At 44.2% G+C, this 119,824-nt stretch overlaps 2 protein-coding genes across 7 annotated transcripts; one reads left to right on the forward strand and one right to left on the reverse strand.

Moving 5' to 3' along the window:
- The first annotated feature begins 37,475 nt into the window (after positions 1-37,475).
- LOC115147094 (protein SET-like) lies at positions 37,476-42,235 on the forward strand. The gene is made up of 8 exons (XM_029689089.2): positions 37,476-37,703; positions 38,636-38,693; positions 38,788-38,930; positions 39,123-39,226; positions 39,316-39,429; positions 39,573-39,743; positions 40,052-40,177; positions 40,339-42,235. Exons 1-8 carry the CDS (start codon positions 37,634-37,636, stop codon positions 40,357-40,359), a joined length of 807 nt encoding a protein of 268 aa, XP_029544949.1. The 5' UTR covers positions 37,476-37,633; the 3' UTR covers positions 40,360-42,235.
- A 13,259-nt stretch (positions 42,236-55,494) lies between these two features.
- LOC115147095 (spectrin alpha chain, non-erythrocytic 1-like) lies at positions 55,495-118,689 on the reverse strand. 6 transcript variants are annotated; one of them, XM_065004614.1, is made up of 49 exons: positions 118,588-118,689; positions 92,731-92,970; positions 92,277-92,402; positions 91,518-91,658; positions 91,008-91,288; positions 90,564-90,863; positions 89,490-89,625; positions 89,255-89,356; positions 88,997-89,134; positions 88,765-88,875; positions 88,309-88,386; positions 87,997-88,152; positions 87,518-87,722; positions 86,026-86,207; positions 84,663-85,029; positions 78,346-78,656; positions 77,934-78,068; positions 77,514-77,662; positions 77,016-77,072; positions 76,616-76,814; positions 73,228-73,332; positions 73,004-73,036; positions 72,866-72,901; positions 72,100-72,147; positions 71,097-71,188; positions 70,617-70,761; positions 69,790-70,071; positions 69,428-69,625; positions 68,619-68,869; positions 68,213-68,375; positions 67,427-67,441; positions 64,063-64,194; positions 63,667-63,804; positions 63,112-63,216; positions 62,517-62,725; positions 62,133-62,375; positions 61,676-61,907; positions 61,330-61,489; positions 61,099-61,175; positions 60,755-60,964; positions 60,363-60,659; positions 60,032-60,144; positions 59,326-59,343; positions 57,221-57,275; positions 56,932-57,128; positions 56,737-56,790; positions 56,402-56,548; positions 56,048-56,195; positions 55,495-55,842 (listed from the first exon to the last, which is right to left on the reverse strand). In XM_065004614.1, the coding sequence occupies exons 2-49, from the start codon at positions 92,965-92,967 to the stop codon at positions 55,717-55,719; spliced, it is 7,440 nt and encodes a 2,479-aa protein (XP_064860686.1). In that variant the 5' UTR covers positions 92,968-92,970; positions 118,588-118,689; the 3' UTR covers positions 55,495-55,716. The 6 variants fall into 6 exon arrangements, with proteins under 6 accessions (XP_064860686.1, XP_064860682.1, XP_064860684.1 ...); XM_065004610.1 differs by lacking the exon at positions 118,588-118,689 and adding an exon at positions 109,090-109,300; XM_065004612.1 differs by lacking the exons at positions 72,100-72,147; positions 118,588-118,689 and adding an exon at positions 109,090-109,300.
- Positions 118,690-119,824: the final 1,135 nt, after the last annotated feature.

Below are 119,824 nucleotides of genomic sequence, written 5' to 3' on the forward strand. Positions count from 1 at the left end.
TAAAGCCAAGACACTCTATTTAGTATGATGTCAGGTTCCGTATGGTATGTATTCATTTGAGACCACCATTTGTATAATATGTTACGAATTTGCAAAATGTACAATATGTTACAAATTCCAATTTGTTTTTGCTAACGTTAGCTAGGTGGCTAAATTTAGCTGCTGACTAACATTAGCTAGGCTAGGAGTTAGGGTTAAAGTTAAGGTTAGGGGAAGGGTTAGCTAAAAGGGTTAAAGTTAGGTTTAGGGTTAGCTAACATGCTAAGTAGTTGCAAAGTAGCTAAAAAGTAGTAAGTAGTTGCAAAGTTGCTAATTAGCTAAGTTGTTTGTGAGGAGATTCGAACATGCAACCTTTGGGCTGCTAGATGTTTGCATTATACACCTACCCATCCACCCCGAAAAAACCATCATCCTTTTGATTTTGCCTTAAGTAACCTTCTGTCTTAAGTAATCATAACAAACGTAACATATCATACTCATTTGATTGTCCCAGATTTACATTTACTATGTTATGTTTAGTCTGAGACCAGGCTGTAGAGTTTGATAAGTTGGAGACATGTTATTAATAACAAGTTTATTACCCTTGATTTATAGATTACTTTGATGGAGATTTGTTTTTGTAACTCAAGATGTTTACTTGCAAAGATACTTTTTCCAGTTTTTAGGTTAGCCTATTAAATGTCCAATGCAGCCATTTTTATCTCATTATTAAATAATTTCTGTGTAACAATGAAGTACAGTACCTTACTGTGAGTGATAACAGTTCAAATGGTCAAAAATTAACAAAATTGCTTTTAGCAAAGCCAATTTCTCAAGCAAGAACTTTGCTAGGGCTGTCTGAGAGTGGTCTGAGTCGGGAGGGGGGAACTGAAAACTCGTTGTTATTGGTAGAGAGGTATGGGACCCTCTTTCTTATTGGTCTATGAACATCACCAAGCAGGCTAAAACTCCATCCCTCCAAAACAGGCAGAAATTTCAGGCAGTCTTTTCAAACAGCTCTTATACTAAAAGGGCAATTTTATCATTATTCCACCCTCATAGTGTGGAAATACATACTGAACAAAATATAAACGTAATATGTAAAGTGTTGGTCCCATGTTTCATGAACTGAAATAAGAGATTGCAGAAATGTTTCATATGCACAAAAAGCTTATTTCTGTTAGTGAGCATTTCTCCTTTGCCAAGATAATCCATCCACCTGATAGGTTTGGCATATCAAGAAGCTGGTTAAACAGCATGAACATTATAGAGGTGCACCTTGTGCTGGGGATAATAAAATGCCACTCTAAAATGAGAAGTTCTGTCATGCATCACAATGCCACAAATGTCTCATGTTTTGAGTGAGCGTGCAATAGGCATGCTGACTGCCGGAATGTCTACCAGAGCTGTTGCCAGAGAATTTACTGTTCCTTTCTTTACCATAAGCAGCCTCCAACTTGTTTTAGAGAATTTGGCAGTTCATCCTACCGGCCTTACAACCGCAGATCACGTGTAACCACACCAGCCCATGACTACCACATCCAGCGTCTTCACCTGCGGGATCGTCTTAGACCAGCCACCCGAACAGCTGATGAAGCTATGGGACAGTTGTGGGACGATATAGACAACAACCAAAAACCAAAGAATTTCTGCACAAACTGTCAGAAACCGTCTCAGGGAAGCTCATCTGCTCGTCATCCTCACCAGGTTCTTGACCTGACTGCAGTTCGGCGTCTTCAGTAGGCAAAGGCTCATCTTCGATGGCCACTGGCACACTGGAGATGTGGGCTCTTCATGTATGAATCCCGGTTTCAACTGTACCGGTGTGAGAGAAAAGTGACGTATTTACCTGCTTTGTTTAATATTATTAGTGAACAATTATATGCTTACCAATAGTAAGACATTTCTACTCTACCAATAATGTGCTTCTGAGAAAGGATGGTTCCTCTCTTCCACGTTCAGTTCCCGCAGCTGGTCTAGGCGTGTTGTCAAGCACATAGGATAAAGAAAAACTTGACAAACAGAATAGACCTGTATTGTTTCCAATCTTGTGTTGCCCAATAGCCTGCTGGAATAGGCTACAGAGAATGGGGTTGTAATTTCAATCACTGAATCAAATATGAATCATATGGATATGAACTGCTTGTCAACAACAGCCAGTGTTTGTTTTATTACCTGTAGCCTAATCTGACGGACTGTTACCTAAATCTAATGCATTCTAATAATAGCTGATTGGCAATTGCGATAGAGCTGTGACCATGATCACAATTGATAACTTTCAATTTAATTAACTAAACATGGACATTAATAAATGCATAATAAAACAAGGCTACAACAACATTAAATTGAAGTTATAAGCAGAAAGTGAATTTCCAACAGAGGTTGGTAATAAAATATAGAATAACACCAATATCTAACCGTAATAAAGAGAGAATTATCATGTTTGTTTATTTTTATTTTTTTAAACCTTACAAAGTGACAGTGGCAAAGACATTGATAGAGATGGTTGATGTGAACTTTTGAGTGTTGACAGTATGTATATGAATGGTATTATGTTATTAGTGGTTTTAGGATAGCACTCTAATAATGACATGTTTTAGTAAATTGAAGAAGCTGAGGTTTCCATACAAGGATAAATGATGAATAGAGGGGTTGAGCCTTGAGACTGACAAAATGGGTAAGCCGCAAGTGAAAGTGAGTAGTGCTCACTGAACTCAAACAGACTGTAAGGGTCAAAATAGGACATTTGAAGCAGAAGTATGAATTGTTGAGTGGAGATGTTTTTTTTTACAATTTCCAATTATTATTACTACATTTTATAGTTTGGGTAACACCACTGAATTTAAGCAAGAAGGTAATGTCATTTAAAACAATCTACAAGGGACAGTGTTTAAAATTAAGGTAGATCCATATAAACGTTTTAGTACCGATATTAAGCTGATAAACCAGCAAAAGAAAATTGAAGGTTCTAACAGATTTGTTAAACAACAGGTTTTATTTTTTGACTACATTAATGCAACAGGTAAGAATCAGATTGGTATGGTTACCGGAAAGGGATTCTGGGATTTGTTTTTAAAGGTGTTTATTTCACTTAATGGGACACTGCATTATCTGATGTGTCTTAAGTAGGATTTTTTCTTCCAGGACTGATGGAAGTCTATTAGTTGTTAAGGGAGCTCCCAAATTAAGTAAGGCCTGGCTATTTTTGTTTGTTTTTACCCTACGTTTTTAATATTTGTTAGTGCTGTTAACACTGTGTTTGTCACGTTCTGACCATAGTTCGTGTGTGTTTTCCTTGTTTTAGTGTTGGTCAGGACGTGAGCTGGGTGGGCATTCTATGTTGTGTGTCTGGTTTGTCTATTTCTATGTTTGGCCTGATATGGTTCTCAATCAGAGGCAGGTGTTAGTCATTGTCTCTGATTGGGAACCATATTTAGGTAGCCTGTTTTGTGTTGGGTTTTGTGGGTGATTGTTCCTGTCTCTGTGTTTGCACCAGATAGGACTGTTTAGGTTTTCACTTTTCTTGTTTTGTTTAGTCTGTTCATGTATAGTCGTCTTTATTAAAAACATGAATAACCACCACGCTGCATTTTGGTCCGCCTCTCTTTCACCAGAAGAAAACCCTTAGTGCTCAATATATTGTATTTCATTTGGTTTAGTGGGTTTTTCACAGGTTAGAAAGGATACACCTTAAAGGGCACACAAATTGAATTTTCTGAAGTTCTTATTTTATGAGTGGACCATGACAAGGACCAAGAGGGTGCGCTACCCCTGAATGAGGGACAACTGTCGCTAGTCAATTTGACTATTCCTTGAATTACCTTATGGGAAACAATTAAGTTAAGATGGAGTTATCAAGGGTTCAAATTTGATTTGTTATTTTGATTTAACAGGCAGTGTTGATGTTTGTTATTTTTGGTCGCATGAATCACAATGTGTGTCCACCTGTCCTCTGAGGCCTTTTGGTAAATATGCAAATCGATTTTCTTAACATTCCTGACTGTAAAAGGAAAAAAGATGTTGGTAATGTTTGACAGTACTACGTTTTACCCATCTCGAGTGAAATATAGAAGTGTGTCAAATGATATATGCAGAAGTGTATGGCTGGTTGTTTTGTTTGTTGTTTTTCTGTTTTGCTTCAATAACAAATCTCACCAGATTGGGTCTGCTGAATGGTTGAAATTTCTTCCTAAGGATTAGTGGTCTAAACTCCCTGGTCCTGTAACTCTGCAGTGAGATCGACAAGATGATAGGGGAATAAAAGCCAATTTTGTAATGTAGTGGAGGAAGAAGTCAGATGCAGGAAACAGAGTTCAGAGTAGCGCTATACTTTATTCACCACACAGGTGAAAACGACGCCACTCAAACAAATGCGAATAACTCACGTACACGAACAACCGTGACTTACAGGCGTGTACACGAGTACACATAAAACAATCCCGCACACCCAGCAGGCTGGCCGGCTGGATAATAAAGCCCAATAGCCGGATGTTTTTGGAACTACTGACCATAACGAGCCAATGTATACTGAGATTTTTTTTAATATAAATATGAACTTTATCGAACAAAACATACATGTATTGTGTAACATGAAGTCCTATGAGTGTCATCTGATGAAGATCAAAGGTTCGTGATTAATTCTCTCTCTATTTCTGATTTTTGTGACTCCTCTCTTTGGCTGGAAAATGGCTGTTTTTCTGTGACTTGGCGGTGACCTAACATAATTGTTTGTGGTGCTTTCGCCGTAAAGCCTATTTGAAATCGGACACTGTGGTGGGATTAACAAGAAGTGTATCTTTAAAATGGTGTGAAGTTCGTGTATGTTTGAGAAATTTTAATTATGGGATTTCTGTTTTGAATTTGGCGCCCTGCACTTTCACTGGCTGTTGTCTTATCAATCCCGTTAGCGGGATCTCAGCCCAAAGAAGATAACTTCTTAGGGCTAGGCTCCTTTTAACTCAATTTCCACCTGACTGACATTCCCAAAGTAAACTGCCTGTTGCTCATGCCCTGAAGCCAGGATATGCATATAATTGGTACCATTGGAGAAAAAAAACACTTTGAAGTTTGTAGAAATGTTAACTTGTTATGGCTGCAATCCCGCTAACGGGATCGATATGGCAACTACCAGTGAAAATAGAGGGCGCCAAATTCAAACCACAGAAATCTCATAATTACAATTCCTAAAACATACATGTGTTTTATATCATTTTAAAATTAATATTGTTGTTAATCCCACCAAAGTGTCCGATTTCAAATATGCTTTTCAGCAAAAGCACTACAAACGATTATGTTAGGTCTCCACCAAACCACAATAAGCGCAGCCATTTTCCAGCGAAATATAGCATTCACAAAAAGCAGAAATAGAGATAAAATTAATCACTAACCTTGAATTATCTTCATCAGATGACACTCATATGACTTCATGTTACACAATACATGCATGTTTTGTTTGATAGAGTTCATATTTATATAAAAAAATCTGAGTTTACATTGGCCTATTAGATTCACTAGTTCCAAAAACATCAAGTGATTTTGCATAGCCAGTGAAGTGAAAACTCAGCCATATCTCGCTGTAATTTCAATGAGAGCTTGGTTGAAAATCTGCCACCCCCAGAAGAAATACAAACAGGAAGTGGAAGTTCTCAGGTTTTTGCCTGCAATATGAGTTCTGTTATACTCGCAGACATAATTCAAACAGTTTTAGAAACTTCAGAGTGTTTTCTATCCAATACTAATAATAATATGCATATATTAGCAACTGAGACTGAGGAGCTGGCCATTTACAATGGGCACCTTTTTATCCAAGCTACTCAATACTGCCCCTGCAGCCATAAAAAGTGAATAATGTAGGAGACTATAACACAATAGATATGGTAGGAGAAAATCAAAAGAAAAACCAACCAGAATTTTGTTTTTGAGACTGTGCTCTTACAATGGAAGGTATAGGGGCATTCGATATTCTAGCTCCCAGGATGCAATTCCTGTTGCTTCCACAGGGTGTCAGCAGTCTATGTTCAAGGTTTCAGGCTTGTAACTTCCAAAACAAATAATAAATAGGAGTTTTAGTACAGGGACACAGTCTTGGAAATTCGTGTTTGGGCGTGTGATGAAGACAAGCACCTGCTAAAATTGGTTTCCTACTGAACATATGTCTTTCCGTAAGAAATATTATAGTTTGACTACATTTTAGGCTATCTGAGGAATATATGGAAATGTATTTTGACTTGTTGAAACAAAGTTCAGCGGTAGATTTTTGGATTCTTTCTCTGCATGTTGAACGAGTGGATTACTCAAATCGATGGCGCAAACAAAATTGACTTTTTGGGATATAAAGAACGATTTTATCTAACAAAACTACACTACATGTTTTAGCTGGGATCCTTTGGATGACAAATCAGAGGAAGATTTTCAAAAAGTAAGTGAATATTTAATCGCTATTTGTGAATTTATGAAACTTGTGATGTGGGGCGCCGTCCTTTCGACACTACATGCTTTCGCTGTAATGGCAACTGTAAATCGGACAGTGCAGTTAGATTAACAAGAATGTAAGCTTTCAACTGATATAAGACACTTGTATGGACCTAAATGTTTAAAATCCATAATTTCTATGATTATTTATTTGAATTGCGCGCCCTCCAGTTTCACCGTAAGTTGTCCCGCTAGCGGGACAGTACCCGCAAGACACCAGTCTCAACGTCAACAGTGAAGAAGCGACACCGGGATGCTGGCCTTCTAGGCAGAGTTCCTCTGTCCAGTGTCTGTGTTCTTTTGCCCATCTTAATCTTTAATTTTTTTTGGCCAGTCTGAAATATGGCTTTTTCTTTGCAACTCTGCCTAAAAGGCCAGAATCCCAGAGTCGCTTCTTCACTGTGACGTTGAGACTGTTGTTTTGCGGGTACTATTTAATGAAGCTGCCAGTTATGGTGGTCTTTCCTTTATTTGATCAGTTACCTGGAGGTTTCTCACTTAATGGTGGCACAAATGTTGATATGGGGGAGGGGAGGTATATGCAAATTAAATACTGTAGTTTGTATTATAGTTTAAAAAAGTGTTGTGTTTTTGCGGACATTACTGTAGTATTTACTTCAGTGTTTTTTTGACAATTATAAGGTAGTATTTACTCTGGTATTCTACATTAAACTGCAAAATTATATAGTAAGTACTACACATGATCGAAGGATACTACAGTGTGTAGTATAGTATTCTACATTATTCAAAATGTTACTATAGAATTCTATTGTAAGTACTGTAGTATTCTATAGTAAACTGTAGTATTTTTTCATGTGGGGGAATGCAGTACAGCACACCATAAACATCACATTCATTATGGGTTTCTATAAACAAGACAAGTTCTCCAGTACTTTTGTATACTTTTTAGTCAGTAGTTCTGAAAGTAGAAACATATTTAGTAGTCGCCAAAGTTGGGGAACATGTCAGGCCATATTAAAGTTGTGCAGTTGAGGTATTCTTGCCACCACCTACTGATTGTTGACTCGACTGCATCTGCATGATGATGATATTCCATTCAATTAAGGTTTTACAGAACTCACAGATTTGTTTAATTGTTTAGTTAATTAGTTGTCTATATAAAAATAAATTATAATTAATTAACAACTGATGGGAGTTATTATGTAACAGAAGAACTTTGAAACGTAATCTTCATTCTAATCATAGTTCGATCAATTGCTGAGGGTTGACTTAATTTCTGATGGAATTTCAGCGCCATCAAGTGTCCAAAGGCAATACATCAGCAAGTGACCGATAGATATTGGTTAGAAGATTGTCATATTGTTCTACAATTTGTCTGTTGAAATGTTACATGTAGAAAGACACTTTTGTTTGTTACGGCATAAAATGTTGACGATTAGCAGTCCAACAGATATTTGGCGACACTGGAACGTCACTGAAAGATTGTCATGCTTGGCTAATAAAGATTGTCATGCTTGGCTAATAAAGATTGTCATTCTTGGCTAATAAAGATTGTTATTCTTGGCTAATAAAGATTGTCATGCTTGCCATCGTATTAGCCAGAGAACTGTCTAGTAGAACATTTTCATAATCTGTTTTCTCTAAAACTGTTGTCAGAGTTTTAGAATGAACAAACTACATATTTTGTTTGTTATGTGATAAAAAAAACGTACTGTACTTCAGTAAATAGGTAATCGCCTCTGTTTTTTTTAACCCGTAGATATTGTTATAATTTTTGTCACTCATATCGTATGACACACATTAGACATTGCAATGTATAGAATTGCAAGAAAACGTACTTTAAAACTACATTTTCTTTTGCACCCCATGACAAAATGTGTAGAATTGTATAGAATTGCAAGAAAACATGCTTCAAAACTACAACATTTTCTTTTGCACCCCATGACAAAACGTGTAGAATTGCAGGAAATAAGCTTTAAAACTACATTTTCTTTTGCACCCCATGACAAAACGTGTAGAATTGCAGGAAATAAGCTTTAAACCATGTGACGTCGCAGTTTGATATATCACAGTTTGATTTCTTGATACCTTTTCTTAAAATGGAACTAGACCTAGAAAGCCCAAACTCCTCCCTTCAGCTAAGTGAGGTCACGCAAGCGACCCATTCACTCACTAAGAAGTGTCACATTATACTCCTTGATGTCAGACATTGACTACACGACGACTGAGGCAATTGAATCTGTCGCTGACAGTATTACAACAGCTAGAAAGAGTTTTGGATGAAGCAAACTATTAAAGGATTGTCTGGGATATCTCAAAAGTGGCAACAAGATTAGTTCTGGTATTTCTACAATTATGGTTGATGAATTTGATTACTTAGTATTATATCATATGAGCCTGCCATTGAGGTTTTGGAAGCAGAACATCATGTGACCTAGCCATAGCAATGGAATGCCCTAGATGCAGTAAACAAGGAACATAAAAGATAGCTTGTCGATACTGTTCTATGAAATCTCTGCAGAACTAATTCAAAAGGTGCATTATGCAGAAATGTATTGATAATTTCAATTTGCCTTGAATTTCCATGAAAGTATACAGCATGGTACTTGGAATGGCCAAACCAGACATTCGTCAGAAAACAAGCGACATTAAATGCAACTTTGAAATATTCTATCAGGTAATTGCACTCCTTTATGTGTGATGCCAGGATATCAACCTCTCCCTCAACGTGATCAAGACAAAGGAGATGATTGTGGACTACAGAAAAAGGAGGGCTGGGAACACCCCCATTCTCATCAACGGGGCTGTATTGGAGCAGGTTGAGAGCTTCAAGTTCCTTGGTGTCCACATCACCAACAAACTATCATGGTTCAAACACAACAAGACAGTCGAAGAGGACACGACAACGCCTATTACCCCTCGGGAGACTGAACAGATTTGGCATGGGTCCTCAGATCCTCAAAAATGTCTACAGCTGCACCATCAAGAGCATCCTGACTGGTTGCATCACCACCTGGTATGGCAACTGCTCGGCCTCCGTGACACAAGGCACAACAGAAGGTAGTGTGTACGACCCAGTACATTACTGGGGCCAAGCTTCCGGCCATCCAGGACCTCTATACCAGGCGGTGTCAGAGGAAGGCCCAAAAAGGACTCCAGCCACCCTAGTCATAGACTGTTCTCTCTGCTACCGCACGGCAAGCGGTACCGGAGCACCAAGTCTAGGTCCAAAAGATTTCTAAACAGCTTCTAACCCCATAAGACTCCTGAACAGTTAATGAAATGGCTACCTGGACTATTTGCATTGTCCCCACCCCCATTTTTATGCTGCTGCTACTCTCCGTTTATTAGCCATGCATAGTCACTTTACTTCTACCTAGATGTACATATTACCTCAATTACCTCAACTAACTGGTGCCCTAGCACATTGACTCTGTACCGGTACCCCCTGTATATAGCCTCGCTATTGTTATTTTACTGCTGCTCTTTAATTATTTGTTATTTTTATCTCTAACTTGTTTTAGGTATTTTCGTAAAACTGCATTGTTGGTGTATCCCTCTCTGGTGCTATGTTTGGACGTTAGCCAACAGCCAGTGAAATTGCAGGGCACCAATCGCAAAACAGAAATCTCATGATTAAAATTCTATTATACACCATTTTAAAGGTACACTTCTCGTTAATCCAGCCACAGTCGGATTTCAAAAAGGCTTTACGGAGAAAGCGGACCTTGCGATTATGTTAGGTCAGCGCCTAGTCACAGAAAAACATACAGCCATTTTCCAAAGAAGGAAAGGTGTCACAATACTCAGAAATAACGTTATAAATATTCATTTACCTTTGATGATCTTCATCGGAATGCACTCCCAGGAATCCCAGTTCCACAATAAATGTTTGTTTTGTTCGATAAAGTCCATCATTTATGTCCAAATACCTCCTTTTTGTTCACGCGTTTAGCCCAGTAATCCAAATGCACAATGCGCGAGCAATTAGTTCAGACGAAAAGTCCAAAAAGTTCTATTACAGTTTGTAGAAACATGTCAAACAATGTATAGAATCAATCTTTAGGATGTTTTAATCAGAAATCTTCAATAATGTTTCAACCGGACAATTCCTTTGTCTTTAGAAATGAAAAGGAATGCAGCTCGCTCTCACAGCCGCCCGCCTGACTTAGCTCATGGTATTCTGACAGACCTCTTAGTCAAACAGCTCTTATTTGCTCCCCCTTCACAGTCGAAGCCTGAAACAAGGTTCTAAAGACTGTTGACATCTAGTGGAAGCCTTGTGAAGTGCAATATGACCCCATAGACACTGTATATTGGATAGGCAAAGACTTGAAAACCAACAAACCTCAGATTTCCCACTTCCTGGTTGGATTTTTTTCTCAGGTTTTTGCCTGCCATATCAGTTTTGTTATACTCACAGACATCATTCAAACATTTTTGTTTTCTATCCAAATCTACTAATTATATGCATATTCTAGCTTTTGGGCCTTAGCAGGCAGATTACTCTGGGCACCTTATTCATCCAAGCTACACAATACGGCCCCCAGTCCAAGAGAAGGGTTTTAAATAAGCATTCACTGTAAGGTTGTATTGTATTCGGCGCATGTGGCAAATACAATTTGATTTGATTTCATATCTAGGAAAACCAACTTTCCGAAGACTGGTCCTAAAATAGTGTATAAGCAATCATACAAGAGGTATTGCAATGATTCCGATGTTGAAGATGTGTGTAATGAGGAACATTCTGACGCTGAAAACATTTATGAAATTGCTACTTCCGGTTACTGACAGGCATGTACCCATAAAGAAACTGACTGTTAAGACTGCTATCCCCATGGATAGAAGATTAATTGAAAAACTGTATGGCTGAGAAGGACGATGTTAAGGGAATGGCAAACAAGTCTGGTAACACAGCAGATTGGCAAACATACAGTAAATTGAGAAATCCCGTAACTAAACTAAACAAAAAGGAGAATAAACTTTTTTTTACATATCTTTCCGATTTGGTCATACCTACACGTACGCTACGGTCACAAGACGCAGGCCTCCTTACTGTCCCTAAAATGTCTAAGCAAACAGCTGGAGGCAGGGCTTTCTCCTATAGAGCACAATTTTTATGGAATGGTCTGCCTACCCATGTGAGAGACGCAGACTCGGTCTCAACCAAGTCTTTATTGAAGACTCATCTCTTCAGTAGGTTCTATGATTGAGTGTAGTCTGGCCCAGGAGTGTGAAGGTGAACAGAAAGGCACTGGAGCAACGAACCACCCTTGTTGTCTCTGCCTGGACGGTTCTCCTCTCTCCACTGGGATTCTCTGCCTCTAACCCTATTACAGGGGCTGAGTCACTGGCTTACTGGTGCTCTTCCATGCTGTCCCTAGGAGGGGTGCGACACTTGAGTGGGTTGAGTCACTGATGTGATCTTCCTGTCCGGGTTGGTGCCTCCCCTTGGGTTGTGCCGTGGCGGAGATCTTTGTGGGCTATACTCTGCCTCTGGTAAGTTGGTGGTTGAAGATACCCTTCTAGTGGTGTGGGGGCTGTGCTTTGGCAAAGTGGGTGGGGTTATATCCTGCCAGTTTGGCCCTGTCCGGGGGTATCGTCGGACAGGGCCACAGTGTCTCCCGACCCCTCCTGTCTCAGCCTCCAGCATTTATGCTGCAGTAGTTTATGTGTTGGGGGGCTAGGGTCAGTCTGTTATATCTGGGGTATTTCTCCTGTCTTATCTGGTGTCCTGTGTGAATTTAAGTATGCTCCCTCTAATTCTCTCTCTTTCTCTCTTTCTTTCCTCCTTCTCTCTTCTTTCTTTCTCTCCCTCGGAGAACCTGAGCCCTAGGACCATGCCTCAGGACTACCTGGCCTGATGACTCCTTGCTGTCCCCAGTCCACCTGGCCGTGCTGTTGCTTCAGTTTCAACTGTTCTGCCTGCGTCTATGGATCCCTGACCTGTTCACCGGACGTGCTACCTGTCCCAGACCTGCTGTTTTCAACTCTCTAGAGACAACAGGAGCGGTAGAGATACTCTGAATGATCGGCTATGAAAAGCCAACTGACGTTTACTCCTGAGGCGATGACCTGTTGTATCCTCGACAACCACTGTGATTATTATTAGTTGCTGACCCTGCTGGCCCTACTGGTCATCTATGAACATTTGAACATCTTGGCCATGTTCTGTTATAATCTCCACCCAGCATAGCCAGAAGAGGATTGGCACCCCTCATAGCCTGGTTCCTCTCTAGGTTTCTTCCTAGGTTCTAGCCTTTCTAGGGAGTTTTTCCTAGCCACTGTGCTTCTACACCTGCATTGCTTGCTGTTTGTTGTTTTAGACTGGGTTTCTGTATAGCACTTTTTGACTTTAGCTGATGTAAGAAGGGCTTTATAAATAAATTTGATTGAGAGTCACGTGATTTACATAAAATATGAGCAGTCCCTGCTCACTTATTGACGTATGCCTAGTTAGTGCGGTCAGATAACGTCCGCCAACTCCAAGTCGATTGGACGAATGCCAGGCAGGTAGCTAGCTAGCTACCTTTGTAGCCAGATTCGTTATTAAGTTATTCTTAAGTTGTGTAGTCAATAGCTGCAATAATGAGTGAAGGGAAGGATACAAAAAAACTGAAAACTTATCATTTCCACAAGAAATGTGTTACGGTTTTCTTCCGTCGAAGGAGAGTCGGACCAAAATGCAGCGTGGTATTTTTGATACATGTTTAATGAAGATGAAAAACAAACAATACAAAAACAACAAACGGAACGTGAAAACCTATACAGCCTATCTGGTGACTACAAACACAGAGACAGGAACAATCACCCACGAAATACTCAAAGAATATGGCTGCCTAAATATGGTTCCCAATCAGAGACAACGAGAATCACCTGCCTCTGATTGAGAACCGCCTCAGGCAACCATAGACTCTGCTAGAACACCCCACTAAGCCACAATCCCAAAACCTACGGAAAAAAAACATACATAAACACAACCACCAAAAACCCATGTCACGCCCTGGCCTGACCAAATAAATGAAGACAAACATAATATATTCCTGCCAGGGCGTGACAGAACCCCCCCCCCTAAGGTGCGGACTCCCGGACGCACATCAAAACAATAGGGAGGGTCCGGTTGGGCGTCTGTCCATGGTGGCGGCTCCGGCGCGGGACGTGGACCCCACTCTATCAATGTCTTAGTCCCTCCTCCTCGCGTCCTAGGATAGTCCACCCTCACCGCCGACCATGGCCTAGTAGTCCTCACCCAGAACCCCACTGGACTGAGGGGCAGCTCGGGACTGAGGGGCAGCTCGGGACTGAGGGGCAGCTCGGGACTGAGGCAGCTCAGCACTGAGGGGAAGCTCAGCACTGAGGGGAACCCCATACATAAACACAACCACCAAAAACCCATGTCACGCCCTGGCCTGACCAAATAAATGAAGACAAACATAATATATTCCTACCAGGGCGTGACGAAATGGGAGGAGGATTATTTTTTTGTGTCAAACTCAAAATGTGTGTGCCTCATCTGCCACAATAGCATCGCTATTCCAAAGTAACATAGAACAACATTTTAAAACCAAACACAAAACCCAGGAAAGAGATTTTCCAGCAAAGACTGAATTACAAAGAAGAAATGTACAATAATTTTAAAAAATCTACTGGCATCTTATTGTGTGAGTAACATTCTCGCGAAGCATAAAAGTTGTTCAAAGATGGGGAGATGATCAAGGAAGCATTTATTGAGGCTGAACACTAGCTGTTTAAGAATAAGACCGAAATTATGGCTGCCATCAATGACAGTCAGTTGTCCAGAAATACGGTGGGAAGATGATGTGAGGGAATAGTGGAAAACCTCGAGGATCAACTGAAGGAGGATATTGACAACTGCTAGTGTTATTCCCTCCAGTTTGACGAGTCCACAGATATGGTAGATGAGGCACAGTTATGCATTTTCATCAGAATGGTATTTGACAACATGAGGACAATGGAGGAACTACTCGCCATTTTGCCACTGAAAGGACATACAAGGGACAAAGATCTTTTTCAAGCTTTTATGGAGTTTGCTAAAAAATTCCAATTATCCTTTTGTAAGTTTGTCTCCGTTACTACCGATGGAGCACCTGCTATGGTAGGCCGCATTAGTGGGTTCGTTGCATTGTGCAAACAAGATGATTCTTTCCCAGACTTTCTTAGTCATCACTGCGTAACTTATCAGCAAGCTTTGTGCAGGAAGATGTTAAACAGAAAAGGGGTGATGGATGTTGAGATGAAGATTGTGTGATCTATTCGAGTAAGAAGCCTACAGTGGAGGCTATTTCGTGCTCACTTAGAAGAGACTGAAGCGGAGCACACAGACCTGCTGCTCCACACGGTATGCGGTGGCTGAGCCGAGGTACATTTTTAGGGAGATTCAGTGAGACATTGCCTGAAATCAACAGGCTGGCAAATGAAAAAGTAGATCTCATGTCAAAGAAGGTTTGGCACACCTCCTTTATTGGTTCAAACAGCGGACCAACAATCAGCCTGTTATTGGTGCTTAGTAAACTTTTGGAAAAATAGTGTTAGAACCAAATACAATGTTATTTTACAGAAAACAAATCAACAACAGACTTTCAGCATGCTTATAAGGAAGGGCACTCAACATGCTCGGCACTGACACAAATGACTGACGATTGACTGATGATTCGACTCCTCTGACTTCAAAAAACTACAGACCGGTAAAACTACCCTGAGCACGCTGTCTCTGACCAACTTTCTCGCTATCACTCTCAGAACAACAGGTCAGGCTTCAAGACATGTCACTCAACTCGTCTCTGTGTCACGGAGGCTCTCCGCACTGCCAAAGCTAAATCTCATCCTGCTAGATCTATCTGCTGCCTTCGACACTGTGAACCATCAGAGATCCGCCCCACTACCCTCTCAGGTTTGGGAGTCTCAGGCTGTGCACACTCTTGGTATTGCATCCTACCTGGCAGGCCATTACTACCGGGTGACGTGGAGAGGATCTGTGTCTGCACCACGTACTCTCACAACTTATGTCCCCCAGGGCTTGGTTCTAAGCACTCTCCTCTTATCTCTATACACCAAGTGACTTGGCTCCGTCATATTCTCACATGGTCTCTCCTATGATTGCTATGCAGATGACACTCAACTACTTTTCTCCTTCCCTGTTCTGGCACGCAGGTGGCAACTCATATCTCTGCGTCCCTGGCAGATATCTCAGCTTGGATGTAGGCTCACCACCTCAAGTTCAACCTCGACAAGAAGGAGCTATGTTTCCTCCCAGGGAAGACCTGCCCGCTCCCAGACCTCTCCATCACGGTTGACAACGCCACGGTGTGCCCCTACCAGAGTGCAAAGAACCTTGGAGTGACCCTATAAAACGTTCTCTGCGAACATCAAAGCAGTGACTCACTCCTACAAGTTCATTCTCATACATCAGTAGAGTACGACCCTACCTCACAAAGGAAACGACGTAGGTCCTAATCCAGGCACTTGTTATCTCCCTTCTGGACTACTACAGCTCACTGTTGGCTGGGCTCCCAGCTTGTGCCATCAAACCCCTGTAATTTATCCAGAACGCTGCAGCTTGCCTGGTGTTCAACCTTCACAAGTTCGTCCATGTCACCACGCTGCTCCGCACACTCCACTGGCTTCTTGTCGAAGCTCGCACCCACTACAAGACCATGGTACTCGCTTACGGAGCAGCAAGAGGAACTGCCCCTCCCTACCTTCAGACTATACTCAAACCCTACTTCCCAACCAGAGCACTCTGTTCTGCCACCTCTGGTCTCTTGGCCCTTCCACCCCTACTGGAAAATAGTTCCAAAATATAACTTTTTGGTAAAAACTCATCTTGTCGTGTTTGGAGGACTTAGAATGCTTAGTTGCATCCAAAGAACACCATACCTACTGTGAAGCATGGGGGGGAAACATCATGCTTTGGGGCTGTTTTTCTACAAAGGGACAAGGACGACTGAAAGAATGAAAGGAAAGAATGAATGGGGCCATGTATCGTGAGATTTTGAGTGAAAACCTCCTTCCATCAGCAAGGGCATTGAAGATGAAACGTGGCTTGGTCTTTCAGCATGACAATGATCCCAAACACACCTCCCGGGCAACGAAAGAGTGGCTTCGTAAGAAGCATTTTAAGGTCCTGGAGTGGCCTAGCCAGTCTCCAGATCTCAACCCCATAGAAAATATTTGGAGGGAGTTGAAAGTCCGTGTTGCCTAGCAACAGCCCCAAAACATCACTGCTCTAGAGGATATCTGCATGGAGGAATGGGCCAAAATACCAGCAACAGTGTGTGAAAACCTTGTGAAGACTTACAGAAAACGTTTGACCTCTGTCATTGCCAACTTTTGTTATTGACCAAATACTTATTTTCCACCATAATTTGCAAATTAATTAATTAAAAATCCTACAATGTGATTTTCTGGATTTTTTTCTTCTCATTTTGTCTGTCCTAGTTGAAGTGTACCTATGATGAAAATTACAGGCCTCTCTCATCTTTTTAAGTGGGAGAACTTGCACAATTGGTGGCTGACTAAATACTTTTTTGCCCCACTGTATATTAAGATGAATGCACTAACTGTCAGTCGCTCTGGATAAGAGCGTCTGCTAAATGACTAAAATGTCAATAGATTAATAAGAAGATTGTGGGAGCAGTTTTGTTAGACTTTAATACAGCCTTTGATATCATTGATCATAACATATTGCTGAAAAAACGTAGGTTTTAAGGATTATCTTCCTCTGTTTTATCATGGATTGGCAGTTACCAAAGTTACCAAAGTCAAAGGAGAGATTGACTGCTTCACTATTTGTATTTGTGCGAGGTGTTGAAGGTACCAAACTGACACTCATCGGTATCACACAGTCCCCAGGGTGTGACTAGGGTGGGCATTCTAGTTTCTTTATTTCTATGTTTTGGCCGGGTATGGTTATCAATCAGGGACAGCAGAAAGCACTGAGTTAGGCTGAAACACATTATGAGTTTAATACAACCTAGCTTATGAAAGAAAGTTTACAACGTAGGTGCACAGGCCGAGAGAAATTTGAGTAATCATGGTGACAGACACGGCCTACATCGTTGTCACCATGTCAATGTCATAGTCAACATACTACTACAACTAACGCATTAGTAAACCCGCTACAATCATGCAGTACAGTGTACAGTTTACAGCAAGCAGTTTAGCAGTTACACCGGCGGGCACCAGTGGCAATAAATTAATAAAACCAAAAGCTTACCTTGACTAAGAAGAGTTCCCGTGTTGGATAGCCATAGCCAGCTATAGCTAACATAGAATCCCTCTCTGTTGAGCCGGGTATTTGAGTAGGCTAAACTACCTGTCTGCATTCGCTAGCTAAGAATGTGAAAATGAAAAAAATACAACTAAATATAAATCAAATTAAAGCTCTCGCTTGCTTCTCCTTCATTTCTTAAGAAATGTATTTGTTCAAAACTGTTCAACTATTTTCTTTATCTCTTTGAGTTAGCTATTCTTTGAGTCAGCTACTCAGCTACTACCTTTTACTGCAGTGCTAGCTAGCTGTAGCTTATGCTTTCAGTACAAGATTCATTCTCTGATACTTTGATTGGGTGGACAACATGTCAGTTCATGCTGCAAGAGCTCTGATAAGTTTGAGGACATCCTCCGGAAGTTGTCATAATTAATGTGTAAGTCTATGGAAGGGGGTGAGAACCGCGAGCCTCCTACATTTTGTATTGAAGTCAAGGTACCCAGAGGAGGACGGAAACTAGCTGTCCTCCAGCTAAACCATGGTGCTACCTTACAAAGTGCTGTTGAGGATACTGTAGATCTTCATTGCAAAACACACCCATTGTCATCACTTTACGTGAATTGATATCTCAGAATTTTTAAATTTGAATACAAAATCATTGGTTTAGCTTCTATCTATTCTGTGGCTGCATGAAATAGCAAACATAACGTGAATTCAGTGAAGACATCACCTCATCTTTGTGGCTCCCTGATGAAGCGGTAACATCCATGACTGTAGTTAGGCCACAGATAGACAATGAATTCATTAATGGGTTAGTTATAAAAAATCTTGAGCAAGTGTTTGGCTCCTTCTCGACGCTGTGTGCACACATATACACGCTGAAATCTGCGCCCATTGTGACAAGAGTATGTCCCTTGCCACTAGCCTAGCCGAGCAAGGAGTTTTTGTATGGAGGTCAATGAAAGAGTGTCGAATTGTATCAACAAAAAATTGGATGGCTTATCTGCTATGTGAGGTTTATTTGGTCGAATAGAAGTTTCGTAATGCTTAATTAAGTTGTTAGGAGTGCACTAATATAAGTAGGACGTGACACCCTGGCAACTTTGAGAAAAAATTGTTTATATCGGGGCCGCCTCAAGATGGCTATGCATATTCATGGCATGAGGCTAGTAGCATAGCATCTCTCTCCGTTGAATACAGGCGGTTGACGTCAACAACCCGAATATTCAAAAAAGGATAATGAGATGTATCCACCAATCCAAAGAAAGGACAGGCGGGAGCTAGACAGCCCGCCGTGCCGCTTTGTGGACAACATGTCCCATTGTTAGGGCGTAGAGACATGCATCCTGTCAGTATATACATCATATTTGGCCAAGAGGATAATAGGAATTTGCTAAGTGGGAACCTGAGGTGGGAACTGTACCAACAAATCACAGCTTGTGAGATATTAACGTCATGGCAGCAACGTTACTGTCCTGACAGAAACATCAAGACTTCCGGTTTAAAGATTTTACCATCAAAATAAAAGTCTGTGGTAAAACACCATGTGTATGATACGAAATCAATCATTTTTTCAGCTTTGTCCATAATGCATAATGTTAAAATAATGTTACAAAAAATCTAAACCAAAGACAATTACTACTTTATATAAGATAAATAATATTATAAGGTGGATTGATTGATAAATGGTTGAATGTAAAGAACATAATACTCTACAGACCCTATTGAAGTAGCACTAGTGTCTACAGTGCATTCGGAAAGTACTCAGAACCCTTCACTTTTTCCATATTTTGTTAGGGTACAGCCTTATTCTAAAATTGATTAAATCGTTTTGTTTTCACACAATACCTCATAATGACAAAGCAGAAACAGGTTTTTAGAAATCGTTGCTAATTTATAGTAAAAAAATAACACTAATATCACATTTACATAACTATTCAGCCCCTTTAATCAGTATTTCTTGAAGCACCTTTGGTAGCGATTACAGCCTTGGGTATTCTTGGGTGTGATGCCACAAGCTTGGCACACCTGTATTTGGGGAGTTTCTCCCATTATTCTCTGAAGATCCTCTCAAGCTCTGAAGGTTTGGATGGGGAGCATCGCTGCACAGCTATTTTCAGGTCTCTCCAGAGATGTTCGATCGTGTTCTGTCTGCAGCATTGTCTGCAGCATTGAAGGTCCCCAAGAACACAGTGGCCTCCATCATTCTTAAGTGGAAGAAGTTTGGAACCACCAAGACTCTTTCCAAAGCTGGTCACCCGGCCAAACTATGCAAATGGGGGAGAAGGGCCTTGGTCAGGGAGGTGACCAGCAACCTGATGGTCACTCTGACAGAGCTCCAGAGTTCCTCTGTGGAGATGGGAGAACCTTCCAAAAGTACAACCATTTCTGCAGCACTCTACCAATCAGGCCATTATGGTAGAGTGGCCAGATGGAAGCCACTCCTCAGTAAAAGGCACATGACAGCATGCTTGGAGTTTGCCAAAAGGCACCTAAAGGACTCTCAGACCATGAGAAACAAGATTATTTGGTCTGATTAAAACAAGATTGAACTCTTTGGCCTGAATGCCAAGCGTTACTCGAGGAAAACTGGCACCATCCCTACGGTGAAGCATGGTGGTGACAGTATCATGCTGTGGGGATGTTTTTTCAGCGGCATGGACTGGGAGACAGGATCGAGGTAGTGTTATAGTGTTATACCCAAGAAGACTCCAGGCTGTAATCGCTGCCAAAGGTGCTTCAACAAAGTACTGAGCAAAGGGTCTAAATAGTTATGTAAATGTGATATTTGCATTTTTTTATTTTAGTAAATTAAACGTATAAAAACCTGTTTTTGCTTCGTCGTTATGTGTGTAGATTAGTGGGGGGAAATGATTTAATCCACTTAAGAATAAGGCTGTAACGTAACAAAATGTGGAAAAATTGAAAGGTTCTGAATACTTTCCGAATGCGCTGTATCTCAACATGACTTTGTCAGATAAAGACCCTGCTTCAAAACTCAAAAGGACAGACAGTGTCTGCTCAGTTTTACCACGCTCGCCACCGGGTCTGTGTATCACCAAACAGTGGGAGTCTTAGGGAATCTTCCATTTCATTTGCGTCACCTCAACGCCACCCCATTAATCACTCCTTTCGAAGGCACCCTTCTCCGTAGAGCAAAGCATATCACAGGACTTGTCGTGACGAGCAACCCCCTCCCTCTAGGCAGAAGTAACACAGAAAATCTTCACAAGTCCACTTGAAGCTACCTTCACCTATTTAACAGTACCCGCATTTTTTTTGTTTTAACATTATTTAACTAGGCAAGTCAGTTAAAAACACATTTTTATTTACAATGTCAACCTAGGAACAGTGGGTTAAATTACGAGCCTGATAACAAACTTGTATGCCATCTGTAAATACGAATACAATTGTTAAATTACGAGCCTAGTCGGTTTAGCCACAGATTAGCCATGATTGGCTGAGACATGCCGAGAGATGAGTTTGGATTGGTGCCATATCGCATGCTTCTGTCTATTTGAGCTCAGTATGTGCAGGTAATGTGTAGGTAATCCTGTCTAACGCAGCTTTAAAAAAAATGTATTGCGTAGTAAAACTGCAGAAGTGCTGCTCTCCACTTTCTGGAGGACTGAGTTTTGAAATCAGTAGAATTCGAGTGATAGCTAAGGAGATGGGAAAAAAACCTGTCTCCAGATTAAGTCTTCAAACTAAGGGCAACCATGGCATCCATGACAGGAGACGGATCCATCTATGATGTATACGGGTAAGATAGTCTAGCTAGCTATATTTTAAGATATTATGCGTTTCTAATTTTGAGTGTACTGTTAGCTAGCTAACGTTAACTGGCTGGCTCGCTAGCTAACGTTACTTATATGATCTTATTATTCGTATCTCAGAGCCATATGCTTGGCTAGTTATAGCCTAATGTTAGCTAGCTAACATTGAATTTGGTTGGTTAGCTACCTGCAGATTTATGCAGGGTAGTAACGTCATGAGTTGGGATTATGGTTCATTATTTAGCTAGCTACATGTCACTATGCAAGTAATCATTTCGGGTGAGTTTGTCAATTAAGTCTGGCCATCTACTCCGATTTCAGAGCGCACTCGACTGAGTGTGCCAGAGCACAGAATAACTAATGAATTTACGGACGCTCAACAAACATTGAATATGGCCGGTGTCAGTAAACGTCAGCAAAAAGTGTAAATAAATTGTTGCCAGCAGCACAGTTAGTAACCAACGCTCTGGATAACATGTCAAACCAGCTCTGCTAGGGCGAGTAGAGTGGTTAGAGTTTGGATCGGGGCTAAAGCTTAAGAGGGTGTGAACGATGATGAATGGGTGTAGACAAAGAAGAGCTCTCCAGTAGGTACCAAAACATTCAAAGGCCATTTTCTCAAAAGTGAGGTTACAAGTTGATCAACTTTCAAAGCAGAATTACTTCCCCATTGTTCCTCAAATGCAGTGTATGATATACTACATTGTAGCTCTGAGTCTCTGCTTTTATCCAATGTAAAAAACACAATTTCAAATGTTGCTACATAAGACTGAATCAAGGCGGTCGGTCGGTCACATATGCAATTTAGCAGACACCTTTATCCAAACCGACTTAGTCATGCATGCGTACATTTTACATTTGGGTGGTCCGGGAATCAAACTCACTACCCTTGCGTTACAAGTAGAGGTCGACTGATTAATCAGAATGGCCGATTAATTAGGTTTTCATAACAATCGGAAATCTGTATTTTTTGGCGCCGATTGGCCGATTTTTTTATACCTTTGTTTAACTAGGCAAGTCAGTTAAGAACACATTCTTATTATCAATGACGGCCTAGGAACGGTGGGTTAACTGCCTTGTTCAGGGGCAGAACGACAGATTTTCACCTTGTCAGCTCGGGGGATCCAATCTTGCAACCTTACAGTTAACTAGTCCAACACAATAAAGTTCTGCCTCTCTCTTGTTGCACTCCACAAGGAGTACAGTAAGCCAAGGTAAATTGCTAACTAGCATTAAACTTATCTTACAAAAAACAATCAATCATAATCACTAGTTAACTACACATGGTTGCTGATATTACTAGATATTATCTAGCGTGTCTTGCGTTGCATATAATCTGCCGGAGCATACAAGCATACAAGTATCTAAGTATCTGACTGAGTGGTGGTAGGCAGAAGCAAGTGCGTAAACATTCATTCAAACTGCACTTTCGGGCATTTTGCCAGCGCTCTTCGTTGTGTGTCAAGCATTGAGCTGTTTATGACTTCAAGCCTATCAACTCCCGAGATGAGGCTGGTGTAACCGAAGTGAAATGGCTAGCTAGTTAGCGTGCGCTAATAGTGTTTCAAACATCACTCGCTCTGAGCCTTCTAGTAGTTGTTCCCCTTGCTCTGCATGGGTAACGGCTGCTTCGATGGTGGCTGTTGTCATTGTGTTTCTGGTTCGAGCCCAGGGAGGAGCGAGGAGAGGGACGGAAGCTATACTGTTACACTGACAATACTAAAGTGCCTATAAGAACATCCAATAGTCAAAGGTTAATGAAATACAAATGGTATAGAGGGAAATAGTCTTATAATTCCTATAATAACTACAACCTAAAACTTCTTACCTGGGAATATTGAAGACTCATGTTAAAAGGAACCACCAGCTTTCATATGTTCTCATGTTCTGAGCAAGGAACTGAAACGTTAGCTTTCTTACATAGCACATATTGCACTTTTACTTTCTTCTCCAACACTTTGTTTTTGCATTATTTAAATCAAATTGAACATGTTTCATTATTTACTTGAGGCTAAATTGATTTTATTATATTAAGTAAAAATAAGTGTTCATTCAGTATTGTTGTAATTGTCATTATTACGAATACATTTTAAAAATTTGTCCGATTAATCTGTATCGGCTTTTTTGGTCCTCCAATAATCAGTATCGGTGTTGAAAAATCATAATCGGTCGACCTCTAGTTACAAGCATCATGCTCTACTAACTGAGCTACAAAGGCCAGTCTATGTGTATTCAGTGTATTCAGTGTTTAGCTGTGTTTATGTTTATGATGTAATTTCAAACCAAACGTAACAGAAAACTAGGAGGCACAACTTCAATTTAGTTTGGTGTTTCTTTGCCTTTGAAGCATCTTTTGATTGACACGATGAACCCTGTGCCCTCAGGGTCGTTTGGTCTCTTCCTTGTGTTTTGACTGCCTCGGCTCTTCCATTACAGTTAACTGCCTTGTTCAGGGGCAGAACGACAGATTTTTACCTTGTCAGCTCAGGGATTCTATCTAGCAACATTTCAGTTACTTGCCCAATGCTCTAACCACTAGGATACCTGTCAGCCAAAAGGCAGGGATACAATTTCTCCAAAAATGTCACTCCCACTGGTCCAGAATCCTCCTTTGCATGACCAGGTAATTCGTCATCACTCTCGTCGGGTTCAATTTCTTAGCCATCAGAGACAGCAGAGTACAGTTTATACTTGGTGCCGTTTTTCCTCAGCACACATATTTCCTCTGCACTCGGCTCTTCTTCTTCCACGCTGTCCATAACCACGTCTATCAGCTCTTGCCCTGCATTCTTCCGCTATATCGGTTGCAGAACACGCACTGATGGCCTTTCTCCAATACCCAACTTCTGTTCCTTAGCCCAATTTACTCGTCTGGCTATCTCCTGCCTCTACATGCTTGTAAAAAGTGGGATACTCTTTATCTGAGATCAGTGTCCTCATCTTGATATATCAAAGTTTGCTGACGTTTTTTGAAGAAACCCGCCATCTGAGATTTCTAAACTTCCACTCTGGCCAGGTGTTAAGGGAATTTTGATCAATAATGACTAAATATGTATACATTTCAATCAGGACTGACTAATCAGAATACTATTATGTTACTGTATATATACTAATCAGAATACTATTATGTTACTGTATATGTACTAATCAGAATACTATTATGTTACTGTATATGTATGAATTTTCTTTCTTAATCCTAGTACTGAATAGAATGTGTGTAAATATAATCAAGAATTAGAACAATGACTGTCTGTTCCTTGGTAGAAATGAATGAACTATATCTTCAGACTGGCTAGAATGCTTATCGACACAAGAAGACCTTGGCTCAGGCATAAATTATATTAAATTGGTAGGGAGACGATGTGGGAAGGCTTGAGATATAGCCTTTGTACCAGGGTGGGAGAAGAGACGGGTTGGTACTGGAACTAATGACGTCATTTTCAGTTTATAACCTGTGGTAACCTGTATCGTGTTCAGTACTCTCGTGAATAAAAGCCGCTATTTGACTTTAAGACTGGGCTCTGTCCATTTTTATAAAATAAGGGTCATACAAATCCTTATGAATTGACAGAGTGTTTAATTTTAATTGGGTGTTAAAACATAGAGGAATTAAATTCCTGTAACACAATCTCACACAAGTTGAATTACAGCAGTGCAGACACCAAGTTGGACACCCAGCAACAAAGTAATGTAGTGACCCGCACAGACAGCTGTGTGTTATGTGTTAGGCTATTCGTTGGTTGTGTTGTACTTACCAGTACCCAGTGTTCGCGGCGTCCGACATGCCAATCAACCTGCTATCTGCCAATCACGGGAATGCCTGGAATGTTCTGATGCCGGGCATCCTGGTGGTTGGCGGAGTGGCGTGGAGGGGGGATGGGCAGGGGGATGGAGCATTGGAAGTTAAGACCAGGTTTAGCCATTGTTCTTTCTCTTACATCTGGGTTTCACAAGGTTGGTTCACAAGGTTGGTTTGTAGGGTATCTTTCATTTATTTGGCGTGGGCTACGGCCAAACAGTAGCCTGTGTAAAGTTGGGTTAATAAACCGTCAATTCATAAGCTCAATCCTCTGTCTGGACAATTGTTCCTATATGATCTAGTCAGGTCATTACATTGGTGTCAGAAATATAAATGTTGATAAAAGTTAGCCAGCTAGCTAGCTAACTTCTGTGGCTAGCTACCGTAGGTCAGAACGGGGATTGAAAATGCTTCGAGAGGAATCCAAAAGTGAAGGTAGAGGTAGGGGATGATTATGGCAAAGGAGGTGCGTGTGCATGGACGTTGGAGGATCTGGCTGAGGAGATCGCCAGGGCGTCGGAGCCCAGAGGTCGCTTGAGGGAGGACATTAGAGTGATGGCAGCTGAAGCAGGCATGAGTGCTTCTTCGACTGTGCTTCACGCGGATTCTGGTGGGCGGACCGAAGGGGTGACGTCGACACGGCGGGACGGGGAATCTGGGGCTCAGGATGTAAACAAACATGGCGGCGCCCAGTTCCCGGCTGCGTATTCCGGTGAGGCGGATTGGGAAGCTTTTCATGCTCAGATTGAACTGTTAGCTCATTTTAGGGGGTGGTCGGATGAAGAAAGGGCACTGCAGTTGGCTGTATGCCTCACGGATGATGCTCTGGCCTGTTTGATATTGATTATCCCCGAGGACAGACATGATTATGGTGCTTTAGTGGGAGCGCTGAGGAGGACGCTATGGACAGTGTGTACAGCCCGGGCTGCTGCACTCCGAACTGAGTTATAGACGCAGGCAGCCTCGAGAGCCTCTACGGGTGCTAGCTAATGACATTGAGAGCCTCTCTCGGCGGGTATATGCTCACAGGCCCCCCTCCGTGCAGAGCGAGCTAGCACGGGACCAGTTCATACAGGCTCTCTCTCCTACGGAGCTGCGCATACAGACCCAGCTGGCTCATCCTGAGTCATTGCAGGTAGCCTTGGAGATGGCTTTCGAGAGGGAGCTGGTGTGGGCTGGGGCTTCAGCTGGGGCTTTGGTGGGGGTGAAGGGAGACAGACCCTCTATGCGGGCTGGGGGGCAGAGCAGCCCAGAGCCGGAAAAGCCTGCATGGGTGGATGAAATGACAGAACTCATTCGTGCTGTGTCGCTTCAGGCGACACGAAACACACGCCCTGGTTCCAGGGTCTGCTGGGGTTGTGGCCAGCCAGGCCATCTGCGTCGGGATTGCCCCATGTCCCTAAGAGCTCAGGGAAACGGCTCAGGGTCCTCATAGACCGGGTAGTGCGGACCCCTGGCTTTCTTTCCCAACCACCATCATCTTCAGGAGGAGCCCACCGGCACAGACGGGGAAGCAAGGCTCCACTTCCCCCACAGGCTGATGGAGCCTGTTGTTGTGGTGGGCCGGACCTGTGTTGGGGACTCTTGTCATCTCCCTGTCACTGTGGAGGGGGTTCCCTGGTGGACACTGGGTCCACAGTAACTCTGGTGAGGCCGGATATTGTGCCAGGTTGGACTGGCGTGCCAGGTGAGCTGGCACCCATGAAAGGGAAGGGAATAAGGGCTCTGACAGTAGGGGGCAGGTCTATGCGTCATCCTGTGTGGGTGGCGGCTGTGCAGGACCCTTGTATCCTGGGGTAGGACTTTCTTTTTTTCTTTTTAACATTTTTTAAATGTTACCCCTTTTTCTCCCCAATTTCGTGGTATCCAATTGTTTTAGTAGCTACTATCTTGTCTCATCACTACAACTCCCGTACGGGCTCGGGAGAGACGAAGGTTGAAAGTCATGCGTCCTCCGATACACAACCCAACCAAGCCGCACCTCTTCTTAACACAGCGCGCATCCAACCCGGAAGCCAGCCGCACCAATGTGTTGGAGGAAACACTGTGCACCTGGCAACCTTGGTTGGTGCGCACTGCGCCCGGCCCGCCACAGGAGTCGCTGGTGCGCGATGAGGCTTGGATATCCCTACCGGCCAACCCCTGCCTAACCCGGACTACGCTAGGCCAATTGTGCGTCGCCCCACGGACTTCCCAGTAGCGGTCGGTTACAAAAGAGCCTGGGCGCGAACCCAGAGTCTCTGGTGCACAGCTGGCGCTGCAGTACAGCGCCCTTAACCACTGCGCCACCCGGGAGGCCCCGGGGTTGGACTTTCTTAGGAGCACAGGCTGCCAGTTAGACCTAAATGGGGGCACACTGAGCTTCCAGGGAGGGCCGGCAGTCACCATGGCCCCCCCTAATGTCACATTCACTCAACCCAACAAACCCTTCACTCCAACAGTTAAAGCAGCAGAGACTCATGGCTGCCCCCCCTCCCCCACGTCTGTCTGTGCCTTTTCCCCAGCCCCTCTGTCACCTAGGGCTGTGTGTTACATTCCCCCAGCTACCTCCACGACACAGCCCTCTGTGAGCCCGGACCGCAACCCCCAACCCAGCTACCCCAGATGGGAGAGGACAGGACACTGTCTGCGGTGAGGGAGATATGGGGGTGGAACTGTGTTGGTCTTGACCCCGAGCAGCAGGAACGGTTGTGGCAGTTGCTGTTTGAATTCAGAGGAAGAGGTGGGTCAGACTCATCTGGTGCAGCATGAGATCGACACAGGTGATGCTCGACCCATCAAGATGCGCCCCCGCCGTATCCCACTGGCATGCCAGGAGGCGGCAGACAAGGCTGTGTTGGAGATGCAGAGTTCATTGAGCCCTCAGACAGTCCCTGGGCGGCGCCAGTCGTCATGGTTCCGAAGAAGGGGGCAAGCTGAGGTTCTGTGTGCACTACAGGTGGCTGAATAAGGTAACCAGGAAGGACTCATACCCCATACTACGTATCGATGAGTCGCTGGACCTGGTTAGGGGGTCCTCCTGGTTCTCCTCACTAGACCTCCGCAGTGGCTACTGGCAGGTTCCCCTCTCCCCAGAGGCCAGAGCCAAAACTGCGTTCTCCACTAACAGAGGACACTGGCAGTTCAAGGTCCTGTGCTTCGGCCTGTGCAACACTACAGCTACTTTTGAGCGTTTGATGGACAGGGTGCTGGATGGCATCCCCCGACAGCAGTGTCTGGTATACCTCGATGACATCCTGGCCCATGGCAGTGTCGTGACGTTGTATTAGTTAATGTGACGACTGTTGTTCATCGAATTATTAAACGTTTCTAATTGCGTGATTAACTGAATCAAGCAATTATTAACTCATTAACCTGGGGCACCATGGGAAAACTAGTTTTTATTGAGTTTCTATTTCCCAAATTGACTCAAATAATATCAGAATACCGATTTTACAACAGCCGCTAATTAACCAGTTACCTCTACAATCTCGTTCTGAACGTTGTATAGTCTGTGAATCTGCACGGACCCAGGTCTCACCAATGAGTTCGTACCACACCAATCTTAGTTGAATATTTGACTAAAAAGCTAAAATGATGATAAAAGATACACATAGACAAAACACATTATAGGCTATTGATTAGAACTTAGTATAATGGGCCAACACACTATGGCGCGTTACCCAAAAAGGGGGATTTCAAAGAGTGAGAGAAAAAAGAAAGTACACGAGATAAATATACATTTGGGTGAATGTGTCAGCTATGCTATTCTAACCCTAGCCTTGCCCCAAACTGCCGCTCTTATGGGTCAGAATATACTGATGTAATTACGTGGGGAAGGTCTCCGGCGCACCTCTCTGATCGTCCTCTCGATGTCAATGTCCTTTTGGCTTAGAAGTCTGTTCCCTCACCCTTGCTCTGGAAGGGGTCTTCTGAGGACAGACAGCTCTGTAGCTCAGAGCTCACAGCATTGGAATGAAACAGTGTAGATACCACGATTCGATGGGAGATGGAGGCTAGGTGGTTCGACTTGAATTCTCCCGCTTTGGACACAGCTACTCATCCGTAGTTTGGGTAGAAAAATATTTTTTTGTCTTCAAACTTGCGTTGCGTTTTGGGTTCGTTGACTTTTTCGACCTTGGCTGAAGCTTGGGTCACGTGGTCTTCTCTATAAATTCTTTACTCACAGGTTTTATACCCTCGGGTCAGAAGTGGGCGTAACCGCCTTTAGGGCAATTCTCTGGGCGTACCAAGGTAAGAGCAAGGTCTAGGTTTTTCTCAAATCCAATTTTAGACAACTAACTTCACATTTCATCTTTACCAAAACATTCCCTTTGATTTGGACATTTTCCACACAATGTACAATGTATAAACATCAAACATATACTAGGAAAACTGTTGATGCTACAATGTTTTCGTAATAACGTCATCTATTAACCTTTAATAACAAAACAAAAATGACATACATTTTCATATTCCATCTATCGTCATGACCACCATTGTGGCAGACGGAAACCATTGTTCCAAAGTTCCTTTATTTCATGTTTAATTAATGTTCTGAGGCTGGTTCTCCATAGTAATAGGACAGAGGAATTTGTCTGTAGCCTGAGATTTACCAGGGGCGTGAGGGGTCATAAAACCCCCACATCTTCAGACCCCTATTTCTCTCCTCCTCTGTTGGGTTTGAGAGATAATCTGTAGGGTTGTGGTCTCCTGTAACCTGACCTGATCAGGACAGTCATGACAGCAGCTCCTTCCAGTCAGCCCTGGTGGCGCTAGGGCATGAGCTGGAGCGGGTGGCTGCTGCAGGCCTGAGGCTCCACCCCGAGTGCCACTTCATGAGGAGAGAGGTGTCCTTCTTGGGCCACCGAGTGGGGAAGGAGGGGATCAGCACCATGGAGGACAAGTTTGGGGCTGTCCGAGACTGGCCCACCTACACCGACCAGCGTCAGCTGAAGAGCTTCCTGGGCCTGGCCTCGTACTACAGGAGGTTTGTACGGGGCTTCTCAAGCGTCGCTGCTCCCCTGAACCGCCTGCTGCCAAAGGACAAGGCCTTCACTTGGACAGTGGAGTGTGACGAGGCCTTCAACACCCTCAAACGTGCACTGATCGAGGCCCCCGTGCTCGCCCCCCCTGACCTCACCTTGCCCTTTATCCTGGACACAGATTCGAGCAATGTGGGCATGGGTGGGGTTCAGGCCCAGGTGGGGCCAGAAGGGGAGAGAGTGGTGGCGTACTTCAGCAAAACATTTGACAAACATGAGCACCACTACTTTGTCACCTGGCGGGAGCTCCTGGCTGTTGTGGCTTCCCTCAAACACTTCAAGTACTACCTGGGTGGCCTGCCCTTTACTGTACGGACTGACGACTATGCTTTCCAGTAGCTCATGTCTTTCAGAGAGCCAGAGGGGCAGGTGGCTCACTGGTTGGAGGAGCTTCAGCCGTATGACTTCACAGTGGTGCACAGGGCAGGGGCACACCCCTCCAACGCCGACGCCATGTCCCGTCGGCCCTGTACTGCAGACGGCTGCCGCCACTGTGAGTGGTGAGAGGGATGGGAGAGAGTGCCGTGTGCAGAGGAGGGGGTCTGTGCCACAGTGTGTCGGGCCAGCAGGCCCATCTGCTGTGAGCTGCAGACTGTTGACGTGGCTGAATGGGGGAAGCAGCAGGGACGGGACACAGACTTTACAGCCAGTGCTAGAGTGGGTAGAGGCGCAGGTGAGGCCACCATGGGAAGAGGTGACAGCGCTCTCACTTGCGACCAAAGGGTTGTGGTCAAAGTTTGAGAGACTGCGGCTGGCTGATGGCGTGCTACAGAGGGCATGGAAGGAGTCAGCTACGGAAGAGGAGATGTGGCAGGTGGTGGTCCCAAAAGCATTGCGGGAGGCTGTGCTCCAGAGTACTCATGGGGGGGTGGGGACTGGACACTTTGGGGTCACAAAAACACTCCGCCAAGGCTTTTACTGGGGGCAGCACAAGAGGGATGTGGAGGACTGTTGCCGCCGCTGTGACAACTGCACAGTCAGAATGGGCCCCCCAGGCCGCTCTCATGCTCAGCTCCAACAGTTCCCAGTGGGGGCTCCCATGGAGAGGATGGGAATGGATGTAGTTGGGCCGTTCCCCACCACAGACAGTGGAAACCGCTGGGTGCTCACGGCCATGGACTATTTCACAAAATGGCCCGAGGCCTATACTCTGCTTGACCAGGAGGCAGAGACCATCGTCGACGCCCTGACAGCGGGGATGTTCAGCAGGTTTGGAGCTGCAGAGTCCATCATTTACATTTACATTTAAGTCATTTAGCAGACGCTCTTATCCAGAGCGACTTACAAATTGGTGCGTTCACCTTATGACATCCAGTGGAACTGCCACTTTACAATAGTGCATCTAAATCTTTTAAGGGGGGGTGAGAAGGATTACTTTATCCTATCCTAGGTATTCCTTAAAGAGGTGGGGTTTCAGGTGTCTCCGGAAGGTGGTGATTGACTCCGCTGTCCTGGCGTCGTGAGGGAGTTTGTTCCACCATTGGGGGGCCAGAGCAGCGAACAGTTTTGACTGGGCTGAGCGGGAACTGTACTTCCTCAGTGGTAGGGAGGCGAGCAGGCCAGAGGTGGATGAACGCAGTGCCCTTGTTTGGGTGTAGGGCCTGATCAGAGCCTGGAGGTACTGAGGTGCCGTTCCCCTCACAGCTCCGTAGGCAAGCACCATGGTCTTGTAGCGGATGCGAGCTTCAACTGGAAGCCAGTGGAGGGAGCGGAGGAGCGGGGTGACGTGAGAGAACTTGGGAAGGTTGAACACCAGACGGGCTGCGGCGTTCTGGATGAGTTGTAGGGGTTTAATGGCACAGGCAGGGAGCCCAGCCAACAGCGAGTTGCAGTAATCCAGACGGGAGATGACAAGTGCCTGGATTAGGACCTGCGCCGCTTCCTGTGTGAGGCAGGGTCGTACTCTGCGGATGTTGTAGAGCATGAACCTACAGGAACGGGCCACCGCCTTGATGTTAGTTGAGAACGACAGGGTGTTGTCCAGGATCACGCCAAGGTTCTTAGCGCTCTGGGAGGAGGACACAATGGAGTTGTCAACCGTGATGGCGAGATCATGGAACGGGCAGTCCTTCCCCGGGAGGAAGAGCAGCTCCGTCTTGCCGAGGTTCAGCTTGAGGTGGTGATCCGTCATCCACACTGATATGTCAGCCAGACATGCAGAGATGCGATTCGCCACCTGGTCATCAGAAGGGGGAAAGGAGAAGATTAATTGTGTGTCGTCTGCATAGCAATGATAGGAGAGACCATGTGAGGTTATGACAGAGCCAAGTGACTTGGTGTATAGCGAGAATAGGAGAGGGCCTAGAACAGAGCCCTGGGGACGCCAGTGGTGAGAGCGCGTGGTGAGGAGACAGATTCTCGCCACGCCACCTGGTAGGAGCGACCTGTCAGGTAGGACGCAATCCAAGCGTGGGCCGCGCCGGAGATGCCCAACTCGGAGAGGGTGGAGAGGAGGATCTGATGGTTCACAGTATCGAAGGCAGCCGATAGGTCTAGAAGGATGAGAGCAGAGGAGAGAGAGTTAGCTTTAGCAGTGCGGAGCGCCTCCGTGATACAGAGAAGAGCAGTCTCAGTTGAATGACTAGTCTTGAAACCTGACTGATTTGGATCAAGTAGGTCATTCTGAGAGAGATAGCGGGAGAGCTGGCCAAGGACGGCACGTTCAAGAGTTTTGGAGAGAAAAGAAAGAAGGGATACTGGTCTGTAGTTGTTGACATCGGAGGGATCGAGTGTAGGTTTTTTCAGAAGGGGTGCAACTCTCGCTCTCTTGAAGACGGAAGGGACGTAGCCAGCGGTCAGGGATGAGTTGATGAGCGAGGTGAGGTAAGGGAGAAGGTCTCCTGAAATGGTCTGGAGAAGAGAGGAGGGGATAGGGTCAAGCGGGCAGGTTGTTGGGTGGCCGGCCGTCACAAGACGCGAGATTTCATCTGGAGAGAGAGGGGAGAAAGAGGTCAGAGCACAGGGTAGGGCAGTGTGAGCAGAACCAGCGGTGTCGTTTGACTTAGCAAACGAGGATCGGATGTCGTCGACCTTCTTTTCAAAATGGTTGACGAAGTCATCTGCAGAGAGGGAGGAGGGGGGGAGGATTCAGGAGGGAGGAGAAGGTGGCAAAGAGCTTCCTAGGGTTAGAGGCAGATGCTTGGAATTTAGAGTGGTAGAAAGTGGCTTTAGCAGCAGAGACAGAAGAGGAAAATGTAGAGAGGAGGGAGTGAAAGGATGCCAGGTCCGCAGGGGGAGGCGAGTTTTCCTCCATTTCCGCTCGGCTGCCCGGAGCCCTGTTCTGTGAGCTCGCAATGAGTCGTCGAGCCACGGAGCGGGAGGGGAGGACCGAGCCGGCCTGGAGGATAGGGGACATAGAGAGTCAAAGGATGCAGAAAGGGAGGAGAGGAGGGTTGAGGAGGCAGAATCAGGAGATAGGTTGGAGAAGGTTTGAGCAGAGGGAAGAGATGATAGGATGGAAGAGGAGAGAGTAGCGGGGAGAGAGAGCGAAGGTTGGGACGGCGCGATACCATCCGAGTAGGGGCAGTGTGGGAAGTGTTGGATGAGAGCGAGAGGGAAAAGGATACAAGGTAGTGGTCGGAGACTTGGAGGGGAGTTGCAATGAGGTTAGTGGAAGAACAGCATCTAGTAAAGATGAGGTCGAGCGTATTGCCTGCCTTGTGAGTAGGGGGGAAGGTGAGAGGGTGAGGTCAAAAGAGGAGAGGAGTGGAAAGAAGGAGGCAGAGAGGAATGAGTCAAAGGTAGACGTGGGGAGGTTAAAGTCGCCCAGAACTGTGAGAGGTGAGCCGTCCTCAGGAAAGGAGCTTATCAAGGCATCAAGCTCATTGATGAACTCTCCGAGGGAACCTGGAGGGCGATAAATGATAAGGATGTTAAGCTTGAAAGGGCTGGTAACTGTGACAGCATGGAATTCAAAGGAGGCGATAGACAGATGGGTAAGGGGAGAAAGAGAGAATGACCACTTGGGAGAGATGAGGATCCCGGTGCCACCACCCCGCTGACCAGAAGTTCTCGGGGTGTGCGAGAACACGTGGGCGGACGAAGAGAGAGCAGTAGGAGTAGCAGTGTTATCTGTGGTGATCCATGTTTCCGTCAGTGCCAAGAAGTCGAGGGACTGGACGGTGGCATAGGCTGAGATGAACTCTGCCTTGTTGGCCGCAGATCGGCAGTTCCAGAGGCTACCGGAGACCTGGAACTCCACGTGGGTCGTGCGCGCTGGGACCACCAGAGTAGGGTGGCCGCGGCCACGCGGTGTGGAGCGTTTGTATGGTCTGTGCAGAGAGGAGAGAACAGGGATAGACAGACACATAGTTGACAGGCTACACAAGAGGCTACGCTAATGCAAAGGAGATTGGAATGACAAGTGGACTACACGTCTCGAATGTTCAGAAAGTTAAGCTTACGTAGCAAGAATCTTATTGACTAAAATGATTAAAATGATACAGTACTGCTGAAGTAGGCTAGCTGGCAGTGGCTGCGTTGTTGACTTTGTAGGCTAGCTGGCAGTGGCTGCGTTGTTGACACTACACTAATCAAGTCGTTCCGTTGAGTGTGATAGTTTCGACAGTGCTGCTATTCGGGGGCTAGCTAGCAGTGTTGATTACGTTACGTTGCGTTAAAAGAACGACAATAGCTGGCTAGCTAACCTAGAAAATCGCTCTAGACTACACAATTATCTTTGATACAAAGATGGCTATGTAGCTAGCTATGTAGCTAGCTACAATCAAACAAATCAAACCGTTGTACTGTAATGAAATGAAATGAAAATGTGATACTACCTGTGGAGCGAAGCGGAATGCGACCGGGTTGTTGAGTGAGGAAGTTCAATTCGGTGGACGTTGGCTAGCTGTTGGCTAGCTAGCAGTGTCTCCTACGTTAAGGACGACAAATAGCTGGCTAGCTAACCTAGGTAAATTAAGATAATCAAATCAAATCAAATCAAATGTATTTATATAGCCCTTCGTACATCAGCTGATATCTCAAAGTGCTGTACAGAAACCCAGCCTAAAACCCCAAACAGCAAACAATGCAGGTGTAAAAGCACGGTGGCTAGGAAAAACTCCCTAGAAAGGCCAAAACCTAGGAAGAAACCTAGAGAGGAACCAGGCTATGTGGGGTGGCCAGTCCTCTTCTGGCTGTGCCGGGTAGAGATTATAACAGAACATGACCAAGATGTTCAAATGTTCATAAATGACCAGCATGGTCGAATAATAATAAGGCAGAACAGTTGAAACTGGAGCAGCAGCACAGTCAGGTGGACTGGGGACAGCAAGGAGTCATCATGTCAGGTAGTCCTGGGGCACGGTCCTAGGGCTCAGGTCCTCCGAGAGAGAGAAAGAAAGAGAGAATTAGAGAGAGCATATGTGGGGTGGCCAGTCCTCTTCTGGCTGTGCCAGTAAGACTACACACTCTAAACTACACAATTATCTTGGAATACGAAGACAGCAAAGACAACTATGTAGCTAGCTAACACTACACTAATCAGGTCATTCAGTTGAGTGTAATAGTTTTTAGTGCTGCTATTCGATAGACGGTGGACGTTAGCTAGCTGGCTAGCTGGCTAGCTGCTGGGCAGATAGCAGTGGTCACCATCCACAGTGACCAAGGCAGAAACTTTGAGTCCCGTGTGTTCGCCACCATGTGTGAGAGGCTGGGTATGCACAAGACAAGCACTACTCCTCTCCATCCTCAAAGTGATGGCCTTGTGGAGCGCTTCAACAAAACGCTTGGACAGCAGCTGGCCATCGTCTCTTCCAAACACCAGCGTGACTGGGACAAGCACCTGCCTATGGTCCTCATGGCATGCCGCTCCGCTGTCCAAGACCTCCTGCACTCCTGCCCTCCTCATGCTGGGGAGAGAGATCCGTTCCCCTGCAGAGATGGCGTTTGGTCGGCCCCTGGATAGCCCTCATGTTCCCCCAGGGCCGGAGTATGCCTGGAGACTCCAGGACCGCCTGGAGACAGCCCACACCTTCACCAGAGAGCAGCTGGTGAATGCAGGTGTGAGGCAGAAGAGGAACTATGACGTGCACACCCGGGGAAGGCACTTTGTGGCTGGGGAGCTGGTCAGGGTCTACAGCCAGCCCCCTAAGGAAAAAAGGCAGATGCCCCACAGTCACTGGGTGGGACCCTGCAGTGTCCTGGAGAGGGTAGGGGAGGTTGTTTACCGGGTGCAGCTTCCTCCCAGGGGGAGAAGGGTGGCACTGCACCGGGACAGGTTAGCCCCATACAGAGGGACCTCTTCTCCCCAAACCCCAGGTACCCACACAATTCCCCTCTCTGGCAATGACATTCTCTAGGCACCCACCCCCAGGTTCCGCAGACAAAGCTCCAGACAGCCCACTCCCCCTGTCTCCCTCCCTGTGCCACCACGTGGTTCCCCGGAGCCACAGACTGTATTCCCAGTTCCCACTTCCTTGTCCCCCATATCCCTGCCTTCATCCCCTGGGTCCCAGAGGGGCAGCCCCCTGCCACGGATGGAGCCCCCTGTTTCACATCTGGACACTGCGACCATCACGGCCACGCAGGCAAAGGAGACCTCTGGGTCGCTTCAGAGACTTTGTTTGTTCCCTCGGGGATGAGGGACTTTGTGGCGGGGGGGCTGTGTACGTACCTGAACAGACAGCTGTGTGTTATGTCTTAGGCTATTAGTTGGTTGTGTTGTACTTACCAGTACCCAGTGTTCGACATGCCAATCAACCTGCTATCTGCCAATCACGGGAATGCCTGGAATGTTCTGATGCCGGGCATCCTGGTGGTTGGCAGAGTGGTGTGGAGGGGGGTTGGGCATGGGCATGGAGCGTTAGAAGTTAAGACCAGGTTTAGCCATTGTTCTTCCTCTTACGTCTGGGTTTCACAAGAGAAGGCCAGGGTTGGTTTGTGGGGTATCTTTCATTTATTTGGCGTGGGCTACAGCCAAACAGTAGCCTGTGTAAAGTTGGGTTAATAAACCGTCAATTCGTAAACTCAATTCTCTGGACAATTGTTCCTTTGTGATCTAGTCCGGTCATTACAGTAATAAACCCAGTCTAACCTTAACCTCACTTCTAACCTTACACCTAACCCTAAATTTTTGTTTTCATACATTTTATGATCTAGACCAATTTGGCTGTTGTAACTAGTGGAAACCGGTAAACACTTCCTCGAGTGGAAATTATGCGATTAGTCGTTCTGTCTGGGGCGGAGTTTTTTCCTACTTTTGGAAGGCGCGTTCTGGCGAGCGCGTTCTGGCGACCGTGTGTGTGCATGAGCAAAGCCTCTCTTGTTCACGACACGCGCGTTATTCGCACTCTCCACCGTTGAAGGTGGAACGTAACTTTTCTCTTCCCCGAGGAGACATCTGAACAACTGGGAATATATATTCTGTCTCAAACATCTAAGGTGTTCGAAAATCATGTCAGCCTCGGCGGCGAAAGTCGGTAGAAAGGAGAACTCGAATCATGATGGAGCGGACGAGACCTCCGGTAAGAAATGGCGGCCTCCTGTAAATGTTACAACGCCATTTTCAGTTGTTTTTGCCTGGCAATAGCCATGGCGTATTCATTTGTTTTTAAGCTATCACCCGTTTAGTTAGCCTGACACTAAATGCTTCTTGATGAAGGTTTATCCAAATAATTTAGATTGCTCGCACAGTGAGAATGGATCTGCGACCTAACGTTAGCTTACTGACTAGCCCGCTATGCTAACGTTACAACGTTGGAGGCCATGTTGTGCTTTGAACAAGCTCATTGTGCCACGCATGTTTGGGAGGGATTCGCGTTTACTTACAAATGAAAGTAATTAACGTGTTAAGGTTAACTACATTGCACATGTTACATTGTTGTACACGTTTTTTGTTATCTAACGTTAGTTGTTTACGAACTAGCCAGTTAGTAAGCTAACATGCGCTAACTAGATAACATTTGTTTTCGTGAGGCCCAACATTCATTGTTGCTCCGCCATTGCGGTTTGCATACACGAATGGAAATAAATCAGGAAATTGCAGTATTAGAACTGGCACGGAATGAAAGATAACAGCTAAATATTGCGTTCGTAAGATACTAGTATCACCCGCCAGAATGTAACAGGCATGTCGGTGAGGGGCGAAAACAGTCCCAAGCGTGCGGCCCCCCTTCATTCAAACCACGCGGCCTTGAGAAACTGCAGGAAGCTGCATCAGTGCTTTGGCTACCTTAGCTAGCGAGCTAACTTCTTGATAGCTCAAGATACTACGAAATAAGTTGGAATGCATAGCTACTTATCCCATGGGTACCTCATGCTGAAGTTTTTATGTACCGGACAGATAGCGTGTTTACACTGTTTATTTACAGCCAGCAATATTTTCTGCATAGAAATGCACATCCAATTTCGTCATTGTCTTTTAACAAAATTAAGACCGAATTTAATCTCTCTTCAGAAAAAGAGCAACAGGAAGCTATTGAACACATTGACGAAGTACAGAATGAAATTGACAGGTGAGTTAATTATCCTCACACATCTTCAAGACTGCCCATATACCTTATGGCAATGATCTAATTGTATTTTTTTGCATGATTTTCTCCCCTTTAGATTGAACGAACAGGCCAGCGAGGAGATTTTAAAAGTAGAGCAGAAGTACAATAAATTACGCCAGCCGTTCTTCCAGAAGCGGTCAGAACTCATAGCAAAAATCCCCAACTTCTGGGTCACAACATTTGTTAACCATCCACAAGGTAAATGCAGATATTATGCTCTTTTACTACTTCATGTTCTTGATGAATGAAGACTTATTGTACATGGTCGGATTCTGCACATTATATTTTTGTTGCCCACCAACCACCATTATCACAGTCTGGTGGTTAAGCTGTTGGTATACAAACTGCTGCTGTCCATTGACGAACCTATGGTTGTATTCGTGTTGTCAGTTTCAGCCCTTCTTGGTGAGGAGGATGAGGAGGCACTTCATTACCTTACCAGGGTGGAGGTGACTGAGTTTGAGGACATCAAGTCGGGTTACAGAATAGATTTTGTGAGTTTTTTTAAATCTTTGTAGGAATTGTGCGTGTTATATAAACAGACCCGTGCATTAGTTAACCAGATTCTTGGTTTATTTCTCAGTACTTCGATGAGAACCCGTACTTTGAGAACAAAATTCTCTCCAAAGAGTTTCACTTGAATGAAAGTGGGGACCCATCTTCAAAGTCAACTGAAATCAAATGGAAGGCTGGAAAGGTATGTTTACACATCTACAACTTAAAGTAAATGGTCTATAAAAAATGTGAATTTCAATTGCCGTCTGTCATGCTGCAGGAAATCAAAGCAAAATGTATGGTCTTACTGCTTGTGATTTATTTAGTATTTTCCTTTGATCTCAGGACTTGACAAAGCGTGCCAGCCAAACGCCAAACAAAGCGGGTAAGAAGAGGCAACACGAAGAACCAGAGAGCTTCTTTACCTGGTTCACAGATCACTCCGACGCGGGGGCAGACGAACTAGGAGAGGTCGTCAAGGATGACATCTGGCCCAACCCGTTACAGTATTACCTGGTATGATTCCATGCTATTGTCTATAGTTCTTTGTTGACTCCCATGGTGTCTTGCTCTGGTAGGCCAGGTAAAGTATTCGCTGTGTTTCTTAGTTAGCCAAAATATATTTGCATTGGGGCCATGGCATTAGACCAAGGGGTCATCTGTAATAGAGTTCTAATGAACATGACTGACAACCATGTCCAGCTACCTAGACATCTCAACTGGATGCCTCAATTTCAAACTGAAGATCAGCTCATGCCTACATCGTTGTGTTAGTTAGTGCTGTGTTTGGGACTCATTAATATATCATCTCTCAACTCTAACAGGTCCCTGACATGGATGATGAGGAAGGGGAAGGTGACGACGATGATGACGACGAAGAGGGCTTAGAAGACATCGATGAGGAAGGAGACGAGGATGAAGGCGAGGAAGATGACGAAGAGGATGGAGAGGTAACTCCCGTTAAGCATTTTTCCCCCACTATTGTAAAACTGTCCCTGCTTTTTAAAATAAATGTTTATGTAATGGAAGACTGTCACTTGTAATGTATCTGTCACTTGTCTGGAATGTTAGTCTTCATAGGCATACAGGTAAATGTGTATCTCTTCTACAGGAGGACGGCGAGGATGATTAAGGTTGAAAGGAACATTCCAACCTACACCTTTCCCTGTTCTTTCCTTTCAATCATCCTTCAACCCCTGGGAGCAAGAATATTTGTTTTCATTTTATTTTTGTATTTTGTGCTCTCTCCTGTTCTACAAGTGTCCGCCTGTCCATACCATGTCTATAGATGCGTTAATTTCCAGGCCATGCCCATATCAGAAAGCTAGTGGCAATCTGTCATAAAACTACTACACGTGTCCCCGAAGACCAATAAAATAAAAGTACTGGCATTCTGCACGTCGTCGTATATAGACCAATAATTTTGAATAGCAATTTATACATGTATGATATATAAATAAGGTTTCTGTTAAAGTTGTGAGTTGAATAAAGAGGAGTCATGGTGCAGTGATGATAGCATCTCTAGACACCTTTAAAATATATATATACCTTTTCTTTAACGCAGCGTTTGGGGGGCCTCCTGGAGTTGACAGCTTTTTTTCTTCGTAATGTGTTGTGCTAATGGAAAGCATCAGCTTCTTTCTGTCAACTGTTGTAAATGTTTTGGGGTCGATATCTTGGTATGACACAGTTATTGTAGACCATTAAATGGGGTTTGGTGGGTCGAGTGGGCATTTGGCGCATTTGGGCTTGTTGATTGACTTTTCATTGTAATGTTTTACAGACACCCATGAGGTTTGAAAAAATTACATTTTTAATAAAAACAAAACAAAATTTCCTCTTGTAATTTTGAGCTAATTAACAGGTTATTTATAGAGAAAATAAAGACCATGTATAATCTCATATGGAATCTACACTGGTGTTCTTCATCTTTTCTACTGGAAAACTGTTCATGTTCACCTTTAAGTGTACCGGTGTCTTTGTAATGATAAATACATGTAATACATTCATGTGTAGGGTAGAGTCTGAGTGTATTGACAGTGTTGTGTTGTGTAGGAGTAAATATCCACTTTATGCTGATCGGGAAAGAATTGGGCGGTAGGTAGCCTAGCGGCTAAGAACGTTGGACCTGTGGCTTAAAGTTGACCGGTTTGAATCCCGGGCCAGGCGTAATTGATCTGGCAACTAGAGGGCTGCTAGGTTGACTTAGCCTACCGTTTGGGCCCTTGAGCCAGGTCCTTAAATGGGAAGTTCACTATTACAGCTTGATGTACCCAGTTTTCTTTAAAATGCCATTATAAACTTCATCTAACATTAGCTACCACTAGCAAAAAAAAATGTATGGAGGTGATGTGAGCATGTATAAAATAAAAAGTTTAAATCAACTTCATATTTGGTTTGTTCATCTGGCCATTTGAACCAAAAATGATATATTATGCCCCCATCACTTCCACAGAATGGATTTGTTTTGCTAGCGGAGTTTGTAATGGCTGTTTAAAGAACTACTATGGATTACAGTTTTTCATGGCTCAAGACTATTTTCAGGGGGAAGAACCATCTAATATCAAGTTGTGACATGTTGAACTTTAACCCCACAACATATACAGGGGCAGCTTGTCTCAACAAATGTGTTGTTATTATCTGACTGACTGTCCAGAACCTTCTACTGATAATCATATATTTTCAAGATCATTTCAAGCATTATTATATAGTTAAAAGACAGCCAGTTTGTCCACTTTAAAGGGTACCTTTAATACTGGGTTTGAATGGGGGATTATTCATTTTCAATAGGATCTTTGTCTACTAAAAAATATTTACTGGGGGGGGGTCCAGAATAGAGGGTTGTCAAACTAATTTTATTTATTTTTTGCTTTGGGGGGAGTGTGTTTTTTTTTTGGGGGGGGCCCCTATTGCGTTTCCCCCTGGTTTACGTTTGTACTTCTGCTCGTATTTTCCCTATAAACAATGGCTTGACTTTTTATATTACCCTAATAAAGTTTAGAAAAGTTTGTGAGGTTATGGTGTGGCTATTATTAAGCTTTAGCTAATGCAGCCTATGAAATGAAGGCCTTGTGCCCCGGTGCTCCAACTGACTCCCGACAGTTGAGTTTGAGGTGAGGAAGTCTGTTTCTAGCCTAACAGAGTTACTCCTATAATCTAAAAAAATATAATGCTTATCTTTATCCAAAAATATTCATCTAGAAAATTTACGAATTTACCCTCCTGTACGTCTATATTTGTATAGCAGACGCAGTAACCGTCTGACAAAGAAATGCATGTTGGAGTCATAGCATGCCACTGGCATATATCTATCTCCTGGGGTTAGGCCTAAGCTTCTCTCCCTTTATATAGGCTATATGTACTGAACTAAAATGTAAACACAACATGCAACAATTATACTGAGTTACAGTTCATGAACAGTCAACTGTGTTTATTTACACTTAAAGTGTAAATATTTGTATTAACATAAGATTCAACAACTGAGATGTGACCAACAAAAATGTAATAATGTGTCCCTGAACAAAGGGGGGGGGGGGTCAAAATCAAAAGTATCAGTCAGTATCTGGTGTGGCCACCAGCTGCATTAAGTACTGCAGTGCATATCCTCATGGACTGCACCAGATTTGCCAGTTCTTGCTGTGAGTTGTTACCCCACTCTTCCACCAAGGCACCTGCAAGTTCCCGTTCATTTCTGGCCGATCCAACAGGTCCCAGAGGTGCCATGGCAGAACACTGACCATGGCAGAACACTGACATTCCTGTCTTGCAGGAAATTACGCACAGAATGAGCAGTATGGCTGGTGGCATTGTCATGCTGGAGGGTCATGTCAGGATGAGCCTGCAGGAAGGGTACCACATGAGGGAGGAGGATGTCTTCCCTGTAACGCACAGTGTTGAGATTGCCTGCAATGACAACAAGCTCAGTCTGATGATGCTGTGACACACCGCCACAGACCATGACTGACCCTCCACCTCCAAATCGATCCCATTTCAGAGTACAGGCTTCGGTGTAACGCTCATTCCTTCTACGATAAGCGTGATTCCGACCATCACCCCTGGTGAGACAAAACCGCGACTCGTCAGTGAAGAGCACTTTTTGCCAGTCCTGTCTGGTCCAGCGACGGTGGGTTTGTGCCCATAGGCGACTTTGTTACCAGTGATTTTTGGTGAGGACCTGCCTTACAACAGGCCTACAAACCCTCAGTCCAGCCTCTCTCAGCCTATTGCGGACAGTCTGAGCACTGATGGAGGGATTGTGCGTTCCTGGTGTATCTCGGACAGTTGTTGATGCTGCCATCCTGTACCTGTCCCGCAGGTGTGATCATTAATTGTTTATGGTTGAATGAACAAGCATGGAAAACAGTGTTTAAACCCTTTACAATGAAGATCTGTGAAGTTATTTCGATTTTTACGAATTGTCTTTGAAAGACAGGCTCCTGAAAAAGGGATGTTTTGCTGAGTTTATAAAGAAATCAGTCAATTGACATGAATTCATCAGGCCCCAATCTATGTATTTCACGTGACTGGGCAGCGACGCAGCCATGAGTGGGCCTGGGAGGGCATAGGCCCACCCACTTGGGAGCCAGGTCCAGCCAATCAGAATGAGTTTTTCCCCACAAAAGGGCTTTATTACAGACAGAAATACTCCTCAGTTTCATCAGCTGGTCTCAGACAATCCCACAGGTGAAGAAGCCGGATGTGGAGGTCCTGGGCCGGAGTGGTTACACGTGGTTTACGGTTGTGTACTGGCAAATTCTCTAAAACGCCGTTTTGGAGGCAGCTTATGGTAGAGAAATTAACATTAAATTATCTAGCAACAGCTCTGGTGAACAGGAGAAATGCTCACTAATGGGGATGTAAACTAATTTGTGCACAAAATGGAACATTTCTGGGATCTTTTCTTTCAGCTTAAGAATCGTGGGACCAACACTTTACATGTTGCGTTTATATTTTTGTTCAGTGTATATATATATATATATATATATAGTATATTTATTAAAATATGAGTATCATACAGTGGACACCAACGCCTATTCATAGGTTGCACCTTTGGCACTCTGTCTCGTCATGCCATTGTTATGAACGTTCTCTCTCTACCGGTGGCGAAATAGTCTAATAAGCTATAGAGGCTAACGACTGTTTAGTGTGAAAGTTACACTATAGTGCTTGGAAATATGATGACATTGCTAAAGTAGTCAAATGTTTAGTAGGAAACAACTTTGACAGTATTATCATGTCGTCAAATTTACTTTAGACAGCTGGCAATGTCAATAGCTAGCAAAGTTTGTAAAAATAAATAGATATCAATGCTAACGTTAGCTAGTTAAAATCAGGTGACCCCTCAATTTTAGCTAACCAGCTAACGTTATACTGTAAAGTCAATATGGTGATATCAAGATGATGACAAAAGGTTTTCCTTCAAATTATTTGCCTCCTTTTGAATGGCATTGTATCTCCAAGCCACTGTAATGCACTTTTGATGAAATCTTCATCAGCGCTCATTGATGATGCATTAAGTAGAATGCTCAGTTGGGCGTCAGTACAAAACTAAAGTTCAAAACAATATTGTGACGAAACATGCAACCCATGAATAGGCCTTTGCATGCAATGCCCTGATACAATTAGTGCTCAAATGTCTGACAGCAGAAGCGTGAGGTGGACAATTATTGTTTTAGGAAAGTAGCATAACCCCCCCAAAAATAAAAATTGTCAATAAAGTTTTGCATATGCTACACATCGAAACACAAGGAACAGTGTCTTTGTAATTTGTTATAGGCTGTTTTTAAGGACACATAAATGTGGCTCATTTGGCCAACATCCCTCATTTATTGATTGTGCTGGCTGCACCAGGTTGGATCTGAATGCATATGGATGTCCATATCATTTCTCAAATGTCCGGTAAATTAAAATCTTCCCGGTCATGTTGTTCGGTGCCAAATTTTCCTCAAATAAATTTTGAAATGGCATACTGTTTTTATGAAGATATTAGAATAATCACATGAAAATCTGTCGCCAATTGGATGGAGACCTAGCTATAGACACCCTAAAGACTCTGGCAAGTGCGCTAGTCCATTGTCACTTTGATTATGTCCGCACATCATGGATCACCAGCAGCCCCAAACATCTAAAGAACCAAAGAAAAAAAAAGAAGCTACCAGCCAAACAATTGTACTTAAACACACCCCTCATCTGGAGGTTGAGCTTATTTTCATCTCTAGCTCTGTAATGTGTCTGTATCTATGTAATTGTATATGACTATATGTTTTTTTTTTTTAAATAGGGACCACAATGGAAATAAGTCCCCGACTTTATTGCTCAATGTTGGTCACTTTAAGAAATATATTTCTGTATATATCATTTTTTTACTGACATGAAATCAATCAATCAATCCAAACTGTGCAGTGGCCAATTGATGAATGGAAAGACACATCAGTTACAAAACACCAAAAAGTTGGCCAACATCAGACCGGTTCGATCCCGGACTGTTTCACAACCGGCCGTGATCGGGAGTCCCATATGGGCATCGCACAATTGGCCCAGCGTCGTCCGGGAAAGGGGAGGGTTTGGCCAGGTGTCAAGCCAAGCTTGGGTAAGCCTGGGTAAGCCTGCAAGGTAGGGAGGGATGTATTTTCTGTTTGTTTGAGATTTACATAGTCTATTCATTGCTGTGTTGAAAACGCAAACCATGATATTGAAGTGCCCGAAGTCGGTATGCTTTGTTTATGGTTATGTGGTGCATTGCCACAGAAACCTGTTGGTGGAAAATTTGTTGCATATATTCTATATAATTATAAATATGCATTTATTTATTTATTTGAAATGTAACCTTTATTTAACTAGGCAAATCAAACTTTATTGGTCACATACACATGGTTAGCAGATGGTAATGCGAGTGTAGTGAAATGCTTGTGCTTCTAGTTCCAACGGTACAGTAATATCTAACAAGTAATCTAACAATTCCCCAACAACTACCTAATAGACACAAATCTAAAGGGGTGAATGAGAATATGTACATATAAGTATATGGATGAGCGATGGCCGAGCGGCATAGGCAAGGTGCAGTAGATGGTATAAAATACAGTATATACATGTGATATGAGTAATGTAAGATACGTAAACATTATTAAAGTGGCGTTATTTAAAGTGACTAGTGATCCATTTATTTAAGTGGCCAGAGATTTGAGTCTATATGTTGGCAGCAGCCTCACTGAGTTAGTGATGGTTGTTTAGCAGTCTGATGGCCTTGAGATAGAAGCTGTTTTTCAGTCTCTCGCTTCCAGCTTTGATGCACCTGTACTGACTTCGCCTTCTGGATGATAGCGTTGTGAACAGGAAGTGGCTCAGGTGGTTGTTGTCTTTGATGATCTTTTTGGCCTTCCTGTGAAATCGGATGCTGTAGGGGTCATGGAGGGCAGGTAGTTTGCCCCTGGTGATGTGTTGTGCAGACTGCACCACTCTCTGGAGAGCCTTGCGGTTGAGCTCGACAGGATGCTCTCGGTTGTGCATCTGTAAGTTTGTCAGGGTTTTGGGTGACAGGCAAAATTTCTTCCGCCTCCTGAGGTTCTTCACCACACTGTCTGTGTGGGTGGCCCATTTATTTATTTTTATCTGTGATGTGTAGGCCCGGGAACTTACAACTTTCCAGTGCTAGCAAGTCAGTTAAGAACAAATTCTTATTTATAATGACAGCCGACACTGGCCAAACCCGGACGATGCTGGGCCAATTGTGTGCTGCCCTATGAGACTCCCGATCACGGCCAGTTGTGATACAGCATGGAATCAAACCAGCATGTCTGTAGTGACGCATCTAGCACTGAGGTGCAGTGCCTTAGACCGCTGTGCCACTCGGGAGCCCATCAAAATGTTGAAAATCTGACTTCCCCCTAATCATTGTCTGCAGCCGGCTCTGATCGTAGTGTAATGAAACATTCAGGGAGAGTGAGCTTGTCTGTGGGTGGTCGGTGAACCCTCAACCTTCTGGCCCGTAAGCCCTTCCACTTTTATAAACACAGTGTTTCTACAGTTATTATTTGTGGTCCTAAACATTACTTTAAGTTCATTCTGAGGGGGTAGGGTGTTCAATTTATTTTACAGTACAAGGGGACGGTCGTGTGAAAATATATGTAACTTTGGGGAGTGGATGCATTTTTTTTTATGACACCTTGAGTTGGACCAGCCCCTTCCCCAGTAAATTTCGATCTGTCCCTTAAGCAAGTTCTGTCACAGCTTTCAACATCCAGATCTGGCATTTCTTCAAAGTAGTCAAATCAAAGTTTATTTGACATATACACAGGATACAGTAAGGTGTACGTACACACCGTACAATGAAAGTCCTACTTGCTAGATCTCTCAAACAGTGCAGCAACTTCGGCTGGCTGGTGGCAGTTGAGAATTCTACCACTGAATACACATGAGAAGGTAATAGTACTCGAACACGGCCCAGAGAATGTGACCCTCTTAGGTCAGATCTAGCTTGCGTGCAAGTCTCCTTGTCACTCGTTTGTCGTGACAAAAAATTATCTTGACAATCATGTGACTACATTTACATGCACACTCATAATTAAACTGATTATGGCAGTGGGTTGAGTATGGCATTAGTCATGTAAACACCTTACTCTGCTTATCTTCATCTGAGTACGGTCATAATCTAAGTAAGCATACGGCGATTATCTTTCGAATTATTAGGATATGTAAACACCTTAAAGTGGCATCTCATTTTCACCCTGTTTAACACCTCACGACGCCAGGACAGCGGAGTCAATCACCACCTTCCGGAGACACCTGAAACCCCACCTCTTTAAGGAATACCTAGGATAGGATGAAGTAATCCCTCTCACCCCCCCTCCCCCTGAAAAGATTTAGATGCACTACTGTTCCACTGGAGGTCATAAGGTGAATGCACCAATTTGTAAGTCGCTCTGGATAAGAGCGTCTGCTAAATGACTTAAATGTAAATGTAATGTAAATGATTTACATAACAAAAGGCCCATCTCAGTAGGTGGTCCAGGGAAGTCATGACATAGCACAAGGGGGGTGGGGCTTTCCTCTTTAGTTATCTATTGTTCCTCAAGCAAGGGAGAATGACGACATACACTAGCATTCAAAAGTCTGGGGTCACTTAGAAATGTACTTGTTTTTTGAAAGAAAAGCACATTTTTTTGTTCATTGAAATAACATCAAATTGATCAGAAATACACTGTAGACATTGTTAATGTTGTAAATCACTATTGTAGCTGGAAAGGACATTTTTTTATGGAATATCTACAAAGGCGTACAGAGGCCCATTATCAGCAACCATCACTCCTGTGTTCCAATGGTACGTTGTGTTAGCTAATGCAAGTTGAAAAAATTCTAATTGATCATTAGAGAACCCTTTTGCAATTATGTTAGCACAGCTGAAAACTGTTGTCCTGATTAAAGAAGCAATCAAATTGGCCTTCTTTAGACTAGTTGAGTATCTGGAGGATCAGCATTTGTGGGTTCGATTACAGGCTCAAAATGTCCAGAAACAAATAACTTTCTTCTGAAACTTGTCAGTCTATTCTTGTTCTGAGAAATGAAGGCTATTCCATGCGAGAAATTGCCAAGAAACTGAAGATTTCGTACAACGCTGTGTACTACTCCCTTCACAGAACAGTGCAAATTGCCTCTAACTAGAATAGAAAGAGGGCTCTAACAATTTGGGGACCAACAATGCCTTTTCCAGCATGATGGAGCACCTTGCCATAACGCAAAAGTGATAACTAAGTGGCTCGGGGAACAAAACATCGATATTTTAGGTCCATGGCCAGGAAACTCCCCAGACCTTAATCCCATTGAGAACTTGTGGTCAATCCTCAAGAGGCGGGTGGACAAACAAAAACCCACAAATTCTGACAAACTCCAAGCATTGATTATGCAAGAATGGGCTGCCATCAGTCAGGATGTGGCCCAGAAGTTAATTGACAGCATGCCAGGGCGGATTGCAGAGGTCTTGAAAAAGAAGGGTCAACACTGCAAATATTGACTCTTTGCATCAACTTCATGTAATTGTCAATAAAAGCCTTTGACACTTATGAAATGCTTGTAATTATACTTCAGTGTTCCATAGTAACATCTGACAAAAATACCTAAAGACACTGAAGCAGCAAACTTTGTGGAAATTAATATTTGTGTCATTCTCAAAACTTTTGGCCACGACTGTACATTACTGTCTAGTTTGAGAAACAGATGCCTCACAAGTCCTCAACTGGCAGCTTCATTAAATAGTACCTGCAAAACACCAGTCTCATCGTCAACAGTGAAGAGGCGACTCCGGGATGCTGGTCTTCTAGGTTTCCAGCTACATTAGTCATTTACAACATTAACAATGTCTACACTGTATTTCTGATCAATTTGATGTTATTTTAATGGACAAAACATGTGCTTTTTTTTTCAAAAACAAGGACATTTCTAAGTGACCCCAAACTTTTGAACGGTAGTGTACATCGAGTTAGGGCTGGGTAGAGCCTGTTTTTTCATCAATAACTAGGGTACGGTAGGGCTCGGGTATCACAAAATGTATTACTAACATTTTGAAGCAGAGCATTTGCTCATGCTCTGTTGCGTAGTACAGTCATATCTGACTAAGATCTTAACTTTGTGTCAGAAGTGCTTCAACCTCGTCAAATATAAAACAGGAGAGATTATTTTTCAGAAAATAATGTTCCTTGAGTTCTAGAGTGACGAAAAGTAGTTAACAGCTCACTACTCTCTCATGTCTTGTCATCGAGCAGAGCAGCCCAAGCGGAGCTGTTGCTATGGATGGATACTCACCAACTCAGAGCGGCCATAGTGTACCGCAGTATGAGTCATAATACCCATAAAACATAGTGGTCAAACAAGGAAGTATTTCCAATCGTTTCTCCACATTTTTCCCTGTAGGGGATTTTAGAAACACAACAAGGGCTGTGTTTTGTGTAGAGTTACCCTGGCGTGACATTTTGATAATTGTGTAAATCTCTCTGACTTTTATCAATATATTCATCTGTATTTACCCCCCAAAATGAAATGCTAATTAGCTGCTAATGTGACTATCATAAAACAACTACAAATGCCATGATGATCTGGACGAGACTGCTGAATCGAGGCAAAGGTAAGAATTTCTGTATTATCTAAAGCTAAATTTAGTAATTCATAATTTGGCTACATTTCTTTAAATTTACAATTCTGTGAACTGTCTTGTGCAAGTTTTAAATTGACACAATACCTGTTAGCAAATGTGTCAGCTAGAGATGATGTGCAGGAGCTTGCAGGGATTTGTCATCTTGCATGATGTCTACTTTGATGCTAAATAGCATTTACGAATCTGAGGGTAAATATAGATGAATGTATTGATAAAAGTCACCTTGTCCGAGAGAGATTTACATGGTTATCAAAACACCACACCAGGGTAAACCTACACAAAACACACTCCTTAATTTAAGTGTTTCTAAAATTCCCCCTGGGGAAAATGAATGGTGGAAAAACAATTGGAACCATTTCCCTGTTTCACCACTAGGTTTTCGGGTATTATGACACCTCCACTGTGGGGCTCTATGAGCGGGAAGCGAGTGACAGGCAGAGAGGAGCAGCTAATGGATTTACTAACAAATTAAGTTATTTCTGATTTAGGGCAGGATGTGTATTCATGGATGCCAAGAGAATCCAGGCTTCCCCCAATCTGGTGTCTCTGCGTTTCATAAATGTCCTTACATTCACCAGAGGATGATTATATCTTACCGGAGAAAGCATCCGAGAGAACAAAACAGCACCCCTCTGTATCTGTATATGTAGGCCATATGTCTGATGGTGTCTGGTCCAAAAGAGTAAGACATTGTCGTAGCATTGAATGCAAGGGAAGCCAGCAAGCATTTGGCCTCCCTTGATAAAATAAAATGTAATCAGCATTGTGCTAAACTAAGTGAGCTCAACTGTAAATGGTCAAAAAGAAAGCGTCAAGAGAAGTCAGTTTTGATTTGGCTTCACTCCAATCACATAACATCGAGCAGTACGTCATTGACAGAAACAACTTGAATTGTTGTGTTGTTGTCCTCCGGAAAATGGGCCCTATCCTAAATTTGCCATTAATGGAGATGTGGTTTTGTGGTTTTATTCAATTCTCTGTACTAGCCAATGATTATAATGGCAATGCTATTCCAACCATAAATTCATACATTGTGCCCCTGGTCTGAGAAGATGGAAATTCAATATGTAGTTAGATGTAGAAGGCTAATGTTAAACTAGTTAACGTTGCCCGTGAAAGGAAGTTAGGCTAGCGAGCATTTTAGCCAGGTGGCCTAGGGAAAGGTACGAAGACACGCGCACAGATAAATCTAAACCATCATATATAACTTACGTTGACTGGACTAAGTTGTTTTTGGTATCTTTTAGTTGTCACTGTATTAGACTAAGCAGAGGTGATTTGATGATGTTGAAAAGGGCGGCAGGGTAGCCTAGTGGTTAGAGCGTTGGACTAGTAACCGGAAGGTTGCAAGTTCACATCCCCGAGCTGACAAGGTACAAATCTGTCGTTCTGCCCCTGAACAGGCAGTTAACCCACTGTTCCCAGGCTGTCATTGAAAATAAGAATTTGTTCTTAACTGACTTGCCTAGTAAAATAAAGCAACTGTTAGTTTTTTTGCGACTTAAAAGTTGTTTAGTAGTCTGAAAATGTTGGAAACATTAACTTGACTTGTTTTACATGTTACATGCAAAATGTTTTGTGGACTTCACCGGACATATGTTACTCTCCGGTTTTGTGAATAAACAAAGGTGTGGTTGAATTTATTCTGCCACTGTGTCTTCTTATTGTCTCGGCCTTTAGGCCAATATATCACAGTCACAAGGCATATATGAACTAACAAGTTATAGAGCAAACAACACAATTATCACAACACATCGCTACTGTACATTTGGCAGAAGCAAGCAGGCCTGGGTAGGGTAGGGCTTGAATGTCGCAGGCAGATCAGCTAGCTTAGTAGCCCAATGACTGGCAGATGTCAACATTGAGTCGTTTCAATATCGCCGTCTGTCGGCCTATGGGCTATTAGCTAAGGTTTTAACTCCAGTGTCAATATTAATGTTTGCAGTTCATAAACATAACATGGACACTGGAGTTAAATGCTTAGCTTACAGATCAGCAAGGTATCACCCTATTGCTCTCACCAATACAACCAAATCATATCAGTGATTACTTCAAGGAAGGGAAGAATGAAGGGTGCATTGTAAAAGTATTCGAACTGGGCCAAAACGACAACTCTGGACCAATGAAAGGGTAATAATGGCGCTTAGAAGGGAACAGGTTATTTTCATCAGTTTCAATTGGGGACTTTTATTTTGAAGGTTAACCGCTGATTCCACTATTGCTGCTCACTACACATTGGTGCGACACCGTGATAAACGGAAGTCCACCTCTAAATATGGCTGTCTGTCAATACGTTGGGGGAAAATGGCGGAAGCAGGTGTTCTGTTTGAATCAGATGAAGTGTTGAGAGGAGATGAGAAGAATTGGATTACAGTGGCGAATGCAAAAGGAAATAAGAGAAGTAAAGTGGTAGTGGAAACTAGTAAATCCAAACCTAATGCGGATGCTGTTGGCCTCTTGCATGTTAATGTCAGGAGTCTATTTATAGAAATAGACATGATTAGAATCTGGGCCAATATGACAAATGTTGACAAAATGGTTTTATCAGAAACTTGGCTGAAGAAATCTGTGTCGAATAACTCGATTTCTATTGATGGGTACACGGTTTTTAGAACGGATCGGATGAGTAAGGGGAGGGGTTGCAATTTATGTTAAATCCGAGTTTAACACCCCTGAAATTCTCTCGATTACCAAAGCTAAACCTTTTGAATTTGCTTGCGGTTAAAGTGAACGTATTGTGGTATCCCAGGAGGTCTACCCCGGGGGATGGTAATAGAGGGGAGGTGCGTGAGGCGACGTTGGCTCCCTCTGCTGGGAATACGGGAGCTGGGCACCCAACACTAAGTGGAGGTAATTAGAGGAAAGTGCCAACCAGTGATGCCAATTTAGCAATTTTGTTGCTAGATTTATCAACTTTTTTCCCCAAACAGCACCTAGCAACAAATTTAGCTACTTAAAACATGTATTTTGAACTTTCAGCAACTTTTGAAAAGTGACTCGCGCTAAAATGCACGCATTTTCCCTCTAAATGACATAAACACGATTTTCTCTGTCACACACTCAGGCACAACACACGTCTCTGGCTGCAAAAATACATTGTGAGTGACGTCAGCAGCAGGCGCTCAGCTCGTGCACAGGCAGCAGAAGGCCAGCAGCAATTTCAGCAAATTGCAAATTATTGTTGGCTGACTGCAGCAGCAGTAGTACGGGTTCGACTTGCCAACCCCAATGAATATAGTTGGTTGGTCACGAATGCTTGAACTTACAACATCAATCAACATGTCTCAATTAAAATTGTACAGAAAAGAATCGGAGTCTGTACCTGAACAAATGTCAAATCATATTTTTTGCCGAGATGGCCAGTCAATTTGAGTAACGTTATTGTGTATTTCACGCAATGACGCAATTTTACGTTATCACGCAATGACATCACAACGTCATTTAGCAACAAATCAACCTGCCTCTAGCAATTTACTCTGAAAATATGTTGGCAAAACTGGTGCCAACCACCCGTGGAGGCCAAATAAAAGGAGCAAGGTGGCACACCGCAGGAGAGACCGACACCAAGCCACAGCAGAGAAGAAGGACCGAGCTAAAACTAAGTGAATTTCTTTGTTATGTTTATTTTCTGTCTTGTTAAAGGTGTTTTTGCGGACCAAAACCTCCCTGTCTCTGCACGCTAAACCCAACACCCCACGGTTTACCACAATATATAAGGACGTCCCTGTCGTCGGATGCTACAGACCGCACCCGGGTTCGGGAGATGCACTTAACTAGCTGATTGATGTCCTGCGCAAACTAAATTACATTGAATTCATTTGTTCAGGAGATTAGGAGGCAAATGGCATCTTAAATGCACTTGATTAAAAGCAGCATTATGCTGCTCTATTTGTTGACCATGAATGGTTGCTAGCTAGATTTAGTAACATTAGTCTCAGTGAAGGGGCAGTAAATTTGTTTAGGAAACTATCTTTCTGACAGAACACTGTATATTGCTGACACTCGTAAATCTAGCTTTCTTGAGATTAATAGAGGTGTGCCCCAGGGTTCCCTTTTAGCTCCTGTGTTCAATTTTTTTACGGAAATGGGATACAACCGTCAAAATTGCATCTATGTACAGATGGTATTCATATTCTCCTTCTCTGGTTCAGGCTGTTGAAGAGCTCCAGACTGCTTTTCAGTCACTGCAGGCCTCTTTATGGTCTCAAACTGATCTTGAATGTACAAAAAAACAAATTCATGACCTTTACCAGAGCTAGAACTCTGCCAGAGAAGGTTAGTATTGCCACATCTGGTGGCTTATCCATTGAAGAAATGTCTTCCTATAAATACCTAGGTATATGGTTGGATGACAAGTTGTCCTTTAAAGTTCATACGGATAATCTTGTAAGGAAGCTTAAATTGAAATTGGGGTTTTATTTTTGTAATAAGGCTTGCTTCCCACTAAGAAGCTTGTTCGGGCCACTTTTCTCTCTAATTGAATATGGTGATTTGTTGTATATGCAGGTGGGCTGTCTTACAGATGCTGGACAGTTAATCATGCATCCTTGCGCTTTATTACAAATGCCTAGTCACTCACCCACCATTGCACTTTTTATGCTCAAAGCTACATTTGTACATGTTCATCTACAAAACCCTTTTGGGTAAACTCCCTTGATGGTCTGGTGTCCACCACCAGCAGTTACCATACCTGGTTGCTTATATTCCCCAGGACATTTACAGTATTAGGCAAGACTGCGTTCTCGTCTTGTGCACCAGAGGCATGGAATAGTATACAACTAGATATGTTAGTGACACTGAATTAATACATTTTTTTGATGGAAGGCTGTTAAGAGTGTAAATGTTATTTTTTTTAGGCTGGATCATGTTGAATTGTTTTCTAATATATTGATTGTTTCTGCCTTCTTGGCCAGGTCTCCCTTGAAAAAGAGACTGGGTCTCAATGGGCTTTTCCTGGTTAAATAAATAAGAGTTCAAATGCTTTTGAGATGTTGAAACAGCAAATGTGTATTTATTTATTACTCCATAGGCACGGAGTGGTTATTCAGACTGGTTGTTCCTTTTTATACTGAACTGAAACAAAGGTGGATTCATGTTGTAATAGAAAGGTACAGAGAAGAAAGGTCCAGTTCTAACCAGTAGCGTTTATTAAGCGAACAACAGTCCTTATTGTGATGTTACAGCAGATCGTCTCTGGGTTCTTAAATCCAGCAAAAGCACAAACATTCAAATGCAGACAGAGTCACTTGGCAGTGAAGCACAAAAAGTGAGAGATATATTCTAGTTTGACATATGTGTGTGTGTGTGCGGCAAATGCATCCCGATTGGTTACTGGCAGGCAAGGGATCAGTTGACGAAAAGCGAGCGGGTGAATTCAACAAAGTCGAAGGCAGATGGCATTTCCCGGCCCTTGCCGTCTAGGTAGGGCTTCATGTGCGAGATGCAGTAGTCTGCCTGTTCCTTGCTCAGGTTCTAAAAAAGGGGGAGAAACAAGAAGAGATTCAGCAGGTATTTCTTCAGAGGTTTTATGCAAGTTTTGATAAGTTATTTCAGAGCCATTTATAAAATGCACATTTTATGGCTGCAGCTCATATTCATAATATTCTGGTCCTATTCATTAGCCACTGAGAAACAGTCGAGTCAGAATGTGGTGTAAGGAAGGTTGGCGTATAAGTACCTGGTAGAGCTCCTCCTTGGTGACGTAGGGCTTGGCATCGACGCTGAGGGCTCGGAAGGCGCTCTCAATCTCCTCGCTGGACTTTACGTTCTCTGTTTCGCGGCTGATCATGAAAGCCATGTACTCCTGCAAGGACACATTGCCATCCCTGAAACACACACACACAACACCAGTTAGCCATGAATCAAAGAAATATAAACAAAATATGAGGCAAACCACTAACACACCCATTCTGAATAATAAAGTAACATTCTTGGGAAGGTTTAATCGTTTTTTCAAATACTATTCCAACAAGTGATTGGCCAGATGAAAACCCCCAAGTAGAGTTGACTGAATAGAGCTGGGGTTCCTGACCTGTTGGGATCGACAGTGTCGAGGATGGACTCGAACTCGGGGTCTGGTTCTCCCTCCTCCACCATTGGCAGGTCGTAACCCAGCGAGCGCAGACACGACTTGAACTCCTGATGGTTTAAACGACCAGACTTCTCTTTGTCAAAATGCCTGGGGAGTAAAAGGGAAAATGGTTGAGGTTATTAAGTTCCTTCATCTAACTAAGCGCAAAGGGAGAGCTTCTTTGCATTTCAGCCTGGCAAGCTCCTTCTTCCCCCCCCACACACACACTGTCCTGGTTCCTTCACCTAAGCTACTTGGTATGACCAAAAGGTACAGTGAAAATGACCACCACTCACTTGAACATCATGCTGAACTCCTTCAGGGCATCCTCTGTCACTCCAGTGGTGTTCCTGCAGTGAACAGATATGACCAGATTAGGAGTGAAGGAACACGTCGGCCAAAATAGGTTTACTGCTTGAGAACTATCTATAAGGGCTATCAACATGGGAGTTTATAGTATGTGTGTGTGTGTCAGTCTCCCTTTCTCTGACCTGGCCTGGATCTGTTGCTCCAGGTTGTGCTGCATCCTCATTCCTAGTTGGTCTAGCTGGTCCCACTGCTGGGCCAGGCCCACCGTGCTGTGTTCTGTGTACTTGTTGTCCAGGATCAGGGCTTCCTCCATGGCCGCTCCCAAGTCCTCTATCTTCTTCAGCTGGCTGCGCATGGCCCGGATCTCCTGGTGCTTACGCTACAGAGTGCGAGTGACACACAGGTAAGGCTATGTAATGAAATGGCCAAAATGGTTGTCTCCAGCATAAATGACAAGGGTTTCTTTCTTACCTTGGTTGCCTCAAGCTGTGATTCCAAGGTTCCGGACTCTTCTACCATACAGGACCTAGATGTATATACACAAGTGTCAGGGGAGAGGAGAATTCTAGGCTGATAAAATATTGGGATAAACAACATGCCATAGCCATCAAGATCAGGTGATCCAGTCAGTCACATACACGCAGTCTCAGACAAATGCACACGCACCAACTTGGTAGTAGGAAACAGTGGTGTAAAGTACTACTTAAGTAGTTATTTTGGGTATCTGTACTTTACTTTTTATATTTTTGACAACTTTTACTTTACTACATTCCAAAAATAAAAATAATGTACATTATCCCTGACACCAAAAAGTACTTTTTTCCCCCACAGGAAAATGGTCCAATTCACAAGAGAACATCCCTGGTCATCCCTACTGCCACTGATCTGGAGGACTCACTAAACAGAGAACATCCCTGGTCATCCCTACTGCCACTGATCTGGCAGACTCATTAAACACAAATGCTTGGTTTGTAAATGTTGTGTTGGAGTGCGCCCCTGGCTATTCAATTTTTTTTTGTTGTGTCATGTGGATTGCTTAATAAGGAATTTGAAATGGTTTATACTTTTACTTTTGATATTTAAGTATATTTAGCCATTTAATTTTCTTCTGATACTTAAGTATATTTAAAACTCAACACTTAGACTTTTACTCAAGTCGTATTTTACTGGGTGACTTTCACTTGAGTCATTTTCTATAAAAAAAAGGTATCTTTACTTTTACTCAAGTATGACAATTGAGTACTTTTTCCACCACTGGTAGGAACCCTTGGATTCTTAACCAGAGATCCAACTTCATTCCTGCTCTATGATTCATTCCTTGGATTCTTAACCAGAGATCCAACTTCATTCCTACTCTGATTCATTCCTTGGATTCTTAACCAGAGATCCAACTTCATTCCTACTCTATGATTCATTCTCATTTTGATAATAAGATTCAATTCATACATTTGAATATACCAGTGGCGTTTCAAGAGATTCCAAACAAATCTTGCAATTTACTCATTTACTACTCATCAAAAATAGCAAACCATCTTCAAATTTCAGAGAACATAAGGCTGGAAACATTTGGTAAATTTAAAAAAGTAGGGAAACAGAAGTACAAAATAGTAGTAAAAAGAATAACTGTTTCCTTACACTCAAAATGTTCAAAGCCATCCATTTCCCTAGGACTTACCTCAAATGGTGGAAAAATGACTCAAAGTACGAAGAAAAACCACAAGAAATCCTAAAATACACTGGCCTTTGCACAAAGCCAATCAATCCATGCCAAAGAAGCTGATAGCTGTGGTAATCTATACCATGGTTAGGGCTACAGTGCACAGTGTTGGAAACTACATTTGACTCTGAATCTGTTGCGAATGAATGAACAAATTCAGCTCTCCTTTAAAACAGTGCTCAATGTAGTCAGACTTGAAAAAAGTATGCAGACCAATCACGAGGTTGATCTTAGTTTCAGTGAGCTACATTGCAGTAAAGTTAGTAGAGATGAAACTGAGCACACCGAGCCCAAATGGTTGGTTTTAAAAGAGCATGAGGACATGCAACCCAGAGGGCACGATGGAAGTAATGATGGGAGAAAAAGGAGAAGACCTTCCGGAAAGATCATCACTGACTTCATACTGAAAGACACGGACAACCCTTCGATAAGCTATGCTATTCAGAGAAGGAGGATGTAAAAAAAGAGAGTAAATAAGAACAGAAAAGGGAGCACCATTCACAAGGAAATTATACAAAGATGAAAACATTTGTCAGAAAAAGGACAAGACATACAGAAACAAAGGGCGTGTACACAAAATATAGATCCTCTAAAGTGAAAGTGGTCCAGTTTTACCTTCAACTTCTTCACGTGGAGACAGTTACCTGGTGGTTCTATGTAAGCAACATGTATGATGCAACATGTAACCAGCGACTTGATACCAAACCTGCAGTGGCTCAACAAAGCGCCATCACTCCAATCTACCCATCTTTCAGATCACAGACCTTGATTTCATCATCTTCGCATTATGTTGATTTGACCCCACTCACACACACACACACACACACACACACACACGACAGTAAAATGTGATATTCACCCATCCAGAAGATATGTCCTGATAAGCAGAGTGATTCCCAAGCATCAGCGAGGTAGCAGCAAGAGAGGGAAAAAGTGGGAAAGGGGTATGGGGGGGGGAGAAAGAGACAATGGTTAGAAACACTAGGCAGGGGCACCATGGTCATTGCCCTCTGACAAACACAGAAATACAGTGTGAGCACAGGTACATCCGCAGTATGATCCAGTTTGAAACATTCACAGATCACTTGTGTGGTTGTGTAGAAGTTGTAACAGTGCTCCCCATCCACCCACAACCAAAAATACACAAAATCATGCTTTGCCTGTGGCCTATTCAGTGAGGAAAAACATTCAGAGCATTGCAGACACAAGTGTGTTGTGTACAATTGACAAGAAAACGATCTCTGGTGGAGTCGAGCATCATGTCAGTTTCATACAAATCTATCTGCAACTGTTCACTCGTCGCTCCGATGAATAGCACCATGTTTCCTTATGGCCAGAGAACAACAAAGTGGCAGAGAAAGACAGGACATACATTTCTGAGCAGCATGCACATTTAAAGTTCAGGTAGCTCCATTGATTTCTTATTGGGTAAGGTGATGCATGTACATTTATTTGGGTTTTTAAAATGGAATGGTATTAACATTCTCCCATCCTATTCCTAGAATATACCTATATATCAAATAGCAAGTGCACTGCCTTCCTAGCACAACAGGTCCAGACCCTACCTGGTCTCCTGCAGCCACTGGTGGAATGCGTTGGCGTGCTGCGCAAACTCCTGCCGCAGCTTGTCGTTCTCCTCCTGCCTTCTCTGCTCCTTCTGCAACTCTAGCTCTCGTTCCTATATAGATGGATGGATGGGATGAAGTGCTTCCCAGACAAAATGCAGATTCCCCCCCCCTTGTATTAAAATAAAATGTTTCCCAAATGCTCTGTGTGATCACCCGCCAACGTGGCTACTGAAAATCTACCCACATTTGGCAAGTGTTAATTTCCCACCCTGTTGGAGATACAGCACAAACAGATCTGGTCCCAGATCTATCTCCCACCCCTCTTCACCTTGATGATCTTCTGCAGGTTTCTCCAGGTCTCCTCCAGGGCCTCCATGGTGAACCAGGTGTAGGGGTTGGACACCACCTGGTAACTCTTAATCTGCCGGTCCAGCTCAGCCAGCTGGTTGAAGTCGGTCTGCGCGGAGCTCAGCGACGAGCGGAAGGCCTCGTGGGCGTCGCGCAGAGCCCGGATCTCCTCCAGCGAGTTGCAGCGCACCGGGTCCGTCAGGTCTTCCTCTGCATTCTCAAACCAGCTATTGAAGGCCGATGCCTTCTTGGCAAAGGTCAGGAACAGGTCTTCCACCTGAGGGGGGGGGCTCGATTCAGTGATGTTTGACGGACTATAATATGAACACCAATGATGATAATCTATGAATTGTAGTCATTAAGATATCCTACCTTCCTGAAGTGATCCTGGGCCTCCAGCAGCTTCTTCTTGCGAGCCTGTGAGTTGTCTAGCAGCTTGTTCCAGCGCTTCATGAGGGCGGCGTGGCGGGCCTCAATGGCCTTGGACTGGACGTGCTTGGCCGCCAGCAGCTGGTCCTTGAGGGCCGTGATGTTGGTTATACCCTCCTGCTGGAAGGCCTGAAGACCAGCGTCAAACGTCTCCTGTAGACGCGAGGAGGGAAGGAGGAACATGAGGCATGGGAGAATGTGTCTAGCTGATGTGAGGTGAGCTTTTCTGGCAGAAAATGGCGGCCGTGGCATCCCTCATTTGGGAGATAGACATTGCTACAGCGTACCTGCTTAGTGAGCAACGTCTGCACAGAGGAGAGATCTCGTCCGTAGTCATCAGTCTTCAGGCTGTTCTCCTTCTCACCTGCACAAACAACCGGACCGTACAGATTGAATAATGCACTCAAATACACATCCTTTCATCTTTTGTGAAAACTTTGAGTTAGTTCACCCTCAAGAAAGTGAAGAGCTTTAAAGACTGAACACAACAGTGTCATTGAGAAACTCCTCTCGCGTACCGATCCAGGACTCCACCACGTCGGCCTTCCAGTTGAACTGCAGGAAGGCAGAGTTCTCGTCCAGCTTGGCTTTCCTCATGGCAGCGGCCCTCTCCAGCTCAGACACCTTGCCCCGCAGGGACGTCATCTTGGCTGAGATGCTGTCCACGTGGTGGTTGTTCTGATTGAAGGACACAGACACACAACATATGCATTTAAAATCAGTCTGGGACAACAGCCAGTCTAGTGAAAGTGTAAATTGTAAAAAAAAATAAAAAAAATAAAAAAAAGTCAACACATTCAGTTGGTACCTGGTCTCTTAATCATAACATATAATTTGTCCGGTCAGTGTTTGGCTGAGACGTACCTTGTTGACGAGCTCGTCTCCGTTGGAACACACATCATTCACTCTGTCCCTGTGCACGGTGAAGTCAGTCTCAAAAGCCTCATGCTTCTTCAACAGGCCCTGCACGGCGGCCAGGGTATCCCCGTAGTCTTCGCTTCCCACCAGATTCAGCTTCTCGTTGATCCAGGCTTCCTCCTCTTCAACATTCGCAACAAACTGCTGGTATTCCAGCGACTCCTCCAGCCTCTGTCCCCTGATCACACATACACAAATAAATAACATTATCAATGAATGCCCAAGATAACGGGGTTCCACTGGTGTGTGGTGTGCATGTTCATTTGTTTTTGTATCAGATTGGGCTGGGACGATACCAGTATTGCGTTTTTGTCAGAATGTGTGCGCGTTAGTCAGAATGTCTGTGTGTGTAAGTGTATGTGTATCAAAATGTACCTGTGTGCGTGTGTGTGTCCAGTCTCACCTTGCTGCAGCCAGGTCCTTCAGCTCCGTCCAGTGTTCCTCAAACTGGCCCAGCCTCTGCTCAATCTCCTCCTGGCCGATGGTGTTGTCATCAGACAGCTTCTTCCCAGTGTCCTGCACAGACTGGATGGCTGGCTCGTGGGCCCCCAGCTCAGCCTCCAGCCTCTTGTGTTTCTTCCTCAGATTCTGCACTCCTGTCAAATCACGTCCATAGTCTTCCGAACTAACCAGCAATTTCTTTTCTCTGAATGGAGATTAAAGAGACGGAGAGAAAGAAAAAAAGAGAGCGAATGTGTTAGTAATTGACCTCAATGTCTCAACACCAACAACCCTCCAAGACATTGTCTTGCATCCATTCCTCCACAACTCCAGGGGGCGCTCTTACTTTATCCAAGACTCCTCATCGTCCAGGTCCCTGAAGAACTGGTGCAGGCGGTGAGACTCGTTGAGCTTGGCGCGGCGGCCGCCAGCCATGCTCTTGATCTTGGCGAAGCGTCCGTTGACGGCGTTGCGCTTGTCCTTGACCTGGGTGGGGTCGAAGGCTGTGCTGGCCGTCAGGCTGTCGGCCTGGCCGTTCAGGTCCTTCAGGCGATCCTGTAGACACACGGAAAGACATTCAACGCAAAGCACAAACCTGTACTGGTGGATATCTTTAGTGATTTGTACAAAAAAAACATTAAAAGACAAGACGTTATGTAAGAATGATAAGTTCAATAGGCGATGATTGACCAGCGGTTTCAATGTCGAACCAGTGTCACCTTTCAACCAGTTATCATTTAACACGGAAGTGTACAGATAACATATTTCACATATAGCATTTCTCACATTAAGTACATCAAGGACCCCCAGCTGAGGCCAGACAGACTATCATTCAGCCATTTTCAGACGAGGTCTTCCCCTGGTCCAACTGAAGAAGCTCAGTCCCATGATGGCGGTGGCTGTAGTTTAACAGTGGGATATGTGGACGTAGGATACATTACCTCATGAGCAGAGATGTCGGCTTCCAGAAGCTGGTGTTTCTTCAGCAGGTTGTTGACGGAGGCCAGGTCTTTGCCATAGTCCTCAGAGGCAAGAAGGGCCTCGACCTGCAGAGAAAAACAAGAGAACGGTAGTTCCTCATCGTCTTCGTCTTCGGAGAGCATTTTCCCCAAAAGTATTTCTCAGTATCTTTTATTTTTTAGGTAGGTGAACGAGTTAGCGCGTCAAATCCAACTATTTTAAGCCCATTTAAAATCTGTCTAACATTAACTAAATTGCTGGAAACAAACTCGGAGGTGATGTCTTTTTGGCTGTCTGTTCAGCAAATCAAACCTCTCCTTTTCTAATCTTACTGACTATCTGTGCAGGTCTCAGATAAATCCTATTAAAACATCAGGGTTTTCAGTACTGAGTACATGATTTCTCATGATAAACCTAATATCAGCATCTTTAACTTCTGAGAATTGTGTGGTGGATGGGAACCTTTCACAAAAGTGATCTAATTTTTACATTTTTACATTTGCATTTTTAGTATTTTATTGTCTTTTGTTTTTTACCTCAGAGAGCCAGAAGTCAAAGTCTTTGATGCCAGTGTTGAAGTTCTGCTGTTTGTTGGCTTCTTTCAGCTTCTGGCTCTTCTCTGCCGACTTGTTCACCAGGAACTGCCACTGCTCGTCCAGGGCACCGAGACGCGACTAAAGAACACATGACCGGTTAGACACCCAGTTTTGGACTACTGACAAAAAAAGAGTAGATGTTGAACTAGGCAAGAATCCGTTCACGTTGCTTGAATTGCATAGAAAGAGAACATTTGTTTGCAATGTGATCATCATGTTTTTCTCAAAGGCTTTTGTCCTTGAAGTGGATTTGTATGTAAATAAACATTTTTATACTTACAATTATAAGGTGTGTGTATAGGACAAGTAAGCTGTTTAAAAAGTGTGTGTGTGTACCTGAACTGCGTCCTCACTGCCGGCGCAGGCCCCTCTCTGGATGAGGGCGTTCCCTGTGTCGATGACCCCACGGATGCGGTCTGCGTTGGCGTGCAGCTCCGCCTCGAAGGCCTGGTGCTTCTGGTGCTTACTCTGAGAGCGCAGGCAGGGGAAGGAGGGAAGAGACGGGGGAGAGAGAGGGAGTGAGAACCATGGAGTATAGAGAGCCAGTGGGTTTGGTGCTGAATGGGTGACATCTTCCCTTGGATTGTGTGAAAACACATCCGGTAGGCTACTTAGATACGTGTTGGTAAGGGTTGATGTACAATTGAAAAGGCAATTTAGTCATTTAGCAGATGCTCTTCTATTGAATAAGTGCATTCAAATAAGGAGGCAAAGTATACAGTGAATTTGGAAAGTATTCAGACACCTTGACTTTTTCCACTTTTTACGTTACGGCCTTAATCTACAATGGATTCAATTGTTTTTCCCCCCCCCACTCATCAATCTACACACAACACCCCATAATGACAAAGCAAAAATAGTTTAGACATTTTTATTTATATAAAAATAAACATTCACATAAGTATTCAGACCCTTTAACTCAGTACTTTGATGAAGCACCTTTGGCAGCAATTACAATCTTGAGTCTTCTTGGGTATGACACCACAAGCTTGGCACACCTGTATTTGGGGATATTCTCCCATTCTTCTCTGCAGATCCTCTCAACCTCTGTCAGGTTAGATGGGGAGTGTCGCTGCACAGCTATTTTCAGGTCTCTCCAGAGATGTTCGATCGGGTTCAAGTCCGGGCTCTGGCTGGGCCACTCAAGGACATTGAGACTTGATCCGAAGCCACTCCTGCATTGTCTTGGATGTGTGCTTAGGGTCGTTGTCCTGTTGGAAGGTGAACTTTCGCCCCAGTTTGAGGTCCTGAGCGTTCTGGAGCAGGTTTTCATCAAGGATCTCTCTGTACTTTGTTCCGTTCACCTTTGCCTCGATCCTGACTAGTCTCCCAGTCCCTGCCACTGAATAACATCCCCACAGCATGATGCTGCCACCACCATGCTTCACCGTAGGGATGGGGCCAGGTTTCCTCCAGAAGTGACACTTGGCATTCAGGCTTGGTTTCAGCAGATCAGAGAATCTTGTTTCTCATGGCCTGAGAGTCTTTAGGTGCCTTTTGGCAAACTCCAAGCAGGCTGTAAAGGGCCTTTTACTTAAGAGTGGCTTCCGTCTGGCTACTCTACCATAAAGGCCTGATTGGTAGAGTGCTGCAGAGATGGTTGTCCTTCTGGAAGTTTCTCCCATCTCCACAGAGGAACCCTAGAGCTCTGTAAGAGTGACCATCGGGTTCCTGGTCACCTCCCTGACCAAGGCCCTTCTCCCCCGATTGCTCAGTTTGGCCGGGCGGTCAGCTCTAGGAAGAGTCTTGGTGGTTCCAAACTTGTTCCATTTAAGAATGATTAAGGCCACTGTGTTCTTGGGGACCTTCGATGCTGCAGAAATGCTTTGGTACCCTTCCCCAGATCTGTGCCTAGACACAATCCTGTCTCCGAGCTCTACGGACAATTCCTTTGAATTGTTTTTTTGCTCTGACAACTGTGGGACCTTATATAGACAGCTGTGTGCCTTTCCAAATCATGTCCAATCAATTGAATTGACCACAGGTGGACTCCAATCAAGTTGCAGAAACATCAAGGATACTTGCACCGGAGTTCAATTTTGAGTTTCATAGCAGAGGGTCTGAATACAGGGCCAGTTTTATTTTATTTGCAAACATTTTTAAAAACATATTTCACTTCCTCATTATGGGGTATTGTGTGTAGATTGCTGAGGATTATTATTTATTTTTTTTAAAATCCATTTTATAATAAGGCTGTAAAGTAACCATGTGGAAAAAGTTAAGGGGTCTGAATACTTTCCGAAGGCACTGTATATATTAGAAAGGCACTTTTTACAACAAGGGTCAGTCCTTTTTTGACACACGTTTATGTTTGTGCGTGGAGAGTGAATATCTCCTATTTGGGGCTATTGATTATGCAGGGCTTGACATTAACGCTTGTATAGATTTCAGTTTGAACACGTATAAAAATAAAACACAGAAAAAAAATATTTAACAAAATGTACAATATCAAACAATTAGGCTACTCCGATCATAACTGGATGTGATGTTTTGCTCACTGTCCTCCCAATCTCTGCAGATCGCATTGGAGTATAATTATTGTAGGCCTGCATTGACAGGCACGAGTAGTCTTTCAATCATGCATTCACGAGATATGTTTTTGAGATCAAAGCGAGCTTAGCTGCATTTGCACATTTGTTGATAATAATAGCTAGTTAGAGTTATTTGCCCAGTTATAGATCATTTTTGGTCAGCAATGAAAACCATTGAGAAAGTAATGGTGTGTGCCAGTGGGCTGTTGCCACGGGAGAGAAAAAGCTCGCTAGAGAGTAAATTGCTCAGCAGGTAAAACAGACTAACTAGATAACCAGCCAAAACTACACTGTTTTTTGAATTGGCTCTCTCGTTAGTTAACTATTAGCATTAATGTCATTGTCATGTCTGAAGTCCTAAAGTAACTTTCCACTGGCAAATGGCCAAAACGCAGTTGATACGTGTATGCAGTTGATGAAACCAATGATACATTTTCCAGTTGTAAAAGTCTCTCAAGGACTCAAAATTGGCTATGATTCTCCTCTATTCAATACTGGCCATGTAATTCTGCCAAGGTAAAAAACAAGGTCAAACACCACCAAATGAGGACAGACGATGGAATGGAGATGGAACGGACCCACAACAAAATATATTTTTGAAGATACCTACAAGATGAGAGGGTCTTTTAAAAACTCGTTCCACACTTTGTTTTTACATAACCAGAGATTGAGAGAGGTAGAGAGCAGACAAACACTTATTCGAGGTGTCGGCGCTATCCTTGATGTTACTGTGTTTGCGGCTAAAGTGTGGTTTTTGGTTTACAACCATGAATGCAGCTAGCTTGCAAAAAGGCAAGGCACATCAATCTCTCATGTTTAAATACATTTGGCAAGATTTATAGGACTACTTTTTACAACAACAAAAAAAGCAACAATATGTGGAGCAACTTTGAAGAACTGCAGACAAACAAACAAAATATATATAGAAGCCACAACCAGCAACAAAATGGAAACAACTGCAGTCATATACAAACATGTGCATTGATGGCACAAGACGGGGGGACATTAAGATGTATGAAATCCATACAACAACAACAGAAGCGGGCACTAGCTAGTGCAGATGAACACGTAAAAACACGGGATGGCATTCTACACACGTGTCTACAACAGACAAGGCCACAGAAAACCTACGTTGGGTGTTAGTTTAGCAGACACACGACTCAACTTACCAGCAGCTTGGACAACTATAAACGAGATTAAAAAAAACAGAGGAGAGATTCAGTCCCAAATAGACACACATGGGGGTTGGTTCAGTAGGTACAGGTAAGGGGGCATTGTAGTCATTAACAGGGAGCAGCAATACATTTACACAGTATTAACCTGCAGTATTGAAACCACTGACAAGTTAGATGTCATTTATATTAACAAACACTCCCCCTCCCCTGAAATGGGTTTACCCTCTTTTGAAACCAAATTAAAAATGCCTCGTAGGCCAGGTTGTGGAGGAATTAGTGGGGTTGCCAACATTTTTTAATAAATACATGTCTAAAAACAATTACAAGACAGAATTATGGCAACATACACATGTTTGAGACAGATCATTTGAAAAACAAAAACATGTTAGAGTAAATGTATTTATTGGTTTTAATATGAATTTAAAAAAGGTTATTTGTTGATGTAAAAATCGACATTTATCCATTTTAAAGGTTAAACCGTTAGATTTAGGGTGGGGTCACCAGATATTCTGAAAAAAGGGTGTTTCAAGTCATTATTTGATCATGATCAAGTCAAAGTATTTCAGATATTTGTCATCCTACTAATGGTTATGGGGTAAGGTAAACTGACCCTAGATCAGTGGTTAGGGGAAGCCCTTGGAGATGCTGAAAGCCCTCTATGGCGCTACCGATTGCTATCGGTCTTTTGTGGCAAGTGTGCCCACAATCCATCTCTATGGTTCAGCCTTGAAACTCCAAATGTGGAGCCTGTCATTGTGATATTTTTAGCCAATCCTGTACCTGGATGTTGGTGGGGTCCTTGTAGGACTCGTCGGTGGCCGTCTGCAGCTTCTCGCTGATCCAGGCCTCAATCTCATCCACATCGCGGCTGAACTGCTGCAGGGTCTGGGACTCGCCCAGCTTGGAACGCTTCTCAATCATCTGGGCCTTCAGACGGCGCCACCTACAGACCGGGAGGACAAACGCAGGCAGGCACAGTTACACTAGGGCAGGCAGTTACACTATGGCAATTCCATGGTAATGGAATTACGCTGAGACTTTAAAAAGTATGCCAAACAAAAACCATTGATTTCAAAGTTTAACAAACCATATATCAGTGGCCAATTCCATGGTAACGGTATAATGCTAACAGATACGCACATGCAAAGTTGTACAGATGGTCATCTAAAGAGAAAGCTAGAGTGACCTGTCCAGGACTTCGTTGCGACGTTTGGAGATCTCAGGCTTGGCGTAGTGGTCGGCGCCGACCAGCTGGTCAGCAAAGGACTGCAGGGCAGCGATCTTCTCCCCCTGCACATTGATGGCCTTGTCAAAGTCCTCGTGTTTCTTGATGAGGGCCTCCACGCTGTCCAGGGAGTCGCCCTTGTCGTCGCTGGCCAGGAAGGCCTCGCGCGCTGCCATCCAGTTCTCAGCCTGCTCACAGTCACGGTTGAACAGCTGAGGGAGGAGTGGAGAGAGATTACTCACTAGGATAAGTTTTTATACTGGCTAGGTTAGTAATTGACTTCGTCTCGAGGCTGTGTGTAGTATAATTATTACAATTTTTATTCCATGGGTTGGCAGCACACAAACTAGATTAGGCCTAGTTCATCAAAAAGGTACAATGTCAAGTCTGGAGCAAAGGAAACTAAACTAACAGACACACCAACATGTCCTTAAGTTTAAATAACCAAAAGCCACTGAGACGAGGTGTTTTGTTTTTGCAAGGCTTAAGGAATGATCTGCCACCCTTTTGTGCCCCAGAAGGTAAGCAACAGGGGGGCTTCTAAGACTGCATCATTTAAAAAATATATTTCTATTGAGGTTTTATGCTGTGTAATTTCATTTACTTAAATGAAGTTATAGTTCAATTACGGTCAAACATCGCCAATTTGCGAGCTTGGTGTGTGTGCTGTGTCCCTGTATGGAGGCAAGCTCAGTTTCATAGTTTGTTCTACAGTGTTAATGATTGAATGTGTCTGTCGGTGTCCGTGTGCGCGCATGCGTGTCTCCAACCTGAAGCTCCAGGCACTGGTCGAGCATCATGCGTCTCTGGACCCAGGCCTTCTCCAGGTCGGCCCTCTCGTGGTCCAGGGCCTCCAGCTTCTGTTGGATCTCCGGACTGGCGTAGTGGCCGCGTGCCAACAGCTGCTGGCCAAACTGCTCAAAGGCCTGGAAGGTTCCGGCACGGGCGTCAATCTCAGTACGGTGCTCCTGGAAAGAGGGAGAGAGGATGGTAAGATTACAGGTTTATATTGGATGGACTAGATGTTTGTGTATGTCCATATGTGGAATCTGGTTCACCTGGTATGTCCACAAGATACAGGGGATGGATGGTACAAGTGCTTGTGTGTGCATCTATGTGTATATACCAGTACCTGGTGTCTCTCCAGCAGGGCCTCAGCCCCGGTCACATCTTTGGCCAGTTCCTCTGAGGAGACCAAGCTTCGGATGCCGTTAATCCAGGACATCAGATCCCTGAAGTCGGAGAGGAAGCGCTGCAGGTCGTGGGAGTTGCCCAGCTTGTCCTTGCGCTGGTCGGCACGTGCCACTAGGCTGCTCCAGGCCGTGTTGAGCTCTGTGCACTTCTCCTGGATGTCGTCCACAGCCTCCGGGTGGGACTGGATCAGACGCTCCGCCGTCTCCCCCAGAGACTTCACCTGGAACAGGAAGGCAAAGATCCGCTAAGGGTTATTACATTCTTCAACCTTTTTTTAGTCCCTGTGTGTTTGGCTGGTCCTGCTCTTACTGAGACGCAGTATCTTCTTGAAGAAGGAAGATCTACACAGTAGATAAATGCATGCGTTTCTGCTCACCTCATCTTCAAGACTTTGATCAATACTGACCATCCGTCTTCAAGACTTTGATCAATACTGACCATCCGTCTTCAAGACTTTGATCAATACTGACCATCCGTCTTCAAGACTTTGATCAATACTGACCATCCTTTGATCAGTCTTCAAGACTTTGATCAATACTGACCATCCGTCTTCAAGACTTTGATCAATACTGACCATCCGTCTTCAAGACTTTGATCAATACTGACCATCCGTCTTCAAGACTTTGATCAATACTGACCATCCGTCTTCAAGACTTTGATCAATACTGACCATCCGTCTTCAAGACTTTGATCAATACTGACCATCCGTCTTCAAGACTTTGATCAATACTGACCAAGTGAAAGTGTGTGTGTGTTTCCGCTCACCTTGTCTCCCAAGGCGGCCAGGTCTCTCTCAAAGCCCTCATGTTTGCGCTGCAGAGCCTGAACGCTAGCCAGGTCGTGGCCGTAGTTGTCGGTGTTCAGGGCCTGGTTCTTCTCCTCGATCCACTCCTTGGTCTCATCCGCATCCCTGAGGAAAACAAGCAGCCATTTAGTTTTTCATTTCACACCAGCCATTTTGTTCAGTGTGTTAAAATATTAATGTCCACCAACTTTCTCTTTGAGGTGATCTTGGTCTTCATCAGGAACCTACATGAGCTAATAAATGTGTCACTTTAATATGCTCCTACAAACACACCCCCGGACACCGTTATCACCCAATCACAGGATCCAATAACACCCATGAGGCCTTTGCCAAGGTTTCTTGATGTCTGTGTGCAGACTTTAATATGCAGGTTTCTTCTGCATCCGCTTGAACATAGTGTGTATGTATGTGCTCTTCATATGCCTTCTGTGGATGTGTACCTGTGGAACCTCTGCACCTCATGGGCACTCCCCAGCATATTGCTCCTCTCCTCAGCCAGCTGTTGCAGGGACCTCCAGCGGTTGTTCAGCTCCTACAAACACACCCCCGGACACCGTTATCACCCAATCACAGAGCTAGACAGAGCTTCTCCAGGATCCAATAACTCCCATGAGGCCTTTGCCAAGGTTTCTTGAACCCAGTGCTCCAATTTAGCCGATTTAAATTGAGTGAATGTTTTAAGGAATTGATTAATGACTTATTTTCAGGATATTATTTGATATATAGACTCTTGGTTGCATATCCTTCCAGGTTGGGATAAATTCCATTTCAACTCAATGAATCAAAACAAAATGACTTATTTTTTTAGATGAACACTTCTCTGAATTGACTGAGTTACAATGGAGTCCAGTGGAATGGAGCCCAATACTAGTAATCTTGAGCAATGAGGGTCTTAAACTGATATCAGTTGTGAATATAAATTGTGAATCAGTAAAGTGCTCATTGATTCAGGTTGTGCTCCATGTGTGTTTGACAGACAGACAGACTGGTGGTAAAGGAGGCTGTTGGATAAAAGGGGTTGGTAACGAGGAACATGGAAAGTCAGACTGGGAGATGGATGAATGTCAATGACGATACACAGGATGGAGAAACAATGGAGAAAGAAATGACAAAACGCTAGGGAAACAAAAATATGGCGTTGAGGCATATCTCAATGCCTTTTGTACCAGCCATCCTTCATTTAGAAAACGCATAACAATGGTTAAAGGAGAGGGGGATGAGACAAATGAAAACAGGAATGAGGGACAAGGCCATTCAATGACATCGACGACATGATGAGAACATAAATACAACGTAAAGACTGTAGACGCGGATAGAGTCCAGACCGATGATGGAGGTGTCTCCAGAACGAGCAGGATGCAGGTATGAGGCCAGCGAGGAGGACATAAATGCGAGGGAGGAAGGGGGCGGGATTTGGGGGAGGCTAGTCTTTAAAAACCTTACCTTGATAGTATTAAAGTTAGCCGTCGTTTGAACAGCCAAGCGTACATTCTACAATCAAAGGTGGAAGAAAATCAGAGCAGAAAGGAGGGAGGATAGGAAAGGAGGGAGGATAGGAAAGGGGGGGGGGGGGTTGGGACAAAAACACCACACCAGTCAAAAGAGGAACCATATTAGCACCGCAGGGGGTAAAGACAGACCATGTCTTTACACTGTTGCCCAAAAGACAGCCGGCACCATCAACACGGCGATAGAAGACCAGCAGGCCCCAAAGCACCACCATTACCGTACATGCAGTGGAGTCGGAGACTTAAGCGCCGACTAAGTTACTACAGCTCAAGGCAAAAGTTAATATTGGGTTTATGTGTAGGCTGCGTCAACAAAGATGCATATAATACCGTCTTCTAGCTAAATCCATCTATGGGTGTGTCAACATGTGTCTGACATGGTCACACTAAAAGGATATAGTTTGGGAGACAAAATGCTTTGTTTTGGATATCCATGACTAAATGCTTTGTTTTGGATATCCATGAGACTAAATGCTTTGTTTTGGATATCCATGAGACTAAATGCTTTGTTTTGGATATCCATGAGACTAAATGCTTTGTTTTGGATATCCATGAGACTAAATGCTTTGTTTTGGATATCCATGAGACTAAATGCTTTGTTTTGGATATCCATGAGACTAAATGCTTTGTTTTGGATATCCATGACTAAATGCTTTGTTTTGGATATCCATGAGACGGATAAGTTGACTGGTCTTTCTTACCTTCCATGGTGAAGCATTTTTGGAATCGGTATCATCCTGTTGGAACAAAGAGGGGAATTTGGGTTACATACGTGACAGAAATAAACATTCTAGATACATTATACTGTTAATGTATTGAAACTCAGGAGTCGTCTTTACCTTGCCAGGAATGGAACCCACCATTACTTGTTCCTGGAGTAAAAAAAGAAAAGTAAAGTTAAGCTAAAAACGTTTTACACTGGCATCCCTGGAAAGTGAATACCTTTGCTATATTTCAAACCATGTAAAATACTTTCACACAAATACTCACGTAAAAACAATTGCTTCATAGGCTTTCATCTTTGACAAATGAAACATGACATATCTCTGCACTAGCGGGCTACCTGAGCTTGGACCATGTTTGCCTCCTCTGCCATCAGGCCCTCAGACTCCAGCTCAGATGCCACCTTGTTGATGTCCCTCAGACGAGACTCGTTGGCCTTCAGGTCCTGGTGGACACGCAAGGAGAAGAAAGACCGTCACTACACAACTCACACACATTTTATTCACCAAGGTACTGGTCTAGATGGGTATGGTATAAACGAAGAAGGACTGCAGTGCACGTCACATTCCCATGTGTTCTAGCACACATTATTAATGGCTCTGCGACCGGAATATGGAAGCTAATTGGAGTCAAATCAAATTGTATTTGTCACGTGCGCCGAATACAACAGGTAGACCTTACAGTGAAATGCTTACTGGCACGCCCTTAACACTTATTCTTCTTAAAACTGCATTGTTGGTGAAGAAAGTATTTACTCAAACAAACAAAAAAATATTGAAGAGCAACAATAAAATAACAATAGCAAGGCTCAATACAGGGGGTACCGGTAGGGAGTCAATGTGGAGACTATATACAGGGGGTACCGGTAGGGAGTCAATGTGGAGACTATATACAGGGGGTACCGGTAGGGAGTCAATGTGGAGGCTATATACAGGGGGTACCGGTAGGGAGTCAATGTGGAGGCTATATACAGGGGGTACCGGTAGAGAGTCAATGTGGAGGCTATATACAGGGGGTACCGGTAGGGAGTCAATGTGGAGGCTATATACAGGGGGTACCGGTAGGGAGTCAATGTGGAGACTATATACAGGGGGTACCGGTAGGGAGTCAATGTGGAGGCTATATACAGGGGGTACCGGTACAGAGTCAATGTGGAGGCTATATACAGGGGGTACCGGTACAGAGTCAATGTGGAGGCTATATACAGGGGGTACCGGTACAGAGTCAATGTGAAGGCTCAATACAGGGGGTACCGGTAGGGAGTCAATGTGGAGACTATATACAGGGGGTACCGGTAGGGAGTCAATGTGGAGGCTATATACAGGGGGTACCGGTAGGGAGTCAATGTGGAGGCTATATACAGGGGGTACCGGTAGGGAGTCAATGTGGAGGCTATATACAGGGGGTACCGGTACAGAGTCAATGTGGAGGCTATATACAGGGGGTACCGGTAGGGAGTCAATGTGGAGGCTATATACAGGGGGTACCGGTAGGGAGTCAATGTGGAGGCTATATACAGGGGGTACCGGTACAGAGTCAATGTGGAGACTATATACAGGGGGTACCGGTACAGAGTCAATGTGGAGGCTATATACAGGGGGTACCGGTACAGAGTCAATGTGGAGGCTATATACAGGGGGTACCGGTACAGAGTCAATGTGGAGGCTATATACAGGGGGTACCGGTACAGAGTCAATGTGGAGGCTATATACAGGGTGTACCGGTAGGGAGTCAATGTGGAGGCTATATACAGGGGGTACCGGTACAGAGTCAATGTGGAGGCTATATACAGGGGGTACCGGTACAGAGTCAATGTGGAGGCTATATACAGGGGGTACCGGTACAGAGTCAATGTGGAGGCTATATACAGGGGTACCGGTACAGAGTCAATGTGGAGGCTATATACAGGGGGTACCGGTACAGAGTCAATGTGGAGGCTATATACAGGGGTACCGGTACAGAGTCAATGTGGAGGCTATATACAGGGGGTACCGGTACAGAGTCAATGTGGAGGCTATATACAGGGTGTACCGGTACAGAGTCAATGTGGAGGCTATATACAGGGTATTACGGTACAGAGTCAATGTGGAGGCTATATACAGGGGGTACCGGTAGGGAGTCAATGTGGAGGCTATATACAGGGGGTACCGGTACAGAGTCAATGTGGAGACTATATACAGGGGGTACCAGTACAGAGTCAATGTGGAGGCTATATACAGGGTGTACCGGTACAGAGTCAATGTGAAGGCTATATACAGGGGGTACCGGTAGGGAGTCAATGTGGAGGCTATATACAGGGGGTACCTGTACAGAGTCAATGTGGAGGCTATATACAGGGGGTACCGGTACAGAGTCAATGTGCGGGGGCACAGGCTAGTCGAGGTAATATGTACACTACCGTTCAAAAGTTTGGGATCACTTAGAAATGTCCTTGTTTTTGAAAGAAAATAAACTTTTTTGTCAATTAAAATAACATCAAATTGATCAGAAATACAATGTACATTGTTAATGTTGTAAATGACTATTGTAGCTGGAAAAGGCTGAGTTTTAATGGAATATCTACATAAGTGGGTTCGATTACAGGCTGAAAATGGCCAGAAACAAAAAGACCTTTCTTCTGAAGCTCAGTCTATTCTTGTTCTGAGAAAGGCTATTCCAGGCGAGAAAATTCCAATAAACTGCAGATCTCGTACAACGCTGTGTACTACTCCCTTCACAGAACAGCGCTGTGTACTACTCCCTTCACAGAACAGCGCAAACTGGCCCTAACCAGAATAGAAAGAGTGGAAGGCCTCGGGGCACAACTGAGCAAGAGGACAAGTACATTAGTGTCTAGTTTGAGAAACAGATGCCTCACAAATTCTGAACTGGCAGCTTCATTAAATAGTACCCGTGGAGTGAACTTCCAACCTCAACTTTAGATACCGATATATTATGTAATGTGATTCTGTATGTATCACGATTTATCACAATTCTATATTTATTGTGATTTCGATACTACTACAGAGGGAAAAGAGCCATGAGACAACGAGTTTTGATCAGTCATAATGAAAACATGTTGTCTCACCAAGATTGAGGCCAAGCCACAGAAATACCTGAGTTTTGACAGCCGACTAGCACAAGCTGATATTACCTATCTAGCAGAGAATCGATACTTAGAATATATCGTCAAAAATATTATTGCGGGTGCGTCCCAGGTGGCGCAGTGGTCTAGGGCTGTGCCACCAGAGACTCTGGGTTCGAGCCCAGGCTCTGTCGCAGCCGGGAGGTCCATGGGGCGAAGCACAATTGGCATAGCGTCGTCCGGGTTAGGGAGGGTTTGGCCGGTAGGGAAATCCTTGTCTCACCGCGCACTAGCGACTCCTGTGGCGGGCCGGGCGCAGTGCACGCTAACCAGGTCGCCACGTGCACGGTGTTTCCTCCGACACATTGGTGCGGCTGGCTTCCGGGTTGGATGCGCGCTGTGTTAAAGAAGCAGTGCGGCTTGGTTGGGTTGCGTTTCGGAGGACGCATGGCTTTCGACCTTCGTCTCTCCCGAGCCCGTACGGGAGTTGTAGCGATGAGACAAGATAGTAGCTACTAACAATTGGATACCACCAAATTGGGGAGAAAAAGGGGATAAAACCTGTTATTGCGATACTCTACTGTATGGATTTTCCCCCTCATCACTACTAAAGCCTAAAAGGATGAAGTACAGTAAGTCAGCCCTCTCCTACTCCCGGCAGTACCTTCTGGAAGTCGTCAAACTTCTTCTGCAGCACCTCCACCTGCTCCAGGTCAGAGCCCAGCTCCTCGTTGGTGAGGGCTCCCTCCTTCTCGTTGATCCACTGCTGTAGTTCGTTGGCCTCGCGGAACAGCATGAACTTCTTGCAGCTCTTTTCTAGCATGTCCTTGCGTTTCTCGCCCAGCTCCAGGAGAGTGCCGTACCTAAAATGACAGGATGGAGATTTTAGAATCCCCTTTGTTGTAGAGCGAGAGAGCGAGCACTGGAACCAGTCACAAGGACCACGACATTGAAATGGGTATTGATTGAGGGACTGGCAGGAATGGCAATGGCTGCGTTGCTCGTGGGAATGCGTGGTGGCTTCACAAACATGACACCTAGAGGGACACTCTGGTCCTACTCACAGTTCCTCCACCTGCTTCATGCGTACAGACACACTGCACGCCTCCTTTGCGCCCGGCCTACTCAGTCACAAACATGACATGCGCAGGCAGGCATTAGCAGTTAGGGAGGGAAACAGAGGAACAGACAGAGAAAGGCAAGGCCGTTAGTGACAGAAAAGTTTAAGTGCTACTGGCTCACTGGACTGTAATGATAAGGAAGAGACTAAAGGGAGACTAAGAAAAAAAGACCGAAAATTTGAGGGAGGGGGAGAGAGAGAGACTGGGACATTGAAGAGGTTAATTGTTAATTAGCTAGGCTAAGATAGGAACGTACATTTGTTAAAAACATTAAACCAGTCGGGTCAACAGGTTACGTTCTAAGTTAGAGGTAAAAAGGTGGTAAAGAACCACAGGAGTGGACTGAAGATGAGTACTGGGGCATGTAAGAGCAGAAGTCAGAAATTACAGTGGGAAAGGCATGGTAATTTGGAAGTGGGTTAGGTAGGACGAGGCACTTACTGGTTCTCGATCTGGTCCTGGCGGAGGCCGATGCTGCCCTGCTCGTCCAGCAGGTTCTCCCTGGAGGAGGACTGGGTGGGGTCTAGCTTCTTGACGTAGGCCGCTGGCACAAAGCCCTGGCGGTCGTTCACCTCCACCTTCCACCAGTCCTTCAGCAGGCGAGAGAGGTCAGGAGAGAAGACGCACAAGACAAACATGTTATTTTTGTCCCCCATAAGGGATGAACATGCATCCCATTCAGTTCATCCTATCTTGCTTATACCTATCAAATTATTTCCGTTCTACATCAAGTGCCTGATCATGGGTATGGACTAGCAGCAGTTATTTGTGGACCTGGCCCTGCTTGGAGCAAGGCTTTTGTTCATCTCGCTAAGATGGTAACTTTCTTTTATTATACAAGTTGTGTGTACACACACACACCTTGTTGGTACTGTTGAGCAGGGTGAGGATGTCTCCCTTCTTCATGGTGACCTCACGGGGGCTCTTCTCCTGGTAGTCATAGAGGGCCAGCACCAGCTCCTTGCCAGTCTCATCATCGGTGGGCGCAACTTGTTGCTGCAGGTGGAAAGGAAACAAGTGTGAAAGGTGCAATCTAGACAATAGCAACATGAAAATATCCGTTTGTGTCTATAACAGACCAGGAGTAGTAAAGAAATTATTGATTTGTTGGTACTCTGGTTCTCAGATGTTTGCAAAGATGGAAAAAGATGGAAAAATAGTTGAATTGTTCATAGAATGTTAGCTAGCTAGTTTAGGCATTTATAAAAGTTGTAAAATGGTGCACATTCATTTCACGATAAGGCTAAAGATGCAATGTGGGTTCCAGACTTACCCTGCAGGATTGGGCCTGCTCCTTCAAAGCCTGGATGCTGGTGCCATAAGCACTCAGGTCAGACATCAGGGCTTCGTGCTTCTTCAGCAGGGCCTCAGCCGAATCCTCATCCTTGCCGTAGTCGGGACTGGCCACGATGGGCTCTTTCTCCCTCATCCAGGACTCTGCCTCGTTGGCGTCGGCGAAGTACTGCTGTGCCTGCAGTGAGTCCTCCAGGTCCTGCCTGCGCTGCCCGGCCTTGCCTTTCAGGGTGTCCCAGCGGCCGTTCAGCTCCCCCAGCTTCACCTTAACCTCCTCCCCAGCAAAGTGGCCTGGTGGGGACCACAGGTTTATTTGCAGCGTCTTAAGTAAGCACCCTAGACTTTTTTCCACATTTTGTTGTGTTACAAAGTGGGATTAAAATAGATTGATCATTTTTTGTCAACGACTACACAAAAGACTCTCAAAGTGCAATAAAAATTCTAACATTTGTCAAAGATTTATGAAAAATAAAACATTTATTAGATAAATATTCACAGCGCTGAGTCAACACCTTTGGCAGCGATTACAGCTGTGTGTCTTTTTGGGTAAGTTTCTAAGAGCGATTACAGCTGTGTGTCTTTCTGGGTAAGTCTCTAAGAGCGATTACAGCTGTGTCTTTGGGTAAGTCTCTAAGAGCGATTACAGCTGTGTGTCTTTCTGGGTAAGTCTCTAAGAGTGATTACAGCTGTGAGTCTTTCTGGGTACATTTCTAAAAGAGCGATTACAGCTGTGAGTCTTTCTGGGTACATTTCTAAAAGAGCGATTACAGCTGTGAGTCTTTCTGGGTAAGTCTCTAAGAGCTTTCCACACCTGGATTGTACAACATTTGCCCATTAATCTTTTCAACATTCTTCAAGCTCTGTTAAATTGGTTGTTGATCATTGTTAGACAACCCTTTTCAGGTCTTGCCATTGGTGGCAACCCATCTGTTTTGAGCCCCACCTGTTTAGCAAACAAAAAAATAATAATAATCTTTGAGTCAATAAAGCCGCATACAAACATGGCCTCTTTTTTGCTATCTTGAGTAAGGCAGCTCCAAAATTCAGGTGTTTCAGCTTAGCTCAGTGCTTTTCTGTGGTGGTGGGGCAGCCAGTGGAAAATATTGAGTGTAGGGGTTGGTAATGTTCTCTAGTTGTGCCACTCATGAGGACACTACATCGCCACAAAATCTACTGGGAGAGCTTGAAAATTCAAGCCCCTTGGGTGCTGCCTGCCATAGAGTTACATTAGAAGTGCCCATCCAAGAAGGCTTAAGGTCATTGGCCACAGATCAAATGGACGTCCAATCATGTCAGATCTACAGTAGTTTTGATTGGACTGATCATGTCAACATCATACTTTCAAAATCTTAGCTAGCTGGCTAGACACACAGTCATCATGAATCAAATCGGCAAATTCTGGCAAATTCTTTTGAATCCCTGTCATATGAAGAGAAATATTCAAATCACAAATTCAACAGTGAGTGGTTTGGAAGGAATCAGTGGCTAACTTGAAGCATTGCAAAGCAATCACTAGCCTGCTATTCCGTGGTCCAATTCTGGGTTTAAGGGTATCTTTTCCAAGCTTAAAAACACGGATAAACATTCACACGCAACACCATGGGCCAGAAACAGTTGAATACATTGGCCATGCTGTCAATTCAGCATGACTTCTGCCGTGTTCAAAACAACTGGAAACTCGGAGCTCCGACTGAGGAAAAAATAATAATAATAATAAAAATTTAAAAAAGTTTCATCCAACTCGAAGTCGGGAACTCGGGCCAGAGCTCCGACCTGAAGATCACTGACGTCATGATTCAACCTTGTTTTTTTCCTGAGTTCCCAGTTGTCTTGAAAGCACCATAAATCCAGACCATGATGACAAAACGCCACCTTCCTGTTCAAGTGAGCACAACACAACAAGGTGAGTCCAAAAATGTATTGTATGCTGCTGCATGAATGATGTAATATGCCAGGGAGATGAATACTGTAGCTAAGAAAGTAATACTAAGCGTACGTTGTGCAGTAAGCTGTTAGTTGCCCATGTGACTCACTATTCGTGTTTTGTCCCTTTCCCCCTCAAAACTTAGCCTAATTTTCTGACTTGGTGGTGCACATGTAGCCTATAGCCTGTCTTAGAGAAATCATTGAATATTGTATGAGCTTTCATTGTCTGGTTATATGGCCCCTTTATTTATCCTACGGTTCTGACTTGGGAGAATACTGCAAGAAACGCCCATGTTCTAAATTCTGGCTCTATACATTTCAAAAGTGCTAAACAAATACAGTACCAGTCAAAAGTTTGGAGACACCTGCTCATTCAAGGGTTTTTCTTTATTTGTACTATTTTCTACATAGTAGAATAATAGTGAAGACATCAACACTAGGAAATAACACATATGGGATCATGTAGTAAGCAAAACAGTGTTAAATAAATCAAAATATATTTTAGGTTCTCAAAGTAGCCACCCTTTGCCTTGACAGCTTTGCACACTCTTGGCATTCTCTCAACCAGCTTCACCTGGAATGCTTTTCCAACAGTCTTGAAGGAGTCACCACATATGCTGAGCACTTGTTGGCTACTTTTCCTTCACTCTGCGGTCCAACTCATCCCAAACCATCTCAATTGGGTTGAGGTCAGGTGATTGTGGATACCATGCCATCTGATGCAGCACTCCATCACTCTCCTTATTGGTCAAATAGCCCTTACACAGCCTGGAGGTGTGTTGGGTCATTGTCATGTTGAAAAACAAATGATAGTCCCACTAAGCCCAAACCAGATGGGATGGTATATCGCTGCAGAATGCTGTGGTAGCCATGCTGGTTAAGTGTGACTTGAATTCTAAATAAAACTCTAACAGTGTCACCAGCAAAGCACCCCCACACCACCTCCTCCATGCTTCACGGTGGGAACCACACATGCAGAGATAATCTGTTCACCTTTTCTGCGTCTCACAAAGACACAGCGGCTAGAACCAAAAATCTCTCTATAAGAATCTCTGTTCTTATCAGACCATAAGGACAGATTTCCACTGGTCTAATGTCTACTGCTCGTGTTTCTTGGCTCTTCTTACTGGTGTCCTTTAGTAGTGGCCTCGTTGCAGCAATTAGACTGATTCACGCATGTTGAGATGTGTCTGTTACTTGAACTCTGAAGCATTTATTTGGCCTGCAATTTCTGAGGCTGGCAACTCTAATGAACTTATCCTCTGCAGCAGAAGTATCTCTGGGTCTTCCTTTCCTGTGGCGGTCTTCATGAGAGCCAGTTTCATCATATTGTTTGATGCTTTTTGTGACTGCACTTGAAGAAACTTTCAAAGTTCTTGACATTTTCCAGATTAAGACACAACGGTCAGTCTAAGTATTGGACTGTCGTTTCTGCTTTTTTGAGCTGTTCTTGCCATAATATGGACTTAGTATTTTACCAAATAGGGCTATCTTCTGTATACCACCCCTACCTTGTCACAACACAACTGATTGGCTCAAACGCATTAACCTTTTGCGTGTAGGGGGCAGTATAAAAAAATGTACCAATATGAAACTGGTTATTATTTCAGATTTCTTCACTATAGATATATATATATATATATAGCTCAAAAAAATTAAGGGAACACTAAAATAACACATCCTAGATCTGAATGAATTAAATATTTTTATTAAATACTTTTTCTTTACATAGTTGAATGTGCTGACAACAAAAATCACGCAAAAATTATCAATGGAAATCAAATTTATCAACCCATGGAGGTCTGGATTTGGAGTCGCACTCAAAATTAAAGTGGAAAACCACACTACAGGCTGATCCAACTTTGATGTAATGTCCTTTAAAACAAGTCCAAATGAGGCTCAGTAGTGTGTGTGGCCTCCACGTGCCTGTATGACCTCCCTACAACGCCTAGGCATGCTCTTGATGAGGTGGCGGATGGTCTCCAGAGGGATCTCCTCCCAGACCTGGACTAAAGCATCCGCCCATTCCTGGACAGTCTGTGGTGCAACGTGGTGTTGGTGGATGGAGCGAGACATGATGTCCCAGATGTGCTCAATTGGATTCAGGTCTGGGGAACGGGCGGGCCAGTCCATAGCATCAATGCCTTCCTCTTGCAGGAACTGCTGACACACTCCAGCCACATGAGGTCTAGCATTGTCTTACATTAGGAGGAACCCAGGGCCAACCGCACCAGCATATGGTCTCACAAGGGGTCTGAGGATCTCATCTCGGTACCTAATGGCAGTCAGGCTACCTCTGGCGAGCACATGGAGGGCTGTGCAGCCCCCCCCAAAGAAATGCCACCCCACTCCATGACTGACCCACCGCCAAACCGGTCATGCTGAAGGATGTTGCAGGCAGCAGAACGTTCTCCACGGCGTCTCCAGACTCTGTCACGTCTGTCACATGTGCTCAGTGTGAACCTGCTTTCATCTGTGAAGAGCACAGAGCGCCAGTGGCGAATTTGCCAATCTTGGTGTTCTCTGGCAAATGCCAAACATCCTGCACGGTGTTGGGCTGTAAGCACAACCCCCACCTGTGGACGTCGGGCCCTCATACCACCCTCATGGAGTCTGTTCAAACGGTCAGAAACAGACACAAGCACATTTGTGGCCTGTTGGAGGTCATTTTGCAGGGCTCTGGCAGTGCTCCGCCTGCTCCTCCTTGCACAAAGGCGGAGGTAGCGGTCCTGCTGCTGGGTTGTTGCCCTCCTACGGCCTCCTCCACGTCTCCTGATGTACTGGCCTGTCTCCTGGTAGCGCCTCCATGCTTTGGACACTACGCTGACAGACACAGCAAACCTTTTTGCCACAGCTCGCATTGATGTGCCATCCTGGATGAGCTGCACTACCTGAGCCACTTGTGTGGGTTGTAGACTCTGTCTCATGCTACCACTAGAGTGAAAGCACCGCCAGCATTCAAAAGTGACCAAAACATCAGCCAGGAAGCATAGGAACTGAGAAGTGGTCTGTGGTCCCCACCTGCAGAACCACTCCTTTATTGGGGGTGTCTTGCTAATTGCCTATAATTTCCACCTGTTGTCTATTCCATTTGCACAACAGCAGGTGAAATGTATTGTCAATCAGTGTTGTTCCTAAGTGGACAGTTTGATTTCACAGAAGTGTGATTGACTTGGAGTTACATTGTGTTGTTTAAGTGTTCCCTTTATTTTTTTGAGCAGTATATATATATATATATATATATATATATTAGTAAAAAGAAAAGAAAAACCCTGTAATGAGTAGGTGTGTCCAGACTTTTGACTGGTACTGTAGTTATAGACTGTCCTAGCACGCTCATTAATATGTCTTAATCGAAATTAGGGACTCCCTCTTATCTGTTCATTGTCTCCTTATGCCATAGTTTGTACATCTCAAATTGTCAGTAGAAACCATATTTGTTTAAGTCAGCCATAAGCTATGTGTTTTTTAAAGGCAATAAATGAAGTTGAATGAAAGGCTCTGCAGATAGCCAGGTGTAGCAGTGGTAAGGATTCACTCCATGGTGCTGGAAAGAAAGCTCTGCTATTGGGACAGCTTTATGTAGGCCCTAACAGTTTGTGGGCACCGTTTGTCACCGTTATAGTGCCATTAATGTATTGTTTAGTGGCTTTGCTGGCATGCATCTAAAAAAAATACCAAGATTTACATGCTAAAATCGCCACTGCTTGCCATAGATTTTCAAGCCGATTTAATTCAAAACTGTAACTCGGTCACTCAGGAACATTCACTGTCTTCTTGGTAAGCAACTCCAGTGTAGATTTGCCCTTGTGTTTTAGGTTTTTGTCCTGCTAAAAGGCACATTCATCTCCCAGTGTCTCCATGAAAGCAGACTGAACCAGGTTCTCCTCCAGGACTTTGCTGGTGCTTTGTTCTGCTCAGTTTCTTTTTTATCCTCAGTCCTTACCAATTACAAGCATACCCATAACATTATACTGCCACCACTATGCTTAAAAATATGAAAAAAGTGGTACTCAGTAATGTTTTGTATTGGATTTTCCCCAAACCTAACAAATGTTTGGCTGTATAACTTTAGTGCCTTGTTGCAAACAGGATACCTTTTTTTGGACAGGCTTCCTTCTTTTCGCACTGTCATTTAGGTTAGTATTGTGGAGTAACTATAATGTTGTTGATCCATCCTGTTTTCTCCTGTCACAGCCATTTAACTGTTTTAAAGTCACCATTGGCCTCATGGGGAAAGGGTTTGGACAATTCATTTCAGTCAATTCAGGAAGTAAACTGTAATTAACGGAATTGAAATTGACCCAAACCTGCTAGATGGTGAAAAAAGGTGCCAGTAGGGCCTATGCACGTTTGTACGAAACAACTCACCTTCCTCCACCATAGCCTCTCCTTTCTGGGTGACGGCCTTGATGCGGGGCTCATGGCCAGCGATCTCCGCCTGCAGGGCCTGGTGCTTCTTCAGCAAGTTCTGGACGCCGATCAGGTCTTTTCCCCGGTTGGTGGAGGCGGCGATGGGCTCCTTCTCCCGGACCCAGGTTTCCTCGTCCTCCACGTCCCTGAAGAGCTGCTGCAGCCGCAGGGAGTCTGACAGCTTCTGCTTGCGGGCGGCCATGGGGTCGCGGAGGGCATCGTAGCGCGTCACCAGCGCCTCCTGCTTGCTCTTGATGTTGTCGCCGTCAAAGTGACCGGCTTCCTGGAACTGACGCGCCTGAATGGTGATGCCATCGATGCGGTCCTGGAGAGAGAGGGAAAGTCAGTCAGCCAACTAACTACCTGGTGGCAGTAAAGGCTTCCGATCTGAAACAGTTCATGCATATATTATGACTTTTTTGTTCGTTTTGGTCTTCGGCAAGTGTTTTCTCAGCTGTTCTTGCACACTACATGTTTTTCTTGAGGGATGCTGAAGTATGTAGCAGAAGTCGACATCCCATCGTCGGGGATTGGTCAACAGTAGGGATACTTCAATGAAGTGTGTTGACATTCAGCGATAAGTCTAATCGTTCTCATGCAAATGTTTTCAATTGAGAAATACTTTACCATCATGGCTGTGAAATTGTGCGACAAAGATCTCCTCTCCAAAAACGTCAATGACGCTGTGGCGTCTCAAGACGAAGAAACAGTACTATTGACGCTCTTTCTCGTTTTTAAAGGGAAGGTCATTTTAAGGGAGTTTGCGAGCACACTAGTTCAGTCCGCCTAGGTGTCAGCCGAACCAAATCATGCCGACGCCTTAAGTCAGTCAGCCAGTCTTACCTTGTGCGCAGCCAGACCACATAAGTCAACACTACTATTTGAATGCCTGAATATTATAGACCATGATGATGTCACTGCAACCAGGCTATGGAGGCTACTTGGAGTGGCAGCTCTCATGCATAGAATCTGAGTTTATTTGTGTCTGTCAATCAAAGACACCACCAGGCATGGATGGGATTCTTATGAGGAGATACACTGTCTAGCAGCTGGTCCCAGAGGTAAATGCAAGTGTCTAAGTAGTTAACTTTTTTGGGTCTGAAAACATCTGAGCTGGAGGCTTCTGGTGATGTTCTCCAGTTACCTGTCAGTCAGTTATCTTGTGGTGATGTGGAAGTCACAGAGCGCGTTCGAGCAGATCAAAACCGTGGTGCATTGTGGGTAAATTGTGACTTACTGACCTACAAATGATAATAAGTAGTTATATATGATGCAAGGTCGACTTGTCGATCAGTCAGCAGTTGTCAAACAAGCCCTTTACCTGGTGGGCAGCCACGTCAGCCTCCAGCAGGGCGTGCTTCTTCTGCAGGTTCTGGACGCTGGTCAGATCCTTGCCGTAGTCATCTGAAGCCAGGTGGCCCTCGACCTCATACAGCCACAGCTCAATGTCCTCCACGTTTCTGTTGAACTGCTGCTGCTGGTTGGCCTCGCGCAGCTTGATACCTGGGGTGAGGAGAGGTTTAGGAGTGGTTGAAATTACGATAGGAAAAACCCTTCCTCCTTAAAAAAAACCCTTCATCCTTAAAAAAAACCCTTCATCCTTAAAAAAAAAAATGTTCAGAGGTTTGGTTTCAAATCTTGGGGCGCCAAAATGACCTTGTCTAGTAACTAACAGCTAGTCACATTATAAGATAACAAAAGCACCTTCAGTTTGAGATGTTACTCTCCAATAGATGTGGTAGAAACTCGTCCAAAATAATGTAAATCCCATGGAAATGTGTGTGGGAAAGATCCCAAATCTCCTCATTGCCCCCCCAGAAAAATGAGCCTACATATAGGCTATTGTTAATATGTGTAGTTCACACTATGAGATAACAATCGGAGTATAATGCTTCTATGGATGTCAACCCCAAACACATGTTCATGTCATCGTCACCAATCACCTTCCGGAGACACCTGAAACCCCACCTCTTTAAGGAATACCTAGGATAGGATAAAGTAATCCCTCTCACCCCCCCTCCCCCTGAAAAGATTTAGATGCACTACTGTTCCACTGGAGGTCATAAGGTGAATGCACCAATTTGTAAGTCGCTCTGGATAAGAGCGTCTGCTAAATGACTTAAATGTAATGATGTAATGTAGTTAAAAGCGACTTACCACCACCGATTTCTCTAAGCTAGCTATGGGAAAGAGGGATGCCTAGTCAGTCGCACAACAACGCATTCAACCAAAAATGGGTCTTCTACATCTAACCCAACCAATCAGAGAGGTGCGGGGGGGCTGCCTTAAAAATCGACATCCACGTCACCGGCACCCGGGGAGCAGTTGTTAATGGAGGTTAACTGTCTTGCTCAAGCTCGGGGATTCAAACCAGTAAACTTTTGGTTACTGGCGGAACACTTAAGAGCTTAGCTACCTATGCTACCAGCTATACGAACGAGTGTTAGCATTTAGCAGGCACTTCTTCTAAACTTGAAAAGTGACTATAGTTCTAAAAATGTTATGCAGAAAAACCAGCCAAATATATCCAAACCAGATTTTAGTAACCACATTGTGGGCATGTTACAAGGCATCAATCACGACCGATTTGACGAATGACCACTTTGTTAGATCAGACTTGTTGAATGTGCACCAATCTGGCGTCCTTCATATATCCTCCACGATCTGCATTCCATTGACCTTTTTAACCGCATCTATTCACTAGCATTGCCGCCATTTTGTACTACTTCCACTTGCTATAATAATAATAATAATATAATAATAGCCACACACTTCATCTGAACTTCACCTCTCTTCCACTCTCGTCGTCTCACCTTTGAGTTCGGTGGCCTCCAGTAGCTTCTTCCACTGGGAGCTGACCTCGTCCATGCGTACAGACACCTCGTCGGCGGCGTAGTGCTTCCCGTCTAGGAGCTCCTGGCCAGACTTCTGCAGAGCATCGATGCGGCTCTGGTTGGCTGACAGCTCCGCCTCGAAGGCCTGGTGCTTCTGGACCTTGCCCTGTAGGTTGGACGGGTCCTGGGGACAACAGAGAGAACAGAGAGATGGTGTAAGGAACGTGTTGCTATTAGGCCAGAGTACTGCGAATAAGAATCTGTGTGGTTCACGGTGGTACTGCATCCTAATGGGATCTCGTAGCAGTCTAGGAGAAAGCCATGTTGAATCTGTGTGGTTCACGGTGGTACTGCATCCTAATGGGATCTCGTAGCAGTCTAGGAGAAAGCCATGTTGAGCATTGAAACCCCATTATAGCTAAAGTATACCACTATAAAGGAGCTGGTTCCAACCGTACCTTGTAGGCTTCGTCGGTGGCCGTCTTCATCTTCTCATTGATCCAGCTCTTGAGTTCGTCCGAGTCACGGAAGAACTGCTGCAGGTGGAAGGAGTCCTCCAGAGCGGCGCGGCGGGACTGAGCACGCTCGTGCAGGGCGTTGCGGCGGCTCAGCAGCTACAGGGGGAAACACAGATGTGTATAAAATGTCATCCCTAACACCCGGAATATGATATAAAAAGATAGAGAGTTCAAAGTGCTGCAAACATAGGATACATTCCGGTTCTTATCGTATTCATGTGTACGTGCAGAATGTTTCCTCTCTGTACTTACAGCATCTCTACGAGTAGCAACATCCTCCTTGGCATAGTGGTTGTTCTGGATCAGTTTGGTGGCAAATTCATCCAGGGCCTAAAGAGAAAGAGGTCAGTGGTTAAGTTTAATGAAAGGAATGAAAGCGGATTCTAGATCTATGGTTATGGCTAGGACGGGTACTCACAGATTTGAGGAATGAAAGCGGATTCTAGATCTATGGTTATGGCTAGGACAGGTACTCACAGATTTGAGGAATGAAAGCGGATTCTAGATCTATGGTTATGGCTAGGACGGGTACTCACAGATTTGAGGAATGAAAGCGGATTCTAGATCTATGGTTATGGCTAGGACAGGTACTCACAGATTTGAGGAATTTGATTCTAGATCTATGGTTATGGCTAGGACAGGTACTCACAGATTTGAGGAATGAAAGCGGATTCTAGATCTATGGTTATGGCTAGGACGGGTACTCACAGTGATCTTCTCCTCCTGAGCGCTGAGGGACTTCTCAAAGTCCTCGTGTTTCTTAAGCAAGGCCTCCACGCTGTCCAGAGAGTCACCAAGGTCCTCGTTCAGAAGGAAAGCCTGGACATACACAAAAAAGCATAACTTACTTACTAGGATCACACACCCCACCATTTTGGAGAATAATTTTTGGGTGAGTATATTGTTTATTATTATTATTGTGTGTGGATGGATATACTACCTCTTGCTTGCTCATCCAGTTGTCGACCTGCTCTGTGTCCCTGTAGAAGAGCTGCAGGTCCATGCACTGCTCGTACTGCTGCCTGCGCACCTCCCACAGCTCCAGCAGAGACTCCTTCTCTTCAGTCAGGACACCCAGCTACCCATAAAAATAAACAAGGTAAAAGGAGGTTCAATGAATCTGTGTGGAAATCCATGTTAAAAGTATGAAGCCAAAACCAAGGACAGAAACAACGGGAGACAGAAAGACCAGTCCTACCTTCTCCTTGACCTCCTCTAAGGCGTAGTGTCCAGTGTTGAGCAAGGCCTGACCGGCTTCGTCCGTGGCTTTGAAGCTGTCCTCATGGGCATCAATCTCACCCTAAGGACCCCACACACACACAGTAAACATCAGCAACATTGGACGAAAAACGAGCATCACTGATTGAAGATCTGAGAAAATGTACTTTTCAACTGCTAAAATAAAGTGAATTAATTTTAGTGTGTTTCTGTACCTTGTGCTCCTGGTGGCGGTCGAGAAGAGCCTCGGCTCCGGCCACGTCGTTGGCCAACTCGTCAGCGTTGATCAGGGCCTTCATCTCCGTCACCCAGCTGGTCAGGTCACGGAAGTCAGCAGTGTAGCGCTGCAGCCTGCAGGGGGCCAAACACAGTCAGAGAGGGTTCTACATACACAGTAACGCTACAGTCAGAGAGGGTTCTACATACACAGTAACGCTACAGTCAGAGAGGGTTCTATATACACAGTAACGCTACAGTCAGAGAGGGTTCTACATACACAGTAACGCTACAGTCAGAGAGGGTTCTACATACACAGTAACGCTACAGTCAGAGAGGGTTCTACATACATAGTAACGCTACAGTCAGAGAGGGTTCTATATACACAGTAACGCTACAGTCAGAGAGGGTTCTATATACACAGTAACGCTACAGTCAGAGAGGGTTCTACATACACAGTAATGCTACAGTCAGAGAGGGTTCTACATACTTTCAACTAAACTGGGCCCAAATGGCTGATATAGGAGTTTTTGACCATGCTATTGTTGGGTGGTCGCTGTGTTGAGCACAGTGGTGTTACAATAACGGTATGGTAGTGACACAGTAACGCTACAGTGTTCGCTGTTAGGGCAGCCAGAGTGGTACCAACCTGTAGGAGTCGTTGAGGTGGGCGTGGCGCTCGGCAGCCAGAGTGGTACCAACCTGTAGGAGTCGTTGAGGTGGGCGTGGCGCTCGGCAGCCAGAGTGGTACCAACCTGTAGGAGTCGTTGAGGTGGGCGTGGCGCTCGGCGGCCAGCGTGGTACCAACCTGTAGGAGTCGTTGAGGTGGGCGTGGCGCTCGGCAGCCAGAGTGGTACCAACCTGTAGGAGTCGTTGAGGTGGGCGTGGCGCTCGGCGGCCAGCGTGGTACCAACCTGTAGGAGTCGTTGAGGTGGGCGTGGCGCTCGGCAGCCAGAGTGGTACCAACCTGTAGGAGTCTTTGATGTGGGCGTGGCGCTCGGCAGCCAGAGTGGTACCAACCTGTAGGAGTCGTTGAGGTGGGCGTGGCGCTCGGCAGCCAGAGTGGTACCAACCTGTAGGAGTCGTTGAGGTGGGCGTGGCGCTCGGCGGCCAGAGTGCGGATCTGCTCCCAGTTGGTGATGAGCTCGTCCCTCTTCAGGTGGATCTGGGAGGCGTTCTGGGGGTGGGTCTGCTGCAGACGCTCAGCCTCTCCGCCCAGAGTGTTGACCTTGTCCTCCAGGGCAGCCAGGTCTCTCTCCAGGCCCTCGTGCTTGCGCAGCAGGGCCTGAACGCTGGCCAGGTCCCGGCCAAAGTCATCGGACGCCATGAGTTGCTCCTTCTCCTTGATCCAGCTGATGGTCTCGTCCACATCCCTGGAGGCCACATAACACATACACCCAGTCAGAAATGAACATGTCTTGATTCACTCAGGTCTTTTGTGGCTTCTCTATCACACAGACACCCACACTCCAAAAAACTCACAGCCAAACATACACAACAGTCCGTCCTGGACATACCTGTTGAAGCGCTGCACCTCGGCGGCTCCGAACAGCCTGCCCTGCCTCTGCTGCGCCAGGCCCTTGAGCCTCTGCCAGGCGGCGTTCACCTCCTCCTGCTTGCGGACGATGAGCTCCGCCTCGGGGTGGGACTCCTGGCTCAGCTTGCCCGCCAGCTGGTTCACCTCGTTCACACGCTCTTCGTGAGCCGCCAGGTCCGTCTGGAACTCCTCAAACTTCTTCTGGAGCACCTCCACATGCTCCAAGTCCTGGCCCAGCTCCTCCGAGGTGGCCATGGCCTCCTGTTAAACACGGCTTTGGATTAGGATAGGTTATCTAGCAGGATCCTGTACACATGGTTTAGGGAGGCTAATGTTTAGGATAGGTTGTCTTTCGGGTCCTATGACAATGGTCTCCTGTTGGACATGATTTAGGGTAAGGCAATGTTGTCTATTAGGGTCCTGTAGACATGGTTTAGGCCATGGCCTCCAGTAGATATGTGTGTGTGTGACTACAGGTTGAGACACTGACCTTGTCACTAATCCAGTCCAGGGCATCCTCACACTCGCGCAGGTACTGCACCAGCTTCTGGGCCTGCAGCAGACGAACACCTTTCTCCTGGGTCTTCTGCAGCAGCTGGTCCCAAAGACGGTGCAGCTCCTCCAGACGAGTCTGTTGGGCAGAATGGGAGACCATTAAAGAGTGCTGACCTAGGATCAGGTCCCCTCTGTCAATATAACCTTATCCATTATGGGAAATCAGGGCCTGTATTCATAACGCATCTCACGGAAGGAGTGCTGACCTAGGATCAGGTCCCCTCTGTCAAAGTGATCTTGTTCAATATGATCCAAAAGTTCAAACTGATCCTAAATCAGCACTCCTACTCGAGACACTTTATGAATATGGGCCCAGTACTCGCTGAGGTTGTAGTTTGAGACCAAGATAAGTGCTTATCAATGGAACAAAATGTTCCTTTTAGTCACACAAATCATGCACTTTTCATGAAGTATTCTTAAATATATGTCATAACCACACAAACAGAACAGTGGATATGACAGAAGTGGAGTGGAACCTAAAAGTGAGAGAATCAGAAGAGCCAGGAGGTCGACAGCACTCAAGCACCTACTTTTATATAGGCCGCCATATTGAAACTTGAGACTATGGGTCTCTGGAAAGTCCGGTAGGGCGTGAAGGACTGAACCAGACATGATTGGGTTAAAAGGGGTAGTTTGTGTAGTTCCATCTTGGTTAAGCATATAGCTCAGCGGACTGTGTGTATGTGTGTCTTACGCGGATGGTTTCAGAGGCAAAGTGACCCTCGGAGATCATGAGGTTGCCAGTCTCATCAAGCTTGATGATGGCTCCAGCGTTGGCCTGCACCTCCGCCTCGAAGGCCTGGTGTTTCTGGAGCTTGCCCTGTGGGGGGAGGAGGCATGTTAGCGTGGCACAAAGACTAGTGGATAGGACAGACATACCTGGCCAAGGGTCACAGCAAAGAGGGTTTTATGACGTACTGATAATTCTGTGTGTGTGTGGTTTTATGGCCACACTGTTTTGTTTTGGATGACCACTGGCAAGCCTTAAAGCCAGTAAATTCACAAGTGGCTTGTGCATCGTAAAGGCCAATCAAATCAGGATCTTTACTTCAGTATTCACATTCTATGCCCTGCTTACAGCTCCACCCAAGTCCAAGTCATCATTTATTTTATTAGCCTCAACTGGCTTCCTATCCATCTGCACTGACCTGAAGGTTGGTGGGGTCCTTGTAGTTCTCATCGGAGGCGATCTGCAGCTTCTCCTGGATCCACTTCTCCAGCTCATCGGCATCGCGGCGGAAGAACTGGAAACGGTAGGAGTCCTCCAGCTTCTGCCGGCGCACACCCGACAGCTCCTTGAAGCGCCGGTACCGATCCAACACCTGCTGCCGGCGCTCCTGGATGTCGTCGGCAGACTCCAGCACTTTCACCCCACTGGTATCCATTCTCTGATGACACAGAAATACAGGGGGAAATTAGGATTTAGAACGTTTTATAATATTACAGGAGTAGCCCATTGTTATCCATAGAAAATAGAATTACTGATGGGCTTTGCCTGTTCTAGTAATTATATTTCCGTTGTAGGTTAACCATTACTACTACTTTCTATTTGCAACAATGTTTCAGCTGGAACTTTTGTTTTCTAGTTGTCAACATGAACAGTTCCTACAATGGGGATGAGTGGATGAGAATGTTAAGATGGCTGCTGGCAAATGCATGAGTGTATGAACAAGATGGCTGCTACCATTTGTCCATCTCTTTGAATAGAACAAAAATAAAATGGTCCAACTGAGACTGCCATGGTTACGCTAGTATGATCACATTGAGTATTACTTATTTTAATTTACCCCTTTTTCATGGTATCAAATTGGTAGTTACAGTCTTGTCCCATCTCTGCAACTCCCGTACGGACTCAGGAGAGGCGAAGGTCGAGAGCCGTGCGTCCTCAGAAACTCAACCCAGCCGGCTTCTTGACACAATGCCCGCTTAACCCGGAAGCCAGCCGCACCAACGTGTCGGAGGAAACACTGGCGACCGTGGCAGCGTGCACTGTGCCCGGGCCGCCACGGGGGTTACTAGAGCGCGATGGGACAAGAACATCCCTGCCAGCAAAACCCTCCCCTAACCCGGACGACGCTGGGCCAATTGTGCGCTGCCCCATGGGTCTCCCAGTCGCGGCCGGCTACAACAGAGCCTGGACCCGAACCAGGATCTCTAGTGGCACAGCTAGCACTGCGCCACTCAGGAGGCCCACATTGAGTATTTCTACTTGCCCATCATCCGATTTCTCTCATCATTAGGCTTTTAAAAACACAAGAGCTCGTAGACACACAATACATGTGGAGGACTTCCAAAAGGAGTTCCAAATATCACACAGTGCAGTTCATTCTTTTCTCTTTCCCTGGGGGCAATTGAACAGTGCAGCACATTATGGATCGCTACTCACCACACAAGAACGGATCTAGAGGAAATGCCACGTAACTTTGTGGAAGAGAACCAGACAAGGCTAACTATGCTATGAATTGACAAAAACTCCCCAGTGTAGTAGCCAGATCCTCTCCAGTCAAGCAGCTAAGACGACAAGAATGTCATGGGGGGAGGGGAAATAGGCAGAAATTACACACAGCTCTGAACAAACAGTAACCAGGCCCCCATGCACAATAGGACTGCGGCTGTCACTGTGTGGAGGCCTGTAGGGAGATGAGTAGGGTGAGGTCAACAGACAGGGTCAGTGTCACCCACCCTGTATTCTTGTCCCCCAGCCTGGATAGCAGAGAGGGGCTGCTAGAGGACCACACTCTGGGTGGCTGTTACTCAGTCGCTGCAAGGCAGGCATAACCCAAATGCTTCCTCTCACACATGAATGAGAATGTGGAGGGTGGGCTACAAATATGGTGCTATTTAAGGAGTGTGTGTAACACCACAAATGCCTGAATTACCATCCAACGATTTAGGCCTTTGAGGCTGATGTAACAGTGAACTGTATCATCTACATTGCATTCAAAATGGCAAGTTGGACCATTTTCCATCACTGAATATTTTTAAATAGACAACATTTTGTTTTAGCACGTGAGGCCTCCAACCATGAGAACGACTAAGATTTTCACGCAAAAATATACAGTACCAGTCAAAAGTTGACACACCTTCTCATTCAAGGTCTTTTTTTAAACTATTTTCTACATTGTAGAATAATAGCGAAGACATCAAAACTATGAAATAACACATGGAATCATGTAGTAAACAAAAAAAGTTATTTAAAGTAGCCACCCTTTGCCTTGACAGCTTTGCACACTCTTGGCATTCTCTCAACCAGCTTCATGACAGTCACCTGGAAGGCTTTTCCAACAGTCTTGAAGAAGTTCCCACACATGCTGAGCATTTGCATCTGCTATTCCTTCACTCTGCGGTTCAACTCATTCAACCAATCTCAATTGGGTTGAGGTCAGGTGATTGTGGAGGCCATGCCATCTGATGCAGCACTCCATCACTCTCCTTCTTGGTCAAATAGCCCTTACACAGCCTGGGGGTGTGTTGGGTCATTGTCATGTTGAAAAACATATGATAGTCCCTCTAAGCCCAAACCAGATGGGATGGCGTATCGCTGCAGAATGCTGTGGTAGCCATGCTGGTTAAGTGTGCCTTGAATTCAAAATAAAAATCACTGTCAGTGTCACCAGCAAAGCAACCCCACACCACCACCTCCATGCTTCATAGTGGGAACCACACATGCGGAGATAATCCGTTCACCTACTCTGCGTCTCACAAAGACATGGCGGTTGGAACCGAAAATCTTACATTTGGACCAAAAGGACAGATTTCCATTGGTCTAATGTCCATTGCTCGTGTTTCTTGGCCCAAGCAAGTCCTTTAGTAGTGGCTTCTTTGCAGAAATTCGACCATGAAAGCCTGATTCATGCAGTCTCCTCTGAACAGTTTACGTTGAGATGTGTCTGTTACTTGAACTCTGCGAAGCATTTATTTGGGCTGGCAACTCTAATGAACTTATCCTCTGCAGCAGAAGTAACTCTGGGTCTTCCTTTCCTGTGGCGGTCCTCATTAGCGCCAGTTTCATCATAGTGTTTGATGGTTTTTGCGATTGCACTTGAAGAAACTTTCAAAGTTCTTGACATTTTCCGGATTGTCTGTCCTTCGCGTCTTAAAGTAATGATGGACTGTCGTTTCTGCTTTTTTGAGCTGTTCTTGCCATAATATGGACTTGGTCTTTTACCAAATAGGGCTATCTTCTGTATACCAACCCTACCTTGTCACAACACAACTGATTGGATCAAACGCATTAAGAAGGAAAAAAATACACAAATGAACTTTTAAGAAGGCACACCTGTTAATTGAAATGCATTTCAGGTGACTACGTCAGGAAGCTGGTTGAGAGAATGCCAAAAGTGTTCAAAGCTGTCATCAAGGCAAAGAGTGGCTACTTTGAAGGGATAGGGGGCAGTATTTTCACATCCGGATGAAAAGCATCCGGTTACTCAGGCCGAGAAGCTAGGATATGCATATAATTGGTAGATTTGGATAGAAAACACTCTGAAGTTTCTGAAACTGTTAAAATAATGTCTGAGTGTAACATAATGGATTTGGCAGGCGAAACCCCGAGCACAAACCATCCAGGGGAGCAAAAAAATTGGAGGTCATAATATTTCCCAATGGTTTTCTATTGAAAGCCCTATTTAATAGGAACCTGGTTGCAGTTCCTATGGCTTCCACTAGATGTCAACAGTATTTAGTAATTGGTTGATATTTTTCTTTTGAGAAAGGAAGAAGCATGGCTGTTCTTTGTAAGTGTCACTCCATGTGGACTCTACTGAACTCCACCATGGCCTTTTTTGCCTTTACCTCCCTTCTCACCTAATTTGCTCACATTGTATATAGACTTGTTTTTTTGTTTTTTTACTGTATTATTGACTGTATGTTTGTTTTACTCCATGTGTAACTCTGTGTCGTTGTATGTGTCGAACTGCTTTGCTTTATCTTGGCCAGGTCGCAATTGTAAATGAGAACTTGTTCTCAACTTGCTTACCTGGTTAAATAAAGGTGAAATAAAAAAATAAAATAAATACTGTTTGGTGAGTGTGAACTGGAACGCGCTTCACGTTGTTTTTATCCGGTATTGGAAACAGTTTATTCCGTCTTAAATTTGATTGATTATTTTTGTTTTAGGGTACCCGAGGTTGGATTAGGAACATTGTTTGAAATGTTTGGCCCAAGTTTACAGGTAACTTATTAGATACTTTGTAGTCATGTTGGGCAAGTTGGAACCGGTGTATTTCTGAATCAAACGCGCAAATATAATGGACATTTTGGGGATATAAAGAAGGACTTTATCGAACAAAAGGACCATTTGTGATGTTTCTGGGACATATTGGAGTGCCAACAGAAGAAGATCTTCAAAGGTAAGGCATTTATTATATCGTTATTTCTGACTTTTGTGTCGCCACCTGCCTGGTTGAAAATGATTTTTGTGTTTGTATGCGGGGCGCTGTCCTCAGATAATCGCATGGTCTGCTTTCACCGTAAAGCCTTTTTGAAATCTGACACAGCGGCTGGATTAACAAGAAGTTCAGCTTTATTATAATGTATTACACTTATATTTTCATGAATCTTGAATATTGATTTAGTTTGAATTTGGTGCTCTGCAATTTCACTGGATGTTGTCAAATCAATCCCGCTAAAGGGATCACTAACAGGTTAACACTTTTTACATCACTATTATTCTACAATGTACACATTTTTACTATTTAAGAAAAACCCTTGAATGAGTAAGTGTCTCAACTTTTGACTGGTACTGTAAATTCAAATTAAATCTGTGTCGCCCCAGCCCTAAATCTGGAGTCTCTCAGGGCGGCGTTACCTACACTGTGGCTTATCAGGTCACTGTGACCTCTGATACACCCTGACCAGGCCATGGTGGAGGGAGGCCAGTCCAGCTGAACACCATAGCTAGAAAACTCACAGCCCCTTCATCTCAGGTCAGGAATGTGTGAGCATGAGTCTCTCACCCAGTTCTAACAGACCATCTCATACCGCTTTCATACACTGGTTTAAGACATTTTGTCTTAGCCATTTTACTTCCAACTTGTTCTCAAGTGCTTCCATAATTAAAGATACAGATATGGTGTCTCACAACAGACATGGATAAGACAATGTGATATGATGAACATGAACAGAATTCAGTGAAAAGTGAATCCTAATTAATTATTAATTAATTAATCCTAATGACTTTCAGTAAGGAGGGACAGAACATTGATCTGTCAGTGAACACCATGAGCAAAGGGTAACACACACAGAGAGACAAAGACAAAATATCACTAACAGTCAATCAGTCAAATGGGCACGGGGGACTGCTAGACCAGATGAGAGGCACACTGTTAGAGCACAGCTCCCATTCAGGCCGAGAGAAAGAGGGATGAGAAAGAGATGGAAGGTGAAAGAGTGAAATGGTCCCCATTTGACAGTAGGATTAGTGGTGTCAGCAGGATGGTGGCTTTCCATTCAGACTGAGAGAAAGAGGGATGAGAAAGAGATGGAAGGTGAAAGAGTGAAATGGTCCCCATCTGACAGTAGGATTAGTGGTGTCAGCAGACACATGTGCTGTATGGTGGCTTTCCATTCAGCAGATCCAGGAGCCACTGCCTGGTCTGTTCCACAAAGGGGCTTCTGAGCTGGCTGGCTCTCCTCAACACACAACAGACCAGGCCTGATTCCATTTCTCCCAAAACAACCTCCATCCTTCACACCATTAAGCTAACCCACGGAGGAGACACCACCAGAGTGTTCTGAATAGCTCTTGGGAGTACATTGCCACTGCCATCGAAACAAACACAGCTACATAGAGATAGAAATGGCAGAAATAACAGACTAGATTGTGAAAAACACCACGAGTCAGGCTGTCTGACTAAGCTGATTACTAGCCTCTCTACATTGGCCCATTTTCTGTAAAAAGCAACAGACTAGTTGATATCCCCCCCACACACCAGTCCCAATTCACTGACGGATTAAATCATCCCAGAATTTAGCTAACCGAGACACGTTCTGCTCTGATATCTGCCTGAGAGCATAAATGCACACACTTCTTGACTAGTCTGCTAACTGGGCTGAGGGACAGCTCTCTGGACCAATGAGAAAACAGTCTTTGGAACATGTGTCTTTGGGGCACCGGCCTCTCCTGGGAGAGACTGTGCTGCTCTTTGACACAATGCGCCAAAGTTATTGTAGAAGGAGAGACAACAATATCTGTAAAATTTGCGGCTTTGGTGTAAACTTGAAATCACACAACCTGCAAAGAGTTTGGCCTCTTTGACGAGTGGCTTAAAAGTACATTTAATCTGTGTGCAGTTCCAGGTGTCAAGTAAATGGCTACATTACAGACCAAAATACATTTGGTAGTATTTATCAAATTACATGAATTAACTTGGAGAGAGGAGGCCATTTCATAGTACAGGTTGTATCTTCGACCGCCAGAAAGCCCTCTAGCACAGTGCTTCTGCAATAGCAGATAGCACTCGACTCCGAATGGTGTGAATGGTAGATAACACCAACCACCTCCATCTACCACCTCCCTCTCTATGACACTTTCCCTCCTTCACACACACACACACACACAACTACTAAACAGCAGAGCGGAAGACTTCCTTAGAAGCTCACAGTTTATGTAACCCTTGCTCTCTCTCCAACAAGCACATTCAATTTTCGTGTTAAGAAGAGACAGAAACACCACGCAAGGCGATAAGTCAGTCAAAGTCCAACCACCTGATTTCTAAACAGTGCAAGCATCAATAAAAAATGCTCCATGGTGGTTAAGACTTCTACCCAACAGTGTTTAGGACTGGCCTACTGTACACATACAGAGGTTGTTTCTTGAGGTAGTGGACTCGCATCCTGTTGAGGTGAGGCCACTAAACACACTGTACTAGACCACATGAAGGATGGATCGTCTTGCTAACTATAGGCCTTGATAGCAGGTGAGATGTATGGGTTAAATACTGGCCCTGGTAGCTGGCTAAATTGCCACTTCAGTACCAAGTTCATAGGACATCTTTTGACAAACAAAGACATTATGTCAGTACTCAAGCACAGGCCGGCACACTTGAAGCGTTTTGTTGTTATGCATGTCTCAGCGGTTTCAAGGTTCTCTAGAAGACTCATCGTTCCCTCACGTCCCCCCCTTCAGTCATTTAGCAGAGGTGCATTCAACGTCTGTGTTTTTCCAATGCAAATCTAATTTTATTTGTCACATGTGCCGAATACAACAGGTGTAGGTAGACCTTAGAGTGAAATGCTTACAAGCCCTTAACCAACAATGCAGTTAAGAAAATAGAGTTAAGAAAATATTCACTAAATTAACTAAAGTTAAAATAATAACAATAACGAGGCTATATACAGGGGGTACCGGTACCGAGTAAATGTGCAGGGGGACAGATTAGTCGAGGTAATTTGTACATTTAGATAGGGGTAAAGTGACTATGCATAGATATTAAACAGTGAGAAGCAGCAGTGTAAAAATAATGTAAATAGTTCGGATGGCAATTTGATTAATTGTTCAGTAGTCTTATGGCTTGGGGGTAGAAGCTGTTAAGGAGCCTTTTGGACCGAGACTTGGTGCTCCGGTACCACTTGCCGAGCGGTAGCAGAGAGAATAGTCTGACTTGGGTGACTGAAGTCTGACACCTTTTAGTATAGAGATCTTACTGGGAGGAAGCTTAGCCCCAGTGATGTACTGGGCTGTACACACTACCCTACGCAGCGCCTTACGGTCAGATGCCAAAGAGTTGCCATACCAGGCGGTGATGCAACCAGTCAGAATGCTCTCGATGGTGCAGCTGTAGCACTTTGAGGATCTTGGGACCCATGCCAAATCTTTTCCGTCTCCTCGTGCCCTCTAAAGGACGGTCTTGGTGTGTTTGGTGTGTTCTATCAAATAGAGGTCGACCGATTATGATTTTTATCAACGCCGATACCGATTATTGGAGGACCCAAAAAGGCCGAAACGATTATTGGAGGACCCAAAAAGGCCGATACCGATTATTGGAGGACCCAAAAAGGCCGATACCGATTATTGGAGGACCCAAAAGGCCGACCCAAAAAGGCCGATACCGATTATTGGAGGACCCAAAAGGCCGATACCGATTATTGGAGGACCCAAAAAGGCCGATACCGATTATTGGAGGACCCAAAAAGGCCGATACCGATTATTGGAGGACCCAAAAAGGCCGATACCGATTATTGGAGGACCCAAAAAGGCCGATACCGATTATTGGAGGACCCAAAAAGGCCGATACCGATTATTGGAGGACCCAAAAGGCCGATACCGATTATTGGAGGACCCAAAAAGGACCCAAAAGGCCGATACCGATTATTGGAGGACCCAAAAAGGCCGATACCGATTATTGGAGGACCCAAAAAGGCCGATACCGATTATTGGAGGACCCAAAAGGCCGATACCGATTATTGGAGGACCCAAAAGGCCGATACCGATTATTGGAGGACCCCAAAAAGGCCGATACCGATTATTGGAGGACCCAAAAAGGCCGATACCGATTATTGGAGGACCCAAAAAGGCCGATACCGATACCGATTATTGGAGGACCCAAAAGGCCGATACCGATTATTGAGGACCCAAAAAAGGCCGATACCGATTATTGGATTAGAGGACCCAAAAAGGCCGATACCGATTATTGGAGGACCCAAAAGGCCGATACCGATTATTTATTGGAGGGACCCAAAAGGGCCGATGGAGGACCCAAAACCGATTATTGGAGGACCCAAAAGGCCGATGGAGGACCGATTATTGGAGGACCCAAAAGGCCGATACCGATTATTGGAGGACCCAAAAGGCCGATACCGATTATTGGAGGACCCAAAGGCCGATACCGATTATTGAGGACAAAAAGGCCGATAAATTGGAGGACCCAAAAGGCCGATACCGATTATTGGAGGACCCAAAAGGCCGATACCGATTATTGGAGGACCCAAAAGGCCGATACCGATTATTGGAGGACCCAAAAGGCCGATACCGATTATTGAGGAGGACCCCCAAAAGGCCGATACCGATTATTGGAGGACCCAAAAGGGGATTATTGGAGGACCCGATGGAGGACCCAAAACCGATTATTGGAGGACCCAAAAGGCCGATACCGATTATTGGAGGACCCAAAAGGCCGATACCGACCCAAAATTATTGGAGGACCCAAAAAAGGACCCCAAAAGGCCGACCGATTATTGAGGACCCAAAGGGCCGATACCGATTATTGGAGGACCCAAAAGGCCGATACCGATTATTGGAGGACCCCAAAAGGCCGATACCGATTATTGGAGGACCCAAAAAGGCCGATACCGATTAATCTGCCTTTTTTTTTTTTTTATGTATTTGTAATGACAATTACAACAATACTGAATGAACACTTATTTTAACTTAATATAATACATCAATAAAAATCTATTTAGCCTCAAATAAATAATGAAACATGTTCAATTTGGTTTAAATAATGCAAAAACAAAGTGTTGGAGAAGAAAGTAAAAGTGCAATATGTGCTATGTAAGAAAGCTAACGTTTCAGTTCCTTGCTCAGAACATGAGAACATATGAAAGCTGGTGGTTCCTTTTAACATGAGTCTTCAATATTCCCAGGTAAGAAGTTTCAGGTTGTAGTTATTATAGGAATTATAGGACTATTTCCCTCTATACCATTTGTATTTCATTAACCTTTGACTATTGGATGTTCTTATAGGCACTTTAGTATTGCCAGTGTAACAGTATAGCTTCCGTCCCTCTCCTTGCTCCTCCCTGGGCTCGAACCAGCAACACAATGACAACAGCCACCATCGAAGCAGCGTTACCCATGCAGAGCAAGGGGAACAACTATTGCGTTATTGACTAGTTAACTGTAAGGTTGCAAGATTGGATCACCGAGCTGATAAGGTGAAAATCTGTCGTTCTGCCCCTGAACAAGGCAGTTAAGCCACCGTTCCTAGGCCATCATTGAAAATAAGAATGTGTTCTTAATTAACTTACTTGCCTAGTTAAATAAAGGTATAAATATATATATATATATATATATATATATTGGCAAATCGGCACCCAAAAATACCGATTTCCGATTGTTATGAAAACTTGAAATCGGCCCTAATTAATCAGCCATTCCGATTAATTGGTCGACCTCTAGTTTGGACCATGATAGTTTGTTGGACACCAAGGAACTTGAAACTCTCGACCCGCTCCACTACAGCCCCGTCAATGTGAGTGGGGTCGTGTTCGGCCCTCCTTTTCCTGTAGTTCACGATCAACTCCATCGTCTTGCTCACATTGAGGGAGAGGTTGTTGTCTTGGCACCACACTGCCAGGTCTCTAACCTCCTTCCCTATAGGCTGTCTTATCGTTGTCGGTGATCAGGCCTACCACTGTTGTGTCGTCAGCAAAACTTGACGGTGTTGGAGTCGTGCTTGGTCACGCAGTCATGGGTGAACAGGGAGTACAGGAGGGGACTAAGCACACACCCCTGAGGGGCCCCCATGTTGAGGATCAGCGTGGCAGATGTGTTGTTGCCTACCCTTACCACCTGGGGGCAGCCCATCAGGAAGTCCAGGATCCAGTTGCAGAGGGAGGTGTTTAGTCCCAGGGTCCTTAGCTTAGTGATGAGCTTTGTGGGCACTATGGTGTTGAACGCTGAGCTGTAGTCAATGAACAACATTCTCACATAGGTGTTCCATTTACCCAGGTGGGAAAGGGTAGTGTGGAGTGCGATTGAAATTGAGTCATCTGTGGATCTGTTGGGGCAGTATGCAAATTGGAGTGGGTCTAGAATGGGTTTCCGGCATTATGGTGTTTATGTGAGCAATGAACAGCCTTCAAAGCACTTCATGGCTATAGACCTGAGTGCTTCAGGGCAGTAGTCATTTAGGTAGGTTAGGCGTTCTTGGGAACAGGGACTATGGTGGTCTGCTTAAATCATGTAGGTATTACATACTTGGTCAGGTAGAGGTTGAAAATGTCAACGAAGACACTTGCCAGTTGGTCCGTGCATGCTCTGAGTACACGTCCTGGTAATCCGTCTGGCCCGCTGCCTTGTGAATGTTGACCTGTTTATTAAAGGTCTTGCTCACATCGGCTGTGGAGAGCATGATGACACAGTCGTTCGGAACAGCTGGTGCTCTCATGCATGCTTTAGTGTTGCTTGCCTCGAAGTGAGCATAAAAAAAAAGGCATTTACCCTGTCTGGTAGGCTCGTGTCACTGGGCAGCTCGCGGCTGGGTTTCCCTTTGTAGTCAGTAATAGTTTGCAAGCCCTGCCACATCCGACGAGCACCAGAGCCGGTGTAGTAGGATTCAATCTTAGTCCTGTATTGACACTTTCCCTGTTTGGTGGTTAATTTGAGGGCATAGCGGGATGTCTTATAAGTGTCCGGATTAGTCCCCCACTCCTTGAAAGAGGCAGCTCTATCTAGCCTTTAGCTCAGTACAGATGTTGCCTGTAATCCATGGCTTCTGGTTGGGATGTGTACATTTGGTCACTGTAGGGACGACATCGTCAATTTACTTCTTAATGAAGCCGGTGACTGAGGTGGTATACTCCTCAAAGCAATTGGATGAATCCTGGAACATATTCCAGTCTGTGCAAGCAAAACAGTCCTGTAGCGTAGCATCCGCATCATCTGACCACTTCCGTATTGAGGGAGTCACTGGTACGTCCTGCTTTAGTTTTTGCTTGTAAGCAGGAATCAAGAGGATAGAATTATGGTCAGATGTGCCAAATGAAGGGTGAGCTTTGTACGCGTCTGTGTGTGGAATACGTTTTACCGGAGGTCGCCGTTCTGTCTTTCTGATGCACGGAAAACCAAACCAACTGCATATTATCCGTGTAGTCCTTCAGCCACGTTGGTAGGATAGTCTCAAACAGAGCTCATCCAGTTTATTCTCCAGTGATTGCACGTTGCGGCCCCTGTATCTCCGTTTATTCTTAATGCAAATGATGGGGATTTGGGCCTGGTCTGGAAGCAACAGTATATCCTTCACGTCAGACTCATTAAAGAAAGAAATCTTTGTCCAGTTCGAGGTGAGTAATCGCTGTTCTGATATCCAGAAGCTATTTTCAGTCATAAGAGACAGTAGCAGAAACACAAAATAAGTTAAAGAATACAGAACAAATATTTTTTTAAATAGCACAATTGGTTAGGAGCCCCTGAAACTGCAGCCATTCACTCCGACGCCTGAATGAAGGGAATCAACATTATCCTAAACGTTATTATCCTAAACGTTACCTAAACATTATCCTAAATTTACTCAAAAGCTAATATTTTCACATAGTTACTGTCTGCCATAGCTCTTCGTCACTGAAGTAACCACTTGTGATCACCACACACACTACCTTTTCAGACATAGCTAATGTTATGAAGGCATATTATATAAAATATATGATCGGCAGGCTTAAACAGCTTGCTGAATAGGGGTTGGGGTAAGGACAAGATGGTGGAATGGGCTATATCTGGTCTAGAGTGATGTATAAGATATTTCTCCTAGTAATGGAGGACAGGAGACCAGGAAGGAGCAAGTCTCCAAATGAGGTTTGGCTATTATCTCTGTATTATAGAGATGTCTGGGCCTCTCGAGTGGCGCAGCCGTCTAAGGCACTGCCGTGCTAGAGGAGTCACTACAGACCCAGGTTTGATCCCAGGCTATTATCTCTGTATTATAGAGATGTCTGGGCCTCTCGAGTGGCGCAGCCGTCTAAGGCACTGCATTGCCGTGCTAGAGGAGTCACTACAGACCCGGGTTTGATCCCAGGCTTTGTCGCAGCTGGCCGCGGCCAGGAGACCCATGAGGCGGCACACAATTGGCACAGCATCGTCCGGGTCCGGGGAGGGTTTGGCCTGGCCGGGATGTCACTGACTTCGGTCGCCAGATGTACGGTGTTTCTTCCGAGACATTGGTATGGCTGGCTTCCGGGTTAAGCGAGCAATGTGTCAAGAAGCAGTGTTTCGAATGATGCATGACTCTCGACCTTCGCCTCTCCTGAATCTGTACGAGAGTTGCAGCGATGAGACAAGTCTAACTACTAATTGGATATCACAAAATTGGGGAGAAAAGGGGTAAAAAATAATTTAAAAATTAAGAGTCTCATATTCCCACCACGGCAGCGATGCTTTGACAATACAGTATCTATTCCCACCCTCTCACAATTTTAAAATCAGGTCTTTCTCATAAAGATATGCCACAGATTCCATTCGAGGAGGCCAGAGATATTTTTAGAGCCCTGTGTGGCTCCCATCGCTGCCCAAGTGTGCAGAGAGAAATCGCTCTACGGAGAGAGAATGCAAAATGTGGGTGGGTGGGAGTGAATGAGAAGGAGGGGAGGTGAGGGGTATCAATTTGCTCCATTAGAATTACTGCCACGCATAGTACCACGACCTAGATAATTCATTTGAGCGCTGCGAAGTCCTTGCTGGCTTCCTGGCATAAATTAATTAATTTGGATTTGATGGAGAACAAATAAGGATTCTACCGAGGTGGAAAAAAAGTTGCTTTCACGGTTTCACTTTGACATCCCTACCTTATATGTTCAAATTTCCACAGGCAAGTGAGAAAAACTTGAGTACCAGGTTATGGAAAAGCTTTTTTTTCTTAATTCTTGACCATGTATGACTGACTTGTCCAAATGATTAGGCTACAGAATGAGATAAAAATACATAAAAAAAGAGAATGAGGAATGAAGTTAAGCTTGGGTGTAACCTTGAGAATAAACAGTCCAAGACAAGAACCCTTGCCAAATTAACTCAGAAAAGCACCATTCGGTAGAGTAGTAGAGCACTCTATCCTAAAGGCCCAGTCTCATTCCCAAAGGGAGTCCTGAGAGACAGTGGAAAACCGATGAAGTCACATAACAGCCCCTTCCTGGTTCCCATGGAAACATAGCTTCTCACTAACATATTTACAGGAAACGGCAGGGCCACAGTACAAGCAGAGTTTCTAAACCCAAAGGCGCAACATCGCGAGACGTCCAGGAATGCTTGCTAAGCAGACTCGGCAGACTTGGGGTTTTGCAAGCCAATGGGAGAAGTGAAAAATGTGTCCTTCCGTTAACTTTCTCAACATCTAAATACAAAACCTAAAAATTGGAGCCAATGTCTTCAGAAGCTGAAACTGTCATTACTACAACCTTGTGAAAGTGACCAACACGTTTTCATTAAAAACAACTTTACATCAAAAGGAGTGCCTTTGATTTGAAGGCTTTCAAATTCGCAGATCGTTAGATCTGATAACATGTCTCTGCCAATGAGCTAACATAGCCATGACATCACCTACAAGCGTGATCAGGAATTTCTATCGGAGAAGCAGATTCTGCCCATCTTCATACTGTATCATCTCTGGTACATTCCATATGATTTCAATCACTTTGACTGCACCCATTTTAAATTTGAACGAAACCTTCCATACAAGTTAGAAGTGGTCAGAAAGGGACTTTTTGGACCTGGATGCCAAAACAAGTAAACCCATTTTGCATACCACACCCTAACACGAGACAGCCACGTCTTCATCACTGAAAAATATAAACGGTTTAGTGTAATGTCATTCGAAAGCTTACAAAGGTTGTCAAACTGATTTATTGAGAAAACTTTTGGCTTTAAAAATGTTTTTTTGCTTAGACTCTATTTGACATTATCTGAGGTGTTTGTTGTGCCTGCCATCGGTTGAGACACAGCATACTTCACTACAGGGTGTCGTGTTTTGGCGGATAAATATGACATTTTAGTCATTCAGCAATGCTCTTATCCAGAGCGACTTACAATTAGTGCATTTATCTTAAGATAGCTAGCTGAGACAACGTCACAATCATATGTACCTTTATATTTCATTGACGGCGCCGTGAGAGTTATTTAAAGTTACTAATCAAATTGGTTTCAGTCGTTTTCGAAAGATGGGCAGGGACTCCACCGTCCTGACTTTAAGGGGAAAGTTTGCGCCACCATTGTACTAAAACGTGAATAAAGTTGAAATTTCAACTTTCAAAAAATGGTACCACAAAGATGGCTGGAGGTCCACACAAATAATTTTGACTTGAGTGGGAATATCCACTGTTAAATGGAACTGTCAATCTTCCATAGAAAACCTATTGAATCATAGAAATACAGATAATAGAATAGACATACCCATTCAAGTTGACATTCGACGGTGGGTGAACCGGCAGCCATTTTACTGGTAGTAATTGCATGTTGAAGATTCAACTAAATGTACATGTCAAAATGGTGTAACCAGCTACATTGCAAGGTTCTGAAGGGTTAAGTCCATTCTATGAATTATATTTCTGATTTAAATGACACCCTGCATTTTTAGATAGACATTAAACCCTAATTGTCAATTTCTTCATTACATTTTCGAGAAATTATAGAATAGTTTGACAACCATGTTTGTAAGCTTTCAAATGATATCAAACGCAACCGTTTTATCTTTTTCAGTGATGAACACATTGGAAGTCTCATGGAAGGGTGGGGTACGCAAAATTGGTCAACTTTGAGCACCTCTATCTCCCGAATGCTTCATGAATAGTAACTTCATTACCACTTTTACTTTGGGCAAACATGTATGAAAGGTGTTATTCAAATCAAAAGGGTTGCAGTCAGAAAGTGATTGAAATCATATAGAACGATACACAGTCCAGACGCATGTGCAAAGAGGAAAAGCAGCGCAGCAGAAAGGAAAAGGATATGGGCCCAACAATGCTTCAGTTCCCTTCCCTCGAGTGAACCTTGACCTCTTACAGCTCCCTCAGAGTCCTGGCCAATCGACAGCATGCCCAAGGGGGGATTCGAATTCATTCGCAAACCCACCATCCACTGTTAAAACTATCTACAAGACTGAGATTAGGCTACATGACAAAATATTGAGCTCTATTGTTAATCTTTTTTTCCACAAATCATCACAAAACAGTCATACAAGTCCCAAATCCTACTCTGGAACATTACCAAGACAATCATGTCTGGATTAGGCTAAATCAAAATGGCTGTCATCCAGTCAATGACGCATTGGAAAGCCTGTGTCAAAACATTTGACATCTGTGGAGGTTTACCATGCCAAATGCAAACCTGACTCTCTTGCATGTATTATTTTTCATAAATATTGGTCAGTGCCATTAATTTAATCCAGCTCAATTCAAGTAACACAAACCCTCGGTTTCATGAACACAACCCAGTCGCACAACGCATGCAGTACACAGGCCTGAATTCAGTGATTCAATTACCATGGAGTCCAGTTAAAACCAATCAAATTTACCAAATTAACCCAGTCCTTCAAGACAAAAAATAAATGTCTTACACACAAACAACGCGTGCCGGAATTCAGTGACTAATTATCATGAAAATAAACTAAAACCAATCAACTGACCAGAGTTAGATTAACAGTCCACCATATCCAGCTACTCAATTGAAATTCTCAAAATGAGAGGACATAGGCTAACCAGCAAACTGAAACCCAACGTTAGTTATAATCAGTGAGTCAAGGTGTTCTAGGCTCCTTATCCAGAGCCTTGTCTGTCCAACTGTCTTTGCTATGTCCGATCAGTACCTGAGGAGAGGTGGTGGCCAAAGTTTCCCTAGGCAGACGGCTTGTCTCCCGCTGTTGCCCTAGGTCTTGAATTTCAATGGTGGCCATGAAGCCAGCAGCAGTCACTCCGGTCTCAGATACAAATCTCAACTGATAAAGGAAGAATGAGAAACTGAACGCCTCTTATTCTCTCTCTCGCTCTCTCTCTCTCTTCCGCTCTGCAGAGATCGGACAGACGCATTGCCCCTGCAGTGGCTCGGCCGTGTCGGGAGCAAGCCAAGATAACGCCCAGCCCTTGCGTCTTTCCCTCTCCCTCCCGCCCTCTCTCCTCATGGCCTCCTTTCTCTCAAACAGTCCGCCTGACTACTCTCAGCATTCTAGAGACTTCGATGAACACCCCAGCACACCCTTCTGATAGGAAAACAAACAGCAATGCACACACCACACATACACGCATAGTAGTGACACACGTTAACTTCAGTTTTGTTTTAATAAACTGGGACATGATGACAGGTGTCTGTGCTGGCTAAAGTCAACAACAGTGAGCATACGCCAGTTTCACGTCAGATCGATGGGCTATTTTCAATCATTCAATTAACATAACTTGACATTTTATGACGAAGAAAATTGTGATGCATTAGAATATGAATTCAGTCACATGACAAAGTGTCCGTTATTTGCTTTGTGTTGAGTGTGCATGCCCAAAGTGTAGGGTGAGTTAGGACAGCCAGCAGCCTGACAGGACAGAGGCCAGGGTAATAGCATTGTCATGACAACCAGAAAAGGGAGACTCCTCAGTTTGTGGAGAATGGGGGGGATAATTAGATAGGCAACCTGAGGCCAGTTCATATGCCGTTAGGCTACACAAAATTGACAAACTGAACAGAACATATAGACAGCTGACAGTATAACTAAGTAAGAGTGGAATGTATTGTCATGCAAAAGCCTGCCGGTCTCATGGTAATCGACTGTTAATTAACATCTCCAGGCCTCCATGCCTACAAGCCACTGATGCGCACCTTTGGAAAATCTACATTTTAACAAAGTCTAATAAATCAATTCAATATACATCCATTATTTATTTTAGTCCGGTCTAAAGAAACATGACATGAAGAAAATGTATTTCCGAATAACAGAATGTGTTGGCTTACTGTATGTTATCTGGCTGTGTGCCATAGGCTGTAGGCTTGTTCATTTAGCAGACAAGATATGCTTATAAGTCCTGTGCCATTATTTTACATACATTTCATAGTAAGAAGAATATAACTAAACTTTGCTGAATGAAATAGAAAGCATAAAATGGATCATTTACTATATTTAAGAGTTATTGGGCAACTTTAGTTGTGAATGATACAAACCTTAAAATGTCTTAGAAATCAAAACATATCATGGGCTAAATGACGAGACTACAGGCTATTGATGAGTTGAGAAAGTCGCAATAAAAGCTCGCCTCAGGCTGCACAGCTGTTCTCTCAAGTGATCCCATTTTCACGCATCAGACTATTCTCAATTTCATCTCGTCTTTATTATCAAATGGTCAGTAAGAGCGGCAGGGAAAAAAGACGTCATCCGTCTGCACTCGAATAGAGAATGGTTGCTGCACGCTCTCCTGCCGGTCCATTTTTCCAATTATGCCTGGTAAGCTACTTCGGTGTTATGGCGGAGCTGTGCTTAATATGAGCAGATGAGAAATAAACACTTATTTGACTCCATGCATCAACTACTGTTTGAGGAACATGCTCTCGCTGACTGGTGATATACCGCCCTAACTCCATATGCCATGAGCTCTCCAACCCTGTTCCTGGAGCTACCCAGTGGTTCATATGCCATGAGCTCTGTTCCTGGAGCACCCAGTGGTTCCCTGTTCCTGGAGCTACCCAGTACTCTGTATGCTGAGCTCTCCAACCCTGTTCCTGGAGCTACCCAGTGGTTCATATGCCATGAGCTCTCCAACCCTGTTCCTGGAGCTACCCAGTACTCTGTATGCCATGAGCTCTCCAACCCTGTTCCTGGAGCTACCCAGTACTCTGTATGCCATGAGCTCTCCAACCCTGTTCCTGGAGCTACCCAGTACTCTGTATATGCCATGAGCTCTCCAACCCTGTTCCTGGAGCTACCCAGTGGTTCATTTGGGAAACCAAGTGAAATCTGGTCGGGAACGTCGATAGAAACATGTTTTCGCAATGAAAAATATCACTAAACTGTTGACAGCCCCTCTGCACGCTCGAGAAAGGAATAAAGGAGAGAGAGGAGATGGAAACGCATGGTGGTGAGACATTATGTTTAGCTAAAAAGGTAAATTGCCACCTAATTAATTATGAAAATATTTTTTTTCAATCCCTATTACTATGCAACTCTAAATCAAATTTACTATAATTGTAGGCTACCTGTAAGCCTCCCATCACAATCAATGAACCAACAGCATCACCTAGGGATATAGGTTCTCTCCTAGATATACATTTTGGAGCATAGCATAAGGTAACCAGTCCATCCAGTATGCATAATACAGTCCACACTGAAAAAGGTGTTTACTCAAATGTGTAAAAATGTTAGAGTATAGGTTAAACCAATTATGTACCAAAGATATCGAAAATCAGTTTCATGTTTTTCTGCCATGTGTGGTAGGCTATGTACAGTCGTGGCCAAAAGTTGAGAATGACACCAATATTAATTCACAAAGTCTGCTGCCTCAGTTTGTATGAAAACAATTTGCATATACTCCAGAGTGTTATGAAGAGTGATCAGATGAATTGCAAAGTCCCTCCTTGCCATGCAAATGAACTGAATCCCCCAAAAAATCATTTCCACTGCATTTCAGCCCTGCCACAAAAGGACCAGCTGACATCATGTCAGTGATTCTCTCGTTAACACAGGTGTGAGTGTTGACGAGGACAAGGCTGGAGATCACTCCGTCATGCTGATTGAGTTCGAATAACAGACTGGAAGCTTCAAAAGGAGGGTGGTGCTTGGAATCATTGTTCTTCCCCTGTCAATCATGATTAACTGCAAGGAAACACATGCAGTCATCATTGCTTTGCACAAAAAGGGCTTCACAGGCAAGGATATTGCTGCCAGTAAGATTGCACCTAAATCAACCATTTATCGGATCATCAAGAACTTCAAGGAGAGCGGTTCAATTGTTGTAAAGGTTTCATGGCGCCCAAGAAAGTCCAGCAAGCGCCAGGACCGTCTCCTAAAGTTGATTCAGCTGCGGGATCAGGGCACCACCAGTACAGAGCTTGCTCAGGAATAGCAGCAGGTGGGTGTGAGTGCATCTGCACGCACAGTGAGGTGAAGACTTTTGGAGGATGGCCTGATGTCAAGAAGGGCAGCAAAGAAGCCACTTCTCTCCAGGAAAAACATCAGGGACAGACTGATATTCTGCAAAAGGTACAGGAATTGGACTGCTGAGGACTGGGGTAAAGTAATTCTCTGATGAATCGCCTTTCCGATTTGTTTGGGGCACCCGGAAAAAAGCTTGTCCAGAGAAGACAAGGTGAGCTCTACCATCAGCCCTGTGTCATGCCAACAGTAAAGCATCCTGAGACCATTCATGTGTGGGGTTGCTTCTCAACCAAGGGAATGGGCTCACTCACAATTTTGCCTAAGAACACAGCCATGAATAAAGAATGGTACCAACACATCCTCAGAGAGCAACTTCTCCCAACCATCCAGGAACAGTTTGGTGATGAACAATGCCTTTTCCAGCATGATGGAGCCCATTGCCCTAAGGCAAAAGTGATAACTAAGTGGCTCGAGGAACAAAACATCAATATTTTAGGTCCATGGCCAGGAAACTCACCAGACCTTAATCCCATTGAGAACTTGTGGTCAATCCCCAAGAGGCGGGTGGACAAACAAAAACCCACAAATTCTGACAAACTCCAAGCATTGATTATGCAAGAATGGGCTGCCATCAGTCAGGATGTGGCCTAGAAGTTAATTGACAGCATGCCAGGGCGGATTGCAGAGGTCATGAAAAAGAAGGGTCAACACTGCAAATATTGACTCTTTGCATCAACTTCATCTAATTATCAATAAAAGCCTTTGACACTTTATGAAATGCTTGTAATTATACTTAAGTATTCCATAGTAACATCTGACAAATATCTAAAGACACTGAAGCAGTAAACTTTGTGGAAATTAATATTTGTGTCATTCTCAAAACTTTTGGTCACGACTGTATTGTAAAAGGCATAGTCATAATTACGTTTTTATCCCCCCCAGGCTTAGGCTCATACGCCTATACATTAGCTCTAATGGTGTTTTGAATGAATCACCACCTTAGAAATCGCTGTCTGTTGTGTTAGGCTTTACAACAACATCCACAACAACCATGTTTTACACTCAGTTTCAACCTGCTGTTGAACTTCTTTCTTCGAATTGATCACCACATTGTGAGTTTTAAAAGCAGGATTACTGTTTTTATAAGTGTTTCATGTAATTATCGATTTCATTTGCATTGATGTTAGAGTGGTTAGAGGGACAATAGAGCCCTGAGTACCAGACCATTAGGACCTGATGGTCATTAGCAAGTTGAGTACTACCAAAGTATGTCCAGAGTGCATAAAAGGAGATTACTATGACTCAACGGTCACGTGGAGTTTTACTGCGGTCATGACTCATCACTGCCGATTTGGTGGTAATACAGTCACCACAACAGCCCTACTCATTCCCTCTGGTGACACCAGTGATGACCTCAACCTTGTTTTTGATCCCAGCAAGAATGCAAAACAAAAACACCAGCAAGAATGCAAAACACAAACACCAGCAAGAATGCAAAACACAAACACACACACCAGCAAGAATGCAAAACACAACCACACACACCAGCAAGAATGCAAAACAAAAACACACAAACACCAGCAAGAATGCAAAACAAAAACACACAAACACCAGCAAGAATGCAAAACACAAACACACAAACACCAGCAAGAATGCAAAACACACACCAGCAAGAATGCAAAACACACACCAGCAAGAATGCAAAACACACACCAGCAAGAATGCAAAACACACACCAGCAAGAATGCAAAACACACACACCAGCAAGAATGCAAAACACACACCAGCAAGAATGCAAAACACACACACCAGCAAGAATGCAAAACACAGACATGTCAGGAGGAACTTCAGTGTTTAAAAGTCTTCTGGTTGGAGCAGTTTAATGTCAAGCCACACCCACTGTCAACCTTCAGTAGAAACACAAGGTGCATCAGCTATGAAGGGAAGTGGGTGGTGGTGGGTCGATGGGCTTAGAAAATACCCATTTTATCAGTTGACCGATATTATTTAAAAAACTATATAATAAAATGATAAATAAAAAAAAAACATAAATAAATTAAATACTTTGCCCGATATTAGCCTTTTACGGATATATTTGCGTCATCATTTAATCCACCGAAAAGGACCGATATAAGATGCGGGGAAAACACTGAAAAAAGTGTTCAATGAATTATATATATTTTTTTGCATTTCATTATTTGTCTGAAGAGGGCGCTCTTTACATGGCAATATGCCTATTTTGCCTTGGCGCTATAAATCAAATCAAATTTTATTTGTCACATACACATGGTTAGCAGATGTTAATGCGAGTGTAGCGAAATGCTATAGCAAGACTGGACACGATCACCCAATGCAACTACACCAGTCGGAGAGGAGAGAACTACTGTGAACTAAACTGTTACTGCTTCTACGGGAGTGCTGAGTAGCTAAAAGCTTGCCAGCTCAAACAATGGATGCTATGCCCAAATGTAAAGCAAGTGCCATTCAACTCTGTGGTTACGTTAACGTTACAGCCCTTTAGTGAAGCCTGCAAAATCTGGTGTTAAATTTGCTCTTTGCGAAGTCTATTCCTCAACCTCAGTCTTTCAAATGCATTCAGAGACATAACAACAAAAAATAACCTTAACCAAACCCTCACCATTTAAAATGTAAATGGGGTTGGAACATCCCAAGGATTCCGGATAGTAAGAACCATTCAACAAGACAACGTGTCGGGCGAGAGGCACCAGAATTTTACATAATTATGACATAACATTGAAGGTTGTGCAATGTAACAGCAAACTTTAGACTTAGGGTTGCCACCCGTTCGATAAAATACGGAACATTTCCGTATATTTCACTGAAAGAATAAATGTTTTGTTTTCGAAATTATAGTTTCCAGATTTGACCATATTAATGACCAAAGGCTTGTAATTTCTGTGTTTATTATATTATAATTAAGTCTTTGATAGAGCAGCCTGACTGAGCGGTGGTAGGCAGCAGCAGGCTCGTAAGCATTCATTCAAACAGCACTTTACTGCGTTTGCCAGCAGCTCTTAGCAATGCTTGAAGCACAGCGCTGTTTATGACTTCAAGCCTAATCAACTCCCGAGATTAGGCTGGAAATACTAAAGTGCCTATAAGAACATCCAATAGTCAAAGGTATATGAAATACAAATGGTATAGTGAGAAATAGTCCTATAATAACTACAACCTAAAACTTCTTAACTGGGAATATTGAAGAACTGGGAATATTGATCCACCAGCTTTCATATGTTCTCATGTTCTGAGCCAGGAACTTAAATTTGGCTTTTTTTACATGGCATATATTGCACTTTTACTTTGTTCTCCAATACTGTGTTTTTGCATTATTTAAACCAAATTGAACATGTGTCATTATTTATTTGAGACTAAATAGATTTTATTTATGAATTATATTAAGTTTTTAAAAAGTGTTAATTTTAAATGTCATTATTACAAATGCATATATATATTTTAAATAATGAATCAGCCGATTAATCGGTAGCTGCTTTTTTTGGTCCTCCAATAATCGGTATCAGCGCTGAAAAATCATAATCGGTGCTTGGTTCCCAAGTTTCTAAACCATCTTTGGTATAGTGTCGCCATAATATTTCAATTGAAAATGTGTGATCATAACCTTTAGGATATTTTAGCGATCTGCAGTAGACGTCCTAAATGCCCCCAAGCCTTCAGATGTGAGCTAAACAGTGCACTTGCACTGCATTTTTAGGCTATGGATGTGAACTTATCATTTCCAAACGTTTAAGTCTGTTTTATGCTGCTTTGCGATCTATTAACAGCAAGGGTTACATTAAATAGCCATAATATTTTTTACTGGTGCATTTGGCAATATTCAATTCATACACACAAAACATATGAACAAAAGCATTCACTGTGTACGGTAATACACGTAGGCCCTTCATATATAGGCTATGAGTAGCACTTGGTTCAATTTATCAAATCAGTTATTGTTCTCTTGCTCAAACCGTGAGCAACACCTGTCAAACTCAGACATTTCTCTGAAAACACAGGGATGTCGATTCACATGGGACTAGTATTATCAGAGGACCTTGGAGTTCACCAAACAGTAGGTTACTCTGATTCACATGGGACTAGTATTATCAGAGGACCTTGGAGTTCACCAAACAGTAGGTTACTCTGATTCACATGGGACTAGTATTATCAGAGGACCTTGGAGTTCACCAAACAGTAGGTTACTCTGATTCACATGGGACTAGTATTATCAGAGGACCTTGGAGTTCACCAAACAGTAGGTTACTCTGATTCACATGGGACTAGTATTATCAGAGGACCTTGGAGTTCACCAAACAGTAGGTTACTCTGATTCACATGGGACTAGTATTATCAGAGGACCTTGGAGTTCACCAAACAGTAGGTTATTCTGGCTGGAACGGTTACTCTCCTGCCATGTACAAATTACTGACATGGCTGATTCGGACGGGAATGAAATTACAGATGTGGCGTTTTGTGCATATAATTGAATTATCCGACGACCCCCAGAAAAACAAATTCCGTCCAAATAGGGTTTAAGGCAAGGGCTGTTTCCTTGTCTCTGCTGCTTGTTCTCAATCCCAATATGCTGTCTAATTTTGCTATTATGCACATTGCAACATAGGGAAAGGCGCCAATTCTACGGCGCACCGAAGATCGTTTCAGAACCATGGACAGCAACTATATCCAACGCGGGAGAAAGTGCATGTTATAAAATAATATTTGATTTATTAGTGTTGCACAATTATTTTCCCATAATATAACCATATACAATTTCAGTATCACATGTCTTAAGAGTGATGGACTGTGCCACCCCCACGGCCTACACAATGGATTAGTCCACTGAGACTGTCGCAAAACAGACAGGTGTCTTGTACACCATGAACAATAAATATGGCTGCTCAACTAAAGAAATCTCGGCCGACCAACAGCCTATTGACCCAACAATCGACCAGTTGACTAAATGGAGTCAGCACTAAACATGATCTAGTCCAATTGTGGCACGTATCAACAATTTTTCCATTAGTATCAGTTTCAATGGGGACTTTTATTTTGAAGGCGACCCACCATTCCACTATTGTTGCTAATGTTATTCACAACACACTGGTAATTTGTTCAATGGCATTCCACCAAATATATTTAAGTAATAAAGCCCGAGATGGCTAAGGGCTGAGATGGCTCAGGGCTGTTCTTATGCACGAAGCAACTCGGAATGCCTGGACACAGCCCTTAGCCGTGGTATATTGGCCATCTACCACAAACCCTGGGGTGGCTTATTGCTATTATAAACTGGTTACCAACGTTATTAGAGCCGTAAAAATAAATGGTTTGGCATACCCATGGTATATGGTCTGATATTGGCATACCCATGGTATATGGTCTGATATACCATGGCTGTCAGCCAATCAGCATTCAGGGCTCGACCCTCCCAGTTTATAATGGTGGTTCGAGCTCTGAATGCAGATTGACTGACAGTTGTGGTATATCACGGGTATGACAAAACATGTATTTTTACTGGTATCCAGTTTATAATATCAATATGGGACCTGGGAGGGGTAAATGGCCAATATACTCACCGTTGCCTCGTGCTTAAGAAAAGCCCTTAGCCGTGGTTTATTGGCCATATACCACACCCCCTCGGGGGGCCTTATTGATTCAATAACTAACCCTTCTTACCAGTTCTGTCTGTGATGCCACTATCATATTGCGGTGATGCCGGGCGGGTCCTTCGGCTATGGCCGACAACAGAATATTTAATGTACCATTTATTAAAATGGGCCATTAATTTATTAAGATTGAATAGGTGGACATTTTGCTGTTGAATGGGTGGTGTGACCTCACGCTGTCAAAGTCAGCGCGAGGAAGCTTGTTGACTTAGCCAGAGATGGTTTACGACTCAGCTAATATAGCTAGTTAACTAGCCTCCTCCAATCATAAGGTTTTTGCTCAATAAGATAATAAGCAAGCTTGTTTTCAACCGAGGAGGAGATGACGGTGCCCTGACAGTTATGTTGTCGGGCCTGCATCTTCTCTAAGAAAACGATGCAAGTAGCTTGCTAGTTAGCAGGGGGGTGGTGAGGCTAGCTGTGAGTGACGAAATGCTAGATAGCTAGCTAGTAGAGCCTACACAGGTTACTTTATAAGTAGAAAGTGCAAGTAAGTAAAGCCGTTTTTATTCAAAGCTACCATGTGCAAAATAATTGTTGTAAATAGCACGCTTACCTCTACTGTGCAGTGAGCTTGGGTAGCCTTCTAGAACTGGATCGAAAATGGGGCAAACCTCCCGGAATGAAATAGCTGTCGCGCTTTTTGAACCATCGTCTCGTCAGCAACACTAAGACAGAGCACGGAATTTCGAAAATGTTCCAAATAAAAGTTTCCCACGTAATAGTAGAAGTATCATTACCTGTATTTATTCATGATATGGAAAATTGTGTAAACACGAACAACGATTCATATTTCTTCATATTTAATTGACATTTACATTAAATGTGGGTTTTAAAACATGTTCCAAGGTAAAAAAAATACACTGCTCAAAAAAATAAAGGGATCACTTAAACAACACAATGTAACTCCAAGTCAATCACACTTCTGTGAAATCAAACTGTCCACTTAGGAAGCAACACTGATTGACAATACATTTCACATGCTGTTGTGCAAATGGAATAGACAACAGGTGGAAATTATAGGCAATTAGCAAGACACCCCAAATAAAGGAGTGGTTCTGCAGGTGGTGACCACAGACCACTTCTCAGTTGCTATGCTTCCTGGCTGATGTTTTGGTCACTTTTGAATGCTGGCGGTGCTTTCACACTAGTGGTAGCATTAGACGGAGTCTACAACCCACACAAGTGGCTCAGGTAGTGCAGCTCATCCAGTATGGCACATCAATGCGAGCTGTGGCAAGAAGGTTTGCTGTGTCTGTCAGCGTAGTGTCCAGAGCATGGAGGCGCTACCAGGAGACAGGCCAGTACATCGGGAGATGAGGAGGAGGCCGTAGGAGGGCAACAACCCAGCAGCAGGACCGCTACCTCCGCCTTTGTGCAAGGAGGAGCAGGAGGAGCACTGCCAGAGCCCTGCAAAATGACCTCCAGCAGGCCACAGATGTGCAAGTGTCTGCTCAAACGGTCAGAAACAGACTCCATGAGGGTGGTATGAGGGCCCGACGTCCACAGGTGGGAGTTGTGCTCACAGCCCAACACCGTGCAGGATGTTTTTTCATTTGCCAGAGAACACCAAGATTGGCAAATTCGCCACTGGCACCCTGTGCTCTTCACAGATGAAAGCAGGCTCTGCTGCTGGGTTGTTGCCCTCCTACGGCCTCCTCCTCGTCTCCCGATGTACTGGCCTGTTGTCTATGCCATTTGCACAACAGCATGTGAAATGTATTGTCAATCAGTGTTGCTTCCTAACTGGAAAGTTTGATTTCACAGAAGTGTGATGGACTTGGAGTTACATT

The sequence above is a fragment of the Oncorhynchus nerka genome, linkage group LG19 (assembly GCF_034236695.1).
Source record: "Oncorhynchus nerka isolate Pitt River linkage group LG19, Oner_Uvic_2.0, whole genome shotgun sequence".
In the NCBI taxonomy this organism is placed as follows: Eukaryota; Metazoa; Chordata; class Actinopteri; order Salmoniformes; family Salmonidae; genus Oncorhynchus; species Oncorhynchus nerka.

Excerpts from the sequence above, each read along its gene's own strand:
- LOC115147094 (XM_029689089.2), top strand. The coding sequence starts at position 37,634 with ATGTCAGCCTCGGCGGCGAAAGTCGGTAGAAAGGAGAACTCGAATCAT. Across the intron at positions 39,430-39,572 it reads TCAAATGGAAGGCTGGAAAG|GACTTGACAAAGCGTGCCAG; the intron begins GTATGTTTACAC and ends CTTTGATCTCAG. Across the intron at positions 40,178-40,338 it reads ATGACGAAGAGGATGGAGAG|GAGGACGGCGAGGATGATTA; the intron begins GTAACTCCCGTT and ends TCTCTTCTACAG.
- LOC115147095 (XM_065004610.1), bottom strand. The coding sequence starts at position 109,176 with ATGGCCACCATTGAAATTCAAGACCTAGGGCAACAGCGGGAGACAAGC. Across the intron at positions 88,153-88,308 it reads TTGCTACTCGTAGAGATGCT|CTGCTGAGCCGCCGCAACGC; the intron begins GTAAGTACAGAG and ends TTCCCCCTGTAG. Across the intron at positions 78,069-78,345 it reads AGCAGGCCCAATCCTGCAGG|CAACAAGTTGCGCCCACCGA; the intron begins GTAAGTCTGGAA and ends TTCCACCTGCAG.